At 43.4% G+C, this 141,676-nt stretch overlaps 11 protein-coding genes across 14 annotated transcripts; 10 read left to right on the forward strand and 1 right to left on the reverse strand.

Annotated features, from left to right (window-relative positions):
* The first annotated feature begins 461 nt into the window (after positions 1-461).
* Positions 462-5,277, forward strand: LOC4332852 (nuclear/nucleolar GTPase 2-like). Its single transcript, NM_001402156.1, has 11 exons — positions 462-851; positions 1,423-1,556; positions 1,757-1,886; positions 2,242-2,402; positions 2,539-2,640; positions 2,738-2,842; positions 2,917-3,045; positions 3,132-3,272; positions 3,807-3,907; positions 4,252-4,309; positions 4,608-5,277. The coding sequence occupies exons 1-11, from the start codon at positions 593-595 to the stop codon at positions 4,893-4,895; spliced, it is 1,608 nt and encodes a 535-aa protein (NP_001389085.1). The 5' UTR covers positions 462-592; the 3' UTR covers positions 4,896-5,277.
* A 4,292-nt stretch (positions 5,278-9,569) lies between these two features.
* On the forward strand, positions 9,570-21,059 carry LOC4332853 (chromatin-remodeling ATPase INO80). Its single transcript, XM_015775989.3, has 22 exons — positions 9,570-9,942; positions 11,148-11,232; positions 11,354-12,138; positions 12,214-12,414; positions 12,532-12,642; positions 13,057-13,439; positions 13,546-13,654; positions 13,738-13,818; positions 14,040-14,206; positions 14,294-14,419; positions 14,571-14,732; positions 14,811-14,868; positions 15,095-15,325; positions 15,468-15,614; positions 15,731-16,285; positions 16,514-16,771; positions 17,048-17,155; positions 17,712-17,806; positions 17,898-18,054; positions 18,418-18,618; positions 19,494-19,622; positions 20,244-21,059. Exons 1-22 carry the CDS (start codon positions 9,859-9,861, stop codon positions 20,517-20,519), a joined length of 4,509 nt encoding a protein of 1,502 aa, XP_015631475.1. The 5' UTR covers positions 9,570-9,858; the 3' UTR covers positions 20,520-21,059.
* An 8,660-nt stretch (positions 21,060-29,719) lies between these two features.
* LOC112938290 (uncharacterized) lies at positions 29,720-31,070 on the forward strand. The gene has a single exon (XM_026024160.2). It carries the CDS (start codon positions 30,065-30,067, stop codon positions 30,914-30,916), a length of 852 nt encoding a protein of 283 aa, XP_025879945.1. The 5' UTR covers positions 29,720-30,064; the 3' UTR covers positions 30,917-31,070.
* Positions 31,071-31,422: 352 nt separating this feature from the next.
* LOC4332854 (acyl carrier protein 2, mitochondrial) lies at positions 31,423-33,801 on the reverse strand. Its single transcript, XM_015777229.3, has 2 exons — positions 33,470-33,801; positions 31,423-31,845 (listed from the first exon to the last, which is right to left on the reverse strand). The coding sequence occupies exons 1-2, from the start codon at positions 33,698-33,700 to the stop codon at positions 31,669-31,671; spliced, it is 408 nt and encodes a 135-aa protein (XP_015632715.1). The 5' UTR covers positions 33,701-33,801; the 3' UTR covers positions 31,423-31,668.
* Positions 33,802-36,365: 2,564 nt separating this feature from the next.
* On the forward strand, positions 36,366-37,635 carry LOC9266239 (uncharacterized). Its single transcript, XM_015777228.3, has 2 exons — positions 36,366-36,681; positions 37,253-37,635. The coding sequence occupies exons 1-2, from the start codon at positions 36,388-36,390 to the stop codon at positions 37,373-37,375; spliced, it is 417 nt and encodes a 138-aa protein (XP_015632714.1). The 5' UTR covers positions 36,366-36,387; the 3' UTR covers positions 37,376-37,635.
* A 901-nt stretch (positions 37,636-38,536) lies between these two features.
* On the forward strand, positions 38,537-41,076 carry LOC107280478 (uncharacterized). Its single transcript, XM_066308459.1, has 2 exons — positions 38,537-38,713; positions 40,250-41,076. The coding sequence occupies exons 1-2, from the start codon at positions 38,677-38,679 to the stop codon at positions 41,074-41,076; spliced, it is 864 nt and encodes a 287-aa protein (XP_066164556.1). The 5' UTR covers positions 38,537-38,676.
* Positions 41,077-45,879: 4,803 nt separating this feature from the next.
* On the forward strand, positions 45,880-48,430 carry LOC4332855 (uncharacterized). The gene is made up of 3 exons (XM_026024159.2): positions 45,880-47,154; positions 47,299-47,445; positions 47,724-48,430. Exons 1-3 carry the CDS (start codon positions 45,955-45,957, stop codon positions 48,081-48,083), a joined length of 1,707 nt encoding a protein of 568 aa, XP_025879944.1. The 5' UTR covers positions 45,880-45,954; the 3' UTR covers positions 48,084-48,430.
* Positions 48,431-56,405: 7,975 nt separating this feature from the next.
* On the forward strand, positions 56,406-57,683 carry LOC4332856 (protein EARLY RESPONSIVE TO DEHYDRATION 15). 2 transcript variants are annotated; one of them, XM_066308575.1, is made up of 3 exons: positions 56,406-56,484; positions 56,703-57,048; positions 57,120-57,683. In XM_066308575.1, exons 2-3 carry the CDS (start codon positions 56,721-56,723, stop codon positions 57,323-57,325), a joined length of 534 nt encoding a protein of 177 aa, XP_066164672.1. In that variant the 5' UTR covers positions 56,406-56,484; positions 56,703-56,720; the 3' UTR covers positions 57,326-57,683. The 2 variants fall into 2 exon arrangements, with proteins under 2 accessions (XP_066164672.1, XP_015632817.1); XM_015777331.2 differs by having other exon boundaries at positions 57,157-57,683.
* A 4,798-nt stretch (positions 57,684-62,481) lies between these two features.
* Positions 62,482-64,643, forward strand: LOC4332857 (ribosomal RNA-processing protein 17). Its single transcript, XM_015773308.3, has 4 exons — positions 62,482-62,790; positions 62,921-63,026; positions 64,008-64,125; positions 64,227-64,643. The coding sequence occupies exons 1-4, from the start codon at positions 62,603-62,605 to the stop codon at positions 64,493-64,495; spliced, it is 681 nt and encodes a 226-aa protein (XP_015628794.1). The 5' UTR covers positions 62,482-62,602; the 3' UTR covers positions 64,496-64,643.
* Positions 64,644-66,762: 2,119 nt separating this feature from the next.
* Positions 66,763-82,921, forward strand: LOC4332858 (protein ABERRANT POLLEN TRANSMISSION 1). Of its 3 annotated transcripts, none has more exons than XR_003241389.2 (22): positions 66,763-67,286; positions 67,482-67,593; positions 67,708-68,004; positions 68,317-68,579; positions 69,593-69,803; positions 70,376-70,546; positions 70,627-70,704; positions 71,231-71,476; positions 71,719-73,824; positions 74,078-75,860; positions 76,069-76,172; positions 76,708-77,064; positions 77,166-77,284; positions 78,131-78,392; positions 78,625-78,849; positions 79,031-79,170; positions 80,043-80,115; positions 80,391-80,488; positions 80,603-80,974; positions 81,139-81,306; positions 81,472-81,856; positions 82,396-82,921. XR_003241389.2 is itself a non-coding variant. In XM_015777275.3 (22 exons), exons 1-22 carry the CDS (start codon positions 67,135-67,137, stop codon positions 82,512-82,514), a joined length of 7,845 nt encoding a protein of 2,614 aa, XP_015632761.1. In that variant the 5' UTR covers positions 66,763-67,134; the 3' UTR covers positions 82,515-82,921. The 3 variants fall into 3 exon arrangements, 2 of the variants coding, with proteins under 2 accessions (XP_015632761.1, XP_015632762.1); XM_015777275.3 differs by having other exon boundaries at positions 80,387-80,488; XM_015777276.3 differs by lacking the exons at positions 66,763-67,286; positions 67,482-67,593 and having other exon boundaries at positions 67,831-68,004; positions 70,381-70,546; positions 80,387-80,488.
* A 10,876-nt stretch (positions 82,922-93,797) lies between these two features.
* On the forward strand, positions 93,798-99,965 carry LOC4332859 (uncharacterized). The gene is made up of 13 exons (XM_015773900.3): positions 93,798-94,042; positions 94,129-94,278; positions 94,367-94,500; positions 94,798-94,904; positions 94,986-95,092; positions 95,536-95,641; positions 96,053-96,172; positions 96,273-96,429; positions 97,118-97,209; positions 97,293-97,537; positions 97,623-98,412; positions 98,496-98,754; positions 99,577-99,965. The coding sequence occupies exons 1-12, from the start codon at positions 93,798-93,800 to the stop codon at positions 98,751-98,753; spliced, it is 2,511 nt and encodes an 836-aa protein (XP_015629386.3). The 3' UTR covers position 98,754; positions 99,577-99,965.
* Positions 99,966-141,676: the final 41,711 nt, after the last annotated feature.

Below are 141,676 nucleotides of genomic sequence, written 5' to 3' on the forward strand. Positions count from 1 at the left end.
TAAAATATGGGTAAGCTATCAGAAACAAGGGTAAAAATATACGAGCCAAACTACAATTTACTTATTTTTTTTCTTTATAAAACAGCTTTACAAACACATATTTTGATGATCTAATTATGTGAAAAACGATCACTTTTTTTTTGACAGCTTTGATGCCAAAGTTGCATTATACATCGTGGCTTTGTGTTTCTAATGATGCATTTTCTATTAGAATTTAAATAATTGATATGCTAATAAATAATTAGTCCCTTTTACTTTATTTTTTATTTTTTATGTCATTTGTAAATTTAAATAATTTTTTATTTGTTAACTAACTCGAAAAAAGAATGTCGCCGACAAATGGCAGACGTCGCCGCGGGTGATGGGACGACGGCCCATTACACAGCCCGGCCCGGCTGGCACGGCCCACACGGCCACACCTCAATCCTCAATAGGCGCACGTGCGACGCACGCATCTCCCTGTACAAAACCCTAGCCTTCCCCATCCTCGCCTCCTCCTCTCTCCCCCCGCACCACCGCCTCCCCTCCTCTCCTCTCCTCTCTCCCGCCGACCAGGAGAAAGAAGGAAAAAGAAGAAGAAAAATCCTCTGCGATGGCGAAGAAGAAGGAGAGGGCGGTGAACGTGTCGGGGAAGCCGCGCCACTCGCTCGACGTCAACCGCGCCAATGACAAGAAGGGCGCGGGCGGCGGCGCCGGGGGCGGCGGCGGCGGCCGCTCGGCCGCCACGGTGCGGCGGCTCAAGATGTACAAGATGAGGCCCCTCAGGGACCGAGGCGGGAAGATCCTGAAGCACGACCTCCAGTCCAAGGAGCTCCCCAACACCCGCATCGAGCCCGATCGCCGCTGGTTCGGTGAGGATCCCAGCGCCCCCCTCTTCGCTTTCCCCTTTTCTTCTCTAGTTGGGAGTTAAATGATACTAGCTGAGGAGAAAAGTGAAGCGAATTCGATTCGGCTAGTAACTCGGCACCTAGCAGTTAGCATGGCTCGTATGCACCGTCGAATTGGTGTCTGTTTGGTACTAATTTTTGTTGATTCAGCTAGTAACTCGGCACCTAGCAATTAGCATGGATCGTATAGACCGTCGAATTGGTGTCTGTTTGGTACTAATTTCTGCTGGAATAGTAGCTAATGATTGTACAAGTGAAATTTGTGTGGTATGACTTATGGAAGTGCGCGACTCAATGTGCTATTCAATTATGGTAGGGACAATTTGCTGGTTGAAACCTTTTCGAAACGTCGGTAAGGTATGCTTGATTGGTGGTTATGGCTTGATATACGATCAAAATGCGTAGATGCCTTGAATGAACATTTCCCTGTTGCAATATTTCTACTTCCAGTTTGTTCCACATTTGATTCCGGTGACGTAACAGCAAGTCTGCAAGTGTGCTTATTTCTGTACTGCTCTGCTCTTGCTACTTACAGGAAATACACGAGTCGTTAATCAGAAAGAGCTTGAATTCTTTCGGGAGGAACTCCAGAGTCGGCTTTCCAATAACTATAATGTGATACTGAAAGAGCGGAAGCTTCCACTGTCACTACTGCAGGATCATCAAAAGGTACAACTTCTTTTGGTCATTAGGCTGTCGAAAATGTTGGGTCTTCAATCTATTTTGGACATTGAAGAATTAAGTACTTTTGTTAAAATACATGGTGCCTTCCATTTTAACTGTGGCGAAGTGCTCTATAGTCTACTGTCTATATCAGTGTACCGTATGTTGCACTTATGTATGTATGTTTGCCCCTGTTGATGATACAGCAAGCTAGGGCGCATCTTCTTGACACTGAACCTTTTGAGCATGCATTTGGACCAAAGGGCAAGAGGAAACGCCCAAAACTAATGGCTCTTGATTACGAATCTCTATTGAAGAAAGCTGATGATTCTCAAGGTACAGTTTGTATATATGTACCCAGTACTTTAATCGCTTAATATTTTTAGTTATATGTAATTACTGATATTTATGAAGAACACAATTTCCTTTAAGTTTGAAATCCTATTTTGCAACTTGGACAAATTTATCTCATGTACATGTTGCACTCATATTCCAAAAAGATCTTCAAATTTTAATTTGCAGGCCTCCTGGCCATTTTGCTACTTAGAATCATTAATGATTGTTGTAGACTATTCTTGGCCTTGGGTATTTCTTATTTTCAGAAGTCAATTACATGAGCTTGTATGCTGTTATTTATCAAGAATACCACTATCAATGTCCTGTACTCTTAGTAAAATGTTGAGTTTTATAGGTGCATTTGAGGATAAGCATGCTACAGCGAAGTTGCTGAAAGAGGAAGAGGAAGATGGCTTACGAGACCTAGTCCGGCACACAATGTTCGAGAAGGGACAGAGCAAAAGAATTTGGGGTGAACTCTATAAAGTTATTGACTCTTCAGATGTTGTCGTGCAGGTAAGTGTTGTGACATTTTGTCCTTGCAAAAAATACTCTCACTCTGTCAAACCATCCAGACATCTTTGGTGCTTTTTTTTTTTAAAAAAAAAGAAGTGGGCATTGATTTATTTGTTGATCCTATTGTTTTGCACAGGTGTTGGATGCCAGGGATCCAATGGGTACTAGATGCTACCATCTGGAGAAACATCTGAAGGAGAATGCCAAGCACAAACACTTGGTATTCTTACTAAATAAGGTATTGATAAGTTCCACAACAATACACAGTGCAAAAGACGGACTATTTTCATCCTTGTATGGTGGCACATTGATGAATGATGGTATACATTTTTTAGTGTGATCTAGTACCTGCTTGGGCCACAAAAGGATGGTTGCGCACTTTATCAAAGGACTACCCCACCCTAGCATTCCATGCAAGCATCAACAGTTCATTTGGCAAAGTAAGCTAGCAGAATCCTGAAGAAGTTCATTGTTTCACCATAAATGACCCCTTACGCATTTGAATCTTTTCCAGGGATCACTTCTTTCAGTGTTACGGCAGTTTGCACGCCTGAAGAGTGACAAACAAGCTATATCTGTTGGTTTTGTTGGATACCCCAATGTTGGGAAGTCATCAGTTATCAACACGTTACGCTCCAAGAGTGTAATTCTCTTTTCTTTAACCGGCTTCACAGATGACATCTTTTTGGTGAACTTTCTGAGTATTTTGTTTGTATACTATATCCATAGGTTTGCAAAGTGGCTCCAATTCCTGGAGAGACGAAGGTGTGGCAGTACATTACTCTGACTAAAAGAATATTTCTGATTGACTGCCCTGGGGTTGTGTACCAAAACAATGATTCAGAAACTGATATTGTTCTTAAGGGCGTGGTATGTATCTGCACTTGTTCGTTTTTGTCTTCACTTTTTAGTTAGATTGCACAAAACAAAGCATCTAGTAAAACACCTCACTATATTTTTTTTCACCTTGCCGGTACTTTTATGTACGACAGATATATATAATGCATTTTCGCAAACATTATTTCAACATAAGAGTTAGAGATGGGCTTGCTGCTGCTATCTTGGTCTGAGGTGGTATAGAAGTCCCATGGGTAGCTTTTACCCTGGACAATCTACAAGACTATAACTATTGCCTATCTGTCCGGTTGTCCATTAATGCTTAAAAAAAATTCCAGTAACACCCAAGGCAATCCAAGGATAGTGTGGATTATATTTTATAGTTGTTTATTGCCCTTCAGATATTTTTCTGTGGTCACACGCTGGAGCACTGCCACTTTTGAAGCATATATTTATATTTATATGGATGTCTATCCTAGTTGATTACCAGGCATTTTAAAGATGCTACGTTTGTGTACTTATCTAGATGGGTAATTTCATTCATCATGTATTTGCATTTGTTGTCAGGTGCGTGTGACAAATTTGGCGGATGCTTCTGAGCACATTGGTGAAGTTCTGAGACGTGTAAAAAAGGAGCATCTTAAAAGAGCTTACAAAATTGAAGACTGGTATGCTTCTTTTAACATTTAGTTTATGGTTTCATTTTAACAATTGTTCTATATAGATATGAACATAACGCTTATTATTTCCACACAATGCGTTCCCTATTGGATAAGTATGTTAGTATTTGGGTTACTTTTCTTTTCTCATAAATCTGAACATTAAGACTTGGCATTTTTTATGACACTATTCTGTTAGTTTACTCATAGCATATTTGCTCTCTTTTGATAAAGTATATCCATGAAGAGGATGCGCTTGCTTGTAGTTAGCCTTGTGATGCTGTTGTGCATGGAAACAATTAAACCATTGGAGACAGCACATATCTTATGTTGGATATGTTATCTTTCTGCAGGGTTGATGATAATGATTTTCTTGTCCAACTGAGCAAGACCACTGGAAAGCTACTCAGGGTATGGCTTTAGCATATATGTTGACATGTTGTCAGTCATGTTTCTATCAAATATATTATTCTTGTGGTGAGGCTTTATGAGATTGGGGAATTGGAGAATTGTAATTGTATACTGATTTACAGTGTTTTACAAATTTTAACAATATAATGTGTCAATAAGATGGGTTAATTGGATCCATGCCATTCTAAATATATGAACAGCTTAAATTAACCATCTATAGAAGATTCTGAGCAAAAAAAAACTATCTTTAGAAGATTAACCAACAATTTCTGATGGTGCTTACACTTGTGGTTCACAGGGTGGGGAGCCTGATCTTACAACAACGGCCAAGATGGTGCTTCATGACTGGCAGAGGGGCAAGATTCCCTTTTTTGTGCCTCCACCACAGCAAGGTGAAGATAGTCCATCTGAAACAGCTGAACCTGTGGAGAAATCCGATGAGGAAGGGGTGAGCAGTGACAGAACTGCTGCCGCCATGAAAGCGATAGCGGGAATAATCTCATCACAGCAGCAGATGAATGTTCCTTGCCAAAAGGAATTTGGTGTAACTAATGAAGATAGTGAAGTCGCGGAGCAATCAGAGTGATCTACAAAAGGCTAGGAACCCTGCATGATAAAGAACAGGGCACAATTTTGCCAAATACCTAGAGATTTTATGAAGATTTGGTGTCTAACAGGAATGTTACGATGAATGTTACGATCGTTCAGTTCACCGGTGCGTTCTACTGCAACGAAAGAGCGTTCACTGCAACGAAAGACTGGAATCAAGGGTGTGGGACTGGGAAACTTCTGTAACTTCATATATTGTGTGGGCCTTTGTTGTAGACCAGATAGAGTGTTTTGGTAGCTTAATATAACCATTTTGTTCCAACTGTACTTGAAACAAATTTATTCCGATACATTAATTCCGCAAAGTCGTTCGTATTTGTATGGGGTCAAAAGTGAAATACTCTTTTGTTGACGGTTTACCTTTTCGTTTCACCTGCTTGGCTGCTGCCTGAACTGCCCCTTGCTTATGTATGCATCCATATGGGCCACAAAATATTGGTTTGTTATCGTTGGGCGGACCTAACCATTGAAAAAGGGAGGAATAAGTCTATTATCCATCCCTCAACTTTACGTCGAGTTTAATTTCCAATCCTAAATCATAACACAAAAAATCTTCACCCCTATCTTGATAAAACCGTCTGAATCAGGTCCCATAACAGTATGGATGGTTGCTTACGTCATCCTAGTCACGGAAAATAAAATGTTACATGTAAGTGATTGAGAGGATGAGGGAGAAAGGGTAGTTGTTCGGGCTCCCACGTAACAGTGCTGAGGCTGCCACCAGAGCCACCGCCACCCGAATCAATCCTAACGAGCGCCCTTCGAGGACTGCCTCGCCACCGTTGGCTGCCTGACTACAGTGAAGCTCACAACTAGCCGGAGGAGCTTATCAGTATGAAGATGAGGTGAAGAGAAGAAAGGATGTGGAAAGTAGAGGGCCACTTTGCAAGTGAGCCCACATGTCTTAAATTTTTTTTTACTGATTATGATGACACGTCAGTAAAACCAACCATCCATACTATTATGGGATGGGACCTGACTTGAATGATTTTATTAAGATGGGGTGAAGATTTTTAGTATTGCGGTTTAGGGATAACAATTCAACTTGAAGTAAAGATGAGAAACAACAAGTGGACTTATTCAAAAAAAGGATGAAGTGTTATGAAAATTTCCAACTGACGGAGTATAATTTCTGTAAATGTAGCACTATTTTTTTTATCTATTCTAATTTTGGTCATTGCTATGGGTTTAGGGTTCATAGGGGGTATAAAATTTGGATTTCTAATTTCTTTTAGCATGGTGTCGTAGTCAACACTAAATAGTTGAATTAATAAATATGAAAATTTCTAATTAAACTGGCAATACGACTAAGAATTGTTTATGAAAAAATAATATCATTTATGTAGGTTTCAGACGGTTTTCATCCAAAGAAAAATGTTTTGATGCTCTGAAAGGGGAAAAAAGGAATGTGTTTCTTTAAGACACAGTACAAGCATAGACAATTATAAAACACGCACCCTCACTCTTATAAACATACACACAAACACCCTACCTGTATGAGTGCCTCCAGAAGACTAGACCGCTATCAACGGGTGTGTCGCTTACCGCTGAAAGAAAAATTAGCCGTAAATGCGAGCACCCGTGTCAGTCGTAAGTCTAAGACTTGAATTCGGATGAGATGGTTCCACCACAAGGAACCTAACCAGCTAAACTATGTCCACTTCATGGAAATGTGTTTTTTTAAGAATTAAAAGGAACTTTTAATAGTTCAAAGCGCTTGGCATGTACAAGTTCACGATTTGGAAGATCATAAGTGCCACATTTCAAATTGTGAAGTTTAATTTGCAAATTTCAGAACCATCCTCGTTACCTTGTCTTGGTGGGTTAATCATGACATACATGGCGCAAGGAAATCTTTTACAAGAACTATTTGAAACTTCATAGTTATATACTGTCGGATAAATACACACAATGTTTAATATTGTCGTGACATTTCAATCCTTTTGAAGTGGCCAATGAAATGGATGCGGGAACACACACTAAATCTTTAGAAGTATCTAAGTTCTTGAAGTTTTTCTCATTCTGGTTTCGTTCGTAACTTTCTTAAAGTTAAAATAGTTTAGGCTAGGGCTGAAAGGCTCGATCATCGTTCAAAAATTGCAATTTTTGCTAGGCAACCTCTATTGTAGTTGCATGGTACTTATTCTATGCTTCATTTTCTCACACATTTCCAAAGCTGTGTATACGGGGCTTGGATCTCCTGGAGTTGGCCTCAACTGCACTAGGTGGATTTCAGTCAATCTTAGCCATTGTTTCTAATCTATGGTAAGCATCATGTTTGCTACAACCGTTTCATCCACTTAGCTCTTCGTAAAAATCATCTTCTTTAGCGGGGTCAATAATAACCCAATCATCAAGCCGGGCGGTGCCAACTCAACATAGAACATTAATTGGGTGACACCATGCCAAAGAGAAACCATGGTGGTCAGGCCTAGGCCTAGAGCATGAAGGAGATTAGTAGTGCAGGACCGCATACAGAAGTCTCCATGGACATCTCGATTGATCACGATTAGGTAGGCTAGCTGCTAGTCATCACTGAAAACTATTGGAAGTCCCATTCTTTTTAGCAACAAAATATATATATCATCTCAACTTGTCTCTTGCATCAAATCCATTGGCTCGCACAGTACTATGGCGCTATGGCAATTGGCAACACTAGATCCATGGGGTTGCCTTTTGGTTTGGCAACCAATGCTTGGGCCTCAGAGTGTCTTGCTTGGACGGTTTGGAGACTTTTGAGGCGCTCTAGGGCAGGACGATTCAAGGTGCAGAGATTGGTGATATAAGGACGGAGATGAATGATACGAGAAAGGAGATGAATGATGTGAAATTGTGGAACAATCAAGTTTGTGTGAAAAGAAGTGACAATTAAGATCCGCTGAAATCCATCTCGTGGAGTTAAGGCCAACTCTAGATGATCCGGACCTATGTATACTACTAAAAAATCGAACACGAATAAGTAGGGTCTCAACATGAGCCCTTACCTTTTGTGCTAGCATAGTTGCCAAAATTAAGAATCCAGACGATGCATATCATTCAGTCAATGTTTAATGCATATCCCATATTAAACAAGTTTCATGGTTCTCAATGTGTGCGTTATTCATAGGAATTAAAAGAGGAACTTCAAAATTGGAACATAGCATGGCACAATCAATTTAAAAAATGAGGTCGTTGGACAAAGTCATGCACCGATAGAGGCTGTGGCTCATGCAATCTTACTAGCAAAGGTGAGACGAATAACATGAACACGGTAGCGTCGATAAAGAGAATGCTAGAGTGTTAGCAAGCCCAATCCTGTCAATTTAGTGGCCTGGAGCGAAGCTAGAAAAATGGGCCCTCTAATACAACTATAGTAATGTGCATTTTGGGCAACATGATTTCACTCTAAATTTAGAAATAAGCAAGTGATTTATGAAAATTATGTCATACTAGATTCAATTCAACGTTATAATAAAAATGAGTGCTGGTAAATTACCAAGATGAGAACTAGAGAAAATGACTATTCACTGTCCTAGTTGCACAGCTGCACCGCAAGGATCCCTAAATCCTAAATCAAAATTTCAGAAATTAGAAGAGGAGCAATTGGGAGTAACATTTTGCATCCCAAAATTTAAACACATAAACTTAGCATACATCAAAGGGGAGAGCAATTGGGTACCTCCTAGTCTCCTAGAATTGAACAGAGAGATCGGATTTTTGCATCCGGCTGCCAGTTGCAGTTTTGCCGCCGAGCACGACGCCGTAGACATGTAGCCGCGCGCAGTCGTCGACGTAGCATTGCGTAGCTGAGACGCGGCTGGAAGGGCGGCGAATAGCCGAACAGGCGACTGCGAGCGAAGGCGAAGCAATCGGACGGAATCACGGAAGGAAGCCAAATCGACACAATTTTTTTTCCTGTACGTGTGCCTCTTCATCTACTGAGCTAGTGGGCTTCCTAATTCCTATAGGCTATTATGTTAGCATATATGGGGTTGGGCCCCCATCACTTCGCGGGCCCTGTGTGGAGGCCCAGCTCGACCCCCTAGGGCTGGGCCTGAGTGTTAGCTCAGAAGTCCCACGAAATAGAATGTGACATGAGCGAATGGTGGTGGCTTGGTGGAAGTCGACGAGGAGATAATAATGATGGGAGGTTTTGGCGAATGGCAGGCGGGTAATTTTCTCTTAATTTAATGGGCACTTCCATATTTCATTCGCTTAATTCTTTTGGGGAAGGCAAATACCACACCACATGCCTTGTGTAAAAGGATGGACAGACTCTTGTTGATATTACTGGGGAAACCGTGTAACAAATACTCATTTGGTAGAATTCATCTTGAAATTTGTTAAAATCACCCAATTGAAGAGACAAAATAGTGGGCCGTTCATTAGTTTAGATGAAAAATCTGGACTCTTGAGTAAAATTCGCATAGTTGCATGACCGGATTTAATGTGAGAACGAAAAATCCCGCGTCCCCCCAACGAACCCAAGCGCTAGAGAGAGGGAAAAAAAACCTCTCGCCGTCGCATGCACTCCCGGTTCGCTTTCCCTGCTCCCCTCTCTTCTCCTCTCGCGTCGTGCTCGTGCCTGCCCCCTTCCCAGTTCCCTCCCTTTGGCTTGGTTTCTCTCACCAAATGCCAAAGCCACCATGCCTTCTCTACTACTACTACTACTACTACCCCTCCCCACCACAACATCCCGCAGCCCCCCCTCCCCACCGCCTCCTTCTCCCTCCTCTCCGTCCCCCCCTTCTCTCCCCCCCTCCGCTCCCCAAAACCTAACCCTAATCTCCACGCCTCCCTCCCCGCCGCCGCCCGCCGCTGCGGGGGCTCGACTCCACCCTCCGCCGCGGTCCCTCCCGGGGGACCTCGCGTGCGCCCGCGGCCGCCGGCTCCTCCTGGTTCTCCCTCTTCCTGCTTGCGTCTCTGCGCGCGTGGGGGCGGGGGCGCGGTAGGGTTTCGGGATGGACCCGCGGCGCCCTCCGTCGCGCGGGGGCGCCGCCGCCAACGGCGGCGGGCTCTCCTACTCCACCCTCTTCAACCTCGAGGTACTGCCTGCTCTCTCTCTCTCTCCCTCTCTGTATGTGCGTGCTTCGGTGGATGGTGGTTTTGACGCGCGCGGTAGTGGCGGTGTTGGAGTGGGGGGCGCGTTGTGATTGGGGTGGGTATTGGTAGTGCTCATTGTCGCTGGGTTTTGGAGAATTCTCTCCGGGCGCTGTATCATCACTTGGTTGTTTTTTTAAGCCTCAGTTCGATCGAGGTTTTAGTTGTGTCTCGCGGGATTGGGAGCTCGTTAGTTGTGGGCTAATGCAGGTTACTTTGCATCGGTGTTGCGATCGTCTGTAGAAGCCGATGCCCCGTGCTACTGTTCTGTTGGTTAGGACTCAAATAAGTGTGTGCCACATAAGTGTTATGCTGTTTAGCAGTATCTAGTTGTTTCCTGAGACTGGTTCAGTAGTTTGCTAGATCTTCATGTAGACTTGGGCTACTTTAGTGGCTTCCACCGATCAAAGTTTCGTGTGTTTCAGATAGTGACAGAGTGATACGAGTATCGTGATCATCTGTTGTGCCATTCATGTCGCTAATCAAATGTTGATGCCGGTAACTTGGTCGTTATATTCATGCAACATTTCCAATATCGCATGCGCGACGATGATGACCTTGTTTTGTTGCGATTGCATGCCATTTCTTTTTTCTGAATTTAGTTAATGCTATGTTTCGTTCATAGATGAGTATTGTCAGTTGCTGGCATCATCTGTGTATGTTCCTGTGTTGTCTGTTGTGATTGTGGTCTGCATGGCGTGCAACATGCTGCTGCACTGTTATCATTGTTCTGGCAGTTTTGTTGTTTTTTTTATCGCTGTTCTTTTATTATTTTTCTTGATAAGTATGGTCATGCATAATAAAGTTTTTTTTCTTGACATGTGTGATCCTTGCTTCGGGTTTAAATTTATTTTATTTGATAAGGTTATGAATTGGGGGCCTGCAAGGGTACATTGGTTTACTACGTAATCGCATCTTTTATCTTGTCATCCTTTGTTTTTGATACTACTATAGTGTTATTGTTGCTTGTCTATCCGTTTGGTCTATATGGATGCAGGTCTCTTTATTTGTCTTTGGTAGGGTTGAAAATTATATATAGATTTTGTCATTGTGAAGCATATGTCTTCCCACTCATGTTAATAATATGGTTTACTTTAGTTGAATTTACCTCCATTCTGATGTCAAGTTTTTACATGAACTGCTGATGCAGCCTTTGCTGAACTTTAAGGTCCCCTTGCCGGAAGATCTTGATCGCTATAGGCGTAGTAGCCCAAATGGGAGTATGAGTAGCCAAGGTAAAGGCTATTTAAAAAAATCCACCTCCTAGCATTGACACTCCATCAAATTGTGGTCTTGCCATTTCTTTACATATATCTACTTCTGTGTTTGTTCTGCTTACCCTACTTTTCCTTTTAGGTCAAGGGTCCTTGTCAGACCAGTATAATGGAATTAATGATGCTTCCCATGGGCTACATCGGAAGCGCAAAAGGAATCTGGATGGTGCTAGCGATGATGATGAGGTAGATGCCTACAGTAACCAAATAACTGAGGAGCACTACCGTACAATGCTGAGTGAACACGTTCAGAAGTACAGAAGGTCAAAGTTTAAGGAGGATGTTTTTAGTTCTGATCCTCCTCAGGTGATAGTTCCTCAGAAACACAAAAATGGTAGTGCAAGAGTTACAAAGTACAGAAGTGATACAAGGAATGTTGCAATGTTGGGTGGGGTAGAAGCCACAGCTGAGTATAATGGGACAAAATCTACTAATGCATATGGTGGTTTCAATAAGGTTGTAGCTTCACTGGATTCTTCCTATTTAGATATGGGAGATAATGTAAGCTACAAAATCCCAGAAGGGTATGATAAGTTGGCACTATCCCTTAATCTACCTGTTTTTTCTGACATACGTGTCGAGGAAACTTTCTTGAATGGCACACTAGATTTACGCACTCTAGCGGCAATGCTCAGTACGGACCAAAAATTTGAGACAACCAATCGTGGTGGATTAGCTGAACCTCAGCCACAATATGAATCACTCCAGGAAAGGGTAAAGGTGCAGAAATTTTCTCTTCAAGTAACTGAGGATCCCTTCGCAATTCCAGAAGGAGCAGCTGGGAGGATACGGAGATTTATTATTTCGGAATCCGGCAGTTTGCATGTTCATTACGTTAAAGTCTTGGAAAAAGGAGATACATATGAGGTTGGTTGGACCTGTTCAAATATTGATAGCATGCTTTTGTTTTCTATATACTTAGCAGTTAACCTATAAATGCAGATTATCGAGCGTAGTTTGCCAAAGAAGCAAATAATAAGAAAGGATCCTTCTGAAATTGCAAGAGAAGAGTCAGAAAAGACTATTAAACTTTGGCATGCTATTGCTGTTAAAGGCATTCCTAGGCACCACAGGAATTTCATGGCTTTGCTGAAGAAACGGCAAGTAGATGCTAAGCGTTTTTCTGAGAATTGCCAACGGGAGGTATTGCACTTCTCTATCTTGTTGGCTATTTTGTAGTTTGGTTCACTCTAGTTTTTGATCTTGCTGAGTTAATAGCAATGCTGCAGCTTTATTGAGTTTTGTGTTTAAAATGTCCAGGTAAAGTTCAAAGTAAGCAGGTCACTGAAATTGATGAGGAGTGCCGCCATACGTACACGGAGGCTGGCTAGGGATATGTTGATATTTTGGAAGCGAGTTGACAAGGAGCAGGTTTTTTTTAATCTCTTAAGCTTATTGTTTTTTAGTTCCACTGAAACCAAATTCGGAATTATTGCCTTTTATTTTTTTTCTAAACAACAGTATATGGGGCTGAATACTATTTAAATACTTAAACTTATGAGTTGTATATGGCTATGTATTTCAGTTCTTCCAAGCCACTGAACTGAAACCAAACAACAGTATATGGGGCTGAATACTATTTAAATACTTAAAATTAGGGGTTATATATGGCTATGTATTCCAGTCGTTCCAAGCCACTTTAATTTCTATATACATGGTTAAAACTTAAAAATTAGCACCAAGTATTGTATTGTTTTGCATAGCACATGTTTTTCTTTTTGCTGATTTTTCTTATGCGATCTTATGATGGGAGTTATATATCTTTTTTTTTTGTCTGTTTCATAGTATGAATTGAGGAAAAGAGAAGAAAAGGAGGCGGCTGAAGCTTTGAAGCGTGAAGAGGAGCTACGTGAAGCAAAAAGACAGCAACAGAGGCTCAACTTTCTCCTATCCCAAACTGAGCTTTATAGTCACTTTATGCAGAATAAGGCTGGTGAATCAGCACCATCAGATGAGGCATCTGTCCCTGAAGAGGATGAGGAAGATCCTGAGGAAGCTGAATTAAAGAGAGAGGCCTTGAGAGCTGCGCAACATGCTGTCTCCCAACAGAAAAGGATGACAAATGCGTTTGATAGTGAAACTGGGAGGCTTCGTCAATCATCTGACTCTGGTATTCCAACTGATGATTTAGCTAGTATGGAGCCTAACAAGATTGATCTATTACACCCGTAAGTTCCACTCGACTGGTTTGGTTGTCCTTGTTCAGAATTGAGCATGTTAGAAAGAATGAAAGGACTTCTAACACTGGTTTCTTTGGGGTTATCTTATTTTCAGCTCAACAATGCCTGAGAAGTCGTCTGTGCAGACACCAGAATTGTTTAAAGGTGCACTAAAAGAATATCAGTTAAAAGGTTTACAGTGGTTGGTTAATTGCTACGAGCAGGTACACTGTTAAAAAGTTAATGCATCTGATCATTTTCTGTGACTTCTCTGCTGTTTCACTTCAATATTTTCTATTTCTTGCAGGGATTAAATGGTATTCTTGCTGATGAGATGGGTCTTGGCAAAACCGTCCAGGCTATGGCATTCTTAGCACATTTGGCTGAGGTTGGTGAATTTGCCCTTTCTTAAATCCATGTTATCTTTCTACTATTGGATTAATACCCAATGAAGCAATCTCTTTTGGCCTTTGTGCTTGATCTTGGTTGATTCATGATTTATCATCATGTTCTATTTCTTCCTTTAGAAGCATCACACAATGTGTAATTTATAGGTTCAAATATTAACACGCGTGCCAAGCTTTTGATATAGACATGTACACCATGCAGGACAAAAACATATGGGGTCCCTTTCTTGTTGTGGCTCCCGCATCTGTTGTGAATAATTGGGCTGAAGAGGTAATCAGGTTTTGCCCTGATCTAAAGATACTTCCCTATTGGGGTCCTGAAAGGATGGTTCTTCGGAAAAACATCAACCCCAAACGTCTTTATCGAAGGCAAGAAGTATTTATTATCTTCATTTGCGTTCCTTCCATTTATAGGCGCGTAAAACTAAACATGTGAGTTTTGCCCTTTCTCCACAGAGATGCTAGTTTCCACATTCTCATTACAAATTATCAGATACTTGTGAATGAAGAGAAGCTTTTGAGACGTGTTAAGTGGCAATACATGGTTTTGGATGAGGCCCAGGCTATTAAAAGTTCAAGCAGGTAACAATTCATCTTGCAAGTCCTTTCATTTTGTTGAAAACCAAAATTTCATGGCTCATGCCTGTCTTCATTTATTCATCTGATATTTTTCCTTCGTTGAGACTCTTATCTGGGAATTATTGTATTTTATCTTTTCCTCCCTCTGCTGCAGCCAGCGATGGAAGACATTACTGAGTTTTAACTGTCGAAATCGCTTGCTTCTCACTGGAACACCTATACAGAACAACATGGCTGAGTTATGGGCGCTTCTTCATTTCATCATGCCTACTTTGTTTGACAGCCATGAACAGTTTAATGAGTGGTTCTCAAAAGGGTACTTACCTACATTACAAATTATACATTCTTTGTTTTAGTCATTATCTTTATTGCTTATATTTCTTTGGCCTGCCAGAATTGAGGGTCATGCCGAACATGGAGGTGCTCTGAATGAACATCAGCTTAGTCGACTGGTAAGATACACAGCCCTACACTGAACGGAACTTTTATGCATGTTATGGTTTAGTTAATCTTTTGAATAGTCTTGTTTGAGACTGACGTGGAATTATAATGAGGGCTTGAATTCTCAAATACAGTACATGACTAAATGACAGATGCTCAATTCTCCTGTTTTGGACAAAGTTCTGTATAGCTTTGGTATATTTTTGAGATTATATAACTTGTTCTTTTTCTCCACAGCATGCTATTTTAAAGCCCTTCATGCTCCGTCGAGTTAAGATTGATGTCATTGCAGAAATGACCAAAAAGAAAGAAGAAATTGTGCCCTGCAGATTGAGTTCTCGCCAGCAAGTCTTCTATCAAGCCATAAAGAATAAAATATCTCTTAACGAGTTGCTTGATGGAAGTCGTGGCAATCTAAATGATAAGAAATTACTTAGCCTGATGAATATTGTGATGCAGCTCCGGAAGGTAACATTAGCACAACACCTTCTTGCATGTGATCAATTTACTTGACTTAATAATCATTAAGGTCCCTTTAGCAATTTCAGCTAATGTTTACTCTGTTGTTTCTCATTGGATTTCCTCCCAATGTGTTATGTATCACATTTAGGTCTGCAATCATCCAGAGCTGTTTGAGCGCAATGAGGGGAGCTCTTACTTTTACTTTGCTGACATCCCGAACTCACTTCTTTCTCCTGCATTTGGGGAATTGCAAGATGTGCATTATGCAGGGAAGAGGAATCCAATAATGTTTGAGGTATAATTAAACATATGGTCAGATTTTTCTGTTTCTAATTGGCGTACTTGCAGTTACCTTATGTATTCTCCTTAATTGCTAACTAAACTGATAGGCTTCTTTCTGAACCTTTTCAGATTCCAAAGTTAGTCTACAAAGGAATCGTCTCGAACATGGAAATGCCTGTGCGTGGTTGTGGATTTCTATATGGATCTTTCAACAGGATGTTTAATATATTTTCGCCAAGCTACATCCATCAATCAGCTTTTCCAGAAGCTATCTCACCAAATAATACTGTTCTGTTATCTGGTGCATTCGGTTTTACACGTTTAATAAATCTCTCCCCAGTTGAAGCTTCTTTCCTGGCCACTTGCTCATTATTCAACAGACTAGCATTCTCAGCAGTGCGATGGAACAAGAAGTACACCGATGAACTTGTGGATGTATTCCTTGACTCAGAAAGTACTGATCTTGAGTCCACTCATAATGATTTAACAACAGTTCGTGCTGTTGTTCGCTTGTTGCTTTCACCTACAAAAGCAGAGTCCAGTTTCCTAAGAACAAAGATTGAGACAGGCCCGAGTGATAGCCCATATGAAGCACTAGTGCTTTCTCACCATGAAAGGCTTGTGTCTAACATAAGACTTCTTCGTTCAACATATGCTTTTATTCCACCTGCTAGAGCACCACCGGTAAGTTCCTTTATTTTATGTGATGACTTGTTTTCCCAGTTCTATCATTTGTATGTTGCATCAGGCTGTGTATGGAGTTGTCTTACAGTATTCTTAGGCTACTCTAGTATTAAAAGTATTCAAAACTTCCATATAGTGTAGGAAATGTATTTATTTTATCTACACAAGCTATCAATGCTCAATTGGTGCTACTATTGAATGACTCATTACCCTTTTCTTTCGTTTCAGATAAATGTCTGGTGCGCAGACCGAAATTTTGCCTACAAGTTAACTGATGAGATGCATGATCCATTGGCCAAGAAACTGGTTCTGGGATTTGCTCGAACTTCTGAGTTCAATGGCCCTAGAGAACCAACCAGCCCTCATTCTCTGATAGAAGAATTACATACTGATTTGCCATTCCCCGAGCCGATGCTACAACTGCCATATAGGATATTTGGGTCATCTCCACCTATGAGTAACTTTGACCCAGCTAAAATGCTTACAGTAAGTGTTCTCTAATTTCCTCTGTCCATGATGCTAGGGTATTGCCTATTTAGATTTTTCTTCATCTGCACAATTCTGTCATTCATAGTTGTATTTTTTTTTCCCAATGAACTGCTCAATTGCTTTGAAAAGCTCTAAGATTTGTGTAGAATATAACTTTATCATAATAAGTTGGTTCAAACACCTGAATAAAGGACAAATTGTTTGTGTTTTCATTAATATGCTTTTAGCTGTACCAGTGAGTTCTTTTTACTAACATGAAATGCTCAATGACAGGATTCTGGGAAGCTCCAAACCTTAGATATACTGCTGCGGCGCCTCCGAGCTGAGAATCACCGTGTGCTCTTATTTGCTCAGATGACTAAAATGTTAGACATTCTTGAGGTAGTACTGGTCACTTCATGCTTGTCCACTTTACACTTAAAAGTATAATACCACCATAAGGTAATTGAGTTTTTTCTTAAAAAAAAAACTAAAACAAGTGACTTTTGCTTGCGCCTTTTACTCATAAGTGATATAGAGATTCTCTAAGTGCCTGGAGATAAGTTGTTTTATTGCATACAACTTTAGATATGTTTTTGGCATTCTGCAAGTCAACAATCTTTGGTCAATTATCAGATCTCAATACAAAATACTTTATGCTTTGAACCGAAGCATGTTTTGTAATATTTACCATTAGACACTGCATATGTCCTATACTACATGTAGGCCTTACAATATAAGAATATTCTTGTAGCATTAGGGTAGTGTCATGACTTCAATATGTGAGTCTTCGCTTAGCATATCATCTTTCAGGAGTTTTTAGTTTCCATTTCTTTTGCTGGCACTGTGAATTGCATCAACCGAAAAGTAGATATTGGAGTATTTTTCTTGTATTTTTGCTCACTAAAGTTGAGCCCCTTTCTAACTACTCAGCAATTATGCATTGCTATTGTTCTAGGACTACATGAACTTCAGAAAATTCAAGTATTTCAGACTTGATGGGTCATCGGCAATATCTGATCGACGTGACATGGTCCGGGACTTCCAGAACCGGTATGCATTAGTGGATAAAGGATAATGTACAGTAAGATGATCTAACGCCATGCTATTCAAACATGGCTTACCTGAATTTTCTTCTCTGCAGGAACGATATATTTGTTTTCTTGCTAAGCACAAGAGCTGGGGGCCTAGGTATTAATTTGACTGCTGCTGATACAGTTATTTTTTATGAAATTGATTGGAACCCAACACAAGACCAGCAAGCAATGGATAGAACACACAGACTTGGTCAGACAAAGGAGGTAACTGAAGCTTCAGTTATAAATACTTTATCTAATCATAGTACTATAGCTTATAGTGTGCTCCTCAGCTACGTATTTCTTTTGGAGCATTTTTCTGCCTTTTATGGCAACTCTTTTTAGTGATGCCCCTCCTTTTTTTTTTTGGTTTGACGTTGGTTAGCTCAAAACTGAACTAACCAACGTCAAACATTTGGAAACGAAAGGAGTATTAAATAGCACTGGCACGTCACAAAATAGCTCAACTCTTTTTAGCGCATTGTCCATTATCTATATTTATAAATTATATAACACTATCATTTGAATTTTGGAATGAAATATGTGGTAGCTCATTTCCTTGTATTTTCTTTCAAATTGGTATTGTAGGTAACGGTGTATAGACTTATATGCAAAGATACAATAGAAGAGAAGATATTGCAGAGGGCAAAGCAGAAAAATGCAGTGCAAGAGTTGGTCATGAAAGGAAAACATGTCCAGGATGATCATCTGATGAGACAAGAGGATGTTGTTTCATTACTTATTGATGACACACAGATATCGCACAAATTAAAAGAAATATCAATGCAGGTATTTTTTATACTACTTCCATCTTTTATTTGGCACATCGCATTGTTTTCATCTAGTCCACCCATATACTTGAAACGTTGACAGCATACATGGATGACCTAGATTTGAGATGTAAGAACTAGATTTATAATCGAACTAATCTCCCTTTGCCTACCAATCAGTGGCATGCTTTTGTTCATTTTTTCCCCATTTAGTAACACCTGTTTGGCATATGCTATTCAAACTCTTTGAATAGTTGCAAATCACCGTGTTATTAATGTTCTCAAGATGATTGGGAAAATCTATCCCCATTGGGACAATAAACCAACCATAGGGCCCACCCCTTATTAGATTCAGTGCAAAAACCTTACTACTTTTATTGAGTTAAGACTTGATTCATGATTGGTTGATTTCTGGTTCTGCCAATTATCAAGGAGTTTATGTAGTGTATTATTGAAAAACTTAAGAAAACAACCTCAAAAAAGTACGAAGCTTATTTCTCCTGTTTGTTTTTGAGATTTTGCCTAGTTCATTTTATGGTTTGCATTAGAAAACGTATCATCATGAAAGCATTTGGAAACCTTTCATTGGTTTATGGAAGAGTTTGGCGACCAACTTTTTTTCTTGTTGGTATTGTACTATAACAATTGTTACACATGTCATCTTATTACATGTTATTAGGTTTTACATGCTGTAGAACAACAAACCTTGAATTAAAATTGCTGCAGTAATATGGCAAAAGATGAGGTTGTTTGAATTGGTTTCTTAATAGAATGTCCGTTGAGTTTTCGTTATAATGAAATATTGAGTATGGCATGGAATGTCAACATGTTTTATTTAATTTCAATGGAAAAAAGTCGGGTGACAATGTTTTTCATTTCTATTTACCCTTTTAGGCAAAGGACCGACTAAAAAAGAGGCGTACAAAGGGCATCAAGGTTGACAAAGAAGGAGATTTGATGCTTGAAGACTTGGATGATCAAACTTCAGGGGCTGCAGAACATGATAACACATCAAGCAAAAAGGTGAACACAAGAAATGCCTCCAAGCAATGAGTTAGCTATTTCCATAGTAGAAAATAGTCAGAACAATCTGCAGTTTCCCGAATGATTGCTGTCTATCACAAATGCACACAAAGTCATTGAGACATTAATTTAAATACACAGTACACAATCTTGAATTTCAATTTTAAGCTAAGTAGAGCGTAAAAGTTCAAATTTGTGGGGCTATAATTTTCACTGCTTGAATTTGATAAATTGTCCATGTTAAACTCAGTTGACAGACCTCTATACCATATACAGGAGCATGTACTCCTATATATGAGTTTGGTGTTAGGCTATATTGGTTAGCTCGAGTTTGACTTGAATTATAACTCATCTCTATAACCTGTGCATTTAGAGGAAGAGTACTAATGCGTAGGTTTAATTAGACTTGCAACAATTTTTTTTTATGAAATTGTCATCTTTGCTTCTGTAAGACCTTATCACCTTGAGACTTGGCTGTTCTTTTATAAACTAAACCTGTTTAACAGTTCTGGTTGGTAGGTTTCAAGCATTGGAAATGTGAGCCAAAAAGAGATATACTTATCCCGTTTTAAGTTTTTGATGTGAGCTTTTACTCATTTCTTACTACCAAACTTTTTACAGAAGAAAAGCTCCCAAAAGAAGCTTCCAAAGTTGCAGGATAATGGTAGTGTGGACAAGAATGCAGAGGCTGAAGGCGGTGAAGTGGAGGATGAAGATAGTATTGCAGCTCCTAGGCCTAAAAGATCGAAGAGACTGATGAAGAACTTGAACGAGGACAAGGAACCAGAACAGGAACCAACGACTGATGGTGACAATCCGGCAGAAGCAGCTGAGAATAACATATCTCCTGACGATAATGATACAGAAGAGGCAAAAGATCGGACTCCTTCAGCCTAACTGACAAATTAATCGGATAACAAACACAGGGTGCTAAATGGCAAGGCTAGTGTGATCTATCCTGCCCGATTTATGACATGGGCACGACAGATTGCATGGTTCATTGTCAAGAGGAATAGTCGTTGGATCTTCCTGAAGGTGTCACACAGTTCAATAAGTGTTTATGTGCACATCTTTTTCGGAAGCCTGGGAACTGGGTTAGTTGTATATTCGATTGTGTTAGAAGGCATCAGTGCAGTGGCATCGGTTGCTGTTAATCGTGACATGGGCGAATCCTCTAGCTGTTGCTGCGGATGTTGGAATTGTGGAGACCTGACCGCTGATATCTGTGATGCTGGCTGTGGCCATTATGTAAATAATCATGAAAAATATTGCATCACATATAGAAATAATTTTGCCGTGTAAAGAGAGTAGGTGACTATATTAACCATAAGTTTTGTATTGATAGCTGAAAGAGAACATAGCAGGAAAGCTGCTGTGCTTCCAAATTGGAAACATTTTCGACCATTTATGAACGTCTATGCTAATCCCTATGCTAAATTGCTAATTGTTATATTTTATGGTCAGCATAGATTTGAATGTTGCGAAATTTTGGTTTGGCAATTGGTATCATGTGATTGCAAAACAGAACCAGCCATGCTTAAGGAAGTAACTACAAAACATGCTTAAGGAAGTAACTACAAATCAGGCGTCTGATTTTTTAAATAAAAATAAAAAATCGGGTGCTTCATTCCCTGATGCTGGCGGTACTCCCTCTAATCTTTTTCTCTGGTTGGCTATCTAACACACGCAAGACGCTATATGGATGTGCATAAATTCATATATGGCTTAAGCCCATTTTATATGCTTATCTTAAGCTATTTCTTAGGTCTTTAAGTGAAATTTTCTTCTAAATTAATTATCTAATTTATAGGTTCTCATCGGAAAGTTAAATGTTTTGGCTGATCAGCCAAAGTTGCCTTCTTCAATTCAGCCAAAGAAAATCCATCGGTTGGTTTGTTTTGCTTAAATGGTTCGAAGAAGAATTTCTACGACTGGTGGTTGTAGCTCCTAGCTTTTAGCTCTTGTATATCCATGTATATCTGGCTGAAAGCTCTCAGCCTAATCAGCGAGGCGATGGGCTTTCGCTGAAAAGCCTCACCTCAAACAGCCATCCTATGAGGCTAATAATCCAATTTGACCATTATACTCATTGTAATTAAATCTTTATAATAATATCTCATAGAATTATATTTTGATAAGAAAAATTGAACGTTGTTTAACCATTTATAAAAATTTGTTTCACCACTTCGTTAAATGTTCCAGCTTACTCAATAAAAATGTTTCAAAAAAAATGCAACATTTTGAATATATTGACTGCAATACTAGCAATCATTGTATGAAGCATTGAGTCCCAACGAGTGAGACATAAAAAAATCATATGAAAAATGCAGTATATTTGCAAATACTTAATATTGTTGAAACATTTTTATATCATGTATAAAACTAACTTTTGAAACATTAAACTGAAATACTAACTAAAACATTCAAAGAATTAATACATGTAACATGTGCAAATTAACTAGCACTAGTTGAAACATTTAAGTAAAATTAGATGCAATATTAAAAAATCTATTGAAAAAGCTAAATATTATTTTCATCGGAATGTGTATTCTTGTTGTAACTATTTAATTATAACAAATTTAATAGTATGGCCGGACCATAAATTAGAGAAGTAATTTAAGAAAAAAAACCATATAAAGATGCATTCATTTGTACATAAAATGGTGCTGTGGGGAAGCAAGTGCATAATGAGATGAGAGAGAGAAGAGGGGGGAGTGGTTTCCGATATTTCTCCAGAGTGTCGAGCGCCTGACGTAGGGTGTTACTACATGCCTAATATAAGTCGAAGAGGTTAATTGTTTATGCCACTTCTAAGTTCTGGTCAAATGGATTTACATATTGCAAGCAAAGTGCAAAGCAAACGATTTAATGAACTGGAAATTGATTATCCATCTATTTTCTGACACCTTAAACCGATCATGTTGAGTTGTTTTCATCACATAGGAGTAGGGCGAGGGATTATAATCCAAATAAGGAGAGGCCGAGAAAGAAATGTGGAGATGAGAGTTGGGGGTAGACTATTCCTCTTCACCAAGAAGGTGCAGGCCCTTCTTGTCTGCTTCGTCTGCCTCATACTTGAGGGTGCTGACCACTTTTGTTTCATGGCTGTGGTCATGAGAACAATTTCGTTTTTCTAGAGGAGTATTTTTTACCTGGCCTCTACATTCAACTGGACATATGCAACCTTTTTAAATTAAAAAATTAGCTCCTAAAACAATTCAGAAATTTAATTCTATGAAAATTTAAACTCAATACCTTAGGGTGCTATTCAATTCACTGCAACCACTGAACTACATGAGCACAATCTCCTACCGTGGCATGGGAGAAGGCCAATGTGCAGAGGATGCAGCAGGCAGTGGCAAGTGTGAGTGGCATTTCGGGGATGATGAGGAGCGATGGCTCGTTGGACCCCATTTAAGTGTGGTTCATTTTTTCTAGGTTGGGCGGTTTTCATTTGTGTCGGTCTATTTTTGGTCAGAGCAGTTTCCATGTGATACATTGGGTATGGTGGTCGAGGGGATGACATGAACAGAACTCTATCTTTTAACAGTAGAGGTGAATAAATACTATTTGCATTAATTAGTTACTTGGATAGAAACCATAAGTTAGTAACTCCTCGAATGAAATAATTAAAGAGAGAAGAGGAGCAAGAGGAAAGTCACCTAAGAGCATCATGTGCGCGATCATTCCATGATCCACATTAAACTGTGTGGAATTGCAATGTTTTGAAAAGTTCAAATTAACATTTTTGTTTGATAAATTACTTTGAACTGGGTTTAAGCTTTAATGACGTCAAGATGAATGGATGGAATACGTAGTACTGACCCTTATTGCACCAGCAAGTACATCTAATTAATGCATTGCCTGTCATCATTTATTGTATTTTTTTTGCCAATCAATTGCTCAGTTATAGTTTAAAGGTAAAATATACAGTGATGAAAATTCATTAATTTCTTTTCTTTGCGAGGAAAAATTCATTAATTTTGACACAAGCAGAGAGAGCACACCACCCAAGTTATCTTTGCCTGAATCACATCATCTCTCCAGATAATGCAAATTTCTTTTTAAGACTCCATGTGGGACACATTAATTCTCATCACTAAAAAAACATAAAAGTCATCAAGTAAATAAGGCAAACACCTTGAAATTAAGGTGAAAATCAGTAAGAATATGTTCTTTTGATAAGATTAAAAAAACGTGTCTATTACTCGCCTTTTCCTCTATATATAGCCCATTCATCACCTCTCTGTATAAACTCATCCAATGATCCCTCCATTCTCCACACCTCAAAGCCTCTCTTCCTCCAAAGAAGCGTAGAAAGCAATGGTCCACGATGTCCACCAGTGGCTGCCGTTGGAGATCCTTAGGGACATCAGCATTTTTCGACAAACGTGCAGCTGAGGGGCACAACCTCGCCATCGTCGAGGACCTCGCCGCACGTCTCACCATTGTCCTTCTTGCTCCCACCCCTCTCTGGTTAGGTCGGCCAACTCATATGGTCAAAAATTTTGTGCCCCACCACCGATGAAAGTGTGGCAGTTCATGAGAAACGATGAAAATCTGGTGTGCTTGTTGCACCGCCGAGGTTTTGCTCCGGTGATGCGGTCACCACAACCAGTGCTAGCGCCGCTGGCACCCTGCAGACACCCCATCTTGCAAATTAAGTGGAGTGATGCCGGATGCAACGGAGTTTTCTTGCTGCAAGAGCCAAGGCATACGATAACCGGGCGATCCACCAATGTGGCCATGGGGATGTCAGGGTTGGCCAGCGTGAAGCGGCCACCTCGTCCATGTCAAGAGCGTCAGCAATACGAGGAGGAGGCAGCCATGATGAGAATTGGCGTCCGTGGACGGTGAATTCGAACACCGTTCTGCCTCAAGCATGCGGCAAGCTCGCCCTCCCTCGAGAATGGGTTTACTGAGTTGTGGGAGAGTTGATACCATCAGCTTGGGTTTTACATATCTCGTCGAATTAATCATATGTACTAATGATGTTATGTTGCTCTAGTCATAAAATGTAGGGAATGGTTGGTCATGATATCGTATTCACGGAAGTGCGGTTTCACCGAAAAGCGTAATAAGTATGTCGGTTTTATTTATTTTGACTAAACAAGTCTATGTTGAGAGGGAGTGGTAATAAGGCTCGGTTCTTTTTCTCAACTCCAAACTTTAACTTCCTCGTTTTCCGTTAGCATGCTTTCTAAACCGTTAAATTGTGCGTTATTGACAAAAGTTTCTATATAGAAGTTGTTTAATAAATTAAATAAATCTATTTTTTTCAATTTTATAATAGTTAATACTTAATTAATCATGTGCTAGTGAGTTTTCTCGTTTTGCGTGTGCTGGAAATATCTCTCCAGTTGGAGAGAACAAACGGGGCCTAAGTATCGTTGAGAAACCGGTCTATTCTGCCGAAAAACACACGAGCAGACAAACACAGAAGCTGTAGAATATCGAAAGTACGAGTGAGTAGAAACTTTATTTCTTCTGAATTTGAGTACAAGCTATAGGATGGAAGGCAGGAAGTGTCGAAGAGCAGTCAATATCACCTTGGACCTTTAGGATCCTATTTATAGGCAGAGGAGGTTGATGGCTTCCACTGTAAGTTGTAAGTTGGCTTACACTGTAAGCTTGCGTATCCCACAAGCTGGCTTCCGGCTTCCACTGTGAGTTGGCTTACACCGTAAGCTTGCTTCTCCCACAAGCTGGCTTTTGCGGCAAGCTTGCTTCTCCTACAAGCTTGTTTACGCCGCAAGCTTCCTTCCGTGATAAGATATCTTCTGGTATAAGCTTTCTTCTGTAATAAGCTTTCCACTCATATCTTGATTCGTCCAGAATAAAATAGGTTTCATAACAAGTATGTCGGTTTTACTTAGTGGAACTCTGCTAGTTCCACCCTCGAGGCACTTTGGACATTTGGGTCACATGATTCTGCTACCATCATCTAGGTGCCCACCAGCCCCTCATAAGTCATAACTCATAAGAGGATTTGAACTTGTACCCTTGGGAACATATTGCCTACCAGCCTCTTGATCTCTTATAAAGTTGCATTTCGCTGAATTTATCTCCATTCAAAAACATTTTCTGTTCAAACCATGTTTGCTGCCAGCCTGTCACACAATATTAGAGCTATATGTTTAGTGAAGATGTGTAAACATGAATTAGAATTGAACCTATGAGTCACATGAGTAGCATATCGGAGAAAATAAAGGGTCGCAGCCTGGGCACGCGATGGGGTGTGCCACGTCAGATTTTGCTACCATCGCTGCAGTACCCACAGGGTGGAAATTTTGTGAAAAGACCCTCCGTTTTGTTCGTAATTCGTCCGGCGTCCCTCACCAACCGTCCCTTTGAGCTGGCTTTTTACGTTTAGGCCCTTCGGAAATCCGGATATTCCATGCAAAGGGGAGGAAAACCGCGAAGTAGGCCTGGACTCTAAAATATGGAAGCTGAGGGGTTTTTTCACAAAATGGCACCCACTAGCCCAAAACCCTACCCGCCTCCGCCCGCATCCCCTCCTCCCTCTTTCCTATGAAAAGCCAGCCATCAAAGTGCTAGCTTGATCTAGAAATCCAAAGTAGCAGTTGCTTTGACCGCCCATATCAGAAAATGTGTTACATTTTTTTGTCTAGAAATGTGTTACATGCAAAGCTTGTGCACATATGAGCAATGTAAAAATGATTCAGTGAAATGTGCCGAAATGTGTAAATATGTATTTCAGTTTTTGTATAGATTTGTGTGAATGGAAAATGTGCAGAACATTTTTATGTGAATGAAATGTGCACATATGTTTTTTTTGTGCAATTGTATTTACTAATGGAAATGTATAGATTATTTTCTTGTGAACGAAAATGTGCAGTTGTCTTTATGTGCTGATGCATTATTTCACCAGCAAGTACAACAATTTGCATGTGATATGTCGTTATCCATTGCTTAATTCTCTTTCGAAGGGAATTCAATATATAGTTAGGAGAATTCATTTTGACACAACAGAGGCAGAGAGCACACTGCCCACATGTTTCTCTTTATCGTACTGCAAATAATTGAAAATTTAATAAAGTGAAAAATATATTACATGCATCAATATCTAAGTATAGCGCATTAGCGCCTTTCACTACTCTCTAGATAATCCATGTATACTTTTGAATGAAACATATGAAGCACATTATCATCGCCAAAAATACATAGAAGGCATAAAGTAAATGAAGAGAAGAAACACCCACAATTAAGAAGGGAAAAAATCAGTAATTGAAAAACATGTTCATTTTATAAGATTGAGGAAAGAAACATGCCTACTAATATCCTGCCCTCTATAGTTATTGTTCCTCACCTATCTATATAAACATACCCTTACCTCTCCATCTCCACACCTCAAATCTCTCTTCTTGCTCATGCTCAAGTGCTCAACCTATATACCAGAAATGGCTGATAGCTTCTACGGCGCGAGTGAGGAGGATGACGACGTCCACCAGTGGTTGCCATCGGAGATCCTCAGGGACATTGGAGCCGTCATCGACCCTTGTGAGGGTCGCCGCGCCATTGTCGAGGACCTCGCCGCTTGTCTTGCCGATGTCCTCTTTGGCAGCGCTGTGCAAAGAACGACGACACAACACCATGCTACTGTTGGTCCTCTACCAGCTATGGTGGACAACAAATACCAATGCTACCATGCCCCACCATCAATGGGGGTGAGGCCGTTCATGAGCAACGGTGGCATGATGCTAGATCGGGTGCCTATTGCACCGCCAAGGCTTGCTCCGGAGATGAGGACGCCACTGCTGCTGGTAGCCACCAGTGCCCCAGCCTTGCCACCTCCTCCCACAAAGCAGCGCGATGCCGGTGGCACCGGGTTTTTCTTGCCACACACCGAGGCGTATAACAAACGCACAAGCAAGGCGCCTAGGGCGACAAAAACGCCTCGTCATGTCAAGCGTCAGCAGTGGTTGTCAAAGTAGCAGCCGAGGCGCCAAGAGGAGGAAGAGGCCTCCATGATGATGAGGAACAACATACGGAGTTGGTGATTACGATGAGATCACCACTATTGCATTGATCAGCTTCGATTTTTACATATCTGGTCGAATTAATCTTTTCAACTGATGATGTTATCTATCTCTAGTCATAAATGTGGTGAATAATTGATCGTGATGAATAAGTTGCACCTTGTGTGTTCCACATAAAGGCGTAACAAATGTGACGGTTGTATTATTTTTACTAAATAAGTCTAAGTTGATGGAGCAATTACTATTACTTAGCAGATATTCTATCAAGTAACGGTAATTGCACTAGCTTATATAATTGTGGTTCCACCTAAAGGCGTAATAAGTGTGACGGTTTTATTGTTTCTACTAAATAATTCTAAGTTGATGGAGCAATTAACGTTACTTAGCAGATATTCTGCTAGTTCCACTTTCTGCAGATTTTTCAACCCTTGGATCATGTGGTTGCACTATAGACGTCTAGGTACCCGTTGGCCCTATATATTCTCACCATAAGAGGCTTTGAACTTTTAGCACTATTGAAAATCTTGTTCCAAAAGATGCACACGTGTTCACCAATCAAAAACTAAGTTCCTTTTTTAATCAAAACTATGTTTGCTGCTAGCCTGCCACACAAGATGAGAGGTATATGTTTCCTGAAGATAACTAAGCTAAGTATGAATGTAAAATTAACCTGTTACTAATTATTCCAGTGAGAAGCCAGCCATCAAAGGTTTTGTTTCCAAAACTGGTTTTAAGTTATGGTGGGAACATTTTTACTGGCATGATTGTGAAAATATTTTGTAGATTGACATTTTCAATCAAACATTTCCCATTATTAGACTCGAGCCACACTCATACCACATTGATAATGAACTAATCGTGCAATACATTTTCTTAGAATTGTGTGCTATACATTTTTTAAAATTATGTGATATATATATTAACTGTTTATATTAGTTCATGAAGTATGGCACTAGTTTTACGATATCATGTAAAGAAGAATGGAGGGAGTATGTAAGTGTATTGACACTTCTCATTTCATCGAGTAGATTGATTATCGTAGTATTAGTCTACTTTTGTTTCCAAAACGAAGAGCACCTTCATGAAAGTTCAAGCATATTATGCTCCTAGTCAAGCCACATATAATCCCAACTTGACTTGACTTGTTATGGTTACGAGTTTAAAAAGAGTCGATCTAAACTACGAGACTTGGTACTTTTGCTTTTCTCCACCTGACAATATGGATGCAACGGTGCCGTTACAACTTTTACTAAGCGCTTGTACGAGAAGATAGCTCTAGCAACAAGACAACCATAAAAGGAATCATATGTAGTTATCCCGGAAATATGAAGAGAGGAAAACGCTAGGACTTCCCAATACATGAAGATGAAACACACTAGCGGTAGAGTTTTTTTTCTAAAACACTTTTAAAAAGGGTAAATTACAATTTGAGTCATTTTTTATTATCAAAGTTTTACTTTAGACTACACTTTATCCAATCTTTTCATTTATATCAACAATCCCGAGCGTATCGGTTTCGCCCTAGCGATCTCCCCTCACCTATAGGCAAGACATACATTTGAGGATAAGTGGATAGATATAGCTAGAGAAGAGACCAGGGGTGGAACAGAGTAACAAATATAAAGTTATCTAGTGATTGGACTAAGAGTGATCGAAAGTAAAACTTTGGCATTAAAATATGACTGGAAGTACAATCCAGTCTTAAAACCTTACTTTATCTGGGTTTGGATCCAATAATTTAAAATTGTTTCTTTTATTTGCTTTGTAACTGTAACTTTTCCTTCTATATTGTTCTATTGTATGTATATATTGCGGTAGGAGACTCTCGTTTTCGACTTTAAGAATAGAAAAATAAAACATTAAATATGTATATGTATTGAAATTTCTCCTTAATTACTTCACTTCCCAAGATGAACAATCAGCCATTTTGCCACAACAATAGCCCAGAGCACACCAACCGCGTCGATTTCTTTTTTCCCCCTCATGTCTAGAGATCTGAAACTAAAAAAAAAAAAAAGAAATTACCATGCAGTAAAAATCTAATTATAGCAACTTTCAGTTCAGCTAGCTCATTTTCAAGTGTGCTTCTTTTCAGACAACAATACGTGCATGTAAATGGCATTCTCAACACCAAAAACACATTAAAAACCATCAAGAAAAAATAGCAAAAAAATCTAGCTAGGTACGAAGAAAAAAATAGCCAACAAAAAAACATGTTTATTTGGAGCATGTCTATTTATCTCCTTCCTCTTTAGTCCAGCTCTCACCTCTCTATATAAACTCCTTTGACCCCCATCATTCTCCACACCTCAAAGCATCTCTTCTTCCTCCTCACCTCTCCTACGTAGTTGCAACCAACAAGAAGCACAAGCTTCGTCTAGCCCGATCCAGCGTCGACTCATCGGCTTCCTCAAGCTCAAGCTCAAGCTAGCTTTGCCGGCAATGGCCGACCGCTGCTGCGTTTACATGCACGAGATGGATGACGTCCACCGGTGGCTGCCGTCGGAGGTCCTCAGGGACATCGGGATCGCAGATGCCGACGAGCGCCGCCGCCTCGCCATCGTCGAGGATCGACCTCGCCAGGCCCAGCGCCCTCTCTTCTCTTGTCACCATCGACCACAGGTGACGGGCGGGGATGGTGGTGAAATGCTTAGGGACCATCACGCCCTCGCGGGCGCCGGCCGTCCAAGGGTGGCCGCCACGCCGCCGCTGCAACTGCGACTTGTTGGGAATAGTCGACTGCCATTGCCAGCGCCGGCCGCGCCGTGGCATGTCATGACGGGTGGCCCAAGGAACACCATGGTTCTGCGCCCAGCGCCGCCACCGGCGATGAACCACCCACACCCGCTACTCCGTGGCGGCGCCGTCACCGGAGCAGCTCCGCCGGTGACGACGCGGCGCAGCAGCGGCACAGGCTTCTTCTTGCCGCGCACCACGGCCGCCGACCCCCGCCACGCGAACCACCACATGACGGCGGCTGCGGCGAGGCCCCCCTACTACCAATGTTCCACCGAGGCAGTGTCGGGCACAAAGGCACCGGCGAGGCAACGAGGCAGCGGCTGCGGCGACGACCATGGCGAGGAGGCAGCAAGAGCTCACGCGAGCAATGGCGGCAAACATGCAGCAGCTCGCCGGTGCTCCAGCGGCAACCACCAGCCCGTGCCCAGAGCTCGCTCTACCACAGGAATGGACTCATTAGGGCATGGACATGACGCACTCATGCACCAGCCTGCAGTGATCACACACTACAACTACATGCACGGACATTTATGCGCACCATATCATTGGTGTTAGCGTGTAGCTGTAGAGTGCAGTGAAGTAATTTATGTTCTAGACTAAAAGGTCACAGTCGAAATTGTTTTAACTCGTTTGTGGCTTTCAATATAAGCTGGGCCGTGAGGTATTTCCTGTAAAAATATATATATACTCCCTCCGTTTCACAATGTAAGTCATTCTAGCATTTCCCACATTCATATTGATGCTAATGAATCTAGACATAATGCTAGAATGACTTACATTGTAAAACGGAGGAAGTATGTTTTAACTCGATTGCTGAAGTTGTGGCAAGATTCAATCTTGTTGCTGTTCCAGTCCATACCAACTGCTCTTCAGCTTGTGATTTGTGCATTCTACATAGACATGCATGCTACAGTTATCAAAACATATTTATCCTTCAGTGGTAAACACCAATCCACGGTTCAGGATTGCACCAAGCATGCAGTTTGGGAATTATGTGCAAAGCCATGTAATCATATCACCAAAATCTAAGAAAATGGAAAAAGACAGAATCAGTGAGACTCTTGGCATGAAACTAAACCTTTGATATCCAGCGAAATCTCCATACAAGATGGCGGGCTGCCGCCTCAGAATCAAGTATTATTTGGTCCAGAAAACCCACAGGCAGAAGAAAATATTCAGAACGGTAGCATTGGTACAATGCTGATTGCAAAAGTGGACATCATGCGGACAGCAGATGACTTCCACCTTAGACAGGCTCCGTGACAACAAAACATAGAAAATTAACGAGTATAACACAATTGATTTGCTCATTTTGCTTGGGGGTGTGAAGCAATGAAATCAACTGCAACTTTAATGGAGTCGATCTTGTCAGCTTCATTGTCAGGTATCTCAAAACCAAATTCCTCTTCCAAAGCCATGACAACCTCCACTGCGTCCAAACTGTCTAGACCAAGATCATTCTTGAAATGTGCATCTGGTGTGACCTGTAGGACGTAGTAAGAAATTGACTAAGAATTTAGCGTGAACTAATTGGTGCCATGCAAATCTGGGATATTTAAAAAGTATCCGTAAGGAAAGGATCCATCTTAAGTATCATGAACTAAAGCAACTCAATCCTGGAGCAAAACAAAAGGCACCGTATGCAAATTCCAGGCATCAAAACACGACAGATAAAATGCTGCAGATTATCAAGGTGCAATCACAGCAAACCAGCATTAAAGCACATCAATGGGGAACCCAAAGTATTTAAATCTTCAAAACAAATATGCAGCAAAAAGAATTCATTTATAATGGTTGTAACTAAGTGCACAGAAATGTGTCCAAGGAACAGAATCAAGATGACTACTAGCTATTTAGCTGCAACAGGAAAACCTTAAATGAACCCAAGCAACCTTTTGAAACCAGATATTTGACAGAACTAGAGTTAGAGCTAATATGAATAATTTCATGTTCTCACAGATTATTGATGATTTTCCATAATTATTATGCATAAAACATTTTTGTTGTTGAACAACCGAAACATGACAATAACTTCAGAATGTTTTTTTTCTTTGCTTTAATAGATTCACTTGAGGCAGCCTACATACTTTCTATGGATTTGCCAGGCACATGTTTTTAAACTAACATTAGTTCTAAAAAAGCTAACATAAATGATGAATCCACCAAACAATTCTCAAAATTGAGTGAATGTTGGGTCTTCAATTTACCTGCTGGCTACTGTGGCAACCCAAGTATTGGTTACTTGTAGTAGGTTCCATGAGCACATGAGTAACAGAAACAGACCAAACCCCATGCAGTTTGCTCAACCATACTTTGTCGTCATACTCTAGGACTCTATCCAAATTTTACATGAACTAGAGTGATGGCTTCTGGGACAGAAGAGAAAAGTAAAGGATTACACAAGTGTGGAACTGCCTACATTTTGTTTCCAACGAAGTGTAGAGCTCGAAAAGTGGAAATCACAACCTCAACCACCACAACCTTTGTTCTACTGATGATGATAGGCTTATGCGCTAAAGAACCAAGGATTTATCACCTAATGCAAGCCTCGATGCTGTCATACAGATACGCATGGAAATGGCATAACTTACTAAGATTACAACATCCAACTGAACACAGAAGATGTTGCTCACAGTCCCCCTGTGACTCTTTACCTACTCAGGTGGTTCTACCAATCTGCTACAGACTATGTTTTTAACCAAACTTCCAGTAAAAATAAGGAAACGGGGTTTTTATCACCTACTGTATGCCTCAATGTGATCACAGATATACGCATAACTTGCTAAAATTAACATCCAACTGAGCACAGATGATACTCACAAATCACAATCCCCCGCAACTCCTCGACCAAACTCAAGAGTGGTTTCAACAAGGCCACTAAAGAGCATGTACACGTGCCGACAGCATTGCCACAGGCTAGAGCGTCAACCTAAACTGCGGAATGCATCCAGATCTGCAGGACTACTCGCCAGGCAACATCGAAATGCTATCCCACGGGATCAATTCAAGCTAAATCGAGAACCAATTCACTTCTCGATTCGATTCGATTCGACAAGTAAGAAAGAAAAAAGGGAGGGGGGAAGAACGGTATGCTGCGGCCAGTGATACCTTGGCGGGGTCGTCGATCTTCTGGAAGTTCCTGACGACCTTGACGATGCGCTCGGTGACCTCGGCCTTGTCCAGGAACGACCCCTTGGCCTCCTCCGACGACATCCACCGCCGGGCACACAGGGCCTCGCGCAGCGCCACCACGGGCCTGAGGGACGCCGCCGGTGAGGAGGAGGAAGGGGCCACCGCCACGCGGAGGTGCCTCAGGAGCAGGCTCCTCGCCCCGGCCATTCTGGAGAGGAATTGGGGAGGAGGCGGCGGCTCGCTGCTTCCAGGTGGGGATCGGCGGCGGCGGCGAGAGAGGAGGGAAGGGTTCGCTGCGGCCGCGGAGTGAGGAGAAGAGATGAGAGAGCTCGAGGGGTTTTAGGCCCTTTAGGTAGTATTGGGCCTTGTGGGCCTTCATTTTCTCAGAGAATTTTCTTCTACGGCCCATGTAGCTTGAACTGCGTAATAATAAGTTCCTCAATTTGTCGCCGAGTTTAATTTTATCCCTGAACCACATTACCAGAAACAAAACCGGATTACCAGAGGTCTAAGACAGTATTTATACCCCGTATTGACTTGCATCTGAGTCAGCATGGGACCATGTGGGCCCCACATGTGAACGACCAATTCTTTCTTCCTCTCTCCATCTCTCTTCCCCATCTTCTTCACGGCGACCCCGGGAGAAGAGCAGCGCGGGGCGACTGGCGGAAGAGGAGCTGGGCGGTGGTAAACCAGGTCTCCTGCAGTTGTTTGACGAATGCGTCGTCCGAGAGAAGAACTAGGCGCGTCATGGTATGGTAGTGGAGTGCCTCCGCCTGTGCTACTGCCCGCCGCGGCAACATCCTGCCTCCCTTGACCCTCCGCTGCCAGTGGCCCTCTATCTTGGCGTCGCTCACCTCGCTCTCGGCGTTCCTGCCCTCCGCGTGTCGCTCCTCGCGCCCCTCGCCTATGCCCTCTCAATGCTAGAGTCTGTTACCGTGAACACCTCAATACTTGAGCATCTTTTAACTTTGCACCTTTCTATTTTGCTTCTTATCTTCATCTTCCTCCTCACAAATCGCAATCCCTATCTCCCTCTTCTTCTTTGTTTCACCATATTAGTGTTTACTAGATAGACAGTTGTAGCTAGATGCACACTGATAGTAGTAATTCTGATAGAAGTTTCGAGTAATTCCTTTTCATCGAGAAGTTTGGAGCAATTCAGAGAGAAGTTTTGTCTGGTGCTGTTGTGAACAGTACTAATTGAAAGAAAAACTCTTATATAGTGTATCATAAAATTGTTGTGCATTTTGAATACTAGCAAGGTTATATATGTCTTATTACATGAAGTATATCCATGAGTTGAAGTCCAAAGTAGTAATCAAGGTGATAATAATGACTAGTAATTAATCTGCCTGTTGACTTAGGGTGTGTTTGAGAAGAAGGAGATTGAGGAGATTGAGAAGATACGCAAAACGAGGTGAGCCATTAGCTCAGGATTAATTGAGTATTAATTATTTTAAATTTTAAAAATGGATTAATATGATTTTTTAAAGCAACTTTCCTATATAAAATTTTTACAAAAAATACAGCGTTTAGTAGTTTGGGAAGCGTGCGTGCGGAAAACGAGGTGCTTTCTCCCTCAATGTCCTCCAAACGAACGCTGCCTTAGGATAGTTTGTGGTTTAGATGAGTAGTTCTCGTCTTGCTTTTAATTCTCAAAATAGTGGGGTTTAGTAGAAAAAAAGGGGTATTTAGTTCTTTTGTGCTGTTCTGAGCTCTGTCATGGATGGCTGGTTGTTCCCAGCGGCTCTCTTATTTGCTCTGTTTTCTGCTTTCTTTTTGTTAAGACACTGTGAACTCTGTATGTTGTATGTTGTCTAGGCTTTGTTTCAAAGCCGGGTAATATAGTTGCATGATTTTTTTTTTTAAAAAAAGACTATTAAGTCTTGTCGAGAGTTACTCAATACCAATGTTATGCCCTTCGAAAATTTAAATTCTATAAAACTACTTAAGTTTCTTCGTGCAAAAAATTTTACAATGTTTGTGTGAAATATTGGGCCTGTTTAGTTCATGAAAAGAAAAGTTTTGTATATCACATCGGACGTTTGACCGGATGTTGGAAGGGGTTTTCGGACACGAATAAAAAAACTAATTTCACACTCTCTCCGTTTCACGATGTAAGTCATTCTAGCATTTCCCACATTCATATGGATGTTAATGAATATTTCCCACATTCATGTTGATGTTAATGAATCTAGACATATATATTTATCTAGATTCATTAACATCCATATGAATGTGGGAAATGCTAGAATGACTTATATTGTGAAACGGAGGAAGTAACTCGCATGGAAACCGCGAGACGAATCTTTTGAGCCTAATTATCCATTATTAGCACATGTGGGTTATTGTAGCACTTATAGCTAATCATGGATTAATTAGACTCAAAAGATTTGTCTCGCGATTTCTCCCCTAACTGTGTAACTATTTTCTAAATTTATTTATATTTAATATTCTATGTATGTATCCAAAGATTCGATGTGATGTTTTTTGGAAAAAGTTTTTCAACTAAACATTATTATCACAAGACGATAATCTTGAGATATGAAAGTACGAAGAACAAAAATTGAATAGGCAAATATCCAGTACTACCATTTTCTCCTTTTTATCAAAAATTGAGTAAAGTAACTAAGATGCCGTTGGGCCCACGCCCTGACAGGCAGGGGATCACGTGGCGTAGAGGGAGGATGGTGTAGGACTGTAGGGAGCCCGTCTGTGGCTGCAGGTGGGGCCAGGTATAATCCTGGGCCCACTGTAAGTGAGAGGAGTCTGTATCAATATAACCTTCTCGTACCTTCACCTCCTCCCTTTCGCCACCTTTTCACTTTCACCCACCCACTTCACCCCCTCCCCCTTCCTCTCCCTCTCCCTCTTCCTCCTCGGCGACGGCGATGGAGGGCGCGGCGGCGGCGGCGGGAGTGCCCATGGTGAAGGTGCGGGTAGGCGACGGCGTGGAGTTCTCGGTGCAGGCCCGGCGGCTAGCGGAGCTCGCGCCGGGATACATATGGGACCTGCCCGCCATCGAGTCCGGCGACATCTACGACACCGTGCAGTTGTACCGCATGAACGCCGAGCTCTTCACGAGCCGCGCCACCGGCGAGCTGCTTCCCCAGGGGGTCCTGCGCGTGCAGAGCATCTTCGCGGAGAGGGTCCACGACCTGGACACCCTCGGCCACCTCACAAGGGTAAGCGCCCCTCGCTCCTCTCCTCTCCTCTCCGGCAATGGAGGCATCTTGCAATTGTTAGGGATGTTTTCCGACTGTGTGGTTTTGCGTTGCGATTTTGTGTGTACTTCGTCTTCAACCTCTACCTTCCTCTCCCTCTCTTTCTCCCGTTGATCGGAATCTCGCGGCTTGGCGGTGGAAGGGGTCGACGACGGCGACGGCGACGGCGAGGGAAACCGAGTAGGCGGCGGGCTGCGCCGGTGGAGACGGGGAAGGCGCAGACACGCAGTTGCGCAGCTAATCGATAGGTGAGGGGAGAGAGAGAGTTCAGTGTTCTAGAGGTAGAAGATGCACAGAACCCGTTGGATCTAGAACCAACGGCCCAAATTTTGGCTGAGATCTTGGGAATAAAACAAACAATTAGCAGCTTGATTTCTTTTGTAAGATATAGTAGTATTATGTAAGATATATAGTGACTAAAGTACTTCCACTTTTGAAACTTGTCCTAGATATACTATAGTAGGCTGCCTGATTTCTCTGTTCAGAGTTCAGACAGATGTTTATATGTTTCTAATCTGATTTCTCTGTACAGGCTGCGATTGCACTCGACATGGAAGATCTTAAGGATGAATGCCACAAAAGGATGCTGCAAGATCATCAGATGAGTCCACAGGAAGTGAAGCTGTTTTTGCAGAATGTGCTGGGACACCTGTGAACGGCTCCGCAAATGGCATTTTTCCTAGTTATCATTAGCAGATCATCACCCTGGTCATTAACCTAGTTAAGTAGTATATACTACCTATGTTTTGGGTTAGGTTAAGTCTTCAGTACATGGCTAGAATTCTGTTAAGCCAACTGCGTGCCTGTGTGCACTTTATCAAGGTCTGATGTGAGAGCTACTTGAGTTGTTTGGTGCTAAGGCCGATTCGAATTGCTCTTATCAATTCAGAATTCACAAGCTTACCAGTTCTACCATGCTATTCTGCTTTACTTCTGTTTGGATACAGCTTTGGTTTTCTGATGTGATGGAAATGTCTGATGATAGGTGAGGCCTTCTATAATCATGCTATGTCTTTTGCTGCTGTTGTAGAAATATGGTGCACTGCTGCATAGGAATTATGCCTGTTTGCATTGTCATTTGCCAGTGATTCTAAACTTTGCTTTTATCTCAATACGAGATTGCGATCGAAGCCCTCTTCTGGTAGAGGATGATCGTGTGGATATTTTCTTTCCTGTTGTAAATTGGCTGGTTATTTTGAATATTTTATTTTTATGATCGCCTGGTGAATCTCTGCCGCGATGATGTGGGCGTGCTGATAATGAAAAGTCTTAGTCATGTTACCTGGGAATCGGAATTTGTGTTGCTCTTTCATTTTGTTGATCTGCTAGAAATGGATTTGGGATTATATGAACCTCTAGCTTTTGCTCATTTCATTAATAAAATGGCGTTCTGCCCCTCTTTCTCAAAAAAAAAAGGGCTGGTTATGAGAGATATCGGGTTGTTTACTTGTTGTGGCTGTAGCATAATGTGGGTCTGCCAGTTCTTTAGGCAGAATTGCATCAGGGTTTTGCTGGGTTCAAAGTTCTCAGATGATTTGAGGCATGTCAAATGTTTGGCAGGAAGTAGCTCAATCTTGACACGCATAATTCAGTGACCTTTCTGTTAGATGGATCTCCCTCCCCTTGAGCCCAACGGCTCAAGGGGGCCTTGACCCGCGCCCTGATCGGGGGCGCCCAGCCCAATGGCTGGTGGGCCCCCGTCACACTGTGTCATATAAAGAGGGGTGGAGGACGGGACGACATAACGACACAAGGAACGAGGTTCGTCGCCGCCGCCGCCACTCCACCCCATAAACCCTAACCGATCGAGGGGGGGCAGCCAGTGACGGGAAGACTCCACCGCCGCGCCACGACCTCGCCGGGATCCCCTACGACCACCACTGCCGCGCAGCACCGTCGCCGTCACGACCGCCATCGCCGCCGCCGCCCACGTCAAGCAGAGCGACGACAACGACGATGGCTGGGACTTCCTCTTCATCCAACGCGTCAACCGGTCACATCCCTAAACCCTTTCCCTTATTCTCTATTGTTGTTCAATCATCCATCGCAAATAGAACCACCCGACTAGATCTAAACCTAGGTGATCCAATAGACAACCCTAACAATGGTATCAGAGCCATCCTAGCGTTTAGATTGGTTGGGGAAAGAAATCCAAAAGAAAGGCAAAGAAAAGCAAACGATCCAACGGATCGAAAAGATCGAAACCCTAACCCTAATCTTACCTCGTCGCCGGCCGTCGTTGACGCCGGCCACGGAGGGGGAGAGGGGCAAAGAGGCACCGCCGAGGAGCCACTCGACAGCCGCGTGCGCACCCGCGGGTGCACGCGCGCGCCGGCGAGGGGGCCCGCGGCGGCGCCACCATCTCCGTCGTCGCCGGTCTCTCACTCTTCACTCGCGTGGAGGGGTGAGACGGTGGGGGGGAGAAGAGAAAAGAATAGAGGGCGTGGCGGCGCGAGGGCGTCGGCCATGGCGCGGCGGCGCGAAGGCTGCCGGCGTCGGCGACGCCGCTCGGCACGGCGCACGCCCGCAAGAGAAAGGAGAGGGCGTCGCGGCACAACCGCTCGACGGCGGCGCACTCACCCTTGAGTGAGTGCGCGCATCGGCGAAGGGGAGTGCGACGGCGCCGCCGTGTCGCCATGCCGCCGCCGGCGCTGTGCTAGGGTTTTCGGCGACGGCGACGCCGCTCCGTGCAACCGCAAGAGAAAGAAGAGAAGAGGAGCTAGGGTTTCGGCGCCGGCGGCCGGGGGCGGTTTTGTTTGCCCGATCCGCCCGCGCGACCGTCCGATCGAAACCCTAGCGATCGGACGGCCGACGGCGGCCGGACCGAAATCGGCCCATGTGGGAGCGCACGGCGAGCCACTTTCCCGGCCCAGGCCCAGGTTGCGGCCTGGGGAAAGGGGAGGGGGCGCCCGCCCGCGCGCAAGGCGGCCGTGGGCCGACTGGCAAAGGCCGAAAAAGTTCATTTTAGGTCCCTCGGGGCCGAATCAAAAGAAAGGAAGTTTAATAAAAGTCCCTCGGCCGAAGGAAGCATTTTCAATATGTTTAATGATTGTGTTTATTTCTAAGCAATTTGAACCAACGTGAAAATTGTTTAGAGAATAGATAAATGTGAGAAATGCTTCTGAACATGTATTTTGTATATTTTCATGCAAATTACAATAGAATTTTGAATTGTTTTTACATGTTTTATCTCTGTTTAAATTTGAACCAACGGGAGAATTTTACAGAGCGTAAACAACAGAGTTTTGTTACAATTTATATGAATTGTATATAGATCTTCCGCTGCAAATAGATGAAATTGATGAAAATTAGTGTTTCTAAAATTAAATTTCGAACCAACGGGAGATTTTAATTTTAGGAACATTAATTATGTGCTATGATGTTGTAATTTTTCTGACCAACGTTGATAATTGCAATGTTATAGTTATGGCTTTATGTGTTATGTCTATTTTCTGCCCAACGGTGATGTAGACTTAATACATAATAATTTTAATGTTAATTTTGTTCTCACAATACATGATTATCTTAGGTGGCTACTCCTTGATGGGTTACATTAAAGATATTCCGACCCTGAAAGGAGATAACTACGAAGAATGGAAAAGAGAACTCGACCTTGCTTTTATCTTGGGAGAGGTGGACTGGGTGTTGACTACCCCATGTCCTATAGAACCTGCTGAAATTTTCAGAGGTGAAAAAGAGTCAGATGCTGAATGGCAAAAGAGAGAGAGGGACAATGCTTCCCTCATCATGTCGTATGACATTGAGCATGCGAAATGGTCTTCAGCCAACAAGAATTGTTTGGCTGCGGTAAAGAACACGATTGAGCCAACCATATTGGGCTCAATCCCAGAGTATGACACTGTCTCTAAGTACCTCGAAAGTATAAAGAGCCAGTTTACTGGTTCTTCAAAGTTTTATGCGACACAGCTGATAATGCAGCTTGTTACAGAGAGGTACCATGGAGGTGGTGTAAAAGACCACATTCTTAGGATGAGCAACATGGCTTCCAAATTGAAGCAAAAAGATTTGGGCATCTCAGATGACTTTCTGGTCCATCTGGTTTTGTCCTCATTGCCAAAGAACTTTGACAACCTTGTTGTCAACTACAAAATAAGTACAGAGAATTGGAATATTGAAGAGCTCATCTCTAATTGTGTGCAAGAGGAGGAAAGACACAAAGAGACCAATGGTGACTCCATTAACCTTGTCAAAGATAACAAGGAAAAGAGCCACAGGTCACCCTCCTCAAAAGAAAAACAGCCTCAGCATCTGCCTCAGAAACAACAGTTTACAGTTGAGACAAGATCAGTGTCTACACTGCAAGAAGACAAGACATTCCAAGAAAGATCATATTGACTTCCTGACAGTGATCATGGCAAAGAAAGGTGAGAACATTATTACATTTGTAAAGAATCTCATTATGATTGGTTATTCTAGATCCACATGGTGGATTGATTCTGGAGCAACTATTCATGTGTGTAATTGTTTAAAGGGATTCCGTTCAATGAGGACTATGCAAAGAAGTGAAAGATCCATTAGAGTTGCCAATGGAGTTGAAGCAAAAGTTGAGGCTGTTGGAGATCTTCGCCTAGAACTCGCGAATGGCTTCACACTTTTACTTCCAGACGTTTTTATGTCCCTTCTTTGCAAAGAAACTTGATAATAAGTGTATCCAAATTGGATTTTGATAGATATGATTGCCATTTTGGAAATGGCAAATGTGAACTATGGTATAATAATGAATGTATTGGTCTTATGTTGCAAGATCAGCTTTATTTGTTATCTCTTTCTGAGAATGTGAATGTTGTGTCCTCGTTGACAAAAGAAAAGAAAGCGAACTCCTGATGTCTCATCGAAATTATGGCACTGTTGTTTAGGCCATATTTCGAGGGGGAGAATTGAGAGACTGGTTAAGAATGTAATTCTTCCTCCATTGGAGTTCTCAGTTTTAGAACAATGCATACAATGCATAGAATGCATCGGTGCCCAAAACACCGTATGAACTATGGATCCTCCGTGTGTGGGGGAGTCCTGCAAAGGATAAAGTATTTAACCCAAAACAGTAAGCTGCCATTTTATTGGCTATTCTGAAAGATCAAAGGGTCATCGTTTCTACTGTCCAAACAGTTATACAAAGTTTGTAGAAACGAGACACGCCGTCTTCTTGGAAGACGAAATGATTAGGGGGAGCTCGGTAATTCGAGAAATTGATCTTGAGGAGAGGCGGGTGTCTGTACCCGCTCCGTCGACTCAGGAACCTTTCTTCTCTCTACCTGCTAATGTTGTGCCAGCAATGCATGCCCTTGCGGTACCAGCACCTGTTGTTACCCCTCCTGTGGCAACAATGAATGAGAGTGAGGAACCTGTTATACAGGATTCAACAGAAATGGTTGCCACACCAGAGGAGGAGCTACAACAGCCTCAAATAGATAATGTGCCAGTACAGGAGACTCATCAAGAGCCTCAGGTACAGGATGTGCCAAATGTGCAGGCCCCTAGAAGGTCTGAAAGAGTCAGAAGATCGGCTATCCGTGATGACTATAAAGTTTATAATATAGAAGAGTCGCATATGGAGGATGATCCCACCTCATATGAAGAGGCCATGAGAAGCGCTCGCTCATCTGAATGGTTGGAAGCCATGAAAGATGAAATGAAATCAATGAAACTAAACGATGTTTGGGATTTAGAAGAAATTCCTAAAGGAGCCAAAACAGTAGGCTGTAAATGGGTCTACAAAACCAAATATGACTCTAGAGGGAATATAGAAAAGTTTAAAGTGCGACTCGTGGCAAAAGGCTTCACGCAACGAGAAGGGATTGATTACAATGAGACATTTTCTCCAGTCTCTTGTAAAGATTCCTTCAGGATTATAATGGCACTAGTGGCACATTATGATTTGGAATTACATCAGATGGATGTAAAAACGGCATTTTCTAAATGGAGATTTGGAGGAAAAAGTATACATGGCGCAACCGAAAGGTTTTGTCATGAAAGGAAACGAAAATATGGGATGCCGTATAAAGAGATCCATTTATGGGTTAAAGCAAAGCTTCGAGACAATGCTACTTGAAGTTTGATGGAACAATAAAGAAATTTGGGTTTTCAAGAGAATGTAGAGGACAACTGTATTGATTCAAAGTTAAGAATGGGAGACTCATTTTCCTAATTCTGTATGTAGATGACGTTCTACTAGCTAGTAGTGATGTCAATCTACTGCAGGAAATAAAGAAATTCTTGTCCTCAAACTTTGACATGAAAGACCTCGGTGAGGCTTCATATGTTTTGGGCATAGAGATTCACCGAAATAGAACAAAGTATGCATTGGGATTTTCTCAAAAAGCATATATATAGAAAAGGTGTTGAAGAAATTCAATATGTACAGATGCAGTGCTACACCTGCTCCTATAGTCAAAGGCGAAAAGTATGGGGCATCGCAATGTCCCAGAAATCAGTATGAGCTCAATAAAATGAAAACAAAGCCATATGCGTCAGCTGTAGGAAGCCTATAGTACGCGCAAGTGTGCACACGACCTGACTTGGCATTTGTTACCGGGTTATTTGGCAGATTTCAAAGTAATCCAGGCCTAGAGCACTGGAAATTGGTATAGAAAGTCTTGCGTGATTGCAAGGAACAAAAGGCCTCATCATGTCTTACAGAAAAGCAGAATCGCTCCAGATAGTGGGGTATTCGGATTCTGACTTTGCAAAAGATAATACAAAGTTAACATCGGGATACATGTTTACCCTGGCAGTAGGAGCTATTTCATGGAAAAGCTCAAAACAGACGACCACTGCAGGGTCTACCATGTATGCCGAGTTTATAGCATGCCATGAGGCTACGGGGCAGGTGAACTGGCTAATGAAGTTCATACCCGGTTTTAAAGGTGGTTGATAGTATTGAGAAACCACTAAAGTTATACTGCGATAAAGAACCCACAGTAATGTACTCTCACAACAATTAGTCAAGTGGTGCTGCCAAACACATTGACATAAAGTATTATGTTGTGAAAGACAAAGTCCGGGATCAAACAATCAGTCTCGAGCACATAAGAACAGAAAGGATGCTCGCGGATCCGCTCATGAAAGGCCTACCTCCCAACATGTTCAAGGAACATGTAGCATGCATGGGTTTTAAGGGAAGCCTTATGAATCCTGGACTATAGGGCCCAAAAGTTAAAGTATCTGTTTCTGAATAGAGATGTGTATAGTGGCTGTCGAATCCATCGGTAATTAACCGTGACGATGAAACATGCTCTATATGTAAATCTGTGATGGAATAGAAAAAGCTAAAGGAAATAGTGAGATCAAGGGGGAGAATGTTAGATGGATCTCCCTCCCCTTGAGCCCAACGGCTCAAGGGGGCCTTGACCCGCGCCCTGATCAGGGGCGCCCAGCCCAATGGCTGGTGGGCCCCCGTCACACTGTGCCATATAAAGAGGGGTGGAGGACGGGACGACATAACGACACAAGGAACGAGGTTCGTCGCCGCCGCCGCCACTCCACCCCATAAACCCTAACCGATCGAGGGGGGGCAGCCAGTGACGGGAAGACTCCACCGCCGCGCCACGACCTCGCCGGGATCCCCTACGACCACCACTGCCGCGCAGCACCGTCGCCGTCACGACCGCCATCGCCGCCGCCGCCCACGTCAAGCAGAGCGACGACAACGACGATGGCTGGGACTTCCTCTTCATCCAACGCGTCAACCGGTCACATCCCTAAACCCTTTCCCTTATTCTCTATTGTTGTTCAATCATCCATCGCAAATAGAACCACCCGACTAGATCTAAACCTAGGTGATCCAATAGACAACCCTAACACTTTCAGGACTCCCAAATTTCACTGTAAGTTTGTGCTTGTTCTCTTCTATGACCTACCGTTGGAACTTCATCTAAGGGGTACAATACAAACTACATATTAGTGCATTCTATATTTCTTTACTCCAGCGTTATTATGTATCTGAATATAAGGAGTATTTAGTACAGAAATTATCCTGATATCTTGATTCCATATCTGTATGTTTCAATTTTGCTTCTCAGATCACTGATGAACTCTTTGGTTTCTGCTGATGTACGAGACACTACTCTTCCATGGATGGAACCAGAGCTTTGGAGTGGAAGCAGCAGCCGAGTGATGGAGCAATTCTGGTTGGCTGATCCTGACAGGTTATGAGGCATGTGATCAACTATTCAGGCAAAGGGACAGTCTCAGGGGATCAAATAAAACCTATTTTATGAACCGACAAAATATTTGGCTGCAGTGAGATGGTTATTGAATGAAATGGATCAAGTCTATACTATGCTTATGCTGTTGTATTCTGCTCTGTTGCTCATGGTGTGTATTCTATTCTGGTGTACTCCCTCCGTTTCACAATATAAGTCATTCTAACATTTTCCACATTCATATTGATATTAATGAATCTAGACATATATATTTATCTAGATTCATTAGCATGAATATGAATGTGGGGAAATCTAGAATGACTTATATTGTGGAACAGAGGAAGTATGTATGTATGCTTGTGTCTCTCTGAAGTGTAATTACATGCTATCTGAGCAAACATGTCCTGAACTCTCTTACAATTTTTGTGCCTGACCACTGAATAATATGGATTGGCACTTGTAGTTATATGACATATGAACTGACAATAGATTGCATTGTCACTTTTGGAACCTTAAATTGAGGAAGAATAATAAATGGATTTTTTTTATTCATTTTGCTTAACAAAACCATGAGTTGTCTACTATCTTGTGATGTGCAAGTCTTGTGGAAAAATGTGTTTGTGGCGTTTCAGTATGAATTGCAGAAATCTTATCGATAAAAATCTCATCTGCTGATGAGATAATTGAGAATCGAGACACCGGTATCGATGGCTTTTCTGCTGACGCCAACTTGCCAAGTCCACGGCGAAGTGACTGTGAGGTGGCGCTCGGTGTGTCGTCCGATCAACATTGTGCGCCGTAGATTTGCTACTAACCGATTAGTTTTATTCTGTATTTCCAGAAGAAGCCGTAGATTTTTTTTCTTCCTATCCGGAATTGGACCCAGACCGTCCGATCAGTAACGTGCGCACCAGATTGATAAAAAAAAACCAGAGAAAAACTCTCTCTATAAATATCCAACCTCCGGTATATCAAAATTTGAAACCCCAGAGAGAGAGAGAGAGAGAGAGAGAGGAGGCAGCTTGCTCCACACGCCTCCGCCGTGTCCAGATTTCCGACTCGCCGGAGAGGAATGGAAGCGGGCCGCGCGACAATCGTCGCCTCCGCCGTGGCCAGGTTGAAGCCACCGCGGGCGACGCTGACGCATGACGCTCCGGCCGCCGTCCTCGCGCCGCCCGTCGCCGACGCCCCGCACGCCGAGTGGCGGGGGCTACCCGACGACGTCGTCGCCAGGGTGCTCGTCCGCCTCCCCGTCGTCGACCTGTTCCGCCTCGGCTACCTCTTCTCCCCGCGCTGGCTCGACATCTGGCGCGCCGAGCCGCTGTATCTCCATGACCGCCAGTTCGCCTCTCCCCGGATCGCCGCCGCCGACGTCGCCGACGCCATCGCCAACGTTCTCGAGCTCCACGTAGGCGACGGCGTCCAGTTCGTAGGCGTACAAGGAGAGAACGGGAGCGACGACGACGACGACGGAGATGGAGGTGGAGGCAACGAGGTAGTTGGCGTGGATGGCCACGATTCTGGACCCGGGGTTGCCGTCGAACTCGAACACGAGGCAGCAGATCAAGGCGGTGGAGTCGTCAACAATTCTGACGGTGGAGGTGTCGCCGGCCGCCGTCGCCTCCGATTCCCTGGAGGCGTAGGCGCCGACGACGGCGTCATCAGCGACGACGACATCTACGGCCACGACGACATCCCAGATGGTGGTTACGAGATCGGCCGCGTCTACAGCTTCCGAGTGGAGACCACGCGGTGGCGCGCCGACCAACTCCACCGCTGGTGCGCCGCGCTCCAGCGCGGCCGTGTTCGTGAGGTCACCCTCGCCAACCTCACCATGGAAGGGCACCCCGAGCTCCCCCAGGGCATCCGCGACTGCGCCACAAGCCTCAAGGGACTCCACGTCTTCTTCTTCACCATGGAAGCCGACCACATCGACTCCCTCGTCAACCTCCGCGTCCTCGGGCTGTATGGCTGCCCTGGCATGATCCTGCGAGCACTCCGCCCCGAATCGGAAATCCGGGTGCTGACGATCGACTTCAGCCGTCTGGTAGACGTCCTCGTCCAGACCACGCGCCTCCGCTCTCTGGAGATGCACAACAACGTGGTGCAGGGCACGGTCGTCGTGCACGACGCCATCCAACTCCGGAAGCTGCACCTGTTACCACCGACGAGACCATCCAAGATCTTCATCGGTGAAGCGCCCAGCCTGCGAAGCATCGGCTATCTCGATCTCTTCAACACCGTCTTCGTGATCAAAGGCATTGTGATTCAGGTATGATCAAATCAAATCGAATCGTGTCCGTGTGCACTGCAAATCGATCGATCAAATTCAGACCTCTGCATGCTGCTCATCCGATTAACTCAAATCCAAATCCAAATTGGCTAATTAACAATACTATACTCTGATCATGCGCAGGCTGGGATGGTGCTGCATCCTCCAAAGATGCGTTCTGTCAGGATTCTCGGCTTACGGGTGAACTACACAGAGATGGGTCACAGGGTGCCCCGTGAGATAGAGCAGATTCTGAAGTGTTTCCCATGCTTAGAGAAACTGGAGATCATGGTAATAAACAGCCAATCCAATCAATCAATCAATCATTTTATTGTCCTGAAATTTGCTGTTAATTGCTCTGCATCAGTAGTATTAGACTATGTCTGAATTCTGATTTCTGATTGGGTTGTGCGTGCGTGCCTTTGCTGCAGAATTACTACCAACTGTCTCTGTAGTTCAATGGTACTAGTAATATATAATATGTCTGAGTTCTGTTTGAATTGTGCGTGACTTGCAGAATTATCATGTGTGAATTCTGATTAAGGTGCGCGTGTGTGCCTTTGCTGCAGAGATACGATGAGGTTGCACCAGAAGAAGGGCTCCTCAAAGCGGATGATGAACACATCTATCAAGGGAACAATTTCTTCCGTGACCTTGGTTGTTTCAGCCATCACCTGAGGTGGATATATCTTACAGCTTTCAGAGGGGGCAAGTATGAACTTGCTCTGGGCAAAGCCATCCTCGACGAAGCTCGAGCCGGGACAATGTTCAAAATGCTACACCCACAAGGCAGCTATACGGACTACATCTCTAACCAGCTATGGCGGGCTCTCGAACATTTCAGAATGACCACTCCAAATCATGCTGTCAGAGATCGACATGTGTCCGTTATTCTACGTTTGAGAAAGGCCGGGGGTCTTCCTGGATAGCAACGCAAGCTGCGAGCTAGCCGGTCCGGGTTCGAGCCTCACCCTCTCCTTAATTCAAAATTAATCTAGTCATTCCTAGATTGGTCTTATTTGTTTTGTGTCCATTATTCTAAGTTGAGTTACTTGAAGAAGGCTACTCCAGGTTGAAGAAGGCTACTCCAGGTTGTTGTTCTGCGCTGCTGTACTACTGTCAGAGAGGTTAGGCTGCGCTCTTTTCTTCAATTTGTCTAGCTGGTCAAATGATGTATGCTAAGTGAGCGAATTGTGAATGATGCTCTCTTTGAGTCTGCATAATTGAACAATTACAAATCTTGATAGCAGTAAAAGAAGATACAGTATCTTGATGAGATGAGCATGTTGTTTGTGCTTTGCTTTTACCGGAAAATTTGATCAACATAAAAGTGAATTATTTTTCTTAGATGCTAAACAACTGTAGTGTACATGTATATTTGTTGATCATGATGCTAGACAAACCGGGAAATTATTTGACTGCGGCTAGATTTTTATACTACTAAGTGACATGCATATACTCGGGTGCAATTGTACATTTGTACCTGGTGCAAAAAGGACGTTCTGGTTCTCCACTGACCTGTCAAGCTTCTACATGGGTCTAAAGTTAAACTCTAAACTATACGTGTAGATTTGTTGATCATGGTGTGTATTGATTTGTTATGCATGTGTCAATGTCTGTCTATGTCGTTCATTTTCTCCTACTGATGTGTTGAGAGTTTATGAAATGTAATTACATGTATCTATCTGAACAAACATGTATTGTGGGCTCTTACAAATTTTGTATAGGCTGTGATGGTTTAGCTTACCAGACCACCATTCAAGATTGGTCTGGCACTTGTATAATTATATAATGTATGAACTCAACTGTCAAAAATATTATACTACTATTAATTATTTTGGAGCCTTGAATTGAGGAAGAAATATTTAAATTTTTTTTGCTTAATTAACAATTAACATAACTACTAACAACTGTTGTTTACCGTCTTGTGAATTGTGAATTTGTGATGTGGAACTGTCAACCGTGTAAAGTCCTGTGGCACTTCACTGTACGAGTTGCAGAGCAATCTCATCAGATTGCTCATGCTGTTGAGGAAATCTGCATTTCACTTTTCTCCAGCGTTGGAGGATCATGTCGGCGGCGAGCACCACCTCTTGCGCTGCCGCCGCCGGTGTTCTTCAGCCGCCAAGTTCACGGCGATCGAAGCGCCGGTGTTCTCTCTCCGGCGAGGGGTGCGGCCAAAGTACGGTGGCTAATCCTAGTCCGTCCGATCAACATTGTGCGCCGCAGATTTCCTGACGACCTTGACGATGCGCTCGGTGACCTCGGCCTTGTCCAGGAACGACCCCTTGGCCTCCTCCGACGACATCCACTGCCGGCCACACAGGGCCTCGCGCAGCACCACCGCGGGACTGAGGGACGCCACCGGGGAGGAGGAGGAAGGGGCCACCGCCACGCGGAGGTGCCTCAGGAGCAGGCTCCTCGCCCCGGCCATTCTGGAGAGGAATTGGGGAGGAGGAGGCGGCTCGCTGCTTCCGGGTGGGGATCGGCGGCGGCGAGAGAGGAGGGAGGAGTTCGCTGCGGCGGCGGAGTGAGGAGAAGAGAGGAGAGCTCGAGGGGTTTTAGGCCCTTTAGGTAGAATTGGGCCTTGTGGGCCTTCATTTTATCAGAGAATTTTCTGATACGGCCCATGTAGCTGGAACCGGAAAAGCTAATGGGCGATTGATCGCGATCAGGGCAATCGGCCCTCCTCCTCACGTGGTTTCTTTTTTTTTTTTGCACCGCATTACTTTTTTATTTTAGTAAATTTATGCATCTAAAATTTGTACAACCTTAAGTTTATACATCTAAAGTTTATACACCTAAAGTTTAGAGACACAAATTTTATAAGTCAAAAGTTTATATATCCGATTCAAATTTGAATTTGAATTCAAATATTTTTTATATATAGTATTTTCTATATATCTAAAGTTTATAGACCCAAAGTTTATAAGTAAAAAGTTTATATACCCGATTCAAATTTGAATTTCAATTCAATTTTTTTATATATAGTATTTCTATACACCTAAAGTTTAGAGACCCAAAGTTTATAAGTCAAAAGTTTATATATCTAATTCAAATTTGAATTTTAATTCAAATATTTTTTATATATTGTATTTTCTATACATTTAAAGTTTATAGGCCCAAAGTTTATAAGTCAAAATTTTATATGCCCGATTCAAATTTGGATTTGAATTCAAATATTATATATATATATATATATATATATATAGTATTTCTATATATAAATTTTTCTAACTGTTTTTTTTAATTTATGGTGTAGTAGGAAGAGAAGAAGGGGAGAGGAGCCGCATAGGGGGATGGGGGTCGATTGCCTGGAGCGATCGATCGCCCATTAGCTTTACCCAGCTGGAACTGCGTAATTTGTAGGGAGAAGAGTTTACTTCAGCTTCCTCGTCTTGTCATCGAGTTTTGAAATCGTCCCTTTGAGGAATCCTATCCTATATATCTATATATATCTATACAGTTGATCCTCACTACGTGCAATTAATTTGATTTTTCTGTGATGTGGTTGCTCCACATCACTGATTGCTTTGGATTGTTAGATTAAAATTGCACGGCAGGAGATTAGATCGTTTCTGATTCCTGCATTGGTGGAAGACACAACGGATGACATGCAGCTCCCTGGCCTCTCTCTCGCGGTCTTCCATTCTGATCGCTCCACTCCACCGCCCCCTGTAACCGATGAAAATAATGCAACCTCCTAGCACCCTGATAGTTGAACAGCTTCGTTCTCGCCTCCACCCTAATTAGCGTGCCACAAAATCAAGGAAACCGAAGCAGAGGCAGTCAAAAAGACCACCTTAATGAGCGAGCCATACTGTTCTTGAGTTTAGTGTACAAATATATGTGTATAAACTTTTTTATGCTTTTTGGATCAGCATTTTCCTTGGTTACCGATTCCATGCATCAATCAAAAGGTGCATAATTTCTTTAGTTCATCAAAAAGTAACTTTGCGGGGAGATAATTTCATCTGTTCACCTGAAAAAAAGTGTGCAGCAGTACAGATCGAGGCAAAATCAATGTTTCGTGATTGTTTCATTCGTTGAATGTCGCTTCCTTTTGCCCAAAAAAAAATTAAACATATACGATTGCTCTATGTTTGATATAAAAATAAAGTTTATGTTGCCTCATTTTTACAGTTTGCAGCTATTTGTTTTTGTTTCTAGGGCATTTAGCAATGTCACATCATCTATACACCAGCTTGCTACAGCCTACGTTATTGCTACATTGACCAAGTTATCTTTGGCTGATGTACCGAGACCTAAGTTAACTATTTTAGAAATATATCGGTGATTCCGCATGTTTCAGCAAATAAAACCTGATAAGCACTTGCTAAACATCTTTATATTTCCTTCCAAGTGTTTTCAGCTCACAGTTGCCTTAGCTCCCTATCTCACATATATTTATCGACAACATTCCGCAGCAATACGCGGGGTATTATCTAGTACTAGATATAACGCATCCTAATCTTATCAAACTGGGTTATATTTTAGTCTCAAGGCAATACTTCGGTCAACCAAACTAAGTCAGCATGAGACCCACATGTCATACAAAAAAAAATCACTACCCCTCTCTTCTCCTGTCTCTCTCTCACTCCATCCACCATCGACGCCACGCGTCCGTGATGAGTGGATGTGCTCGGTGCCAGCCCCGTCAGACTCTAGCGCGTGGCACATGAAGGACATGATGGCGCCGGTGTGGGGCAGGGGACGCTTGGTCACTTGTCACGGTGAGGAAGGGCACAACGCGGCTCCAGAGTTTGGTCGCAGGAGGGGGCGATTGGTTGCTAGCCGCTGCACGTGCTACTTGTGTCTGGTGCTTTAGGCGGAGACGGCGGCGGTGCGAAGCGAAGACGCTTTTGGGCCTACCTCGGCTGGGGTGAACACGCGGAGGCGGTGCTGGCAGTGTGGGCCACACGAAGACAACTTTGGCCTCGTGGGGCCACGAGTTGGCATCGGCTGTGATAGGTGTGGAGGCGACCACGAGGCCTAAGGAGGCGAGCACGGGTAGGCGCGGAGGTGGCCATGTGGGCCATAGAGACATGCGGGCAGCTTCTGACGCAACAGGAACGACGACGGCGCAGCGGCTTGACCATGCTGGCGCACCTTTCACTCGATCCACCTGAGCTCCTAATCTACTCCCCGCCGATTCCTCTGTCACTCTCATCTCCTCTACCACACTGGCCAGCTCAGCCTATCACCTCTGCCTTCGACTCGTGCAGATCTTGATGCCGCCACTGCTCGACGATTCTATCCCCTGCTCCGCCCGACCCACTACTTCTTCTCTGGTGTCCCCGTCTCCAGCTTCGCCATATCCTCAATCCGGCCGCCACTACACATGACATAGGAGATTGGGAGACCTTCCAATTCGCCGCAATCACTGCCCCTCTCCCCGTCAGTCGCTGCCCCTCCCAATCTGTCGTGTGATGAGCGGGCAACGTCGACACTTTGGCTTGTAGGCAGCAAGGCACACCTCCATTAACTATTGGGCCTCCTCCACTGCCGCCGTCGGGCACACCGCGTGTTGACCATCATCTCCTCGCCGATTACATGGTGCCTCCACCGCATTTGCTACCGCTGAGTCCAAAAGTTGGGGAGGGAGATAGATAAGGAAGAATATATTGTTTCACAAACATACGGGTCTCACTTGGGTTTTAATTTTTCTTCTAGTGCCACGTCAGCCAAAACTGTCCTCAATACTGCATTGGGATCTCATTTAACCTGGTCTGCAAAGATTAGGGATGGGTTATATCTGGTATTATCGTGAAGGACATTTTCAAACTTGCGCTCAACTTGAGGGACCCAAATGAACTTATTAGTTTATATGATGGCCTCTTTGAATCACTGTCAGGAATTTTAATTTAGCTTTCATGAGGAGCTCCTTTTAAATCTGTGCAAGCACATAACACTACTATACACACCTAATATAGGGTACCCATATGTTTATACCTACAAATATAATCCCTGACATGTTTACATAGACCAAAATGAATGGAAATTCCAAGCCTTAATTAATGAATAGTATTGAAGACGTGTATGCATGTACTCCTCTGTCCCATAAAAAAACTAATCCTACCATGGTCCAGGTTCATAGCCAGGATTGGCTTTTTTTTAAAGGACAGATTAGTACAAAATATTCATGGTCAATAGAATTTATACTGCAGTGTATGGAGTCATACAACCACAACTAACGACTTCATCACAGCACTTTCCAACTTTCAAAAATTACAGAGCAGGAATTTTACATGAATAAATTTGATTATTATGAAATTCTGGGAAGAAATCCTCCGTTTGAAAGGAAATATTCATATCTTTTCCAATTCACGTAGGGATGAAACGATATCTATACTATTTTAAATATTAGCAGTGGTGCCACCACCATCTCATATCACTGACGTTTGTTCCTCCCAACTTCTGAGAAATTTTGTGCCCCCTAATTCAAATGCTTCATATTCTCAGAGTATAGCCAACTACTAACTCCAAATCATCTATAGTCAATTTAATAACCAATTCATACGATAGTTACATATAAATATATACTACACTAGTAATATTTGTAGTCTGTGCTGCAGCTGGCTATAAATTTGTAGCCCGCTGCTCTTCTCTCTCCTCATTTATCTACTCGACATGTGTTTATAGCTAACTTCTAGTCTGCTATTGTACCTGCTCTCAATCCCCAGCATGCCCTTGGATTCCATGGTAACGCACGGGTAGTTGGCTAGTATATGAAATTTCTTCATTGGGGTCAGATGATTATGACTATTTACATGTACATCAATGATCCAATCCACTCCCATGCCCTTGGAAGAAAACTTTGATCTCGACATTGTGCATGTAGTTCGCTATTCGAGGGAGTATTAGTATAGAACCATCTGTTCTTGCCAAATTGCACGCGGAGTACTACACACATCAGAATTCAGAAACACATCATCGTTCGTTTGATGATGGGTGATGGAGCTGAGACTAGAGACTGGAGTACACAACGCAGTTTCCATTATTCAACATGGGTTTATGATGCCGATTGCAAAGGGCGATCAACCAAATCATTGCTCATGGGCCAGACACAAACTGAGAGGATAATAATGCCTCGGTGTCCCTACCTTGTCATTTCACGCTTCTCCGTGGGGCCAGGTGTCCCACCAAAAGCAAGAGTTGTTTGAAGTTAATTCGAACTAATCCTTCCCGCATTAAAAAAAAAGAAAAAAACGACTAATTAGCACATAATAATTAAGTATTAGTAATTTTTTTAAAAAATAAATTAATATGATTTTTTAAAACAGCTTTTATATAGAAAATTTCTTTAAAAATGTATGAGTAGTTTGGAAAGCGTGTATGAAAAAAAGAGGGTTAGGATGGGAAAGCCAAAAAAAACACACACACAGTCGTGATGATGTTATTATTAATATGAGATGTGTTCCCTAGTTACCGTTCACGCACGCAAACGCGAATCGCGGGTGTGCCGGTGTGGTGCTGTACGAGACGGCGGATGCCGGATGGATGGTTTTCTTTTCCGCTCCGCCGCGCGCGGCCGCGCCGACGCCTAGCGTGTCGCCTCGACGCTGGCCTCCATGTGCGCTGCTGCGGCGGAGCTCGCGCGCCTTTCAGATAAGCACCTTTCGGTTTGGAATTTACGCAAGGCTGATTAAGGAGCTTGTTTACTTTAGAAGATGCCTTGCTGCTGTCTAATCCTAATCCTAATCCTATCAGATAATGATGATGTCCGTTTTTCACAATCATGCCGATCGATGAGTCTGAGTTATGGAGCATTATGATCGTATACACCTCGGAGAAATTTTACACCTACGAAAAGGGCAAGAGAGCATTGTTGTGAAAACGTGAATACCAGAGACTTTCCTAATATATAAATAGAAGGGGGTAAAACTTCAAACTCAGGCTGGCTAACCCATCCGTATTCTAAAATATAACAAATCTAAAACTGAATTATATACATGATAGTATGAATGTAGTCATGATTTATATTTAGATTCATAGTGCTCTCTTCATCCTATAAGATAAGCGATATTAGAAGGATGTGTACATCAATCTGGACAACGCAATAAATCTGGACGGAGGGAGTACTTCCTTCGTAAAGATTGACGTTGCAGAGATTAAGAGACAAAATAGCTCATAGGGTAAAATTAAATCGGCCTCCATATTTAATCAGCTGATGTTAAATGCTTGTTAAACAACAATGAATTAATGAGCATGGACTCAATTCAAATTAGTGGACCAGAATGATCCAAGGAAAAACTAGATGATACCACAAAGCTGAAATGATCACCTTTTAGGGACATTTTGAAGGCTGTAAAACGACATCTTATGAGAACATAGGAAGTACCGAAGTAATAGAATACGTGTAATCTGATCTTAGTTTCTCTCGGTCCAAAATATAAAAAACTAGTATTGAATGAGATACATCTACTACAGGAAACTTGTCTAGGTTCGTAGCATGTGTTCCACTCATAACAATATATTTCAAGACGAAGGTATTACATTAATAATAATAATAATAATAATAATAATAATAATAATAATAATAATAATAATAATGTGAAAGGGCATGTACCCCAGTAGTTATAAGAGTCTCAGTGATACCTTAGGTTCTGGCTTCGACTCCCCATGGGAGTGAATTTAAATTTTTCAGGATTTAACGGTGCTTTCAGTGGTAGGCGACGTACCCGTCGACAGCGAATTTGAATTTTCCATGATTTAACGGCTTTGTGCTTTCAGTGGTAGGCGACGTACCCGTTGATAGCGAGGCATAATAGTGTCCTATCTATTCAGGATTTAATAGCTTTGTGCTTTTAATAATAGACGGCGTACCCGTCGACAGCAGTTTTGTGCTTTTAGTGATATACAGCGTAATAGTGTCCTATCTATTCGTGTGGAATATAACGCGTACTAAATCACTAGAGTGAGGAGACAAACCACACCAACTGACACCAACATCATTTTCTCTCGACAAGTCTCGAGTGACGCCAAGTTGCCAACTGTGACTCGTACACTCTACAGTCTCCGCGGTAGAACTGTAGAGCTCCGCTACACGGCAAATTCCGTGCGTTGCGCGTGAGAGACTGACCGTGCACGAGCCCGATCCGGACCCGACCGGCTGGAAGCTGCCTCGGCCTCGCTCCACACCGCGTCCCGGCCGGCCCGGCTCGCTCGTAGCTTCCTCTCATATGATTTGAGGCTATCCATAATCCATTCCACTTCTATAAATCCCAAGCGCCCACTACTCTCCTTCCACTACCCATCACTCCCCCAAGATTCCACGGATATTTTCTCTCCCCCTGCTCCCGTCGCCATCGCAAAGGAGAAAAAAAAAAGGTGAGCAATCGCTTCTCTGCTCGCTCGGCTCAGATCTGCGTGTGTACGCTGGTAGATCTGTGGAAAGAGGTTCAATTTTTTGAGCCCAGTTCGCGATCTGCGGTTCCGCGAGAGTGAACGGATCTTCCGGATCGTGGAAATTCATCGTTTGCTTTTCTTTTTTTTTTTTGTTTCTTCTTTGGATGTGTCTCCGATCTGAATCCGCTTGATCTGGACAGAGGAGGAAGGAAGGAAGGATGAGCGCCACGGCGGTGTCGTCGCTGAACCCGGACGCGCCGCTCTTCATCCCGGCGGCGTTCCGGCAGGTGGAGGACTTCTCGCCGCAGTGGTGGGACCTCGTCAAGACCACCGCCTGGTTCCGCGACCACTGGTTCCACGAGCACCAGCAGCTCGACGAGATGGCCGACTCCCTCGCCCTCCACGACGCCGCCGCCGACGACGACGACCTCGCCGGCCTCCTCCCCGACGACGCCTTCGACGACGACGACGACGACGACCTCTTCTTCGACCAGACCCATAACCTCCTCGTCGATCCCCCGCAGCCGCCCGCCGCTCTCAAGACTGGTACCGACTGACTCACTCGCTTGCTCGCTTTGTTGATCATCAAAAGATCGAGTCTAAAACGAGAATTGCAGTGAAATTCATCGCCATGTCTCCCATGTGTGTGTGCAGATGCGGTGCTCAAGGCGCTGAGCCTGGTGTCTCCCAAGGGCGGCGACGCGCCGCGGGGGCTCCGGGAGAAGCCCCGGCACTCCGAGAAGCCCACCAAGTACGCCGGCAGCCCGAGGAGCGGCGGCGCTCCCCGCGTCATCCACCAGCCTCGCTAGGCTGCGATGGCTAGGATGGCAAAAACTAAAGGATGTAGCAAAAGCATTGCGTCTTTGCGCCGCGGTGTTTTGCTTTGCTTCCTTCCTCCCGGCTGCTGCTGCTGGTGTGGTCTACTCAAAGTCTGGGTTTGTCCCTAGAGTTTATCTAGGAATTTAGTTGTGTCCTTTTGTATAGTATAAACCAAAATGACCCTAAAAAAAGTATGAACAAAATGCAACCTTTGTTCAGTGTTGCCTTGTAAGTTTAATGTTCATCTAGAGTTCGTCTAGGAAAATTCCAAAAAGAAGAAGTGGAAGAAGAATGTAGTAGTGTGCACTCCTGTTAATGTTCTGATGATGTGCAATAGCAAGCAGCCTAATGTTGAATATTCAGACTTTTCTCAGCTGTGTGTTGTTTGTTGTCTAGTGCCACTGATCTCCTGTGATGAACTGCTGCTTGATCACTGCCTCGGTTCTTCTTTGGGACTGAAATCTGCAAGCAATTCATCACCACGTCTTATGATGATCTTGCTCGCTTTGAAATCTGAATCTGTCTTCAGTTCTAAAAAAGAGTGGGGTAGAAACGAAGATCTCCGTTTGGAACTTTTTTTCCCCACTTACAATTCTTGGGGTGCTGAACTGAGGTTCTGGAGTTTTGGCTGTTCCAAAAACTTGGCATGTGGCAATTTATAGCAAACAGAAACTATTTCTATAGCTCAATCATTGCAATTTGTACTATATTTGTACATCATGATGTACTCTCAACTCCAATAATTCATGGAACATGGCAGCTGGAGATTTACACTGTAACTGTAATGTGCAGATGGCTACATCAAGCAGACAAGGGCATTGGCATCAGAAATTCTAAATACTTGCCTTGCACACTTATACTAAGCCCACTACAGCAGTAGGCAGATCAGAATTCAACACTAGTAACCTATGCTGTGTTTGTAAGAGGTGTTTGTAAGAGCAAGTTCCTAACACTCCCCTCTCATTTTTCATGCGCACGCTTTTCAAACTGCTCAACAGTGTGTTTTTTTGCAAAAAGTTTCTATACGAAAGTTGTTTAAAAAAATCATATTGATTCATTTTTGAAAAAAAATTAGCTAATACTTAATTTATCACGCGCTAATAGACTACTCCGTTTTTCATAAGCACTATGCATGTTCCCATCCAACCGTAACAAACACAGCACTAGTAGAGCAAAGAACCAAAGGATTCGTGAGCATCACTGCTTGTCAGGAAACACCAGGCAACAACTGTTTCCGGCTTTCAGCCAGTTATGTTTGAAAGTACTATTGCTTTTTGATGTTTTTTTTTTTCATTGAAGAGCGCATGGAGCCAAGAACTCATGGAGGGAGCTGGACGTGGGAGCCTCCCTACATGCTAATGACCATGTCCCTCTGACTTTATGTCAAAGGAGTCTCTTCCGAAATATTGTACGCTCTGAATCTTGGTTATCAGATAGGTAAAAATTGCATAAACCACCCTAATTTTACTTCTATTTTGATATTTTATTCTATTTTTCAGATAATGGAATAAATATCCTGGCCTTTACTCAACAGAGTTACAGCCAATTATTACAGAATACCACTCATATAAAGAGTGTAGTTCAAATGTAATCAAACACACTCAACAAAATAAAAGGCAAACCAAGATGAGGAGGACACATTTATTAAGTCTATTTGTGAATCTCCATCTATAGTTTGTAAAGAGTTGCATCACCGTCGTCTCAAGTTTGCGACATGCAACCTTCATAAGCTCTCTATCATCTTCACACTTTTACAGCTGCGCCTAAAACCAAAGCCAATATGTTACCTTAAATATTACCTACATATATGAGATATATGGTGATTTGTTAAAAACTAAATCGTTTCTACTCAACCACAGGGCCTAACATATGGTAGATGCTCCTACAAGTATGAGTTTACACTTCTTGTCAACCCCCATAAGCCACCCATCAAACATATTAGATATGGTACTTGGAAGGTATAAACCAAAAGAGAACTGTACTGCTCTCCAAACAAATCTTTGTATAATGACAGTCAAGAAAAAGATGTTGAATGATCTCATTTTTCATACAGAAACAAAATCTTAAACTACCATTCCAATTTCGTCTTGCCAACTTATTCTTAGTTAGCACAACCCCTTTAAGCAAGTACCACATAAAGATCTTAATCTTAAGTGGTATCTTAAGCTTCTAAATAATCTTATTTCATTCAATATATCCATTATTAATTAAAGCTATATACATTGACCTAACAGAAAATCTACCATTCTGATGATAATTCTATCTAAAACAATCAGAGGAATGGTTCAACTGAATATGTATGATAGAAGCACACAATTCATGCCAATATATAAGATTCTGAATATTTTATTCTATAACCTATTTTGATGAAAAATCCACTTACCCAATATATGTGAGTAGTTGATTCGGACAATTTCCTCCGATGTGGATTTATAGGGACCGTACCAAGTAGGTTGGACTCGTCCAACGTGGTTATGAGGTGAGTTCGACTCGAGTTTGTGCTTAGACTGCTCAAAGTAGTAAGATGACTATAAATGATGAGAGAGCCGAGCGCGGAGGCGATAAGAATCGGTGATTGGCAATAAATCCACATTAGAAGATATGGACATATTCAATTACTTATGTGCACGGAGGGGTCAATTTTGATGTGAAACCATATCATGTGGGTAGGCTTTTACAACAAAATAGGTTATGGGGTAAAAACTCAAAACCAGAGTAATTAGGGTGGTTTATACAATTTTATCTATTCAATAATAATTTGTAAAGAACCACAACATTTGTAATTTCTCTAGCTCAAAATCAAGCTATAACCTATGTCCAAATTTATATTATATACATTAGTTTATTTTTAGTACGGAGGAAGTGGTATACACTATAACTACCTACAGAACTGACATTTTCCACGGATTACCAGAAGTCAGTAATCTCAAGTTCACATGATGAACATACATCGACAAGAATATGCCCAAGCCCAACTGCGAGTTTGCGACATGCTGTCATGATACAGTGATACACAACAGGTCAACATCTGCTGTAGTTTGTCCCCCGTCGGTCCATGGCCTAATTCAGGCGAATTCTTGAATGTCACAAACTTCTGCTGATTAGAACCTGTTGCCGCTTGATGTGTGATGACCCCAATAATTGAGCATAATATACCCGACCGGCGACAGCCATCCTCATAGTAGTTGAATACTGACATCGGATGATTCAGAGTGGGGTGTGTTTGAGAGGAGAGAAATAAAACGATTGAAAAGATACGTAAGCTATTAGCAGATGATTAATTAAATATTAATTATATAAACTTGAAAAATAATTAATATTATGTTTTAAATCAACTTTTCTTTTAGCAATTCGGCAAAAGTACGTACGCGTGGAAATGAGAGACTTTGTTTTTCAATCCACTACTAATAACACACCACGTCCTTAGAAGCATAGAAATAAGATTTCATCGGATGAGCACTAAAGGACTAATACTATCTCTATAGGCTCCGTGGCTCCGTCTATGTATATCATATAGCAACATAGTATCCGTAGTTTTAGATGTGTTTTATCTAATATTAGATTACTATAATATTATAGAATATGTAGTTCTAATATATATTCCATTAAAGTATTAGGTTGCTACTTTCAAGTAACATTTACGGAACACTTGAACATTATGGGACAGATGAGTAGCATTTTCAAGGAACATCTTGTGTCTTCCGGGGCTTGAAAATCCTCCATGCTCAGTTTCTTTCTCAGCTTGATCTATCAGATCGATGGTGATAGAATGACAGTGGTGATGAAATCACAGCTCCTGCAATGTTACACCTCTTCTTTCTCATTCTCTCTTCCTAGATAATTTGGATCATAATCAATGGTGGCGATCTTATTGGTTCAATTGAAAAATTTTGGATCGCTAATAACGATAGATATTATCGGGTTTGGATCACTACGAACAGTGCAGATTTATTGGGACGACTAGAATTTGGGTCGCTATGAATGGTAGCAAACCAAATTAGGCCCACCGAAGTTTGGTTCGCTACTAATGGGTGCGACCAGACTGGCCTATGAAAACTCATGAGGGGATAACTACAAATCTCTTCCAATCCCGCAGGGTATAACCGCACAATTCGGAATAGTTCCCATAGTTTTAAGGGTTAATTGGAACCATCCCATTATAAATTTTACATTTTTCAAATATACCATTACTATTCACATAGTTGTAACCATATCATTATAATTTCACAAGTATTGGAGCAATGTCACTGAAGACCCCTTTCATCGTTTTCACTAATTTTAAGACCAAACTACCCTTTATTCCTTCACCCCCTCATTTGCTCAACCAATGGCGAGGCGGCACCAGCGACAAAGTCATCGAAGGCCGGTTGGAATGCCTCTGACACCTCGGGGAAGTCCATGATGCGACTGTGTGGGATACTTCTGAGGACTCGCAGCCCCACGGTATGTTGTAGTCAGCTGGCACGAACGAGAATTCATGGAATCCAAGAAAAGAGACACGTGTTGCCTGGGAGGCTTGCATGTTCTAGCTAGTTGTTGCCGCCATTACTGCTTGAGATGAGCATCTGCTCACTCCAAGTCTCGAACGAGAATTCATGGAATCCAAGAAAAGAGACACGTGTTGCCTGGGAGGCTTGCATGTTCTAGCTAGTTGTTGCCGCCATTACTGCTTGAGATGAGCATCTGCTCACTCCAAGTCTCAATGTGACAACACAACCGTGTGATAGACATCACTCCATTTGGCAGCGATCAAATCCCGTGGCAAGCAGCATGTCCCGACTGGGTGGCCTGCCCCTCTCCAGCTCCTTCTCAGCGACGTGTGGCATCTTGCTCCAGATCTTCTAACAGCGTGGGTGGTTGGTCGACTACACACGCTCGTCGGAGTTATTGGCTGGGAGAGAGGGGAAAGGAAGAAGGGATAAAGGTAGAAGACATGGCGTCTAAAAAGATTGATAAATGGAGCGAATGGGTATGAAGTGGTGTTTTTTCAATATACTTGTAAAATTATAATGGTATAGTTGCAAATAGGTGAATACTAACGATATGCAATACGCTAAAATTTATAATAACGTGGATTCAATTATCCCTAGTTTTAAGGGTATAAGTGCAAATTGAGTAGAGACGAGCAAGATCAATCACGCGGCTTGCACGTGATCTCTTGTAACCTAGCTGCCCCTTCCGCTGCTGGCCGTCACGAAGGCGGCGGCGGCTTCCTTCCTCGTCTCCCCACAAGAGAGAGAGAGAGAGAGAGAGAGAGAGCGAGCCAGCGAACTTCGTAGCCATGGCGTGGGAGGAGGAGGCGGCGGTGGAAGAGGAGTACGAGTACGGGGAGGAGATGGAGGGGTCGGGGTCGGAGGCGGAGGACGTGGTGGTGGGGCAGATGCCGACGGTGATGGTGCCCAAGCACATCAACAAACGCGCCCTCAAGAACAAGGCCCTCTCCGTCTCCCTCGACAAGAAAGCCCTCAAGTCCGTCCTCTAATCTTTTCTTTGATTCGTAGCGATATTTTCGGCCCCTCGGTGGAGTAGTTTTCTGATGAGAGTAGCGCGAAGAGGTTTTTTAACGAATCGTGTGTAATTTTTTTTTTTGGAATGCTAGGGATTTCGTGACCGGATTTCACAAGAGGAAGAAGAAGAGGAGAAAGGAGGCGCAGAAGATTTTGCAGGAGAAGGAGAGAAAGAAGCGAATCGAGGAGCGCAAGCGGGTGAGTAACCTCCCCTTGTTTTGGATGTGGAAGATAATATTGGATTACTTCTGATCAAAGGCAAAATTATCCCGGAGAAGATTGGTTGCGCATTGAGTACTTCTTTGTGAGATCACTTATTACCACCGAGCTGACTGTAGGATCCTTATCGGTGAATGGCAGTTTATGCAAATTAGAAATTTAGAATGCGCTTTTTTATGATTCCAACAGTAGGAAGTTTAGGAAAATCATCACTGAAAAGAATATAAAGCTGAATAGATGTACTTCTTATTGAAACATTGATTCACTTATGTTAGGTTCATGCTACTAATAATACATACATTGCTATTGTAGTAGCAATGATAAGGGAATCGTGAAGATTCGTCAGGATTAGTGTATTGAAATTGAAAGAAAGGTGCTTGCAAGATTAGCGTATTGAAACTGAAAGGAAGGTGCTTGCAATTACTTGCAGCACATAAGGGCCTGTGCAGATAGATGCTTAGGCAGATGCTTAAAGAGAGCATTTTCTTAAGAGCCTTAATCTCCAACGCAATAGCTAACTTTGGGCAGTACTTTCTTTGGCAAAACCGTTTATATCTGTTATTTCAGTTGAGGTGTCGACTGCTAGACTTGGCAGCCAGCCGTTTCTGAAATAGTCAGCATAGCAGCAAAAGCAGTTAATTTCACCCGTAGCGCCTAGCTTAGCGGCTGTTTGTAACGCAGTCTTCACAGCTGAATTATGTGTGGGTACCTGCTTTCTGTTATGGGTACATAATTCTCATTTTTTCGTATGAAAAAGTATCATCAAACCCAGATCTTCTTGGATTAGAAAACGGACTAGACCAAGAGAGAATTGTAGGGATGACACTGGAGGGGCAAGGCTTTAGTGTCGTTTCAAGTGGATTATGCTTAAGTGTGTTTACTGTGGCTGATTTATAACATGAACTATACAATCCAGATTACTTCCTTGTGGTTTTACTGAGTGATGTCATTTTGTTCCAGAGAAAGCAAGAGAAAGAAATTGCGCTGTATGGAAGAGTCCTGTCATCAGATAATGCTGATGGTGAAGATGTTGAGAATGATGGTGATGAAATGGAAACTGATGATTTGCCTGAACCTGGTGAGACCATTGACCAGATTTTAGTAACAGCTCTTGCCATGCTACCTTTGTACAACCATGACTTCTTATCCTATTATTCATAAGTTGTTCTGTTTATGTAGAAGTAAAAACATACGAAGATGGTGGGACTAAAATTACGGTCACCACGAGCGAAATCACTCCTGAAGATGACGATGAAGACCTTGGCCCGAAAAGGATCACCCCTGCATCGACGGGCTACGCCAACAAGAGCGTCTCCAAGAAGAGTGCTAGTCTAGGTGTAAAGAAGAAGCCATCGAAGAGAACCTTCAGGAATAAGAGTAAATCTAAGAAGGGCGACCAGAAGCGAGGTGCTGCAAAGGGTAAACGGAAGAACAAAGGGAGGAAGTGAGTGAATGTTTCTGTAACCACTCTGTAGAAATGTTTGCACCTTTGGCCAGGGCCAGAGGCCAGAGCTGCCGTTTTTGCCAGACACGATGAACTTTGTACTCGGTTCCTGATTCATCATCCAAATGAGGCTAATCATGCTCAGCAGCCAATTGATTTGTGCCACTGTTGCAATGCCATGCTAGAAAATAGAAATTCACCTAGCTTCATGCCTGCCTTCCTGTTACTTGACATGAATTTTCCTGGACTGCAAGTGATCGTTGTAATTGTGTTGCTTCTGGTTTATGTTCAAACGTTCCGGTTAAGCCTCAAGCATATCCCTTCCAAACTCACCGGGCCATCGTTTGGTTTATTAGGTATATTTGCAAACGAAAAATAATTTGTAAATAAAACTTTTATATACTCCCTCTGTTTCATAATGTAAGTCATTCTAACATTTTTCACATTTATATTGACTAGCAAAAATGCCCGTGTGTTGCAACGGGTAAAAAATATAATCCAATGACAATAGACATTTTTCAAGCGCACTCTATGGATCGTTGTAGCTAACACAATTAGAAAATTAGAGCATCTTTATGTAATTTATGTAATGACCCAAACTCGATGATGGCAATCTTTTTACCAATGCTTGCTTTAACTAAAATAATTGGATTATTCATATAACAACATACATATAATCTAAAATATTCTTTCAATCTTATTCTTGCAACCAATAATAGGTTAATCAAATCCTACAGTCAGGATCAAGTCTACACAAAATAGTCACCGTGCACTCTTCTCTAAATAACAATTAAAAATATGTTTATTTTTAATACTATTTCCATATAATATGTTATTAAGAATATTAGCTGTACTTAAAAAAAAGTCTGATAATGATAATTGCATTCAAAAAGTGCAGGGTCTCCAATGCAGGAGATTAGATGAGGAAACAAATGATGTGTAGGAGATGGAAAAAAAATCGATGGATCTTATCTGACCCAAGCGTCCATCACTTTTATCTCGCTTTGAGTCGGACGGTTTCTCGGAGCGGTTCTTTTATAAACGGCGGTTTTTTTCTCGCGTTGAGTTGGATGGTTTCCTCTAACTTTTTTTTTTTTTGGAAATGATGGTTTTTTTCTCACGTTAAGCCAGACGGTTTTCTCGAACCTTATTTTGAAACAACGGTTTTTTTTCGCGCGTTGAGTCCGTTTGTTTTTTTATCTGTTTTTTTTATAAACAGTGTTTCATCTATTAGTTTTTTCAGAGCGGCTTTTTTTTATAAACGTTTTTTTTCTTGTGTGGTTTTTTGAAACCTTCTTTTTAGAAATGGTGTATTTCTTTCTGATAGTTTTTAATAGCATTTTTTTGTTCTTTTCAGACGAAGGAAACCGTATTTTTCCCGCGCATTTTTTTGGAAACTATTTTTTTCTTGCGTATTTTTTCCTTTTTAACTGATGATGGAAACTTCTCTTTTTAAAAAGTTAGATTAGATTGATAGATTAGATTAGAGTTAAAGAGATATATACGGACAACAAGGGGCGACTTTAAGTTTGGTTGGGACGTTTTTTCCTCCTTTTCTTTTTACATATTTTGAGTCGAACGTTTTTTTTCCTTTTTTTTATTACGGACGAGAAATCCTCTTTTTCAGGAGTCGGACTTTTTTTTCTCTACGGGAGTCGGTTTTTTTTTTCTTTTTTTACGACAGAAGGTTTTTTAGAGATAGATATTTATTTTTTAGTTAGGTATTTATTCGCGCGTGTTTCGGATAGAAACTTTTTTTTCGCACTATTTTTTCCTTTTGTAGGAAGATGGAAACTCTTTTTTCGCTCGGAATTTTTTTTTATTTTGGAATCGGACAGAAACTATTTTTGCACGCACTTTTTTATTCGCGCGTATTTTTCTTTTCTCTGTACGGACGACGGAAATTTCTTTACCGGTTTTAACTCACTGGGCCATCGTTTGGTTTATTAGGTATATTTGCAAACGAAAAATAATTTGTAAATAAAACTTTTATATACTGCCTCTGTTTAACAATGTAAGTCATTTTAACATTTTTCACATTTATATTGATGACATCAATATGAATATGGGAAAAGTCATCAATATGAATGTGAGAAATACTAGAATGACTTACATTGTGAAACGGAGGGAGTATTTTTTCAAGGGTCTAAAAGCAAATGCTAAAAAAACTTTATATATTTTTAAGGATCTAATAGCAAATGCTAAAAACAAAAAAAAGCAACGGTTATGTTTGGAGGCTTCAGACGTGCGTGGTGCCACTCCTCCCTCCCTCCTTCCCTCGTGATCTTCGTTCGTCATCTCCTTCCCCCTCCCCTCCCCTCCCCTCTCGCGGTCTCGCCTCCGGAAATGGCGCGCCACCTCCTCTCCACTCCTCTCCTCCGCACCATTACTTTACTCCCCCTCCTCCTCCTCCGCGTGCGATCCCTTCGCTTCCGCTCTCGCTTCCCCCCCTCCACTTCCACCCACCTCGTCGTCTCCTCCCCATCCACCCATCGATCGGATCCTCCTCCGCCACCACCACCGCCACCGCGAGACCTCGCCGTGTGATGGTCGACGGGTGAATGCGGCAGCAGAAGGAGGAGCAGCAGCAGCGAGGAGGAGGAGGAGGAGGAGGAAGGGGCAGCAGCAGCATCGGCAGCAGCGATGATGGTCGTCGGGCTGGTCCAGCTGCTGGTGGCGTTCGTCGTCGCCTGGGAGGCCGTCGAGCTGGTCCTCCGCCACGGCCTCCTCCTCTCCTTGTTCAAGTTCGCCCTCGCCGCCGCGCTCGCCGTGGCCGCCTCCTTCGTTGCCGCCCTGTACGTCCCCTCCTCCCCCCACCAAACCCCCGCCTCCTGCTCCGGTTTCAGTTTCATCGCTCAATTCCATATATGCTGTCTGATATCTCTCTTCAGACTTCAGAGGGGATGATCAATGTACTATTTCCTTTTTTTTTTCTGAAAAAAAAAAAGAAATAACTAAGAATGAATCTAATGCTTTCGATCCTATTGCAGCTTCCTTGCCAGGGTTGTGGCCTGGGTGCTTCGGCGCACGGCCAAGCTCTCCATCGGATGCCGCTCCTTCAGCTTCAATTATCTCAGGGACATCACCATAAAATCCCCAAAGGTACCTAATCTGCCTGCCTAGTTTCATCAATCAATTCTTGGTACTTCATGCTGCTGTCGATGCCGATGCCAATGCCGATGTGTGCGATTGATTCTCGTGTGCTTCGCTTTTCAGGGTGCAGTTGACTCCATCTGTGTAGGTGAAATTAGACTTGGCCTGCGAAGGCCACTCACCCAACTGGGATTTACCATACTAAACCATGGCCCTATCCTGCAATTGCAAATCTCTGACCTGGACATTGTGCTCAGGCAACCTGCAAAATCTGCTAAGAAAAAGAAACCTCCCCCTCGCAAATCAACCTCGACCTCACCGGCAAAAGGAAAAGGAAAGCCGAAAGGACAAGGGAAATGGAGGCTTATAACAAACATTGCCAGTCTTTTGTCGCTTTCTATAGTGGAGCTGAGGTTCAAGGTACCGCCACCTTGTCAAATACATTATAAATGTCGATTAATTGAATTCAAGCCGTATGTCTTCTAATTTTTATGTTCTGGTTGTATGAATAGGTTCATGTTGAAAAATGATTATCTATTTAATCTATTTATTACTGCTGAATTTTATGCTCACGTTCCTCTCCCAATATATTCTCATTTACTGTTTGCAAATCACGCTGTTTCTCTAGGGACATGAGGGTTTAACAAGAGTCACAGTGACTTGAAATTTTGTTGAGTGTTTGTTTGTTTGTCTTGTATATTCTGATGACTATTTGGTAATAACTTATTGTAGGCTCCAAAAGCTGCTCTCGGCATCAAGGACCTTAAGATTGATTTATCAAAAACTGGAGGATTGGATCCAATTCTCAATGTTGAAATACATATCTTACCTTTATTTGTGCAAGCATTAGAACCAGATGGCATTGACAACAGTACATCAGTATTTAGCAAATTGGATTGGTGGGTCAGTGGACAATACTGTTCAGCCATGGACACAGCTGACTGTAGCTCTTTCTTGTTTGAGGATATAGTACTCTTGTGTGATCTTCATCAGAGGTAACCCCTTAAAAGAAAGCTTTGCAACCTTTATTGACCAGTGACCAATCTATACTAAAAAAATTCTTAAGAGTAAAATATGAGATTCATTTAGATAGATAAACACTGATGAAGGCAATGGTTGCTTTGATTAAAAAGAGGAAGCGATTTATTATCGCTGTTTCACATATGTATGGGTGCTTGATGCAACTATAGGACTGGCAACATCACCTGTGATTCAACTTAAGCTTGATAGTCATTGCAATGATGTTTTCGCCTTATGAATAACACTTAGCCGTGCCTTTGATATTCCACTTTCCACTCATACCTGTTGTTCGGAACTTAGAGGTAAGCTTGAAAGGGTATGTGCATTTTTAGTCACCTAGTGTTTACTAAAAATCAGGATGATTAATACCACAAGGCTACACCATATTCCATCAGATTTATATCTATACAAAGATTTTTCTGTGCCTATCTCAAGCTTACCTTAGCCATTCTTTTCCAGAAAACCCAGTTGAACTGATTCAATCAAGTAAACTGTAATTGCCCTTTTTCCTTGCTAGTTTGCTTCGAAAGAGTAAAAATTGAAGTATTATTTTAAGGGTACTAGTGTAGTGCCCAAATATTGCAAAGGATGGTAAATAAATAAACTATGTGATCCAAAAGTAGTTTACATGACCTCATGAAATCAATTGACCCACATCTGCACATGTTCGAAGAATGCCATTTTTCTTTTGAAAAAAAAGGAGAATATTACATACGACAGGAACATATACATATACATGTATGCAGCCACAGAAGATCCTATGGAATGGGGATGGGTGTAGAACACACCAGTACCCCAAACTTCTCATTTCACCAGAGTAAATATATGTTTGCTACTGTAATACCACCGCCAATCTGCCTGCTTGCTTTAGCTCATCTCTTGCACTTACATATATATCAGCAGCTACCCTATATTAGTCCATTGGGCCTCAATACATGACATTCATTTGAGTCTCTCCAATTCTTATCATTATTGATAATCCCTTTAGGGGTAAAGGAGTTGGAGTCAAGAATTTGGATTTGGTAATTGGCCCAATCGTTGTGAACTTGGAAGAAAAACTATTCACCAAGAAGAAGCTTTCTGCTCCCACAGTTGCTGAGAAGACGGATGAACCTGCTGCAGATGTTAAGTCAGATACTAAATCTGAAGGGAGCAAACTTTCATCATTTAATAAGAAGATTGATTTGCTTCCTGAAAAGGTTGTATTAATTTCCTGTAGCACCACAGGTTTTCATTATTCTTTTTGTTATGCTATTTCCACTCTCCGTACATAATTCTCTATTATGTTCTTTCTGTTCTTGCCACTTTGTTAACATGGTCAACAAATGGATGTTAACATAATGCTAGTGTTCACTTTGTGTAGATACAACCCTGAGTGATATCTTAACCATGTACTATTTCTTTATCTTTCAGATTATTTACTGTGTTCTTCACTTGGAGCAAAACTTTATCAATGAAAATATAACCTCCTCCTTTGGATAAGCAAACTGGCATTGCCTAGTCTGTAAATACTCACACTAACAATTTTCAAATGCAAACATTTTGGTATTGATACTTGATACCATATAAGAATTAAGATGTAACCCAGACAATACCATCGTAGCAATTGTACTCCATGGTACACTCAAATATTTCGTGTTGATGGGACTTCAGAATCTTCTTTAGTATTTTGTTTTGCCATTAGAAATCGTTCCTTAAGGCTTAATCTTTTATTTTAATATAAGTTCCCTGTTGGATTACCATTCACTAAAATGTAGTTGTTGTTTGGAAGGTTAGCTTCAATATGTCCAAGCTAGATCTGAAGTTTTTGCCAAAGGACCATGGCCTCTTGATCAACAATGAAATTGGTGGCATCTCCGTGAGATTTGTGAAGTCACAACCACACAGTGACTTTGGGGAGGCAACACACCTTCAGCTGGAAACTGATGTGTCTGATATTCATGTATGCTTCAATGTTTTCATTCGGTTATATAAGTTCTTCAATTTAGATTTAAATCACACTGTGGTTGTTTGCTTTTCCAGCTTCTAATGGATGGTGCTACGTCTGTATTAGAGGTTGTGAAAGTTGCAACTGTTGTCTCAGCTAACATTCCCATTCAGGTTAGTCTGATGTCCTATCATGTAAATGTATACTATTGTTGACCCAATATTTTTCTCAAGAAATTCCTGTAGGGTCTCAATTCAATCTTAGTTGTACTTGCTACATTTTTCGGAGACCTCCTTAACAAAAAGATAAGAATTTTGGTGCAACACATGCTTTTTTAATAACTTGATTGGTTTCAATTTGCACAGAAGTTACATCAACCGTGAAATGCTCAATGCTCAATGCTCAACAGAACCTTTTTAAATTTCTGTTTGAGGTATTGCTATCAGATAGTTCTATATTTAATTAAGGTACATGATAGTCTTGATATATTAGCCTCACATTTATTGCATCCATGCATATTCATGCTCCCGCTCTGAGTGCATAAAAAGAGGGAAGTCCCAATAATTAAGTTTGTTAGGAAGTTGATTAAACTCATACTGTTGGCGTCTTTGTCATAGTGAAATATGTTTTGCACCTCTGGTTATTTGGCATACATTTTCTTTATCTGGTAATATCTGCTGATGCTTTGTCTTCTTTCAGTCAACTTCACCAATTCGAGCTGAAGCAGGTATCAAAATTAGTGGCAGCCAATGTAATATCATTATAAGCAGAATTAAGCCACTGATTCCATTAAACTCGGCACAAAAGAAGCCCACTGTTCCTCGTGAAAGTTCAACACAAGAAAAGACACCTAAAGAAAAGTTAGCATTGGATTTGGTATTTACACTCTCAGCACCGGAGCTGACTATTGTGCTCTACAGTCTTGATGACATACCACTGTACCATGTAAGTTCCTTATCGTGTACTCTGTTCTACCATTGATCATTGTATTCTTTATCCTTGAATTGAGCCTTTCAGTTGCATTAAATTACTGCAGAGGTTATAGCTTACATGAATTCACTCAATTATAAATTTCACTGGTGCTGTATTCTATTATTCCTGTCCCAACTAATGAACCATACCAAATTGATACGTAGCCGTTCTTTATTTGACTGCTAACATCATCCTATATGTTCTGGATAATGCAGTGTTGCTTGCTGTCTACTCATTTCGCTGCAAGTAAGACAGTAAACCAAGGAACTGAACTGCACGCAGTGCTGGGTGAGTTAAAATTGATTGTTGCCGGAAAACCTCAACAGTCAATAAAAGACCGTATCTCAGGCACTTTATTGCAGATTAGCCGCTCTACTATTGATCTGGAGCAAAAGGTCCCAGACAAAGATAATTGCATAGACAATCCAAAATCTTCTCTTTCTCTCAATATATCTGGAGTCAGAATGAACGTCTGTTTTTACTATCTCGAGTTACTTTGTACCACTGCAATGTCTTATAAGGTATTTTTGAAAAGCATTCGCCCTCCTAAGAAGCGACCTGCACAGGGGACTAGTCAGAAAACTACCAAGAACGCTAAAGGAGCACAGATAGTCAAGATTAGTGTTGAACAGTGTGCTGTTTTGTATGTTGGTGACATGATACTTGAAGATATGAGTATACAAGATCCAAAGCGTGTAAATTTTGGTTCACAGGGTGGTCATGTTGTCATAATCAATGATGCTGATGGTTCCCCAAGGATGGCCTATGTCAACTCAACCAGCCTTCCAGATCATAAGCATGTTAATTTCTTCACTTCTATTGAGATTAATCAAATTGGTCTATGTCTGAACAAGGAAAAGCAATCCGTGCAGGTTGAACTTGGAAGATCCAGATTAACACATAAAGAAGATCTGCTTGATGATAAGCCTGTAGAGGAGGTTACGCTTTTTGATGTGCAAAAGGTGAAGTTTGTCCGGCGCTCTGGTGGGTCAAATGACAGTGCAGTCTGCGCCCTCATAAATGTAACAGAAGTAGCAGTTTGGTGGGAACCTGATCCCTATCTGGAGTTACTTGAAGTAGCCACTCGACTTAAATCCATTATGCACAGGATCAAGCACCAGAATTCTGCTAATGAGATAAAAGATGATACAGTGTACACGGATACTTTGGCAAAAAAGGATTCACTCACAGAACATGGCCAACAAGAAAAACCACAGAAGAAACAAGAATTGGTTATTGCCGTTGATGTGGAATCTTTGAAAATTTCAGGTGAACTTGCTGATGGAGTTGAAGCAATGATTCATGTTGGATCCATTTTTTCTGAGAATGCAAAGATCGGTGTTTTAATTGAAGGACTAGTAGTTAGTTTTTGCGGTGCACGGATTTTCAAATGCAGTCGCACGCAGCTATCACGCATCCCAGTTTCCATTTCAGACAGCCTTCCCGATAAGAAGTTGCAGTCTGCAGCTACATGTGATTGGGTTATTCAATGCCGAAATGCTTATGTCTGCCTGCCTTTTAGGTTGCAACTACGAGCTATAGATGATGCAGTTGAAGACACATTGCGGGCCATTAAACTTATTTCTGCAGCAAAAATGTCTGTATTATTTCCTGAGAAGAAATCTAGCGGTAGCAGTAGCAGCAGCAAAAAGAGCAAATCAAAATCAACAGAATTTCGGTATGTGAGGGTCATTGTACGTGACCTCGTAGCAGAAATTGAAGAAGAGCCTATCCAAGGCTGGCTTGATGAGCATATCGATTTAATGAAGAGTGTATTTAATGAGTCGACAGTAAGGTTGGATCTGCTTGATGAGCTTGCTTCAGTCAAACATAAAGACTCTCCCAAGGCAAAATTGGATGGATCTTCTTCTGAAAAGAACAATGGATGCCCTGAAGTGGATGGTGATGCTCCTGGTGTGTGTTCATTTGAAAAACTCAGAGAGGATATATATAAGCAGGCATTTCAATCATATTACTTGGCATGCCAGGCATTGAAAGTATCAGAAGGGTCAGGTGCATGTTCTAGTGGCTTCCAGTCTGGTTTTAAGATGAGTACTCGCAGATCATCAGTTATGTCAGTCTGTGCAAAAGATGTTGATGTGAGCCTATCAAAGATTGATGGTGGAGATGAGGGAATGATTGGTTTTATTAAAACTATGGATCCTGTTTGTGCAAAAAATGATATTCCGTTTTCCCGGTTGTATGGTAGCAATTTTACTTTGAAAGCTAAATCCTTATCAGCGTACTTAAGAGACTACACATTTCCACTCTTTTCTGGAACCTCTGCTAAATGTAATGGACGGCTTGTGCTGGCTCAGCAGGTTAGCATTTGGTACCACGCTTTTTTTTTTCACTTACAGATACTGTTAGCACAGTTTTATTAGGGGTACTGTTAGCACAGTTAACTCACCCATTGACGGTACAAAAAATAATAACTTGACCAAATTATGTATAGTTGCATTTGCTCCCCTTATATGTTAAGTACTCCACCATGGTGCCTGCACTAGCGGATTAATGATACTTCCTACACAACTTCTATACTCCAATTATAGTTGTTTCTTTTTCTGGTGGCAGGCAACCTGTTTTCAACCCCAGGTTCGACAAGATGTTTATGTTGGGAAGTGGTGGAGAGTAAATCTGTTACGCTCTGCAACTGGTTATACGCCGCCGATGAAATCATATGTTGACCTACCATTGCATTTTCAGAAAGGGGAAGTATCCTTTGGAGTTGGGTACGAGCCAGTTTTTGCTGATGTGAGCTATGCTTTTACATGTGCTCTACGTAGGGCCAATCTAGCTAAAAGATGGTTTTTTGAGCGACCTGAACCCCCTAGAAGAGAACGCAGCTTACCATGGTGGGATGATATGCGGAACTATATTCATGGGAAATTTAGATTGGATTTTACCAAAACAACGTGGCATCTCCCTGCTAAAACAAGCCCTTATGAGAAGCTAGATCAAATGTTAATCACATCTGACTATTTGGAAATATGTTATGTGGATGGTTATGTCAGTCTGTATTCAAAGTATCTAAAGGTGTACCTAACAAGCCTAGAGAGCCTTGCGAAGAAATGTAGTCTGGAAACTCCACATCATGAAGTAATACCTTTCCTTGAAACCCCCTCCTTTTTCATGGACATTGCGATTCAGTGGGGATGTGATTCAGGTAACCCAATGGATCATTATATATTTGCTCTTCCTGCGGAGGGCAAACCACGGGACAAAGTTCTTGATCCATTTCGCTCAACTTCTCTTTCACTGAAGTGGAGCTTTTCACTTAAACCTTCTACAACTGAACCTGTGAAGCATCAGCAGAATATTCAGGCAGTTTCGAATAATTCACCGACTGTGAATGTTGGAGCTCATGATTTTGTCTGGCTAATGAAGTGGGTTAACATATTTTTTCTTCCTCCCCATAAACTTAGACTGTTTTCCAGGTTTCCACGCTTTGGGGTTCCTAGATTTATACGGTCTGGAAACCTGCCACTTGATAGAGTTATGACCGAACAGTTTATTCGTTTTGATGCTTCACTATTGCAGATCAACAATATGCCGCTACAGGTTGATGATCCCGCTAATGGATTGACACTGCACTTTACAAAATTTAGGCTTGAAATTGCTTTCAGTCGTGGGAAGCAGATATTTACTTTTGACTGCAAGCGTGAACCTCTTGATCTTGTCTACCAAGGCATAGACCTGCACTTGCTGAAGGTATCTATCAAGAAAACTCCTGAACCATCAATTTCTAAGGATGCTCAGGTAGAAAATAAGAGCCTGCATATGAAAGCTACAGATAGTCCTGGCAAAAACAAAACTAGTTCAACTGAGAAAAGCCGAGATGATGGATTTTTTCTGTATTCTGATTATTTCACAATACGAAAACAAACTCCCAAAGCCGATGCTGCTAGATTATCTGCATGGCAGGAGGATGGTAGGAAAAAATCAGAAATGCCATTGGCCAAGTCTGAGTTTGATGGGGGAGAGGAAAGTGATCATGCACAATCAGGTAGTGATGAGGAGGGATTCAATGTTGTAGTTGCTGACAGTTGTCAGCGAGTATTTGTGTATGGATTAAAAATTCTATGGAATCTGGAAAACAGAGCGGCTATCGTCTCTTGGGTTGGTGATTTAACCCAAGCATTTCAACCTCCAAAACCATCTCCTTCTCGCCAATATACCCAAAGAAAGATTCTTGAGAAAAAACAGTCAACTAAAGAAGCTGAGATGTCCAACGATGGCACTCTTAGCTCTTCACCCTTGGCATCACAGTCATCAGATCCTCCAAAACAAACCAAGAGTTCAGAACCACCTTCCAGCGGACCAAGCAAGCTAGAGTCAACATCAACTAGTGATACAGGTATTCTTTTGTACATGAAATCCTTTTTTCCTCACTAATTATTTTTCTATATTTTTTACTTATCCAGGATTAAGATGGTAATTGCTTATCAAACAGCATATTATTGTCACACTGTTAAATTTTCCAGCATCTCATTAAACTCTTGTAAATGTCGGTAACAACATTAATAGTTTGCTTACTTTGACTATTAGCTTAACTTGTGATGTAGCAATGAAGACCTCCAATAGTAGTGATTCCGAAGAGGAAGGAACAAGGCATTTCATGGTTAATGTTGTCCAACCTCAATTCAATCTGCATTCAGAAGAGGCAAATGTGAGTATACTCTGCCAGCATGTTTCTCAGATTATAATTTCCAAGCAGCACTTAGCAGTTCAACAAATATCAGGTTGTTTGTTCAATGTATATTCTTCTATTACTTCAGTCATAAGCTTGCCATGCAATGAATTAATCTTTATCTCCATTCCTCTAGCAATTGCCAACTTATAGCATATAACAAGATTCCAAAACTAACCAATAGGAGAAAATGACAGGCTTTCTAAAGCAAAATCCATATGTAAATTTGAATTTCAAATGATTATGTGGTGGTTTTCATCAGCTGGATAATGAAAATTCACATTCAAATTATTCTAGATCCAATATGTTTTCAAGAAAAAATATTGCCAATAGACTCTGCTCGTAAGCTAATGGATTTAATTGCAACTTTCCAAGCTCATCTTTTGTTATTCCTTAGTAGTATCGTGGTGTTACCTGTGGGAGATTTTTTTTTTCAGTATTTGTTATTTACACCTAAATTTTAGTAGCACTTGTGAATGCTGAAGTGACTTAATTGCCTGTTCACTAACATCAGGGTAGGTTTCTACTTGCTGCTGGTAGCGGGCGGGTCCTGGTTCGTTCATTTCACTCAATTGTACATGTTGGTCAAGAAATGTTTGAGAAAGCACTTGGTTCCAGCAATGTAGCCATTGGAGAGACCAGGCCTGAAATGTCTTGGTCACGTTATGAAGTTTCTGTAATGTTGGAGCACGTTCAGGCTCATGTCGCTCCCACCGACGTTGATCCTGGTGCTGGTATTCAGTGGCTACCCAAAATCCATCGTAGATCATCTGAAGTTAAACGAACTGGTGCTTTGCTTGAGAGGGTATTTATGCCATGCCAAATGTACTTCCGCTACACAAGGCACAAAGGAGGAAACCCTGAACTAAAGGTTCTTAATGATTTCATTTTGGTTTGCACCTTCCACTGACCATCTTTTGGCAGGTCAGTTAAAGTAGCTACTTTTTTTATTTAATGTTTCTGGTAATGCAGGTCAAGCCACTGAAAGAGTTGGCATTTAACTCGCCAGATATAACTGCTGGTATGACATCACGGCAATTCCAGGTTATGATGGATGTTTTGACTAACCTTCTCTTTGCAAGAGCCCCCAGGTAAATCATTTACCTTGCAATGCTACCAGTACAGATTTCAGTATTATTGAGACAATTCAGCTTAGTTTTGGCATTGACGGTTTCATGATTTAGATTTCATATCAGTTAGCATCATTGATTATATTGGTGATTACAATGGCTAAAGTTTATTTCATTAGCATGTTGTCATGTCATATTCCAAAACATATGCATCATTAGATATGATCATTTATATCAGTTATACTTGGAAGAAACCTTAGCTCCTTTGGGAATTTATACTTTTCATGTTCCCCTTTCGAGAAAATCCAATCAATGTCATTGACAAGCGCCCAATTCCAAGAAATGTCATCGACAAGTGCGAATTCTATGAAATGTCATCATACAAGCGACTTTGTCCTAGAAATGCCATCGCCGTTAGGGTTCCGTTTAGGGGTGGTAATGGGTCAAGGCCCGTGGGTTCTTTCACAACCCATCTCAACCCTTAAATATTTTTAGCACAAAAAACTACTAAATTTCAGCCGTACCCTTTTTGGACCCAACCCTCACATTTTCTAGGCTAAAATGTTGGGCCCATTACCACCCCTAGTTCCGTTAGCAGCCCTCCATTAAGTGCTATAACATGAATAATGCATTTAACGGGACAGGATGGATGAAACCCTAATAGCGATGGCATTTCTGGGACAAAATCGCTTGTACAATGACATTTTATGGAACTCGCACTCATTGATGGCATCTCTTGGACTTAGCTGTTTGTCAATAGCATTTCTTGGATTTTTTTTTCGTATTTTAGTTTCTGTAAATTGGATTCAACTGTAGACTTCATTGGATAATTGATATGTTAGGTACTAACTATAGTCTATTTTTCAGAACTAAGAAGAGCAACCTATCCTATCCCCTGGATAATGACGATGATGATGACACTGGTGAAGAGTCTGATGCAGTTGTACCAGATGGAGTGGAAGAGGTAGAATTAGCAAAGATTGATGTTGAAATAAAAGAAAGAGAATGGAAGATACTGCTCGATGATATCAGAACTTTGTCTGTTGGTAGTGAAATATCTGCTGATGAGACCCAAACCCCAAAGTCTGATGATGCTACATGGATTGTTACTGGATCAAGAGCAAGTCTGGTACGCTGCAGAGCAACCTTAGTTACTTATGTTTAAATCCTAATTTGCATAAAGTTACTTTTTGTTGCAATGAATTTTATTCTCCTGTAAACTGTAATGGATAGTTAATGTCTTAGTTCATATTTGCTTTAGTCATGAAACAGAATTTAGGATCCCATTATCATAATATAAATAAAATAATTTCCTTTTATGTCGCTGAATCTATTGTGATGTCTTACATAACATCTGCCAGGTAAAATGTCTGAAGAAGGAACTTGTTAATGTTCGCAATGGTAGGAAAGAGGTATCTTCTATGCTGAGAGTTGCTATGCACAAAGCTGCACAAGCAAGGTTAATGGAAAAGGAAAAGAACAAAAGCCCTTCATTTGCTATGCGAGTTTCACTGAAGATAAACAAGGTTGTCTGGAGCATGTTAGCCGATGGAAAATCATTTGCTGAAGCTGAGATAAATGATATGGTAATTTAATTCATCTCCAGTGAAGCATAATCTTGATTTTATCTTCTGATGATACATTGGAGTATTTAGTTTAATTTAATATGGAGAATAATTATCGTTATTTTCTTCATCAAGTAGACAAATGTACATGCCGTCCTGCTCTTGCACTAACTTCCCTCTTTTTTTATCCCTAAATCTGCAGATTTATGATTTCGACCGGGACTATAAAGACATTGGCATTGCTCATTTGACAACCAAGTTGTTTGTTCTCAAAAATGGACTTGCTAATGCAAAATCAGATACTGTTCTGGCACCATGGAATCCACCTTCCGAATGGGGCAAGTAAGGACACTAATATTTTTCCGTTACATGGTGTATTTGGATGTTCAACATATGATACTTGTGATCACAACTTTGTTTTTACAAAATTGAAATGCTGCAATAAGTACTCTCTCTGTTCCATATAACAAGTCATTTTGGGTTTGTCCTAAGCCAAACGTCTTTAAGTTTGACCAAGTATATAGGGAAATGTAGCAACAGTTCCAACACAAAACAAATATACTATAAAAATATATTCGGTGGTGGATTTAATGAAACTAATTTGGTGTTGTAGATGTTAATATGTTTTTCCATAAACTTGGTTAAACTTGAAGAATTTTGACTTACGACACCAAAGTGACTTATAATATGGAAAGGAGGGAGCAGACACCAGACAGTATCTAATTTTGGCAACCTAATTTTTTTAGTTTCTGTACATTAGATGCTTCTTTCATACTATAGCAAACATTATTAAGATGCTAGTATTACATTTTCTCTTCAAGTGGTATTCAGGGTTTGCATTTTTAACAATAATACGAAATAGATGCCATTTCACAGAGCTATCTTAAGATACTGTAAAAAATATATAAGACTCAGTTACCAATCTGTGACAGTTCATGGGCAATATTTGCCAACTCTACCTTCTCTTTAATTAAGCTGGCTAGAAGTACAATCCAATAAGAAACTTCTGCTTCATGAAAAGGAAAGTGCACGCTAATTCTGTAGCCCAGCTTGATAGGGCATACTTACAATACAAGGATGGTGGTAAATAGCATGACTAGGGTCTGATCTTTGTTTTACAGTTTACATCATTTCATATTTTCTCCTTCATATATTCATTTAACACATATATTCTAGCACTGACCAAACTGCTGCTTAACTAATTTTGAACTCAGAAATGCAATGCTGCGTGTTAATGCTAGGCAAGGAGCTCCAACTGGTGGTAACTCAGTAATAGAGAGTCTCCTCGTAAGTTCTCTCTCTCTCTCTCTCTCTCTCTCTCTCTCTCTCTCTCTCTCTCTTATGACTAATTCCTAATGCATGTAATTTTTGTAGGATTTTTTCTTCTTAGGGCTGAGGCTATGATTTTAAGTTTTATTTGCTTCTATAATTTTTGTATCAGATTAATATTATGAATAAGCATTAGTCCGGTGTAACAGTACACTTAATGGTCACTTTTGGCTTTATGCTTACCTGCATGGTGAATGACTGCGGCTTCCTTTTACCCCCATTACTGTAGGTAGACATCTATCCACTGAAAATTTATTTGACTGAAGCAATGTACAGAATGATGTGGGGATATTTCTTCCCTGGTGATGAACAGCACCCACAAAAGCGGCAGGTTAAATCATTTCATGTTCTTTGTGCTATGATTTTTCCAGTTCTAGTTATGCACTAATGCTTCCTCCACTGTTACTTATCTAGTATATTTGTGCCATTCCTTTTTCATCAATAGGAACTTTTCAAAGTCTCCACAACAGCAGGGACACGGCGAGTAAAGAAAAGCACATCTATTGCTGAAACGAACAGTCCCAGTAAACAATCATCGAAAGACTCCATGCTTTTACAAAAGCCTGAACTTCGACGCACATCTTCGTTTGACAGGACGTGGGAGGAAACTGTTGCTGAATCTGTAGCTAATGAACTCGTTACACAATTTCAGAGTCAGTCAAATGCGCCGCCTGAATCTCAAGATGCTCCTAAGGAAGCCAAATTAGTACGATCTGCTCGCTCTACTCGTGAAGAGAAAAAAAATATGGACCCTAATGAGGTGAAACAAACTAGACCTCAGAAAATGATGGACTTCCGCAACATAAACATAAGTCAGGTCAGCATATACTTTGCTGAATGTTTTTCTGTTTATACAACCAGCTGAAATATTGTATACAACCTGCTGAAACAATAGCCATTTTCATTTTGTTTTTCGCTAACTGAATGAAATATCACTGTTTCATCTGTATAACATGAATTTGGTTCTCGATGATGTTCTAGGTTGAATTGCAGCTCACGTACGAGGGATTGCCATTTGCTGTTAGTGATGTAAGACTACTAATGGATACCTTTCATCGTGAAGATTTTACTGGAACATGGGCGAGACTGTTTTCACGAGTAAAGAAACACATTATATGGGGAGTATTGAAGTCAGTAACTGGCATGCAGGCAAGTTGTTTTCATTTTTCTTTATAACTTGTGAAGCTAAAACGGCATTTTACTTTTCAAATTCTAAGGAATTAAAACAGCATACCATGCAAATCTTGTATAAATTGAGAGCTCTAAGTGTGTGGAGTTAACCCTTTGACTAGACATAACTTGTCTCTTTTACAGGGTAAAAAATTTAAAGCTAAATCCACTAGCCAAAAAGAGCCAACTGCAAGTTTAATCGCTGCCAGTGATTTTAATCTAAGTGACAGTGATGGCGATGAAGCTGGTGGTTCTGATCAACTGCCAGCATTCCTTAAAAAACCTAATGATGGAGCTGGTGATGGATTTGCCACTTCTGTTAAGGGATTATTCAGTTCACAACGAAAGAAAGCAAAGGCATTTGTCCTGAAGACTATGAAAGGTGACGCTGATCATGATTTCCAGGGTGAAAGGAGTGAGAATGAAATTGAGTTCTCTCCATTTGCTCGACAATTGACTATAACAAAAACAAAGAAGCTTATACGACGGCACACAAAGAAGATTAAATCCAAAGTTCCTAAAGGTGCAGGTGAGATACCTTTTATTTGTTTCAAGGAAGTGATACTAAATTGTTGATAAGCTGATTCTACCTGACACCCTTAAATAGATGGAGATAAAGATAGGCAAAGAAAAAGGACTGGTTGTCACTGTCACTTAATTGCATTCCTTGTTCTTACCCTTTCTTGGAACTTGAAAGAGAAGAGCCGTTTTTTTTTTAAAAAAAATTGCTTAATAAGAACATATATCATGCATTTGTTTGTGTATGAACTATGAAGTTGGGAAAATTGCATCGACATTCACCCACGCACACGCAGAGAGAATTGCAAATTTACCTTTTAGTCTTTCTACAAGCGGACTCCTGGAAAATTTACTTAAGGTCCCAAGATCCAAGATCCAATGTCCCTTGAAAATATTTTAGATTATATATATATCCTTGAACAAGGAAATACCTCTGGTGCAATGTAGCGAAAATTCATTAAGCCGCTGGGACGTATCTGCCCTTCTTGGAGCATTTCAGTTATTCAGTACTACTTCTGAGTTCTAACATACGTTCGTCCTCTTGTTCAGCTACTTCGCAAGAACTCGGGTCAGAGCTGCCACCTCGTGGCCCTTCTGGGAACCAGACGGACTCCTCCTCTTCCGATGATAACGATTCATCGCCAACGGAAACGAACCCAAAAGATTAAGCCAGCACCGGCTCAGAACAATTGGCTCTGAGCCTGGTGTCCATTCCAGCTTCGGGTCAGCACATCTTGGCGATGGGTCGAGAGCTACGAGGCATTTGAATTTTGAGAAGATTTTGTAGTAGGTGTTTTTCAGCAATTCTTTTTACCCCTCATGGATGGAGATTTGAAATAAGTGGTACTAGCAAGTTATCTGTCATGTAGGCGACTGGTAGACAAGCTTACGGATCTCAAATGTGTAGATCGAGAGTTTATGGGCCTAAGCAAACTAATTTGTGAAGTTTAGAGACCTATATAGTGTATTTTACTCTAGATATATTTTTTATTTTCTCTTACTACACTTTTAATCGAAGAATGTTATTAATTTCTTCTGTTCCAAGAAGATGAAGTAATCCTGACTTTGTGCCAGATATAGCCATTGTTTACCTTAGTTTGCCTTCTAAAACAAACTACCCGCATGATTATATATGTTGCATCAATTCCCAGTTTGTCACAGGCTCACAGCTCTCAACTACTGAGAGCAACTGAGCAAGCATAAACTGGGTTCTGACTTCTGAACCACTATTCCAGTTAAAACTTCTCAAAAGAGTTTCAGAAATGTCTATAAAATATTATGTTGGAGACAACTGTATGAAACTTTGAGATTAAACTCAACTTCGTGTATGATATCTGAAACTGAAAGAAAAACAAAAAAAAAATTAGAAGCTTCCCTTAACTGCAAGGAGGGTGCAGCCTAAGAGTAGCCCGGGTTGGGCCTGATGGACTAATGTAATGGGCCTCTCCTGGACCGGCCCACGAGCTGGCAACAACCAGGTAGGTATATAAAGGGATAGTTCACTATGACTCCCTTAACTAATGAGCCAATCTGATTCATATCCTTAACTATTAAAACAGTGCCACATATCAGGTCAAAACTATCACGTAAACGTGACGGCAGCAAAACCATTCTTCAAATTGCACTGGTTTTAATAATTGGAGGTCGAGATATTCAGTTGAAGGATACTCAGATTCAGTCATTAACAAAGTAAAATGGACTTATATGGATGCAAGTGGAGCGAGCAAGCGGGTTTTTTAGCCCGCTTATCTCACTTCTAGTTTATTTTTTCTTCTAAATTTTATACTAAGAAATAAACTAGTAAGCGGGTTTTTATGCGGGCAGTGGGACTACCAACTTGCATCCTGTATAAAGGCCACGCATCTCTGACACGCGCGCGCGCGAAAAAAAAAAGAGAGAGAGAGAAAAGGGAAAATAGAAGGGATAGAGGAAACCATGGATCCGAATCGGCGGCGCCGCTTCCCGACGACGTCCTCGAGGAGATCTTCCACCGCCTTCCGGCCGTCGTGGCGCCGCCTCCTCTCGCGACCGCCCGGGCAGCAGCGCCCGCGCGATACCACCACCACCACCAAGTCGTCGTTCCTCTTCGTGTGCAACCCCGCGACGCGGGAGGTCGCCGCGCGCTCCCCCCCCCCCCCCCCAGGGTCGACGGCTTCGACGTCATGGGCCTTCTACCTCCACGCGTCCACGCCCGAGTACCGCGTCCTCTCTTCTGCAGGACGCGGAGGACGGTGGTGAAGCGCTCGCCCCCAATGGCCGAGTACCGTGCGTGTAGTAGACCGCACGTACGCCGTGGCGGCGGCGAGGCTGCTGGCGGCACGCGGCCAAACGGCGACGTGTACCTCACCTCGGACTCGTCGTGACATGATCACCCGCCGATGACCCTGCGCGGCTCTGCCTCCACTGGGAGTCTGGAACGTCCGGGCGGAGGAGTTCCGCACCGTGGTGGGTGTTCGACACGGCGGCGGAGGAGTTCCACACGATGCGCGGGCCGTGCGACTACTCCGGTACTCCCAACCCAAGACGCGGACTGGACCGGGCAGCTCATCGGAGTATAGGGCACCATGGCCGCCTCGTCGTACGACGGGGTGGTGGCGCTGTGGCTGCTCTGGTACTACGACGAGGAGGCATGGGAATGCGTGTGTACCCGAGTCGCCGCCGGGTTCCTCGATCGGCGACGTGGCAGGGACGATGGGGTTCTTCGTCGCCCACGTGAGCGACGACGGCGGCGGCGGGGACGCGCTCGCTGCTCCTCTCATCTCAGGGGCATCGGTACGGAGTTTACAACCTCAGGAGGGGCGAGGTGGTGGCCGCCGGCAGGGAGCTCGGCGGCGGCGACGACGTCATCCTCGCGACGCAGTATGTTTACCAGGAGAGCTTCGCTTCTCCAGTGGCCCGGAGAGGCGTCGGCGACGGCGCTCCGTCGCCGCGAGGAGAACTGGCCGCCGGCGCCGGCGAGGCGTCCTCTTCGAGCTTGATCAGAAATTCTCCAGGATTTTATGGAGTTCTAATCTTTTCTTTACTTTCTTTAAAATATGGTAATGGTTGTTCATGGTCCTCCGTATAGTGGCATGTGTGCTTGCCAGATATGTGTGTAATTTTCATCTAGTAGTGGATTAAAAATTTAAAATGGTTACATTTCGACCATCCTGATGATGCTTATCAATTGGCCTTGATCAGCAGTCTGAGATTAAACAAATTTGTTTGTTTTTTCTAAGCACTACAGTTTTCATTGAAAATATATTTCTTTTCTACCAAGAAGATGTGAAGTGATCCTGACTTTGTAAGAGATATAAGACATAACCGTGTACTATTCAACCTTAGTTTTGGTGTTTCTCAAACAGACAACTAAGAGCAAACATAAACCGGGCTTTAAAGTGTAGAACATCCAGGTATAGTACCTGTAATGGTCGTAATCCATTGTAAATTTGGCGAACACTATGGATATCATCTAATCATCATGTATATGGAAGTCTTTAAAAATTTTATAGAAGCCTTACATATAGAAAATATCAGTGGATTTTTACGATTAAACTCTCGCTCTAGTCAAATATATTTGACTTTGCATCGAATATATTTCACTGGAGGGAGTATGTGAAAATTGTCAAAAAAAAAAAAACAAAGGAATTGCCATAGCTGCCTCTGCCGAAATGCCGAGGAAATTCCAATGGCTTGGTTTGATGCTGTTTGCGGCTATTAAAAACTCTAAGGCTTGGTCATATGCTCCCTACCGGGGAAAAAATGAATTACCTAAAATGTAAAACTTGAAGAATTCAGGTACCGATTTGAAATTTCATTGAGCTCAGGGTGCGTTTATTTCTTTGGGTGTAAAGTTTTCAAAATATACGGACGTACATTTGAAGTATTAAATGTAGACTAATAACAAAATAAATTACAGATTCCACCCTGCTGTGAGACGAATTTATTAAGCCTAATTAATCTGTCAATAGTAAATATTTATTGTAGCAACACATTGTCAAATTATAGCGTAATTAGGCTCAAAAGATTCGTCTCGCAATTTACATGCAAATTGTATAATTGATTTTTTTTATATTTAATGCCTTATGTATGTGTCCAAACTTTTAATGTGATGTTTTTAGCTAAAATTTTTTGATCTAAACGAGCCCTCAATGCTTCAGTTGGCTTGAAAAAGAAAAAGAACCCTAAAACGATTGACCAAAACAGCACTACAGAAGAAATTAAAGGTGGTTTTGATCTAATCAGCTAATTCCTTTTTCTAATAAATGGAAATCTAATCAGCTGGAGTAATAATTGTGCTGGTCGATGAATCCCCAGCTGTTCTCTGCAAGACATGTACAAGCCAAAGTAGAACCCATCTTGATTTTTTCTGCAGATGCAAGATAAGAGTAGGCAGGATCGATCGACCAGCTGATCCGGAAGCTGCCGCGGCGTAGGCTAGCTGTACAGACAGTGCGTGCCGTGCAGAGGAGATAGCCAAGCGGACCCTCTACATGGTGCAGGAGTACTACCTACGTGGATCTAATGCCCAGACTTCTTGTCATTCGATCGTGTGATCTGCCCAGACATGCTTATGCACTCGCAGTCTTCTTTGTTCGCCCTGTACTACTACACTACTCCCATTTCAGAGCATATATTTAGATCCTCTAGCAAATTTTTTTAGCATATCACATCGAATATTTGGACACATATATAGAGTATTAAATATAAATTAAAAAACTAATTAAATTATATGTAATAAATTGCGAGACGAATATTTTAAGCCTAATTGCTCCATGATTTGATAATGTAATGCTCCAGTAAATATTTGCTAATGACGGATTAATTAGGCTTAATAAATTCATCTCGCAATTTGCAGGCAGAATCTGTAATTTGTTTTATTATTAGTCTACGTTTAATGCGAAAGGGCATGTAGCCTAGTAGTTGCAATGACCTGAGTAGCATCCCAAGGTCCTGAGTTCAAATCTCCATATGAGCGAATTTCAGATTGGGTTATTTGAAGGCTAAGTTCCTAAAATAAGCCAAAATGGCTACATATATCCGGTTGGATATATTATTTCAGATTGGATTATTTGAGAGCTAAGTTCCCTATTTGATATGCTAAATTCCTAAAATCAAAATGGCTGCATATATCCAGTTGGATATAGAGGCCGGACAAAAAAAAATACCCTTCTCTAAAAAAATAGTCTACGTTTAATACTTTAAATGCCTTACGGCGTGCATGTTTAATTCGATTTACCACACATAGACACACCGTACTCCAGTTCAAACCTGTGTTAGTTTTTCAAACTTCAAAGTTCAAGAATACTAGTAGTGGTCACCTGTTGTAGTAGTATACTAGTACCACGCATACATGATCACACATTTGAAGTATTAAATATAGACTAATAACAAAACAAATTATAGATTCCGCCTGTAAACTGCGAGACGAATCTATTAAGCCTAATTAATCTGTCATTAGCAAATGTTTACCGTAGCACCACATTGTCAAATCATGGCGTAACTAGGCTTAAAAGATTCGTCTCGCAATTTATATATAAACTGTGCAATTGGTTTTTTTCGTCCACATTTAATGCTTTATTTATGTGTTCAAATATTTGATGTGGCAGAAAAGTTGAAAGTTTGTAGGAAAATAAAACCCAGCTAGTTCTTGCAAACATTGTGCTAGGATAGGACAGATTACAAACAGCAACCTTTTTTTCTTCTTCTTTTGCTCTTTTGGCGCAGGGTACGCTGCTTCTTCTGCTAGACAGACTGCTACGTGCTACCACTACACAGCTGGGCCCCGTTCCTCTCGCGGAGGCGGAAACGACCGCCACGCGAGCGAGCAGCGGAGAGCGGAGAGCAGAGATGCTTGCCGTTTGCGGCTAGAGACCGAGCGAGCAATTCAAGCTTTTCCCTTACCACCACGCACCCATGCCTACACGTGGCTTGTCCCCAAAATTTAACAAATTTATCCTTTTAAAATACTTAATTCAAAACTAGCACAATTTTATTTAGAAATTGATCCCCCAAAAATACAAGATCTTAGTGCCAACCGCCCTTAGGCCCTGTTTGGATCTATAGACTAAATTTTAGTCCCTGTCAAATAGAATGTTTGGCCACTAATTAGAAATATTAAACGTAGACTAATGACAAAACCCATTCCATAACCCTGGACTAATTCGCGAGACAAATTTATTGAGCCTAATTAATCAATGATTAGCCTATGTGATGCTACAATAAATATGTGCTAATTATGGATTAATTAGGTTTAAAAAATTTGTCTTGCGGATTAGCTCTTATTTATGCAATTAGTTTTATTATTAGTATACGTTTAATACTTCTAATTAGTGTCAAACATCCAATGTGACAGTGACTAAAATTTAGTCTCTGAATCCAAACACCACCTTAGTGCTGAAGCACCCAATATCAACAACAGTGACATGACACCACGGTGCCTAACCTGATCGCGCCAGTGACGGGCGCTAAGGTTGGAGACTTAGCTACGCGCCAATGGCTCGTGAAACACAACTCCTATGTTGGGTGGCACCGAGGTGCCCAACCTCAACACCATTATGCTTGCGCCTAGGTTGTCAACCTCAACGCCAACCATTTTTACATTGAGGTTCTAGATCTAGCTTGGTTCCAGAAAGCTCTCCACTTAAGTATCCGAGCACATACCGTAAACAACAAATACCCTCTCCACATCTCACAAGTCACAAACATCAACAAATGCTAAAATATAAGCCATCTCATCATAAACGTATCAAACACAATCTCAAGTCAAATGCGATGAACCTTATACCAACTCAATCCCTATGAAATCAGGGTTTTAGAAGGAGTTTGCGTTGTAAATCGATCTTCAACTCAATCCTCGCGAAGGTGTATGGCGCTGAGGTCCTATCACGACGGCGAGTCGGGTGTCACATGGGCTAGGGGTCACGACTAACCTTTTTTGTGCTGATCCATACGACCTTGGTACCGAGGTGGTTGATGTAAGGAAAATTTTTTAAGTGGTCTAATTTTGAAACAAGTTTTTTAAAAGGACCAGTTTATCAAAATTTCGGTGGTTTGTCCTGGAGCGCTCACACGCAGAGGGGGAGGATGAGAGATGCGTGTGTCCGGTGGGCGCGGCCGATGCGGGCGTGTCAGGTCAGGTGGGCCCGATGGGAAGCGACACGCTCGAAGCGGTGTTTCTTCCGTTGGTGTGCAAGCGCGTCTCATCAGACACGCACGCAGAGCGCGCGTGGGTTGGGGGACCGGGGTTACCGGTGTGGTAACCTTACCAACCACGCTGCCACCGTACGTACGGACTACTACGCAGGCAATGCATGCAAGGTGTACTTGATCACCAATCAGAAATTCGATCAGATATTCCCAGGTTAACCCCACACCTACCCACCTACCCACCTACCCCTACCACACATCAGTGATCAGTCAAGAAAAAACACTCCAGTACAGTGCATGGTTAACCATTTAACCCAACCCGGGTTTGGTTTGGCCACACAGCCGCGCGCGAAAGAGCTAGAGATACGATTAGAAAAGAAAAAAGAAGTAGTAGTAGAAGAAGAAAAACAAAAAGGAAAAAAGCGATGTATGCAGCGTTGTTTAGGTTGCTCTACCTTTTGCTTTTTACTTTTGGGGGCGCTGATCGCGATGGAGATGCAGTGCATGCATGACCGGCCGCTTGGACGCATTTGCATGTATGCAACGCAGTATCGTACGTCTCGATCGCTAGAGCTAAAGCTGCCTTTAATTAATTTCGCCGGAATTAATGGCAGCTGCAACGGCCGGTCTGTCATATGCGATCTGTGCAGAGAGACCAAGAGCTAGCGATCCAAACTTCGAACGCATGCAACGTCTAGTTAGCACGCCCATACATGCATGAGTTCGCTATGGTTTCTCAATTTTAGTTAGTAACTAATTACTCCCAGTAATCTCTACTAGATGGCTAGCGAGAAAGATGTAATAACGTGTGCATGCATGCGGTGCATGTGTGGAGGGTTAATTAATTAATTGGCCGGTGCCGGTGATGAACTGATGATGAGACCGATATTCTTTAATTAGTTTGATAAGTACACATGAACATAATGTGTGTGTGTGTATCCATGCATGCATGCATGGCCGATCGCTTTTATGTTACTACAATATTGTACACTTGTACAAGGCATATATTAAGGCGCGTGTCAAAGAAATTTTCATCGTTCCCCTCCCCTAGTAGTAGTAGTAGAAGAAGAATAAGATATTTTCATCGTATGTGACACGTACGGTACGTGCAGCTGTGCATATGCTGCCATGCATACATGGGTTCATGTAGAAGAGACTACACCTAGCAATTAATCGTGCCAGACCGTATCTTTATTCTTTCCGATTCATCTTGGAATGGAGTGCCTTCGTCGTTTCAGCCAGTTTAAATTTTTGCCCACACTGCTCCACACACTTTGTCCTGCCCCTGCCTAAAGGATGCATTGGCATATATCAGTATATATATCACACAAAAGAAAATGCCAATTATCAAACATATATTGCGAGATCTATTAGATAATATCCGTGGATAGATAATTAGCAGCAGCTAGCTAGCCAGCTTTGTGGTTAGTACACATATAATTTGTTTGACAGAACAAAACTAAGTAATTAATTTTGATAAATTAAATATGGTAACCACTGTACGTCTTCTGTATTTTATTAGTCAATTATATGAATTTACACTGTGATATTTTATTTTTACAGTGACAAATTGTATATGGGGTGCTGTTTTTATAACAGATGGGGCCCATGACATGAGAAAGATGCTAGTACGTTTTTTATGCTTTAGGTAACATGCTTTAAATAACAGCTAGTGTTTGATTCAGGGGTTGAAAAAACAATTAATCGAAAACCACTCGATTAATCGGCCAGATTAACTACCCCTATTAAACTTAATTAATCGCATGATCCATTTCAAAACCTGGTAACAAGTTTTGAACACCTTAATCATCATTCATAATCATCACTCTTCCCTACATAAAAAGAATACAGTCACCGCGAGTGGTAAGATTACCTCGGTCCCCATCTGCCCCTCTCGATCACCTGTCTAGGGTTTCTAGAATCTAGTTAACCTCAAGAAAAGCAAGCACTACGACTCCCCCTTCCTTTCTTCCAGCCTCGCCTCGCGCTCACCTCATCACCTCTGGGTTTTTTCTTCCTTGGCCTCTCTTACCATGGCTTGCCATGTCCTTCTCCTCTAGTAGTCTAGTTTACCCCCACCCTCGCGCTAGTTCCTCTCTGCTTTTACCTTCACCCCCTTCTCTGCCATGGCCTACGACCGAGGAGGGGGCCGTGGCGAGCAGCAGCCGCGGTACGGCGACCCTGCAGGCTGCTCCGCGCCCGGGGAAGGAGGCGGCGGCGAACCCATGGCGCCGTATCGTCCCACTGCCACCGGCTTCGTCTGGGCGCCGCTGCGCATGTCGGGCCGTCCACAGCAGCACGAGCCCCCGCCGATGGTCGACGTCGTCGTCTACTACGGAGCAAGGGCGGCCATCCCGGCGCCGCACGATCAGGCCGCGTACGAGCTCGGCGGCGCGGTCCTGTGGCGATCGGCTCCTCTCATGGAGGAGTCCACGCTGCCTCCACCCGCTGCGGCTGGTGGCGAGGCGGTGGCGGTGGCGGCGTCGGACATCGATCCGGTGCGGCCGGGCTGTGGGGCGTCCAATGGGAAGAAGGTGATGATCGAGGAGAACGACCTCTTCTGTGACGTGAGCTCCTCCTCCTCCTCCTCCTCCCCCTCCTCATCCTCCTCCTCCTCATCATCCTCCAGATCTACGTATGCTGCCTTCTCCTCGATCGATCCAGTTGTAGATGTTGCCGCGCGCTGTCTAGTAGCACTCTGCAGATCTGGTTTTGCACGTTGGTTTTTGAGTGGTTTTTGCAGTTTCTCATGCTAGCTAGTGGCTGATTTCGTAAGTTTTTGCGACGTACGGTGCGATGATCCAACGACGCTTCCGATCTCATCCTTGTGGGTGTTTATGGCCGGAACTAGCGTTCGTATGACGGATTAATCTCTCGCGTTTTGTTTCAAGTTATTTTTTCCTCCGTTTTTTTATCTGTCTGCCTCTTCTTAATTTGGTCATTCTACTTCGGTTCCTCCAGTTGCATGCAGTCTCGTGACATGCATGACGCATGCATGTACTGCTGCTCAATACGCACAGGCAGTCAGGCATGCTTGCCCTTTTTTTTTTCTCTCTTTTTCCAAAACTTTTGCCATTGTATCAAAGTTACAGAGCTTGATATCTCCCTTTTGCGGGAGCTTGGTTGGGTTTGGTTTTGGAAACAAATTAAGCTTCTCGTTGAATCCACTCTTGCATCGCTTGTTCCTACTTCTTCGTGTGTGTGTTTTTTTGTTCATCTTTTTTTGACTCGTTCATTGTTTCTGGAGATTACCGCTTTGGGTAAACTGAAGCCTTAAATGGGAGTGAGCATCTTTAGTAGTACAGTATACTAGTATTGCTGTTTGTTCGAGCTTTTATTTTCCTGGTTGACTTGTTTATTGACTACTAGTATTGGATAGCTAGCTATCCTTTTTCTGCAGGCAACTTTTAGATTGATTCTTGCTTGTTTATAGAAGTGGGGCAGCGGGTAGCCCACCTCTGTTTTTTTTTTGTTTGTGTGTGAGGCTAGATTGCCGTCTTTTATTAGAGGCCTAATGGCCCGAATCGATGTGTTCTAATGTTTTGGCAAAATTTACGAATTTTTTTCGTTTCTCGGGAGAAGTCGTACTCACAGCAACAAATTTGTTGCAAAATATTACTGGTATAGTCGATAAGACTTGTGACTATATGGCTTGATCAAGGTATTTTGGTCCGTTACGTACGTCGTTTAGTTTCTTCGGGATGTTTCTTTTTTTTTTAAAGAAAAAAACCTTCCATCGTGTTTCGTTTGCTGTGCTTCTTTTAAGCTTGTTTTATCTGCATTTAGCCTGGCCAACTCGATCTCCATGGTGTCTGTTAATTTAGACGAATTGGATAAACTGCTTGCTTGCCGTACAATCTTGATTTGGAGATCTTCCTGGCCAACATAATTGACTTTGTTTTTAAATAATGGTGGTTTTAAATTTGTTTAAAGTTTGATCTTCAACCAGAAAATAACGGTTTAAATAAATTTATTTTTGTACTTGTTTAATACGGGCTCTCTGTTTCTGGGCTTTAAAGATGATGGGTACTGATTTCTGAGCTGTATAGGTAGCCTAGCGGCCTTTTAATCTTCATTTTTTTTTTCCTATTTGACCGCAGTTCTTATCGGCTTTGACGGGCCTTCCATCATCGTCTGCTCTCCTCAATCCTCCCCCACTCCTTGGGTAAATCGTTAGCCTAGCCGCCACCCGTACTGAGCGCTCCGCCATGGCGCTCGTCTGAACTTCCCCTTTAGCGCCCGCCATGGCCTGCCGCCCCATGTGAGTAATGCGGTTATGTGTAGCAGGGTAGTTTTTTCCTATTGCTGGAGAAGATCCTCCACTTAAATGGAGAAAATCGACGGGGAGATCGCTCTTTTGTTGCTGGATTTCTGTTTATTCCGATCTGTTAGACTGCTAGTCCCTAAATAGGTGTAGCTTTCGTTTCTGGGCATTCTATTTTTCATGGTTGCGGCGTCACTTTCATATCTCTTTCACCCATGAATCGACTCCGATAGTGTGTGTTACTCGTAACCTGTACTACTGCATTTCCATTACATCTAGATAATCAGAACCGCCACTCAAGTTTCAGTAGTTTGGTCTTGTAATGGTGGTTCTAATTCTGTTGGTTGACTGCTCTCTGAAATTAATTTTATTCGTTTAGTTATTATTATGTGATCTTGAGGTGTAGGTTCATGACTTCATGTTAAGTAGCTCCAAATTATTCTTCATTCCCCCCTCCTCCCCCTGAAAATCTTGTTCTGAATTCCAATAGAAAAGTTATTCTTCCTTTTTCCCCTGAAAATTTCGTTCTGAATTCCCAATAAAAAGGTTATAAATTTATATGCATGAAGTTCATCGAGTTGTTCTGAAAATCTTACAGTTCGTTATCAATACAAAGACTACTTCAAGTCAAACAAGCAGGATTCTACCTGATGAGCTCATCAAGTTGCACGGGTTCACAACTCTTGGTGGCAAACGGCCAGCATATGACGGAAGAGAGAGTCTCTATACCAATGGTTCACTTCCTTTTGAATCAAAGGAGTCTGTGGTCAAAGTATTTGATCCAGAAAAGAATGCTAAAGAAAGGTTTGTGTGATTCTAGCTAAGAATTTTCTTATGTACCGAGCTACATGTTTCTCAATATTAGATTATTATGTCTTGCCCTTCTGCAGGGCGCAAAAGGAATTTAAGATCACAATTGAAATTGTTGGCAAAACAAACTTGTACCACCTCCAGCGCTTTCTGCTCGGAAAGCACAGGGGCATAGCCCAAGAAATCATCCATGTTTTTGATGTTATCCTCAGTGATAAACTTTCTCGGAAGTATGAGATCTTTCTCATTTGACATTTGATTGATAACTTCTTGACCAGGGTATTGACAATGTTGTAAATACAATTACCTTTTTTGCAGTCATGTCACAGGGCCCAGATCCTTTCTTTGTACTCAGATTGGTCACCAGGGTTACATTGGTGATGGACTTGACTCTTGGAGAGGTTACCATCAAAGCTTGCGCCTGAGAAAGATAGGGATTTCACTCAATACGGGTACTTCCGTTCAGTTATTGCTTATTAGTTTTCACTGAATATAAATATTATTCCCTCTGGTCATAACTATTTGATGTTAGGACAATATTTGATGAAACTTTAACCATCAATAACTTCTAAAAAAACAAAAAAAATGGTATGTGTAATGCCTTAAAAAAGCTATCAGAAAATTATTCTAATACAAAATTTATGGTCAAAATTTCAAAAGTTTGACCAAATCTTGACCTAAATGTTAAATATTTGTGACTGGAGGGAATATTTAGATACTAACTACCGTTTTTGATCTACTTCATTCAGATATGTCTGCAGCATCCTTTATGCCTGTGAGAATTATCCAAATTATAGATGGGTTCCTGAACATAAGTTACACCTCAAGACCTTTGTTAGAGCGGAACCGTGTGCAGGTAATATTCCTACCGAGGGAATTTACAAAATGTGCTATATAATACCTATAATGACTAACATTCTTTTTTCAACATGTTCAGCTAAAGAAAGTATTATGTCATGTTTGCATTGAAACAAACCACCATGATGACCAAATCGGAAGATATAAGATAACAGGGATCACCCCTATTCCTATGAGCAATAACATGTAATTATCTTTCCTCTCACGGCTGCTGTTATAGCTTCTATTTTGTTTGCATGCTGTAAGCAATGGGGGCAAAAATGTACCAGATCGTTGATACTTGATATAATATTAGAAAGGTCTGTGTTAAGGATTCTGGGCATATTGGTACATTAACAGTATGTGGATTTTGGGCATTTTTTTTTCTGCCATAGATATTTTTTTCTTGAACATGCAGGTTCTGCCTTAGATATCTATCTGTGCAATTGAAAATCCATAACTATTCAATTGAAATACTGTGTAAATGATGCATTACAAACAATTTTTCCTGTCCGGATGGAGTATAGCAGTTTGTTGTCATCTTTTCAATAGGGCCTACATTTTGTTGTTATACTTGCTCACTTCTTTATAACATGAATAATTACTGTTTTATTCCTCCCAAACTGATGCCTGTTATTCGATGCTGTTAGATGTCCTGTTGGTGAGGAAGGAACAACAATGACTGTTCTTCAGTACTTCTGTGATATGGAGAAAACAGGTGTGCCTAGTGTTGGACATTGGAACATCGCTGAAGAGGTGATGACATGCTTCATTGTTATAACTCAGTTTCGCCCAAAACTCAAAATAACTTAGCATTGCTTTGTTGAAGCGAATTCATGGTTACTTGTTTAGCTTTTTTAATGTTTAGGCTCATAACTTTTGTTTTTTATGTGGGGATAGCCGAAGATGTCTGACCCTTTTTGTTTCAGGGTATGTTAAAATGACAAACCAGTTAACATATGTTGTATCTCTCTCATAAAGTCTTATTTGATATGTATGTAAAATTCGTGAAGATACAAATTGTAGTACTCAGCCAACATAATTTACTTGCAGATGCAAATTTGAGTTTTATTTAAAGGGAAGGCACTAATATTATAAGTTTCAGATCGTTCGTAGAAATATTTCTTAGTATTGTTACATTTTTTTTCTAATTGTTTATTTTTACAGAAAATCATTAATGGAGGAGCTTTGGATAATTGGACTTCTCTGAATCTTTCACGAATGCGCCCGGAGGAAGTACAAAGGTTCTGCAGCGACCTGATTCAGATGTGCAATGCCACTGGAATGGTAAGTCCTGCAAAGTTTTAAAGCATTCAAACGATTACAAATATTGCAATTGACTTTGATATATTTGTTAAAAAAAATGACTTTGATATCAACTCTGTAGTCCTTCTATCCAAGACCAGTTGTGGACTTCCGGTCATCACATCCTAACAACATACAGAATGCTCTGAGGGATGTTCACAGGCCAATGCATTCCTATGTTGATTGTGATGAGAATCATTTTTATGCTGATGCTCATTGCAACTGTACCGTGTCTGTGGGTGAGTTTTCTTTTGGTATCTTTGTTCTTCTCTTTTCTGGATTAATTTGCTTAAAGCTTCATATCCCTCTTTCCAAGAGCAAGGAAAATGGCACTACAAAAGTTTTTCACAATGGTTTAACCGCTAATTGGAAAGGATAAGCTTTGTTTTACAATCCCTACTCATCATGTTTACTGCAATATGCCTCAAATCGTCAAATGACGTCTTTTCAGTGAACTGAACTACTGCCATTTATTTGTTATGCACCATCATTATCATCATGTGATCTGTTCCATGACATTTGTCTATGAAATCTACTGAAGCATGTCAAATAGTTTTGATTGGTTGCCTCATTTCACCGATTCATACTAAATAGTGCGCTAATGAATCCCCTTCTTTTTGCCATTAGATTTTCCAATCGAATTGACTGTAAGACTCGTAAAGATCAACTTTATGAAGATCCCATTGTATTCCAGAAGCTCAGAACATAGGGCCCGATATGCCCCAATTACAGCTTATCCACTAATAATTCCAACCCCCTCAACTTGTTCTGAAAAATAGGATTCTGTGTCATTCCTGGCTGTATTTTTTCTTGTAATACACTAGTACTACAGTGCTAATTTTTGTACTGTTTTATGTCTTTGTTTCTTCATATTCAGATAACTAATTTGTTGAAACTGATGTGGGTTCCCCTTTTTCCCCTATACAGTCCCCTCATCATCGAACGACAAAGTTGCTGTGGAACAGGAGGAATTACAATTTGCCTCAACCCCTGGCAACAGTGGACAGGGCAAATTTCAGGTATGCTTGCTTCTGAGTCCTTTACATTTACAACATTCATAACTTGCATTTGATCCTCAAATGGTTTTCTTTGTTATATGTAGGTTGGTTTCCTGCTGAACAGACAGACGATACTAGTAGATACAGAAAATGACGACTCAGTTTCTGCTGTTATCCAGCAGGCAATTGAAAAGACAAATTATTGGCCAAAGGATGTGTATTACACATACTCCATGGGCATGATTGACAAAAAGAAGATGGTGAAGGAATCACATCTCTATAAAGGTTCTCTCATATTTGTCAATTCCAGAAGCCGGGGCGGTGGAGAGCCTCCTGCTGGTTGCGAGAGGTGTGTATTCCTATCTTTAGAACATATATATAGGATTGCTCACAGAACATCAATGTGACTCTTTTGTGTGTGTGTGTGACTACAGGATTGTTGATAGAATGATTAAGGCAAACAAAATTCCTCTACTGGATCATATCCATAGTGTGAAGGGGCATGATCCCTGGGCTGAATGGTTTGAGCGTGTGAACTTACCAAGATCCCTTTTAACATCTTCACAAGAATGGGGTGGTGTACTTTTGCAAGATGCAGCAGCTAAAGTTGGACAGATGTTGGCTCTCTGTCTGGAAAGGGCCCATTGTTCTGGGAAATGTTTTGGTGGCTTTGACATACGTGATGTCTATTATATAGAGTATTACCAGTTGATTGACATTAATGCCCCCATGACGGATTTCACAAGTAGAAGATATATAAATGATTGGTTATCGTTCAATAAGATTATTGATGACCACTTTAGATACACTGATCCAACCTCAGGTTATCTATCATATACACTGTACGTGGAAGATTTTATGTTCAGAATATCTTTACTTGAAGATGTGCCATCTACTGGACGTTCTTGGAGGGAAAGGGCTGTCTTTTTCAAGAATATCAGCCTTGAATCATCAGAGAGGAGAGTCCAGATTGTTGAAGGACTTGTGGGGTTTTATCGTGAAAGACTCACTTCAGACAGAGAATTATTCGAGGAGGTATTGCAGGATTGTGGCTATTGGAAAAGACAAACAAGAACGGTGCCTCGTATGATTTCTGCGTTGACATATTCTGTAAAGAATGAATTGCAGGACTGGGTACCTGCTAATCATTACTTTGAGAATTGTGGGTATTCCCAGCTTTATTTCTGTAGATGTTTCTTTGGACATTATACAGTACCAGGAAGGGTATGTGCACTTTCATGTTCTTTTCTCAGAAGTTATGGAACAATAGGTTTGTAGACATGTAACATTCATACTTGTTTGTTTAGATCACGAAGAAGGAACTGGATACAGCTGTAGGCATACTTTTGCCAGGTCATATCCCAAGGGCTCAAAAAAGACTGATGGTCAACTATGAGAAGACCCAAGTAGATGCTGCAGTATTGTCACCATCAGGAAATACTGCAAGGTTCAGTGTGCATCATATTTTTGGCATTGGTTCTGTTGGAAATGACCTGGCTCTCCCACAAATAAAAAAGGCTCTTCCTCCCTCGCAAAGAAAAAGGAAACAAACTTGTGACAAGTAAGGTAATGTGTTTTTCATGGTAATCAAATAGCACTAAATACTAGTAATTTACTTTATCATGATTTAAGTTTCTGCATGAATGTCGTTGTCTTTAGATACTAGTTTATTTTGTATTATAAAAACAGGGAATGATATAATTTTTATTTTTTTTTGTAAAATTTGGAGGGAACCTTTTAGGAATCTAACATTTGTATTGGTATATATATTGAACTGAAGTTATGATTGTTGCCAAGTTACGTTTGCTTTTAAACTTCACTTATCTTTCTAATGTGAACCAAATTTCTGATAGTAGTGTTCTATCTATAATCAGAAGGTCATGTGGTGCATTGTCTGGTACTCTGGTTCAGTTTTTTTTTTGTGTTGCATCTTTGTTTCTTGTCATTTTTGCATTAATATTCTTCTGTCTTGCCATGAGCAAGGAAAGGTATAAAAGTTTTTGGCAATGGTTTAGCTGTGAATTGGATAAAAAAAAACCTTATTTGCATATTATCTCAACAAAATAGAACTCCTTATTTAATTATCATGTTCTGAAATCGGTCTTTGTTTACTGTAATGCACCTCAGTCCGTCATGCGTGTGATCTGCTTTCAAAGTTAACTTAACTACTTTTCGTTGCTTATTACCTGTTCTTCATATTTGTTTTACAAATCTGCTGCCTTCAACTCCTATCATTTTGCTTCTCATGCTACCACGTTACTTTCTGGGAACTTGCAAGTGAACTGCCGAAATATTTTCTCTCCCTTGTTTTTTCCTTTTCATATTCAGATGCCTAAGTTGCTAAGTGATTGTCACCGCTGATTCAGTGCTTTTTTCCTGTCTGTGCAGTCTAACTAGCCTACTATACACATGTAGCTGCTTCTCTGCAAACTTCCCGTTGGTAGCAGAGAGCTCTGATGGCAGCAGCGGGCAAGCTGTGGAGGTGCGTTAACTTCCCAAAGATCAAAGGTTCCCAACTGCTTATATGATGAGATGTTGGCGATTCCCATAGAGATGTGGTTGATGAAGTTTAGTTGAAGATTCCCAACTGCTTATAAGACTTCTCTTGAACTGGTTGCTGGTAGTTTTTTTTTTGCTGCTCGTTGTAGTAGATTGTCAGTGAGCTTCTGTGGTATGCAAGGCACTCAGCTTGACACAATGCAACTATGCCAAGTATGTTAAGTTCCCAGTAGTTTTGTTATCTAACCTTTGTTCTCTGTATGATATTTGCCTCATCAGCTGCTCTGCTCAAAATGCTTCCTTTTATATTTGTAGTTTTGAAAAATAACACTCTTGTTCCAGTTTCTATCTCCATTTGGATCTGACATGTTTGGTTCTGAAACTTGGGCGGTGAAACCTGACCATTAGCGACTAACTTTGCACATTGAGCTCTTTACCTGCGCTGCATTTTGAAATTGCTTTTGTACCCGTTTATTATTATCATTTTATTTTTCTGCATTCTGAGGCACTTGCCAGTTTGCTACGCAACGAGACGGCGCCAGCATTTTTTTTAACACGGGAAATCATGTTGTCCAAACGAGACCTAAGCTTGAGTAAATGTTTGCCTTTTACTCCATCTGTTTTATATGTTTTGACTCTTTTTTTAAAAACCTTTTATACTAAAAACATAACAATATTTTTAATATAAAATAAATATACTATTAAAATATATTGGATGTTTGGTTTATGAAACTGGTTTGCTATTATAAATGTTGCTAAGAGTCTGTTTGGTTGGAGGGACTAAAACTTTAGTCCCTTTTAGTCCCTAAAGTCCCAAATAGGAGGGACTAAAAAGGACTTAAGTGTATTAGTCCATTAGTCCCTATGGGAGGAGGTTATTGGGACTATAGCTCCTTTTTACCCACTGCCCCCACGCATGGGTATGGTGCATCTCTCTTTGCATGGTTTTAGAGGTAACATAGTCATTGTACAGTGCAATTAATGACATTTAGTCCCTATATTCAAACAGCCATGGACTAAAGTGTTTAGTCCCACTAAGTTTTTCTATAAATTTAGTCAAACTTAAAAGAAGTTTCATATTATATGAAACAGAATACTTTTTTCTAAAACCAATACCATTTTTTTCACAAACTTACATGAAAAATTTGTGAAGTTTGCATATTATAAGATTGATAAAGTTTGCATCTCTTGACGTCAGATTTTTGTTTGCTACCCTCCTGTCATGCGATGGTTGTCGAGTGTCTTATTTAGAAACAAATTGGATGAAACTTCGCGCGTTGGATGATGTTGGATTGGAAATCTACAATGTTAACAATGTTAGTGATACCAATTTGAAACGCCGAGAAGAACTATTGGAGTTATATGTAATGTTGGAGTTATATGTAATGTTGTGTTGTTGTTGCAGATTTGGAATTGGCATTCCGACCAATATGGACAACCCGTTAAAAACAGATGATATTATTGAGTTCACAACTCGCAGAAACATGTTTTCATCACGTCGTCCTCATTAAATTGATCTCATCGATCTCTATTTTGATGAGCATCGGCAATAGAATTTTGAATGTGTCGACGAGTGATACTCGTTGACTGGATAATTTGGGTATTGGGGTACGTTGGAACGAGGATCTACGTAATACGACATCAAGCAAATAGAAGACAAATATTATACTGGTTCAGGCCCCTTGTCAGGTAATAGCACTAGTCCAGTTTATATGAGATTGATGACAGAAAACCACATAATACAATGGAAGTAGACGAAACTAATGATACCGACGAGATCATAGTCGATGTATTCGACGAGATCTCCCGGCGACTTGGCTTCGCGTACTCCGACTTCGGAAACTATGGTGGGTGTGTTGGAGATGAGATTCGATGCCTTGCACCCCTCCTCGGGGGTCCCTTTTATACCGCGGATCATCTTGATCCCCAAGTAAGACTCGGAGACATCGGATCTTGTACGATATAACAGAAACTCTATTTCTTCCGAGTAGGACTTTGGAAATCACTTGGCTCGTGGAGATATTTTCCATAATTCGTAACAAATTCCACCAATGTATATGGGAATAGTCTGTATACGTGATGATATACCATATCTGCGTATTCCGTAAGTCATAGGATATGAGGTATTCCTTATCCGTAACCTTGACAGTAGCCCCCGACTTCAACTTAAATGAATTCACGTTGTCGCCCGCGACTTCTCCTGTTAGCGCCTTGTCGTGCTCACCTGGTCGATCTCGGTGCAGAACCGTGGAGATGTGGAGCCATCGAGAACGCTAAAGGGAGTCAAACGTTCGAATATGAATTTAAATTGAAGTCTGAACAACCGCCCGCAACGGGCCTCAAGATTTTTCGGCGGCAATATCTCTCCTTGGAATGCGAACCGCTAGGTAGTGCGCCTATTTAAAGGGGTTTTGGGATCCATTTCAAGTCCGTTTGCCAAAAAATCCTCCATCTTCTTAGAAGCCTCGGACCCTTCGTCTCCCACAAAGCCCTAGATTTCTTTGTCTTCCTTCGACGATTCCTTACTAATGGCAGACCTCAACAAGTCTTCATCCGACGCGGCCAGCCTGAAGAACCTTTACACAGAAGGAGCTCTCCCTCCCAATCAAACCATGGTGAGAGAACAAGGAGGTATTGATCCTTCTCCTGCCCTAGGCCGTATGGCAGTGGTAGAGGATTTTGTCCGCTGTGGTTTTTTGCCTCCCCCTTCGGAATTCCTCTTGTTGATCCTAAATTTTTATGGCCTTTCACTCTTGCACCTCAACCCTAATTCCATCACTTCCCTGAGCATCTACGCTCACCTTTGTGAGGCCTACATTGGGGTAGTGCATTTCTTGGATCTTTTTCGATTCTTCACGAACTTCGTTGGATGGAAGCCGGCAGGATCTCGGGGTGTTGTGGGTTCCGCTTACATGATGGCATGAAAGCGAGGTACATACCCTTTCAATGCCATACGTCCTGGACCAAATGTCGATCAAAGTGGTTCTACCTTGAGCTTGAGGAACTTGACTCGGTTCTTGTCGTGCCCGAGGTCCAACCGGATCGCCAAGAGAGCTAGACTTCCAAACCTCCATTGACCCCTTCGCTTGAGGCCTTCGTGAATATTGTCGGCGACCTGCGAGAACAAGGGTTGACCGGGTATAAAGTCCACGGATCTCGTCACGGGGTACTTGTTCTCATGTCGTAGTTTCTGTCTTTCCTTAACCGCTATTCCGTGTTCTCGGTTTTACCTGACTTCGGCTTTTTCTCATGTTTCAGATCTTCTTGCTGATGTCGTGACGCAGCGGGTGAGGGATGTGCTAATCAGCCCCGCCTCAACCGCCGATGAGCTACCCACCCCCCTTCGTGACAAGCCAGCGGCCGACAAGGCGGCTGTTATCAACGTGAGTGAACCGAACGCCTTTCGTCTTTTCATTTTTTAGGGAGACGAAGTGACCTCAATTCCCGCAGGTTCTACCTTTGACGGATGTCATCGGCCCCCTTGTCGATCATCAGACTTCCTCTTCTCTCAGGGAGAAAGTCGTGGAGGAGGTTGCCGCCATCGCCGCTGGACCTGCTGCCGCTAGAGGCAGCGGGCTCAAGAGGAAAAGGTTGGGCTCGTAAGAGCGGCGCCCCTGGATCTCGTCAGAAGTCCAGTGGCTCCGAGGTAGGCTATTCCATCCCTATTTTGCTACCCCATTTATCCTTGCAGGACAATAGGGATGAGATCTTGATTCTCTATCTTACTCAGGATACGGGCAGTCTTTCTCCTCATCCGAAGAGGAGGATAATAAAGAAAGCCGCTGACAAGTAAGTAGAATCCTGGACCTCCATCTGTTTTCATGTTGATGGGTCTTTTGAGTGTATTTCTGATGTCAGCAGGACGGTCTCAGCGATCTCTACGCAGAGTGGGGATGAGGTCGCGACCAGCGCGATTCCCGCCGCAGCTTCTCCTCGCGCGGGTGCTGCGCCTGTCATCGCCGAGTCCGCCCCATCCGCCGCCGTGCCCGTGGCTGCGCCGCCGCCTCCCACTCCGATGGGGCCATTAACCTGGTCACAAAAGATGACCGAGAGCCGCCGCTGTCGACGAGAGATACTCGCTGACCGGATGAGTAGAGTATTGGGGTACGTTGGAACGAGGGTTTACGTAGTACATCAAGCAGACAAAAGACAAGGATTATACTAGTTCAGGCCCCTTATCAGGTAATAGGCCTAGTCCAGTTTATATGGGATTTATGATGATGAGAACAAATTACAAAGAGAGTAGTCGAAACAGGTAGTGATGTGCACTAGGGTTCCCGATCTTTTGAAAGGTTCTGATAAACAACGATTTGGGCGGAGTTGCAACACAAATTGATCCGGCTTCTTGAACACGCACGCTCTTGAGCCCCGCAATCGCAACACCACGTCTCCTCTGGTTATCACCCGTGTCGAAACGCGGATGATGTCGCGTCCGGGAAAATTGCATTTTCCCGAACGCTAGTGTATTAATCCCCGTCCCAGGAAAAGCCGGGGTACACCATACAAACATGATATAAAAGACACATCTTTATTAAATCGATAATATTTACATTATTACAAAGGCACTTAAGGCCTGACAATCAAAAATAAACAGCAGCGGACTAGCGGGCCTACGGCTCCATCTTCACAGGCGCTCAACTGGGGTATAAGCCAAGACTCCACCTAAGACTTCTTCTCCAAAGCTTTTCTTACTGAAGGGGGGAGAAAGATAGAGCAAGAATGAGTACAACCACAGTACTCAGCAAGCCACACCGGCGGATGCACGATTAATGCAAGGGGGTACAAGGGGTAATGATATAGGGGTTAAGTTTTACAGAAAACAGCATTTAAAAGTCACTTAGTTGCCCAAAGCCATTTTAAAAAGACGATCCTAAAGCTACACAGTATTATTAATCAAGGCCGTGAACCCTCACGAACCTGCCTTAACCCAAGGCCTACGATGATTCAGACCGAACTGGCAACCCGACCCTGGGTCCCAGCTCGTCCCAAGCCAACCCAGGCCAACCATTCCACGTTTTAGTTATTAAGCAGGTTTTAAGAATTTAAAACACTAACTTGGGTACATTGCTAGGCTTGCCCATAACCGAGGGCGCGGCTATTCGAATAGATTATACTCTGATCAGAGGTGTACATCTTTACCCACAAGACACATCTTCCTCACGTGTAACCACGTGCCACATACCACCACGGTATACGGACGGAAGACGTGACATAGTTTCCAACCCATCCTAGCCATAGACAAGAGTACCGACCCAACCCCACCTACGGCCGGAACCTCCGGGACAGGTAGGCAGGATTGAGCCCCTAGCAGCAGGACACCAGCCCTGTGCCATGACATCTCGACTACCGGGCCGCAGCTCGTGTAGCCTTCATTTGTCCTAGAGAATGTCCATCGACCCCCGACTTCATCCATCTCCATCCGTGTACTTTTGTTTATGACCGGGCTGAGCCACAAACTAAGCCTTACCCACTAGACATGTGGAAGTACGGTAGTGCTTTGCAACAGAGGCCCGAAGACCGGTCCTTATGTGGCCGAGGTGCTACTATCAAAACCATGCACCCCGAGCCCAGCCTAAAACCATTTTGGGGATTTTGAATAGAGGGGGCGGGGTGAATCCGATTCCACAATAAACCAACAATTCCAAAGTGTCCAGGTGATATGAATATCCCAAAGTCTAGAGTTGTAAAACCGCCTAATGTTACCTAATTAATCAGCGAAGCATCTACCTAAAATCATACTAGTGGTACCATGAGTAGAGTGTCCACTAGTTGGGGTTTTGTTTATTCTAGGGTGAACAAGGAAATAATAACAATAACAATAATAAGGTCATAACAAAGGTAAATAGGCATGACTAGATAAAACAGTGATATCGCGGGAATTTAAATAAAGCGATAATGCAATAATTTAAATCAAAATAATTTTATAAACTGGGATTCAATATGTTCAAGGATGATGTGACTTGCCTTGCTCGCTTTCCCAAACGTCGGCTTCAACTTCCACGAAGAGCGGATCTTCCGAAGCTGCAGCGTCTACACGACCAACGGAAAGGAAAAAGGCTTTTACTCTAATAAACTCCATATAACAAGCAGAAACAAAGCACAAAAATGGGTTCTTGACTTCTTAAGGAAAAATTAGAGACTTGAACGGTCCAATTCCGAGTTCAAATGGTCAAGTTATGGCCATTTGAAGTTTATATGCTCTTTAAATGGATATTTGCGAATTTCTTCATTTAAATTTTAATTTAAAATCGGATTTATTGCGTCAGCCGAGGGGAGGGGCGCGCGGACCGGGTCCACGGGAGTGGGGCCCACGCGGCAGCCTCACGGTCCACGGTGGACCGGGTGCACGCGGCTTACGCCGGCCGGCGCCGTGGGTCCCACGCGTCAGCCGCACCCGGGGGCGCGGGCGGCTGACGGCCGGGCCCCACATGGCAGCCGCGGGACGCGCCCGAAGGCGGCCACGCCGGCATAGCCGACGGGAGGCGGCGCGCCCGCGCCCCGATGGTCGCCGCCGGCGCCCGAGAGAGGGGAGGGAAGGGGGAAATGAAGCGGCGGTCCACGGCTCACCCCGGGTCGACGGCGACGACGGAAACGGCGACCGGAGCGGAGGAAAGCGGCGGCGCGGCTCGGGTCGACGGGGTCGACGGCGTTCCGGCGGTCGGCGACCGAAATGGAGGGGTGGACGAGGTCGGCGAGGATGCGGCGAAGCCGAAGGAGGCGGCGCCGAGGCGGGAAAAGGTCCGGGGCGACGACGGCGGCGGACCGGAGCTCGGCGGTGACGGCGGAGAGAGAGAGCGACGGCGCAAGCTCGATTCTGGCGGAGAGAGAGAGCGGCGAGTGGCGGAAACGGTGGAGGGAGGCACGGGGAGTGTTTATATAGGGTTGGGAGGGGGAGAGAGCGGCCGGAGGGAAAGGAAACCGGCGTGGCGCTCTCGGGCTCCATCAATGGCGCCGGCGGGATTGGGGGAGGGTTTCCAAACGAATCCGAGGGAGAGAGGGAGAGAATAATGGGGGGAAAGAGGGAGGGAATCACGGGGAATATTTCCCCCCTCTTGATTGCACTCGGGACGGACGGGAGCGGCGGGATTCGCGGCGGCGGCGGCGCTAGGGCACGGGCGAGGCGGCGGGAGTGGCGGAAGGTAGGGGATGACGGGTGGGCCCCACCCGTCAGCGAGGGTGGCGGGCGGGCCCGCCCGTCAGCGGCGCGCGCGCGGGGAGAGGCCGGATGGGCCGCGGGGAAGAGGAGAGAGAGGGAAAGGGATGGGCCGAGCCGGCCCAAGAGGGAGAGGGGGAGGGAAAGGGAACTTTTTAGGGTTTTTCTTTTTATAAAATCATTTTAACTTTGTTTATTTCTTAATAATTATTATTTGTGCTCTGAAAATTCCACTAAAATTTGAGGGCTCCTTTTTGACCAAGGAGAATTTAACAAAAATTCTCCGGGCCATATTTGAATTTTTCTTGTACGTATTTTAATGTTTGCCAATTTCTTTTCGAATTTTAATTAATTCTATTATTTCTTTTAGAAAATGATTTTTATTTCGGGATGAATTTATCAGGACGTGACAAATCCACCCCCCTTACAAGAATCTCGTCCCCGAGATTCGAGGAGGCTAGCAAGAAGATAGGTTGGGCGGTCTTCTTTTATGATCTGACTTCTTCCGTTGCATCTTCTTGAACGTACTTGCCCAGCAAAACTTCCCCACTCTGAACTGCTTGGCTTGATCTCCTGTTGCAGATGGAATCTTCTTTTCACCTGACTTGAACCAGGGTGCACCTTTTAGCTGACGCAGACTAGGTTGTGGTAGTTTAATGATGCTTCCGTTCCAGAACTTCTCACGATTCATATCTTCGGCGTCAACCTCACACAAGTTATCAACTTCATGTCATGTGTCGTAACCTGCTTGTCATTACTAGGATACCATGCTTGTCATCATGAGAATACCATGCTTGGCGTTTCCTTCCAGCTTACCACCATATGCTTTAGACTATGATATCCCGCTTACTAAGGATACCATGATTGACAACTTGCCATTAACTGTCTCATATTAGCTTTCCTGGTCTCCGGTGCTAGGTACTTCTGCTATTCGATGCAAGGGTCAACCACTCTAACTATAAGTTATGCTTCCCAAGAGAACCAATTTATCCCACTTGACATGCTTTGACGTCTTCCCGAATGACTTTGCTGCTGGACTTGTTATTGTCTGATCGTGATCCTGCCAGATCTGAAGCTTCGTTGTTAGATGTGATTTTGATCTGACCTCTATAGATTATCTTCAAACATATCACTTGTTCCATAACTGGGAATGGCTCTCACGAACAAGCAGCTCGGATTCACTTTCTTTACATTTAGTTTACTTCCCACTATTCTCTTTATGTTGTTATCATTTAGCCTTCAAAGTATTCCTTTACACATTCAACCCTGATGTGTTCTTTTCAGATTTCTCTTATCAATCACCTTTCGACCTACTTCTTTGCCCGGTAATAAACACCTTTGCTGGTATCTTCTATCAATCACCTTTTGAACTTTGTCAACCAAGTACTCTTCACTCCGAGAGTTGTGGATGCTTCTGGTGACAATGTGGTACTTGAGCCTGCTGCCTTTCAGAGAACCTTCAAGTGGTTCATCAAAAGCTAGACTGACGGTTGTTGCCTTTGATCCAAAGAAGACATCTGAAACACTTAGCCCAAACAAACGTCTCTTTGGTTAATCACTTGATTTTCTTTTCCATCATTAGGTTGGTTATTAACTCAAGGTTAGAACATAGTTCCTCTGAAATGAGACCCTAGGTCTCCTTTATCAGTAAGCAATTATACACATAATCACATATCTGCATCTTCCAAAAGAATCCTCATAGAGCTTGTCTGTATTACACATTTCTCCCTCATTACATGAATACTAAGCACTGCCTAAAAGGAAAGGTGCTTAGCATTGGTACATTGTTTCTGCTATGGGTTCTGATTAACACGAGGCCTCACGGGTACGGCGTTTGCTCCAGTGACCACAATACGATTGGGATGTCTGCTTCGTGTAAATTGGCGGTAATGTGGAGGTCGACTTTGCCTTGGTTGCAGGCAGTCCCTCGAGTAATGCCCTGGTTCTTTGCAATTGTAGCAAATCAACATCTTCTTTGCCGAGCTATCCGTCTGGGGACGATCATTCTGACTTGGAGTTGGAATTGGTGGCTGGAAATCCTTGCTAACATTGGCATCAGTGGTACCATAGTTGCTATCACCATCGGAGTCTTTTTCAGAGTCACAATCGCTAGGGTTGTCATTTTGGGTGCCATCATTGATACTATCGTCGACACCTTGGTGAATGATGTCGACATTGCACGCTTGATTCGAGTGGTCACTAATGGGTCAAGAAGCATGGTTGTTGGTGGTATCATCATCATCATTAGTATTGCTAATGTTGTTGTCTGCATTGTGTCCATCTTCTTGGGGCGGAAACTCTTGATGCGCAACAGAAGATCCGGTGATCTGAAGTGGCTCAGTGCGCTGTCTTTGGTTACCACATGGAAATACTGGGATGCTGACAATCCTTCTCTTACAGTTCTTCATCCGATTATGCTCACTTTCGAGTTGTATGGCTTTGTCCACAAGTTTCTCAAAATCTTCATATTCCTCTAGGAGTAGTTGCACTGCGATCTCATCTTTTAACCCCTGGAGAAACTTCTCTTGTTGGTCTTCATCATTTTCCACATCTTCTGGTGCATAGTGAGCCAAACGATGGAACTCGTGCAGGTACTCTGTGACGGTCAAATCTTCTTGCTTCAGGTAGCGGAACTCTCGTTTTCTCAGTGTGATCATTCCTGCGGGAACATGTGATCTCTTGAATACAGATGAAAACTCGTCCCAGGTGATGGTATGTCCTTCTGGCCGTGATGCTTCGTAGCTATCCCACCATTCTGAAGCCAGTCCAACCAACTGATGAGTTGCGAAGACAACCCGCTCCTGGTCTATGCACTGAATCAACCCCAGCTTCTTCTCGACTGTGCGCAACCAATCACTGGCTTCCATAGGATCGACGGCAATGGCAAAGGTTGGAGGCTCAGTTTTGAGAAATTCTGATAACTTGCACTGTTGCTGGACTGTAGGTACTTGAACGTTGTTTGCCCCTGCTGGGTTGTTCCAATTCTGTAATAGTTGAAAGGCTGTTGCCAACATGTTGGTTTGGTTAACCACAATTTGGATTAGCTCTGGCGAGGTTTCGTTGATGCTTTTCTCATTCCCATTGGCTTGGGTTCTTCATCTTGTACTTGATTTCTTGGCTGCTGTGCTGGAACATCCAAAGGTACAATGCCGATACTGGCCTCTATCTTGTCAACTGGTGGCTGGGGCTGAAATTGAGCATTGACACCTTGTGGTAATGCACTCGCTGGAGTTGGAGCTGTTGCAACGGGGACTATAGGACTGCTTCGGGATGCATGGATGACAATTCGCTGAGGAGCAAGCTTCTGATTGTCGGGAGTTGCTTGAACTGACGTGCTGGCAGCTATGTTTCTCGGTTTTGGGCACTTGTCGGCGAAATGACCCCTTCCTTGACAATTGAAGCAACAGATATCTTCCCGAACTCGGCATTTTCTTTTCTCATTTTGATTCCTCTGTCCTGGCACTGGAGTTAGGCTGAAACTGTAATCTTGGCGAGGATTTGTGTTGCCTTGATGCTTCTCTCCGTTGGAACTGGCGGGTTGGTTGGCCATCTTCTTCGTCAGCAGAAAACTGAATTGACAATCTTTTGGTACATGATCAGTTCCTTCACAGAAGAAACAGGTGATCCTGCTCGTTTGACACCTGTCGGGTGGATGGTCTTCCTCACAATGAACGCATGTAGTGGCACACGAGCTGGCAACATGACCGATTTCTCCACAACGAGAGCATGCCTTACGTTCCATTTTATTCTGGTTGAAACTTTGGGGAGACTTCTCATCTTCATCATCTGGGGAGACTTGATCTGAATCTTCACTATCAGACACTCTACCTCCATTAGCTAAAAGATGCTCTGTCAACTGTGGTGCACCTCGGAAGGTATTTCTTCTCTGACGTTTGGTCATTCCTGGTGGAGGCCATTCTGTGCTGGTAATGATCATCTTACGGACTTCATCTTCGGTTCGCATTGGTGTTTTTCTTTTCTGCTGAGGACAGTTCCTTGCATAGTGCCCTTGCTCATCACACATAAAACAAATGATACTTGCTTCTTTTGAGTCAACATGTGGCACGCCACCATGGGTCTTTTGGGATGCTGGCGGCATGCTGACTTGTGGTGTGAGTGATTGGACTGCCTCCAACTGCACTTGAGCTTGTATCTGACTCAGGTTCAGAATTGGCGTCTGATGCTGCTGTAGTATCTCTATAAGCAATCGGTTCTGGTTAATCAGGTGTTGGACCAGTGTCACACAACTGGTGTCTGGTGCTTCATTCACTAGGGAGCTTGAGGTACCAATGTCCTGACTTCTGACCTTATTGCCTTTCTCATTGTCAGCCATCTGTTGCAAAGGTTTGGAGAGGGAGAGAGGGAAAACAAAGGGGAGAGACAGATTAGAAACTAAGGATAGGACCTTAACAGATCTAAGTCTTTTGCTGTTATGATGTATGTTAGGCTTATTCTGCAAGTTGATTAAGCAAACAACCTAGCATGGTTACATCACACCCCACTGATGCAAACCACACGCTACACACACAAGCAAGGAAACACACGACTAACGAAACCCTAGAGGGTGGCTTAGGTTCTGCGGCTGGTTCTCCAAGATCTTAACTTCGGCTTCACAGCTGACTTCACTGCTTCCTCCACTTCGCTAGCAGACCCTGCGGTCTTCCGGAGCTTCGGCGAACAATTGGCGACATCTTTTTCTTCGCAAAACCAACCATGTAGTACTAGTTGGAAATCCGAAGAAGGAAGAAAGGAGTAAACATTTTGCAAATAGCATTGAGGAAAGGAGAAAAAGGGACTTTCGCAAATAGTTTCATTTATAAAATAAGTCCTTAGGTTTTATCTACTTGGCTTATCCTACAGTCGAGATGGCTCTGATACCATCTTGTCGCGACCGGGAAAATTGCATTTTCCCGAACGCTAGTGTATTAATCCCCGTCCCAGGAAAAGCCGGGGTACACCATACAAACATGATATAAAAGACACATCTTTATTAAATCGATAATATTTACATTATTACAAAGGCACTTAAGGCCTGACAATCAAAAATAAACAGCAGCGGACTAGCGGGCCTACGGCTCCATCTTCACAGGCGCTCAACTGGGGTATAAGCCAAGACTCCACCTAAGACTTCTTCTCCAAAGCTTTTCTTACTGAAGGGGGGAGAAAGATAGAGCAAGAATGAGTACAACCACAGTACTCAGCAAGCCACACCGGCGGATGCACGATTAATGCAAGGGGGTACAAGGGGTAATGATATAGGGGTTAAGTTTTACAGAAAACAGCATTTAAAAGTCACTTAGTTGCCCAAAGCCATTTTAAAAAGACGATCCTAAAGCTACACAGTATTATTAATCAAGGCCGTGAACCCTCACGAACCTGCCTTAACCCAAGGCCTACGATGATTCAGACCGAACTGGCAACCCGACCCTGGGTCCCAGCTCGTCCCAAGCCAACCCAGGCCAACCATTCCACGTTTTAGTTATTAAGCAGGTTTTAAGAATTTAAAACACTAACTTGGGTACATTGCTAGGCTTGCCCATAACCGAGGGCGCGGCTATTCGAATAGATTATACTCTGATCAGAGGTGTACATCTTTACCCACAAGACACATCTTCCTCACGTGTAACCACGTGCCACATACCACCACGGTATACGGACGGAAGACGTGACATAGTTTCCAACCCATCCTAGCCATAGACAAGAGTACCGACCCAACCCCACCTACGGCCGGAACCTCCGGGACAGGTAGGCAGGATTGAGCCCCTAGCAGCAGGACACCAGCCCTGTGCCATGACATCTCGACTACCGGGCCGCAGCTCGTGTAGCCTTCATTTGTCCTAGAGAATGTCCATCGACCCCCGACTTCATCCATCTCCATCCGTGTACTTTTGTTTATGACCGGGCTGAGCCACAAACTAAGCCTTACCCACTAGACATGTGGAAGTACGGTAGTGCTTTGCAACAGAGGCCCGAAGACCGGTCCTTATGTGGCCGAGGTGCTACTATCAAAACCATGCACCCCGAGCCCAGCCTAAAACCATTTTGGGGATTTTGAATAGAGGGGGCGGGGTGAATCCGATTCCACAATAAACCAACAATTCCAAAGTGTCCAGGTGATATGAATATCCCAAAGTCTAGAGTTGTAAAACCGCCTAATGTTACCTAATTAATCAGCGAAGCATCTACCTAAAATCATACTAGTGGTACCATGAGTAGAGTGTCCACTAGTTGGGGTTTTGTTTATTCTAGGGTGAACAAGGAAATAATAACAATAACAATAATAAGGTCATAACAAAGGTAAATAGGCATGACTAGATAAAACAGTGATATCGCGGGAATTTAAATAAAGCGATAATGCAATAATTTAAATCAAAATAATTTTATAAACTGGGATTCAATATGTTCAAGGATGATGTGACTTGCCTTGCTCGCTTTCCCAAACGTCGGCTTCAACTTCCACGAAGAGCGGATCTTCCGAAGCTGCAGCGTCTACACGACCAACGGAAAGGAAAAAGGCTTTTACTCTAATAAACTCCATATAACAAGCAGAAACAAAGCACAAAAATGGGTTCTTGACTTCTTAAGGAAAAATTAGAGACTTGAACGGTCCAATTCCGAGTTCAAATGGTCAAGTTATGGCCATTTGAAGTTTATATGCTCTTTAAATGGATATTTGCGAATTTCTTCATTTAAATTTTAATTTAAAATCGGATTTATTGCGTCAGCCGAGGGGAGGGGCGCGCGGACCGGGTCCACGGGAGTGGGGCCCACGCGGCAGCCTCACGGTCCACGGTGGACCGGGTGCACGCGGCTTACGCCGGCCGGCGCCGTGGGTCCCACGCGTCAGCCGCACCCGGGGGCGCGGGCGGCTGACGGCCGGGCCCCACATGGCAGCCGCGGGACGCGCCCGAAGGCGGCCACGCCGGCACAGCCGACGGGAGGCGGCGCGCCCGCGCCCCGATGGTCGCCGCCGGCGACCACCGGCGCGGCGGAGCGGCGCCCGAGAGAGGGGAGGGAAGGGGGAAATGAAGCGGCGGTCCACGGCTCACCCCGGGTCGACGGCGACGACGGAAACGGCGACCGGAGCGGAGGAAAGCGGCGGCGCGGCTCGGGTCGACGGGGTCGACGGCGTTCCGGCGGTCGGCGACCGAAATGGAGGGGTGGACGAGGTCGGCGAGGATGCGGCGAAGCTGAAGGAGGCGGCGCCGAGGCGGGAGAAGGTCCGGGGCGACGACGGCGGCGGACCGGAGCTCGGCGGTGACGGCGGAGAGAGAGAGCGACGGCGCAAGCTCGATTCCGGCGGAGAGAGAGAGCGGCGAGTGGCGGAAACGGTGGAGGGAGGCACGGGGAGTGTTTATATAGGGTTGGGAGGGGGAGAGAGCGGCCGGAGAGAAAGGAAACCGGCGCGACGCTCTCGGGCTCCATCAATGGCGCCGGCGGGATTGGGGGAGGGTTTCCAAACGAATCCGAGGGAGAGAGGGAGAGAATAATGGGGGGAAAGAGGGAGGGAATCACGGGGAATATTTCCCCCCTCTTGATTGCACGCGGGACGGACGGGAGCGGCGGGATTCGCGGCGGCGGCGGCGCTAGGGCACGGGCGAGGCGGCGGGAGTGGCGGAAGGTAGGGGATGACGGGTGGGCCCCACCCGTCAGCGAGGGTGGCGGGCGGGCCCGCCCGTCAGCGGCGCGCGCGCGGGGAGAGGCCGGATGGGCCGCGGGGAAGAGGAGAGAGAGGGAAAGGGATGGGCCGAGCCGGCCCAAGAGGGAGAGGGGGAGGGAAAGGGAACTTTTTAGGGTTTTTCTTTTTATAAAATCATTTTAACTTTGTTTATTTCTTAATAATTATTATTTGTGCTCTGAAAATTCCACTAAAATTTGAGGGCTCCTTTTTGACCAAGGAGAATTTAACAAAAATTCTCCGGGCCACATTTGAATTTTTCTTGTACGTATTTTAATGTTTGCCAATTTCTTTTCGAATTTTAATTAATTCTATTATTCCTTTTAGAAAATGATTTTTATTTCGGGATGAATTTATCAGGACGTGACAGATGACCTCGCCGAGAAGGCTAATCCCTGTTTGTGAATCGAAGAACACAAACAAGAACAAGGTATAATACAACAAAAATTGCAGATGAATAATTAAGCTCACAAGTTGGGGTCTTACAAACCGATCTAGTGGCGAAACTGTTCTCGATAGAATAATCTAACCAAAACCCAAACCCTAAAGGTGACGGTGGCTACTGATATATAGAGTTTAGGGTTGTGCAACCAACCCTTTGATGCAACCCTAATGGGTTCCAACACGATACACGGCCCAAAGGCCCAAATACGGTGACGCAGCACCGGGACAGATTCTGGACGTTAATTTGTTCGGTCGATTCCTGTTGACTCAGAAATAATTTGGATGTGGGACCAAAACCATTGGAAAGGTTATCTTCTTAGCTTTCCATCCATATAAAGAAGCCCCAATCCAAGCACGTATGCGACCTGAGCGCCCGTTTTAGTGCAGACTGGTTCTGGACTCCGAATTGACTTGGTTTGGGCCTCCACCTTGATTTGGACGTCCTCGATGATCCTACATGACTCTAAGTCCTTCTCCAAGTGTTTACTTGTCCACTCCATTGTTCCTAATCACAATATAATCATTAGGTAGCAATTTATTCTCAAATTCGTACAAAGAAGAACATAGGAACGAACTCACCTCTAAATTTAATTGTCGCACGCGAGCTCGTGTTATCGGTCCTTGAATGACCATTGGATGATTGTTGTGTGTATCCGTAGGAGTGATGTCCACATCAGATGAAACCGACGAGATCGTGGTCGAGAAATTCGACGAGATCTCCCGGCGACTTGGCTCCGCGTACTCCGGCTTCGTAAACTATGGGGGGTGTGTTGGCGGTAGAATTGGATGCCTTGTATCCCTCCCAAGGTGTCCTTTTTATACTTTGGATCATCTTGACCCCCAAGGAAGGTTTGAGGATATCGAACCCGGTACGGTATAACAGAAACTCTATCCCTTCCGAGTAGGACTTTGGAAATCACTTGACTCGTAGAGATTTTTTCCATAATTCGGGACATTAACTTAGACTTTTGAAAGGACCATCAGCGCGAGGCATCAACTTTGACTTTCCCAATTCTGGAAATCTATCCTTTCTCAAGTGCAACCAAACTAAATCACCCGGTTCAAGCTTAACTTCTTGCCTACCTTTACTACCAGCAATTCTATACTTTTCAGTCATCTTTTTAATGTTGTGCTTAGTTGTCTCATGCATTTTCAAAATAAATTCAGCACGTGCCTTAATATCATTATAAACCCTCTCACTAGTAGGTAAAGGCAAGATATCAATAGGAGCACGAGGGTTGAAACCATACACTATCTAGAAAGGACTTACCTTGGTAGTAGAATGTGTTGCCCGATTGTATGCAAACTCCACATGAGGTAAACATTCTTTCAACATCTTCAAACTTTTCTTCAAAATAGCCTTCAACATGGTACCCAAAGTACGGTTGACTACCTCCATTTGTCCATCTGTTTGTGGGTGACATGTTGTAGAAAACAATAACTTTGTACCCAACTTGTTCCATAGTGTGCGCAAAAAATGACTTAAAAATTTTGCATCACGATATGAAACAATAGTAGAAGGTATACCATGCAAGCGAACAATCTCATGGAAAAACAGATCAGCAATATGAACAGCATCATCACTTTTATGACATGGTATGAAATGTGCCATCTTAGAAAAACAATCCACCACAACAAAAATGCTATCCCTTCCCCTCTTAGTCCTAGGAAATCTCAAAACAAAGTCCATAGAAATATCTGCCCAACGAATAGAAGGTATAGGAAAAGGCATATACAAACCATGTGGATTCAAACGAGACTTAGCTTTCTGACAAATGGTGCAACGTGCCACAAACTTCTCAACATCTTTTCTCATCCTTGGCCAAAAGAAATGCAAGGCCAAAACATCTTCTGTCGTTTTAGCTCCAAAATATCCCATCAATCCTCCTCCATGCGCTTCCTGTATCAACAAAAGATGAACGGAACCAACTGGAATGCATAGACAGTTAGCTCTATAAACAAATCCACCATTGATCACAAATTTGTTCCAAGTACATCCCTCTTTGCAATCCAACATCACTTCTTTAAAATCAGGATCAAGCGCATATTGTTTTTAATTGATTCAAGTCCAAAAATCCGACAATCAAGTTGGGACAAGAAAATATAGTGCCTAGACAAAGCATCAGCAATCACATTATCTTTCCCTTTCTTGTGTTTGATAACATAAGGAAAAGATTCAATAAATTCAACCCATTAGCATGTCTACGATTCAAATTATTTTGAGAGCGAAGATACTTAAGCGATTCATGATCGGAATGAATGACAAATTCTTTAGACCACTAATAATGATGCCACGTCTCTACAGAATGTACAAGGGCATACAATTCCTTATCATACGTGGAATAATTCAAAACAGGACCATGCAACTTCTCACTAAAGTATGCAACAGGCATACCATCTTACCCCTAATGCCAACTCCACTAGCATCACATTCTAACTCAGAAGTTTTACCAAAGTTTGGAAGTTGTAGCAATGGTGTGTGTGTAAGCTTGTCCTTCAAAGTATCAAATGACTTCTCCTGTGTCTTCCCCAATGGTAGACCACCCCTATCTTTGTCAACTCATTCAAGGGTGTAGCAAAGGTGCTGAAATCTTTGGGGAAACGGCGATAGAATCCTGCAAGACCAAGAAAACTTCTCACCTGTGATGGTTTGGGGAATCGGCCAACTCTTTATGGCTTCAATGTTTGTCTCATCCACCTAAATTCCCTGTGGAGTAACAACATATCCAAGAAAAGAAACTCGTTCTGTGCAAAAGATGTACTTTTCAAGGTTAGCAAACAAATGCGCATCACGTAAAGCATTAAAAACAACACGTAAATGGTTCATGTGTTCATCCAAAGACTTGCTGTAAATCAAGATGTCATCAAAGTAAACTACCACAAATCATCCAATAAAAGGCCTTAGAACCTCATTCATTAAGCGCATGAAAGTACTAGGTGCATTAGTCAAACCACAAGGCATTACTAACCACTCATACAATCCAAATTTAGTTTTGAAAACTGTTTTCCATTCATCGCCAAGTTTCAATCTAATTTGGTGGTAGCCACTTCGCAAGTCAATCTTTGTGAAAATTATAGAACCACACAACTCATCAAGCATGTCGTCTAACCTAGGAATAGGATGACGATATCGAATAGTAATACTATTAATGGCTCTACAATCAACACACATTCGCCAAGAACCATCTTTCTTAGGAACCAAAATTACAGGAACTGCACAAGGACTAAGGCTTTGACGTACATACCCGTGGTCCAAAAGATCTTGGACTTGCCGCTGAATTTCCTTAGTCTTCTCGGGGTTGGTTCGATAAGCAACATTGTTTGGCAATGATGCTCCCGGAATCAAAACAATTTGATGCTCTATCCCTCTCATAGGTGGCAATCCCGGGGGTCTCTCAGCTAGAAAGACATCCTCATACTCCTACAAAAGGTTAATAACAGTAGGAGATATCGAACTAGCAATATCATCTAAGAGAAAACGAAGCTTGTTTGCATATCAAGGAATAGCAAATATCATCATCTGAAATTTCAGCAATGTCATATTTTGTTGCAAGCATAACACCACCCTTCAATTTAATTCCCTCAACCTTAGAGCTAGGTGAAAGCTTATCCTTTTTAGGTGGGAAAACAGATTTAGAACTTGCTGATTTTCAGATTCATCAAGTTTCAAACCAGCAGCTCGTTCTTTATCAGCTTCTACAATTTCAGCAGGGGTCAAAGGTAGCAAAGTAATTTTCTTTCCCTTATGCACAAAAATGTATTTATTACTCCTACCATGGTGTGTAGCATCATTATCATGTTCCCAAGGATGACCCAACAAGAGTGAATAAGCTTGCATAAGAACCACATCACAATCAATAGAATATGCATATGAGCTAATGGAAAATGAATCCCTACAAACCTGTGTTATCTTTGCTCTTACGGAATCGTTTAACCACTGAATATGGTAAGGATGTGGATGTGTATATGTGGTCAAGCCAAGCTTCCTGACCAAATCAGAACTCACCAAATTGTTGTAGCTACATCCATCAATGATCATACGTGCACGACGGTTGTTGATGACAAAGAAAATCTGAAACAAATTATGGCGTTGCAACCTCTCAGGCTGCTGTACCTACATGCTGAGCACCCGCTGCACAATGATGGTCCTGTAGGCCGTTGTGTCATCACGACCAAAGACTTCGCCATCCTCATCCTCAACTTCTTCTTCCTCCTCTTCCTCATCATCTTCAACATTGGAGGTGGTGATGTAGCCAACTTCTGTAGCAACATATGCCCGTTGACTAGGGTAATCTTTCTGCACATGCCCAAACCCCTAGCAACGGTGGCACTGAATGCGTCCCGTCGAGGCGACAGATGAGGCACTCTTGGCAGGTACCTGCGAAGAACTTTTACCTGACTCTGCTGGTCATGGGGGAGGTGGTTTTGGTGCTGCAGAAACTCCAGAAGCAGCTGGTTGCTTGCTTGTTGGTAGGGGAGGTGCCCGGAAAGAGACGGCCTTGGGCAGTCCCGCAGATGGCGTCGTGCGAGGAGTGTATGTACTCGCCCTGTTCTTGCCCTGCTACTCACGCCCCTGCAATTCCTTCTTTGCAAGCATAGCAAACTGAAACAACTAGTTGACAGAGTTAAATTCCTTATAATCAACTATGTTTTGAATTTCCACCCTCAAACCAGAATAAAAACGACAAATGGCATCCTCGATCCTCTCCACTATGCCACAGCACTTCAAACCCTTTTGTAGCTCACCATAGTAATCCTGTACAGACTTATCCCCTTGTTCTAAACGCATCAGTTTTTTTGCGTAAATCTCTATGATAAGATGGAGGAACAAATCTATTGCGCATAGCTACCTTAAGTTCTTCCCAAGTAGTAGGTAAAACTCCCCCGTCAGATAACCCATCCCACCACATGATAGCAAAATCTTTGAACTCACTACTGGCTTGTCGAACTCTATGTTGCTCAGGCACAAGGTGGACATTAAACTTTTGTTCTACTATCATCTCCCAATCAAGGTATTTCTCAGCATCATAATATCCCGAAAAAGATGGTATTTTAAACTTAACCTTAGCATAAGGTTCATCGGGCACACGATTATTATTACCTTGTTGGTAGTGGTGAGTGCCACCGATACCTGTGCGGTTTGTCCATAGATGATGTTGTAGTCGTGCTTGCCTTGTAGCTTGTGCATTAACATTGCCACTAGAATCATACACCGTGTCTTCAGGATGACCATCATCGTTGCTGCCGCTCACTTTCTCAACGGAAGGTTATGTGTCTCCAACGCAACAACCCAATCAGTTAGCATGGATATCCGCTTGTCCAGCCTCTCCATGTGGTTTAGGAAGCCAATTTTATTGAAAGCATCTTGGACAGCCTTTGCAACGGCCTCCATCATGTCCTTTTGAGCATTTTCTTGGAAAGTTCGTGTAACATCCTGAAAATTCCCGACAATAAAAATCACTTAAATTTTGAACTTTTTAAAACTTTTGCATCATGCTGGTTGTTATGGTTGATATTGCTTGCCGAAATGTAAATAATCACAAAGAAAGCAAATCCAAACAAAGGGAAGGTTAATTACTAATTTAATTTATAGATCAAATATTAAATATTCGAACCATGCTGATAGCTTGATGCCATGATTAGCTAAAAGAAACAGTAAAATCAAATCTAAATCATTTGAATCCAATCTCACATGAAATATAAGAACACATGAAATGATGATCACTAGTATAATGATCGTGTTTAAAAATAAGTAATTCACCGGAATATATAGATTGATACTTAGAACATTTCACCGAGTCCCTCATGACATGAAAATCACTCATATAAAATAATGGTCATATAAATAAATTAAGCATTATATATAAATAAGAATATGTGAGTGTTTAATTAAACAATTAGATTAATGTTGTACCGAGTCTCAATTTATATTTATAGAATGACTAGATCCACGTAAAATACATTGTTATACAAATAGGTTCATTCGATGTGCTATTGCAATAATAATGGCCACATTAGGATATTTTAATTAATTTTAGAACCCTCAAAGCCTCCAAAATTATCTAGGTTAATTTTATAATTAGACCTCATTTAAATAATGCAATAGAAATATATATATATAAATAAAATATGGGTAATATTAAAAATTGAGTAAACTTTCATCTAAATTATCACATCTATTGGGTAAACATCAATTGTGTGAAATCTAGAATTTATGGGACAAGTTTTAATAGGAAATATGCCCTAAAATTGGATAAATAGGAAAAAGTCACTGTTCATTATGGCCTAGGTGCTCGATGTGGTTCCATAGCCCTGCCCCTCCACTGCTGCGCCGCCCTAGCCGGCCTCGAGCCCCGCCCGTACCGGCGCCGTCGCTATCCCGTCGCCTGTCGCGTCCCAAAACGACTCTAAAATACATCCTCGAAATTATGCCTAGAATAATTAAAATCCGTGTGAAAGCCTCCAACAATTAAAATGTGCAAAGTTAAAAGTCAAAAAAAGGCTTGGAGGATTTTTGTATATTTCCTAAAAGCCTAAAATGCATAAATAAATTTTAGTGGAATTTTCAGAGCACAAATAATAATTAAGAAGAAATAAACAAAGTTAAAAAGGTTTTATAAAAAGAAAAACCCTAAAAAAAGTTCCCTTTCCCTCCCCCTCTCCCTCTTGGGCCGGTCCGGCCCAGCTCCCTCCCCCTCCCTCTCCTCTCCCCGCGGCCCATCCGGCCTCTCCCCGCGCGCGCGCCGCTGACGGGCGGGCCCGCCCGCCACCCTCGCTGACGGGTGGGGCCCACCCGTCATCCCCTTCCTCCCGCCGCTCCCGCCGCCTCGCCCGTGCCCTAGCGCCGCCGCCGCCGCGAATCCCGCCGCCTCCCGCCGTCCACGCGCGCAATAAAGTGGGGGGAAATATTCCCCGTGATTCCCTCCCTCTTTCCCCCCATGTTTCTCTCCCTCTCTCCCTCGGATTCGTTTGGAAACCTCTCCCCTAACCTCGCCGGCACCATCAATGGCGGCCGGATCTTCCGCGCCCGTTTCCCCCTCGTCCGGCCGCTCTCTCCCCCTCCCAACCCTATATAAACCCTCCCCGTGCCTCCCTCCACCGTTTCCGCCACTCGCCGCCCTCTCTCCCCGCCGGAATCGAGCTCGCGCCGTCGCTCTCTCTCTCCGCCGTTGCCGCCGAGCTCCGGTCCGCCGCCGTCGTCGCCCCGGACCACCTTCCCCCTCGGCGTCGCCTCCTTCGGCTTCGCCGCATCCTCGCCGACCTCGTCCACCTCTCCGTTTCGGTCGCCGACCGCCGGAGCACCGTCGACCCCGTCCACCCGAGCCGCACCGCCGCCTTCCTCCGCTCCGGTCGCCGTTTCCGTCGTCGCCGTCGACCCGGGGTGAGCCGTGGACCGCCGCTTCGTTTCCCCCTTTCCCTCCCCTCTCTCGGGCGCCGCTCCGCCGTGCCTATGGCCGCCGCCGGCGACCATAGGGGCACGGGCGCGCCGCCTCCCGCCGGCCGAGCGGCTGCCGCGTGGGGCCCGGCTGTCAGCCGCCCGCGCCCTTAGGTGCGGCTGACGCGTGGGACCCACAGCGCCGGTCGGTGTGAGCCCGGGTGCGCCCGGTCCACCGTGGACCGTGGGGCTGCCGCGTGGGCCCCACCCCCGTGGACCCGGTCCGCGCGCCCCTCCCCTCGGCTGACGCAATAAATCCATTTTTTTAAATTAAAATTTAAATGAAGAAATTCGCAAATATTCATTTAAAGAGCATATAAACTTCAAATGGCCATAACTTGGCCATTTGAACTCGGAATTGGACCGTTCAAGTCTCTAATTTTTCCTTAAGAAGTCAAGAACCCATTTTTGTGCTTTGTTCCTGCTGGTTATATGGAGTTTATTAGAGTAAAAGCCTTTTCTTTTCCGTTGGTCGTGTTGACGCTGCAGCTTCGGATGATCCGCTCTTCGTGGAAGTTGAAGCCGGCGTTTGGGAAAGCGAGCAAGGCAAGTCACATCATCCTTGAACATATTGAATCCCAGTTTATAAAATTATGTTGCTTTAAATTATTGCATTATCGCTTTATTTAAATTCCCACGTTATCACTGTTTTATCTAGCCATGCCTATTTACCTTTGTTATGACCTTATTATTATTGTTATTGTTATTATTACCTTGTTCACCCTAGATTAAACAAAACCCCAACTAGTGGACACTCTACTCATGGTACCACTAGTATGATTTTAGGTAGATGCTTCGCTGTTTAATTAGGTAACATTAGGTGATTTTACAACTTTAGACTTTGGGATATTCTCATCACCTGGACACTATGGAATTGTTGGATTATTGTGGAATTGGATTCACACCTCCCCCTCTGTTCAAAATCCCCAAAATGGTTTTAGGCTGGGCTCGGGGTGCATGGTTTTGATAGTAGCACCTCGGCCATATAAGGACCGGTCTTCGGGCCTCTATTGCAAAGCACTACCGTACTTCCACATGTCTAGTGGGTAAGGCTTAGTTTGTGGCTCAGTCTGGCTATAAACAAAAGTACACGGATGGAGATGGACGAAGTCGGGGGTCGATGGACATCTCTTGGACAAATGAAGGCTACACGAGCTGCGGCCCGGTAGTCAAGATGTCATGGCACAGGGCCGGTGTCCTGCTGCTAGGGGCTCAGTCCTGCCTACCTGTCCCGGGGGTTCCGGCCGTAGGTGGGATTGGGTCGGTACTCTTGTCTATGGCTAGGGTGGGTTGGAAACTATGTCACGTCTCCCGTCTGTATACCGTGGTGGTATGTGGCACGTGGCTACACGTGAGGAAGATGTGTCTTGTGGGTAAAGATGTACACCTCTGATCAGAGTATAACCTATTCGAATAGCCGCGCCCTCGGTTATGGGCAAGCCGAGCAATGTACCCAAGTTAGTGTTTTAATTCTTAAAACCTGCTTAACAACTAAAATGTGGAATGGTTGGCCCGGGTTGGCTTGGGACGAGCTGGGACCCAGGGTCGGGTTGCCAGTTCGGTCTAAATCATCGTCGGCCTTGGGTTAAGGCAGGTTCGTGTGGGTTCACGGCCTTGATTAATAATATTGTATAGCTCTAGGACCGTATTTGCAAAATAGCTTTGAGCAACTAAGTGTCTTTTAATGCTGTTTACTGCACACCCTAACCCTTGATATTGTAACTCCCTTGTACTCCCTTGCATTTTATTCTGCACTCGTGGGTGTGTCTTGTTGAGTACGGTGGTTGTACTCAGTCTTGCTCAATTTTTCCCAAACCCAGAAGAGGAGCCTCTGGAAGATGAAGGCTTTGGTGTCTAGCTCGTGCCTGCCGTCAAGCGCCTGTGGTCGTCGCCCTAGTCTTCCGCTGTTTCCCGTTTGTCTTTGTGTGTGCTGGGCCTTCGCTGCCCATGTAATAAATTAACTATTTACGCTTCCGCTTGATAAACTCTGAAATGTATCAACTCTTGGTGTACCTTGCCTCCTGGGACAAGGAATAATACACGCACGTAAGGAACGCCCGTTGGGTTAATTCCGGTCGTGACAAGTTGGTATCAGAGCCCCCTTGACCCTAGGACGAGCCGTAGATCCCAAGCCTTAGCAATATTTTCAAAATAAAAATCCTTTGTTATTTGTGAAAATCCTCTAGTCTCTCTCTGTCCTGCTGCTTCATTTATCGCCAAAATCTGACCTTTAAAATGTTGCATTTCTTTTTGTTTTTGTTTGTAGATGGCCAGCAGCATCAACCGTCGTGGTCTGGACCTGACTGGCTTTGTTTTGGAGCTGCGGGGCATGTGTGTTGTCCTGGGGTATCCGCATGGAGTGGACTACCAGGGCAAGCAGCTCCCGGAGCAGGAGGGTGACGATGCAGAGCCCCACGCTGCTTGGGAGGTTACTGCAGTGATCCTCACTGGCTCACCCGAGAGGACTTCGTTGGCAGTCACCGCGGGTGGAGATTCTTTCTCCGCCGCTTGCCAGAACGCCGCTCTCCTCGCCATCGGCACTCTTCACCAGCGCTACCCGGACGAGTTGCAGCACTCGCCCTACCGCTACCACCCTCGCCGCGGAGGAGCCCGCGACTACGCCACCTTCCGGGATGCTAGCTCGGAGGATGACGCTACCATCATGCACCTGGCGCGCATGGTGGAGGCGTACGACGCGGCTCGTATCGACTTCCATCAGATGGTGCGCCGTGGGATGGTCGAGAACAACATGAAGATCCTGGAGCTGCGTCAGGAGAATCTGCAGCTGAAGAAGGACCTAGACGCAGTGGAGGCGCAGCTGCTGTCACGTCCTGATAAATTCATCCCGAAATTAAAAATCATTCTCTAAAAGGAATAATAGAATTAATTAAAATTCGAAAAGAAATTGGCAAACACTAAAATACGTACAAGAAAAATTCGAATGTGGCCCGGAGAATTTTTGTTAAATTCTCCTTGGTCTAAAATGAGCCCTCAAATTTTACTTGAATTTTCAGAGCACCGGAAATAATTATTAAGCAACAAAAACAATTATCAAAGTTTAATAAAAAGAAAAACCTAAAAATAACCCTCCTTCCTCCTTTGGGCCAAGTCTGGCCCAAAGTCCTCCCTCTCTCCCCTCGGCCCGCGGCCGAAGTCTCCCTCTCCTCCCTCTCCTTCTCTCCCTCCTCCTCTTGGGCCTCCTCCCCTCCCGGCCCAGCTCCCTCCCCTCCCCTCTCTCTCCCGGGCCTCCTCTCCCTCCTCTCCTCCTGGGCCGCCTCGGCTTCGCCCGGCCCAAGCCGAGCCGCGCCTCCCGCCCGTGCCGCGCGCGTGCGCGCGCTGACGCCGCGCGCCCGACCGCATGGGGCCCACGCGCCAGGCCGGTCGTCCCCTTCCTCCCGCCCGGCCCCCTTCCTCTCTCTCCCTCCCGTGCGAACCCTAGCGCCATTCCTCCCTCAAATCCGCGCGATTCAAGCATGGGATTCCCAAATTGATTAGGGGGAATTAATCCCCTTTCCCTCCTCTCTCTTTCCCCCTTAATTTCCCCTTGAATGGTGCCCCCAATCGCCGGGAACGGCCGCGCCATTCCCGGCCGCCTTCCATTGCCGCCGGCCGGCTTTTCCGCCGCCGTTCCCCGCTCCTCCCGTGGCCGGCTCCCTCCCCTCCGCTATAAAATGGGATCCTCATCCTCCGTTCTATCGTTTTAACCCCATCCCGAGACTCCCCGTGGTCCCTAGCCATCTCCCCGCCGTCCTCCTCTCTCTCCCGTGCCGCCGGCCGCCTCCAGCCGCCTCTCCCACCTCGCCGGAGCGCCGTCCGGTCGCGCCGTCGCCTCCTCCAGCGTCGCCGCCACCTCCTCTTCGCCGGCCTGCCCTCCATTTTCCGCGGAGACCCCCGGAGCTGCGTTCCCGCCGTCGCCCTTCCCTTTCCTCCGCGTCGGCCGCCTCCAGCCGCCTCTGTCTCCCTGCCTGAGCGCCGGTTGACGTCGCCACCACCTCCCTCGGCTCCGCGACGCCGCCCTCATCCCCGGCATCACCTCCTCCTCGCCCGAATTTCGCCGGAACACCGTCGCCCGCGCCGGCCTCTCCTTCCTCCTCGTCGACGTCTCCTCCGGCAGCCCCTTCCGCCGCGCCCGTGCATCAGCCGGCGCTGCCGTCCCCTCCCTCGGCGTCGCCGCATCGCCCTCCACCCCGGCTGCTCCTCGGTTTCGCCGGAACGCCGTCGCCGCGCCGGCCTCTCCATCCTCTTCGTCGCCTGCGTCCTTTCGGCCGCCTCTTCCTCCTCCCCGGCTCGTCGGCTTGCCGCACCACTACCATCTTCGGCATCGCAGCCGCGACGTCGTCCTCGGCCTCGCCTCCCCTCCGACCGAACACCGCCGGTGTCCGTCGTCGTCTTCACCGTTCATCCTCGCCGGCTCGCCGCCTCGCGGCGCCGCCTCCGTCGTCGGCATCGCAGCAGTGTGTTCCACGCCATCCTCGCCTCCGTGCAGCCGCTGCCGGCTGCCCTCGTCGTCTCCTCGCCGGCCCCGGTCGTCGTCGTCGTCGTCCTCTCGTCGTTCCCGGTCGTTGTGGCGTTCGTCCCTCCGTCGAGCCGTTCTCGTCCGCCGCCCGCGTTTCGTCAAGTGTGCAGCAGCCCCGTCATCGTCTTCGTCCTCGGCTCCGCGTCGTCAAGCCTCGTGCCGGCCGTGTCTCGCCTTCGTCCAAGGATCGCCGCCGAAGCCGTCCCCTCGCCGTTCGTCTCCGTTGTGCCCGTCTGTCTCCGCCGCGCCCGTTCGTCGTTGCCGTTCCCGCGCCTCGTCGCGTGGTGGTAAGGATCCCTCTCCCTCGCTGCCCCGTCCTCGTCCTTTCGGTGTCGCCCGTGCTCGTTGTGCGGTTGTCGGCCCCGGTACCCGTGTACCGGTGTCGGTAGTCGTTCACGCGTGCGGGTGGTGACCGTGTAGTGTCCGCGTTAGTGTGCCCGCTCGGTAGCCGCGTGGTTTCCACGTGTGCAGGCCGTGTGGTGTCTAGTGGAGTCCGTTTGTCGGCCACTCGCCTCGGTTGACACACGGGGTCCGCTTCCGTCGACCCGTGGACCGTCTCTGTGTACCCGGTCTACCGCGGTCCTTTAGGTTGACATGTGGGGTCCGCATGTCAACGGCGCAGCCTTCCTGTCTTTTCCAGGCTAGCGCTTACACATTTTTTATAGTTGCAAAGCTTAATTATAATAATCCGCAAATCTCCATATATAACAGCATTAAACTTCGGATGATCATATCTTGGTCATACGAGCTCCGAATCGATCCGTTCAAGTCTCCTAATGTTTGTTATAACCTAAAGAACCCTGTGCTTTGTTTTTTATGTATTGTTATTGCTTCTTTATAGGCTTGTAGCTTTGCTTGTGTGCTTCGCGTAGCTTTCGTCGTTCCGGAGGTTCCCAAAGCGTGGTTCGTGGTCGTCGCCGAAGGTTCGGAAGGCCGTTCTCTCTGAGCAAGGCAAGTCACATCATCCTTGAGCATATTGAATCCCAGTTTATAAAATTATTTTAGTTTAAATTAATGCATTATCGCTTTATTTAAAATTCCCGCGTTGTCACTGTTTTATTTAGCCATGCCTATTTACCTTTGTTATGACCTTATTATTATTGCTATTGTTATTATTACCTTGTTCACCCTAGGATAAACAAAACCCCAACTAGTGGGTATTCTATTCATGGTTCCACTAGTATGAATTTAGGTAGATGCTTCGCTGATTAATTAGGCAATATTAGGTGGTTTTATAACTCTAGACTTTGGGAATATTCATATCACCTAGACACTATGGAATTGTTGGGTTATGGTGGAATTGGACATACACCTCTCTTCCTCTTTCAAAACCCCTAAAACCTGTTTTCGGTGGGGTTTGGGTGCATGCCAGTTGTGGGAAGTAGCACCCCGGCCACTATAAGGATTAAGCTCGGGCCTCTGTTGCAAAGCACTACCGTACTTCCACATGTCTAGTGGGTAAGGCTTAGTTTGTGGCTCAGTCTGGTCATAAACAAAAGTACACGGATGGAGATGGATGAAGTCGGGGGTCGATGGACATTCTCTAGGAGAAATGAAGGCTACACGAGCTGCGGCCCGGTAGTCGAGATGTCATGGCACAGGGTTGGTGCCCTGCTGCTAGGGGCTCAGTCCTGCCTGCCTGTCCCGGAGGTTCCGGCCGTAGGTGGGATTGGGTCGGTACTCTTGTTTATGGCTAGGATGGGTTGGGAACTATGTCACGTCTTCCGTCCGTATACCGTGGTGGTATGTGGCACGTGGTTACACGTGAGGAAGATGTGTCTTGTGGGTAAAGATGTACACCTCTGATCAGAGTATAATCTATTCGAATAGCCGCGCCCTCGGTTATGGGCAAGCCGAGCAATGTACCCAAGTCAGTGTTTTAATTCTTAAAATTTGCTCAACAACTAAAATGTGGAATGGTTGGCCTGGGTTGGCTTGGGACGAGCTGGGACCCAGGGTCGGGTTGCCAGTTCGGTCTGAATCATCGTAGGCCTTGGGTTAAGGCAGGTTCGTGAGGGTTCACGGCCTTGTTTAATAATTTTGTGTAGCTCTAGGATCGTCTTTATAAAATGGCTTTGGGCAACTAAGTGACTTTTAAATGCTGTTTACTGCAAAACTTAACCCCTATATTATTATCCCCTTGTACCCCCCTTGCATTAATTATGCATCTCCGGTGTGGCTTGCTGAGTACTGTGGTTGTACTCATTCTTGCTCAATCTTTCCCCTCTTCAGTAAGAGAAGCTTTGGAGAAGATGTCTTAGGTGGAGTCCTGGCTTATACCCCAGTTGAGCGCCTGTGAAGATGGAGCCGTAGGCCCGCTAGTCCGCTGCTGTTTATTTTTGATTGTCAGGCCTGAAGCGCCTTTGTAATAATATAAATATTATCGAAATAATAAAGATGTGTCTTTTATATCATGTTTGTGTGGTGTACCCCGGCTTTTCCTGGGACGGGGATTAATACACTCGCGTTCGGGAAAAGGCAATTTTCCCGGTCGCGACAGCAGCATCAGCTCAAGATCGCCCAGGGAGAGGTCTGTCGCCCCAAGCGCCGCCGCGTCTGCCGCAGCCAGAAGATCACCGCCCGCAAGAGTACCTCCAGGCCCGAGCTTGTTCGCCAGTCCTTGGCATGGACCTGCTTCGTGGAGACCCCTTGTGCCGAGCCCGCGCCCGTGGTTCCTCAGGAGGGGGAAGCCTCCGGCGTTGGTAGCACGGAGGATGCGCTGCTGCTCACCTTCCGTCCTGGCCCATCGCAGCGGTAGACGAGCAGTTAGTAGGCTTGCGCGTGTGTTCTTTCTTGTTTGTCTTCTTGTTGGAGTCGTGTGGGGCATGGTTATGCCGGTGTGTGGTATAACTGTGTCGGAGCCTGTCTTTATTTTATTTGCCTAAGCAACTTGAACTTTAATGAACCAATTTAATAGCAGTAATAAATTCAAGAATTATGGTAGTCGTGGGTGGCTAGCTTTAATTGTCAGCTCTCTCTGTTTGCTGGTTCTGTGTGGGGTTTTCAGATGGTGACGACCAGGAGAAGTGCTGCTACCGGTGAAGGCAGCCAACCCGAAGGCAGCAACCACAACAACCAGGGCAGCCCACCTCCACCTCCTCCTCCGCCTCCACCACCACCACCAGACACCAACGCCATTCTCACCCAAATCCTCGCCCAGCAGGCCAACATGATGGCTGCTTTCCTCCACCACATCCAAAATCCGCCACAACATAATGCTCCACCACCACCCCCACAACACTCTAAACTCGCCGAGTTCCTCCGCATCCGTCCACCAAAATTCTCTAACTCCAATAACCCTGTGGATGCGTTGGATTGGTTGCATGCCGTGGGGAAAAAGTTAGACACCGTGCAGTGCAGCGATGAGGAGAAAGTCGTCTTTGCCGCCCACCAGCTGCAGGGGCCCGCATCTCTATGGTGGGACCATTTCCAGGCTACGCAGCCAGAGGGGCAGCCTATTACTTGGGCCCGCTTCACCGCCGCTTTCCGGAGGACCCATGTGCCCGCCGGAGTCATGGCCCTTAAGAAAAGGGAATTCCGAGAGTTGAAGCAAGGCAACCGCTCCGTGATGGAGTATTTGCATGAGTTCAACAACCTGGCCCGGTACGCCCCGGAGGATGTACGGGAAGATGAGGAAAAGCAGGAGAAGTTCTTGGCTGGAATGGATCCTCAGCTGTCCGTCCGTCTAGTCTCCGGTGACTATCCGGATTTCCAACGTCTGGTGGACAAGAGCATCCGCTTGGAAGCCAAGCACAAGGAACTGGAGTCGCACAAGCGCCGCTTGGCGAATTTCCACAATCAACAGGGAGCTAACCAAAGGATCCGCTACACAAATCCCTATCCAGGAGGATCGTCCTCGCAGCAGCAACAGCAGCAGCAACCTCGCTCCGCGCCCCGACCTCAATTCGTGGTGCGCGTCCCACAGCCGCAGCAACAGCAGAGCCAGCAAGGGACCCGTGCGCCCCGTCCTCCTACGCCAGCCGCGCAGTCTGGTCAAGGCCGCAGGGACGTTCAAGGTCCGCAGCGTTTGTGCTTCAACTGCTTCGAGCCTGGGCACTTTGCGGATAAATGCCCAAAGCAGAGGCGCCAGCAAGGCCAAGCGCCTCCCCGCTCCAACAATGGTGGTAAGGATGTCATTCGGGGTCGTGTGAACCACGTGACGGCCGAGGACGTGCTGACAACTCCAGACGTCATCGTTGGTACGTTCCTCATTCATTCCATCCCTGCTACCATTTTGTTCGACTCTGGAGCTTCCCACTCGTTTATATCTGTGCCATTCGTGGGGAGAAATCAGTTGGGGGTAGAAAGGCTTAGGAACCCTCTCCTCATCACCACCCCTGGAGGGGTTATGACAGCAAAGTATTATAGCCCTGCTGTTCCTATAGAAATTCAGGGAATTCCTTTTCCCTCGGATCTGTGTCACGCCCGGAATTTCTATCCAAAATTCCAAACGCTTACATGTGTGTTAAACCCTCGTCCAGGAATCAACCGAGGCACACAATGACAATATTGATAATAGAGTACAAATAATTATTAAATATTCGCAAAATAAAATTATTACAGAGGTAGATAGTTCCTCTCAAACAAAAACAACATTCTACGCAGCGGAAAACAAAACTAAAACAAACTACGGAACAGCGACGGCAACTCCACTCCACAGGCAACTTAACCAGAACAAGCCTATTCCTCCAGATCATCACCTTCACTGAAGTACTCCTCCTCTGATGAATGAATATTGCAAGAATGAGCATATGACATACTCAACAAGCCACACAGCAAATATGCAAGTGCACAGGATAGCAAAGGATGGCATAATATAGCTCATTTGCAGAAAACAGCATTTAACAAATATTTAAGAGAGAAGTAAAACAGTTGAATAATTAATCAATATTAAATAAACACCATACAACACACCCGTGTTGCATAGGCCCAACCACATTTGATCAACCAACCCCAGTTGAACAAATTAACCCTCCATACCAGGAATTAACCATTCCAAACCAGGAAATAAATTAATTACTACATTATTACCATTAATGAGAAGTGTGAGACTAATCACGAAAAACATTGCTCAACTCACCCATAACCGCGGGTACGGCTATTCGAATAGATTAAACTCTGATCAGAGGTGTACCACTGTACCCACAAGACACAACCCCACATCATGTTACCATGTGCCTCAGTACCACCACGATACCTCGGAAAGGAGTCGTGACAATACCCCTCGCATAACACAATTCACCACAGTGCACCGTACCTGGATCATAATCACCCCCTTATAAACAAGGCATGGACTCCCCAGCGACCCCCATGGACTTCTCGCCACTTCTCAGTCTGGCACACCATAATGAACCATGCTATACAAAAGATAAAGCCGTTGCCCACGCTGGCTTGTGGTTGGCACGATAGATGTTTCACAACAGTAGCTCGCGAACCGGTCCTTAATTGTCATGAGCACAACCATCAAAACCATATGCTCACAACCCACCTTAATCAGGTTTTAATTATCAATTAATTATCATCACACGATTGACCATCATGAGCTACCATTAAAATAACCATCATTAAATAATAGTATAACATAGTTTATAATTAACCCATTTAATTAGCTAATGTTTCTAGGCATGGCTAAGCAAACCTATAGATAGCATTTAGCTGAACCAATCCAATATATAAGGTTCATGCTAATCAAATTATAACCCATAGGAAAATAAAGTCAACTTCGGCCAATAATTAACTGGGAAAAGTTCACCACCCGATGACATTCGAAAACAATGCATAGTTGAAATAAAATAATAGCTTTAAACAGGATCAACATGCTCAAAGGGTTATTTGGGATCTGTGTGACTTGCCTTGAGCTTCCACAAACGCTTCGGAACCTTCCTCAACGGAAACGCTCTCCTCCGGAACGTCGGAAACTAAAGCAAATAAATAAAATCAACAAAACAGTACAAAAACAAGCATAAACAGTACATGTGGATATTTTTATCATGTAGATCTTGATTTTAGAAAAATTTAGAAACTTGAACCACCTAAAACGGATCTACGGTTATTTAGTTATGATTTTCCAAAGTTTTAATCTATTTGAAAATCGAGAAAAAGGAAAAAGAGAGAAGGATGACGTCAGCCCTGGCCCTGATGACGTCAGCCCTAGGGTTGACGTCGGCATGACGTCAGCGACGGCGGCCGGCTCGGGAAGGAGAGCTCGCCGGCGCTAGGGACTTCGGCGGCGGGATTGGAGGGCACCAACGCGTAGCGGGCGACGAGACGAACTCATTGGTACTCACCACGACAAGAAACGATGCACGACGGCGGCCGGCGACGAGAAGAGGCGGCGCGGCGGCTCGGGTCGACGGCGTCGAGGGAGCTCCGATGATCGGCGGCGCAAACGGAGGGGCGGACGAGCTTCCTCTCCTCACGGCGCACCTAACGGCGGTGGCGGCGACCAAAGGCGACGGCGGAGACGGCACGGCGGCGATGCCGAAGATGGCCGGCGGCGGCGGCGGACGTGCGACGCGTCGCGGCGGCGCTAGGAGGCACGGGAGGACTCGGGAAAAGGGCAAACGAAAGAGGAGATCACGGGGAAGGTTTATATGAGCTCGAATCGAAGAGACCAAGCCGCAAACGAGAGGAATCGGATCGGGAAGAACACGAACTCGGTTTTTAGAGATAAATCAAAATGAGTTCGATTCGGATCGAATCCTCAACGGATTTCTTTGATTCTTGGGGGAAAAGAAAGAGGAGATTGAGAGGAACAAAACCCCTAACTCAATCGAAGGAATCGGGCTCGGATTCGGCCTGATTTGGAGCGGGAAAGCGGCGCTAGGGTTCGGCGGCTCGGCGCGGCGGCGGCCGGAGGTTGAAGACGGCCCTGACAGGTGGGCCCTACCTGTCAGCCTCCGGGAGAGAGGGGCGCGGGCGCGGGCGGCTTGGCTGGGCCGGCTTGGGCCGCGCGCGGAGGAGAGAGAGGAAAGAGAGAGACGGGCCGAAATCGGCCCAAGGACCAAGAAGGGGGAACTTTTGAACTTTTTTGAATAAAACATTTTATGAAATGTTGTTTCAATTATTAAAAATACTTCCCTTGCTCAAATAATTCCCAGAAAATTCTAGAAAATAGAGGAGCAAGCATAGTATTTAATAAAATTTTATCTAGCCCACTTTTATGTTGAAAATTTTCCTAGAAAATTAGGGTTTAGCTTGTAGGCTTTTAATTTAATTTCTAAAAATTCCAATTAAACAACAATTTATATATTTAAAATTTTTAGGGTGTGACAAACCTACCCCCCTTTAACAGAATCTCGTCCTCGAGATTCAGAAGAACTAGAGAAGAGATGAGGATGAGCTGACTTCAATTCATCTTCTCGCTCCCAAGTGGCTTCTTCTTCTGAATGATTACTCCACTGAACCTTGCAAAACCGTATAACGCGATTCCTGGTTTTCCTCTCGCTTACTTCCAAGATTCTGACTGGCTTCTCAACATACGTTAAATCTTCTTGAAGCTCTATACGATCAGGATCTGTTTCCTCCGTTGGTACACGTAAACACTTCTTCAACTGAGACACATGAAACACGTCATGTATTCCCGCCATTGACGGAGGCAACTCTAACTGATAGGCTACTTCACCTCTTCGACTCACGATCTTAAAAGGTCCCACAAAACGCGGTGCCAATTTCCCTTTGGTTTGGAAACGATGAACTCCTCGTAACGGCGTAACCCGAAGATACACATAATCTCCTTCTTCGAAAGCCAAATCCCTGCGACGATTGTCGGCATAGCTCTTCTGACGCGACTGAGCAACGCGCAACCTTTCTTGGATAATCTTCACTTTTTCTTCCGCCTCTCGCAATATGTCTGTCCCAAAAACTTGACGCTCTCCGGTTTGATCCCAAAGAAGCGGCGTACGGCACTTTCGACCATATAATGCTTCATTCGGAGACATTTGCAAACTAGCTTGATAACTATTGTTATAGGAAAATTCCGCATACGGCAAATTCTTATCCCAACTTCCACCGAAATCTAAAACACAGGCTCTCAACATATCTTCTAAAATTTGGTTTACTCTTTCCGTCTGACCATCTGTTTGAGGGTGATAAGCAGTACTGAAATTCAAACGGGTACCCAATTCTGATTGTAATTTCTGCCAAAACTTCGAAGTAAACTGGCTACCTCTATCTGACACTATCTTTTTAGGAACACCATGCAAACATACCACTCTGGCCATATATAACTCTGCAAGCTTATGTCCCGTATAGGTTGTTTTGACCGGTATGAAATGAGCGACTTTTGTCAACCTATCAACCACTACCCAAATAGAATCATGTCCTGTCGACGTTCTGGGTAAACCGGTTATAAAATCCATCCCTATTTCTTCCCACTTCCACTCTGGAATCTTCAACAGTTGTAACAGACCAGCTGGCTTCTGATGTTCTGCTTTGACCCGCTGACATACATCACATAGAGCCACATACTCTGCTATCTCACGTCGCATACTAGCCCACCAAAATTGTTGCTTTAAGTCTTGATACATCTTAGTACTTCCAGGGTGAATAGAATACAAAGTTTCATGAGCTTCTTTCATGATAGTATCTTTCAACTCCTTATTTTCTGGGACACAAATTGTTTCTCCTAACCACACAGTACCTTGTTCATCTTCTACAAAACCGATGGCTTTACCTCTTCGCATGTTTTTCTTTATTTCCTAGATATCAGGATCATTCACTTGAGCTTCTCTAATTTGATCAAACAGAGTAGGTTTAGCTTCCAAAGCGGCCACAAAACCTTTGCTGACTATTCCCAAGTTTAACTTTTCAAATTCTTGGCATAACTCCCAAGGTAAACATCTACCTTCTGACATATTACAGTAGCTTTTCCTGCTAAGGGCATCGGCTACAACATTTGCTTTCCCCGGATGATAATGGATTTCCATATCATAGTCCTTAATCAACTCTAACCATCTTCGCTGACGCATGTTCAAATCAGGTTGAGTGAAAATGTACTTCAAACTTTTATGATCCGTATATATCTCCGTACGGTTACCATAAAGATAATGACGCCAAATCTTCAATGCATGCACCACAGCGGCCAATTCTAGGTCATGCGTTGGGTAGTTATTCTCATGAGGACGTAATTGCCTAGATGCATAAGCAACCACCTTTCCTTCTTGCATCAACACACAACCCAAACCGAGTCGAGATGCATCACAATACACTTGGAAACCTTTCCTCGAATCAGGCAAAATTAATACGGGCGCAGACACTAGCCTTTTCTTCAGTTCTTGGAAACTTCGCTCGCAATCTTCTGTCCACTTATACTTCACTTCCTTCTGAAGCAGACGAGTCATTGGTCTGGCGATCTTTGAAAAGTTCTCAATAAACCTGCGGTAATACCCTGCAAGTCCAAGGAAACTACGAACTTCTGAAACCGTCTTGGGTTGCTTCCAACTTAACACTGACTCCACATTGCTTGGATCTACTGCCACTCCTCCAGATGAGATGACATGACCAAGAAACTTCACTTCGGACAACCAAAATTCACATTTACTGAACTTGGCATAAAGTTGATGCTCACGTAATTTCTCTAAAGCTAGACGAAGATGCTCTTCATGTTCTTCCTTCGTCTTGGAGTAAATAAGAATGTCATCAATAAACACCACGACAAACTTATCCAGATATTCCATAAACACCTTATTCATTAGATTCATGAAAAAGGCTGGGGCATTAGTGAGTCCAAATGACATAACAGTACACTCGAACAAACCATACCGAGTTGTGAAGGCAGTCTTTGGTATATCTTCCTCACGGATTCGAAGTTGATGATATCCAGAACGGAGATCTATCTTGGAGAAAACTGTAGCACCTTTCAATTGATCAAACAGATCATCGATTCTGGGTAGCGGATACTTATTCTTAATAGTAACCTCATTCAGCGCTCGATAATCCACGCACATTCTCTGAGTATGATCTTTCTTCTCCACAAAGATGACTGGCGCTCCCCATGGCGAAGTACTGGGTCTTATGTATCCTTTCTGAAGCAAATCATCCACCTGCTTCTTCACCTCAGCTAACTCATTAGCTGCCATTCTGTACGGTCTCTTATGGATTGGGTTAGTTCCAGGTACCAAGTCTATCCGAAACTCTATATCTCTCTTAGGTGGCATACCTGGCAAATCCTCCGGAAACACATCTGGGTAGTCTTGCACTATAGGAATCTCTTGTAAAGTAACTTGGTTTAAGACCACACCATGAGATTTAGGAGAGGATGCAAAGAAAGAAACAATTTCCCCATTGCTATTGGTTACAGTCACCTTACGGTTGGCACAATCTATAACTCCTCTGTGACGAGATAACCAATCCATCCCTAGGATAACATCTAGATCTTTGGATTCTAGCAAGATAAGAGAGGACGGGAAAGGAACTTCTTCTATTTCTATGGTAACAGAAGGACAATACTGTGTCGAAAATACTTGGTTGCCTGGGGTATTAACTAGTAAAGGTCTCCCAAGACTAACAACTTCCATCCCATGTTTGCTTGCAAAACTTTTAGACAAAAAGGAATGTGTAGCACCGGAATCAAAAAGCACAGTTGCGGGTATAGAGTTAACAGGAAACGTACCCAAAACAACATCTGGTGCATTCTGAGCTTCTGCTGCTGCAACATGATTAACACGCGCCTTCGGTGCTGGAACATTGGAGTTGTTCGGGGCTGGAACGTTCTTCACACGCCGAGGCTTCGGACACTTATCAGCATAATGTCCAGGATCACCACAATTGAAGCATATCACGGGCTTGCTTCCCTGTTCCTTCCTGACGGGCTGGTTCTGAACTGAAGTTGCTGCAGGACGAGCAACCACATTGCGGTTGTCATTGCCACGATTACCAGTATTGTTGTTGTAGAACTGGCGCTGGGGACGGACAACTGATGAAGATCCTCCTTGAGGGTACGATGGAACTTGAGGTCCAGTAACGAGTCGCGGCCTCTGATTACTGCCCTGTTGTGCCTTAAATTGAGCAGCCCTGCGCTTCTTCTGCTCCATCCGGTTATACTTGTCTTCCTGACGAATCGCCTTGTCCACCAACTGCTGGAAATCCCGAAATTCCGTAGACATCAAAGTATAAGACAACTCATCATTCAGTCCCTCCAAAAACTTCTCCTGACGCTCTTCATCAGTGCGAACATCTTCTGGAGCATAGCGTGCTAAACGGTTGAAATCATGGAGGTATTCTGTGACCGAACGAGATCCCTGATTGAGTGCTCTAAATTCTCTCTTCTTTAGAGCTACAACACCTGACGGTATATGCGTCTTCTTAAAAGCAGCTGTGAACTCCTGCCAAGTGATAGGTTCTCCTCCAGCCCTGCCTTGGCGAAAATGATCCCACCATTCAGCAGCAGGTCCATGCAATTGATGCGAAGCAAATGAAACTTTCTCCTGCTCAGTACACTGGATCAAATCCAACTTCTTCTCCACCGCATGCAGCCAATCTCCTGCTTCTACTGGATTGGTTGTGCTGGAAAAGGTAGGGGGTCTGACACGTAAGAAATCTGCCAACTTATTTTGGGGAGGAGGGGGTGGATTCTGGTTCTGATTATTTCCCTGCTGATTCTGTGCCTGCTGCACTAACAGATTGATCAGTTGTGTTTGTTGGGCCAAAATCTGGGCTAGCGTAGGTTCTCCCTCATTGTTATTAGCTCCACTTCCACTTCCACTTCCAGTGCGCGTGTTCACCATCTGACGGTAAGCAGAGACAAAAGGAAAGAAAGACAGAGAGACACCCTTAGAACGGAGTTATTTAATTAATTTAAATTTCTATATTGCTCTTAACTGTGTAGGATTACATTTAAGTTGCATTAACACTACCTCACCACTCTGACAAGCAAAGAACTAGACTCATGCTGTTACATCCCCCCCATGATGTAAGCAACAACTAAAACCCACACACTCACAAGCAAACTTAAGCAAACAATCTAACACAACGATCTAAGGCAACGATCTAACTAGACGACTACTTCCACCTTGCGTCGGAACGAAGCGATGAATCTTCTTCCTCTGGAGTAGCTGGCTCTCTTTCTTCAGGATCTTCCTCCTCTTCCTCATCACTTATGATGTCGATGACAGGTTCAGCACGATCGGGCACAGCTTCACCCATCACGCGAATCTTCGAAGCTAACTGGAGACGAGGGGGCGGACAGGTTCTCTTTCTTGCAGTGAGGCGAAGCTTGGATGTTGGCGGCGGCATCTCTCCCTTAAGTTCAGCTAATTCCTTCTGTAGACGGTGCACCTTGCTCTTCAACTTGCAAATCTTGCCTCGATTCCAATTTTCCCTGTCATGAGCTGCTTTGTCTCGCTCCACACTTACTGTATCCATAGCACTAAGCATATGCACCACATGCATCAGAGTAGCACTCTCTTCGCCATCAGGACAGGTATAAGATCCATAGTCTTGACCATGAGGCTTGTGAGGATGATACTGGAAAGCTGATGAATCCAATTCTTCTTCAAAGTGTTGACGCAACTCTCCAATGGCCACCAAAGCTACTTCTTGACAAGCATGGCAGTACGATCTTCCTCCAGCTTCAAACTTAAAAGATGGAAGATCTTCACTATCACTAGCCAATGTCACACGAACACGACATTTCTCCTCGTCGGGGTCATGGGGAATCTGGCGATACTCGGGAGCAACTTCATAGCCTACTTCAAAAGCCATCAACCTCAGCTCCCTGACGAGTCCTAACACCTCGATCAAATTTCTTGGTGAACGGGGCGGCATCTAAAGAGACATAGAAGAGAAGAATTAAAGCATATTTTAAGTTAGCTAAGTCTAGTTGGTGCAGCTAACCTTAACTGATTTTTGACCAAAAAGGAAGAAAATAGAAGAAAAGACACATACAAAGCTATTTTATAAATATATTTTTAGAATTTAACTTTTTAAACAGAAACAAATATATTTTTTTTTGACAAATAATTAAAATAAAACTGAAATAATTATGATCTATTATAAGCACGGTACAGTGTCACCATAGGAAAGATCAGTAGTACTAGTGCTAACATGATTAATTCGATACCATAATAAATGTACAGTGCCGACCAATCAATAAAATTTGGTAAAGAGAAAAAAAAATATTTCGAGAAGAACAACTTTTTGCTTTTAAAAGAAAAGAATTTGAATTTCAATAAATTTTGTGCATAACCTTGCATATGCTGCCAACTTAGTTAATTTAAAAGAGAAAAGAGAAGAGCAGTTCTATTTTTTTTTTCCAAAATATTTTGAAGGTTACTTAAGGTTTACCATTTGGCTTATCCTAAGGTCAAGGTGGCTCTGATACCAACTTGTCACGCCCGGAATTTCTATCCAAAATTCCAAACGCTTACATGTGTGTTAAACCCTCGTCCAGGAATCAACCGAGGCACACAATGACAATATTGATAATAGAGTACAAATAATTATTAAATATTCGCAAAATAAAATTATTACAGAGGTAGATAGTTCCTCTCAAACAAAAACAACATTCTACGCAGCGGAAAACAAAACTAAAACAAACTACGGAACAGCGACGGCAACTCCACTCCACAGGCAACTTAACCAGAACAAGCCTATTCCTCCAGATCATCACCTTCACTGAAGTACTCCTCCTCTGATGAATGAATATTGCAAGAATGAGCATATGACATACTCAACAAGCCACACAGCAAATATGCAAGTGCACAGGATAGCAAAGGATGGCATAATATAGCTCATTTGCAGAAAACAGCATTTAACAAATATTTAAGAGAGAAGTAAAACAGTTGAATAATTAATCAATATTAAATAAACACCATACAACACACCCGTGTTGCATAGGCCCAACCACATTTGATCAACCAACCCCAGTTGAACAAATTAACCCTCCATACCAGGAATTAACCATTCCAAACCAGGAAATAAATTAATTACTACATTATTACCATTAATGAGAAGTGTGAGACTAATCACGAAAAACATTGCTCAACTCACCCATAACCGTGGGTACGGCTATTCGAATAGATTAAACTCTGATCAGAGGTGTACCACTGTACCCACAAGACACAACCCCACATCATGTTACCATGTGCCTCAGTACCACCACGATACCTCGGAAAGGAGTCGTGACAATACCCCTCGCATAACACAATTCACCACAGTGCACCGTACCTGGATCATAATCACCCCCTTATAAACAAGGCATGGACTCCCCAGCGACCCCCATGGACTTCTCGCCACTTCTCAGTCTGGCACACCATAATGAACCATGCTATACAAAAGATAAAGCCGTTGCCCACGCTGGCTTGTGGTTGGCACGATAGATGTTTCACAACAGTAGCTCGCGAACCGGTCCTTAATTGTCATGAGCACAACCATCAAAACCATATGCTCACAACCCACCTTAATCAGGTTTTAATTATCAATTAATTATCATCACACGATTGACCATCATGAGCTACCATTAAAATAACCATCATTAAATAATAGTATAACATAGTTTATAATTAACCCATTTAATTAGCTAATGTTTCTAGGCATGTCTAAGCAAACCTATAGATAGCATTTAGCTGAACCAATCCAATATATAAGGTTCATGCTAATCAAATTATAACCCATAGGAAAATAAAGTCAACTTCGGCCAATAATTAACTGGGAAAAGTTCACCACCCGATGACATTCGAAAACAATGCATAGTTGAAATAAAATAATAGCTTTAAACAGGATCAACATGCTCAAAGGGTTATTTGGGATCTGTGTGACTTGCCT

This window comes from Oryza sativa, chromosome 3 (assembly GCF_034140825.1).
Source record: "Oryza sativa Japonica Group chromosome 3, ASM3414082v1".
Lineage (NCBI taxonomy): Eukaryota > Viridiplantae > Streptophyta > Magnoliopsida > Poales > Poaceae > Oryza > Oryza sativa.

Excerpts from the sequence above, each read along its gene's own strand:
- LOC4332852 (NM_001402156.1), top strand. The coding sequence starts at position 593 with ATGGCGAAGAAGAAGGAGAGGGCGGTGAACGTGTCGGGGAAGCCGCGC. Across the intron at positions 2,403-2,538 it reads CTTCAGATGTTGTCGTGCAG|GTGTTGGATGCCAGGGATCC; the intron begins GTAAGTGTTGTG and ends TGTTTTGCACAG. Across the intron at positions 4,310-4,607 it reads CCACTGGAAAGCTACTCAGG|GGTGGGGAGCCTGATCTTAC; the intron begins GTATGGCTTTAG and ends TGTGGTTCACAG.
- LOC4332853 (XM_015775989.3), top strand. The coding sequence starts at position 9,859 with ATGGACCCGCGGCGCCCTCCGTCGCGCGGGGGCGCCGCCGCCAACGGC. Across the intron at positions 12,139-12,213 it reads AAAAAGGAGATACATATGAG|ATTATCGAGCGTAGTTTGCC; the intron begins GTTGGTTGGACC and ends CTATAAATGCAG. Across the intron at positions 18,055-18,417 it reads GACTTGGTCAGACAAAGGAG|GTAACGGTGTATAGACTTAT; the intron begins GTAACTGAAGCT and ends TTGGTATTGTAG.
- LOC112938290 (XM_026024160.2), top strand. The coding sequence starts at position 30,065 with ATGGCCGACCGCTGCTGCGTTTACATGCACGAGATGGATGACGTCCAC.
- LOC4332854 (XM_015777229.3), bottom strand. The coding sequence starts at position 33,700 with ATGGCCGGGGCGAGGAGCCTGCTCCTGAGGCACCTCCGCGTGGCGGTG. Across the intron at positions 31,846-33,469 it reads AGATCGACGACCCCGCCAAG|GTCACACCAGATGCACATTT; the intron begins GTATCACTGGCC and ends TACGTCCTACAG.
- LOC9266239 (XM_015777228.3), top strand. The coding sequence starts at position 36,388 with ATGGAGGGCGCGGCGGCGGCGGCGGGAGTGCCCATGGTGAAGGTGCGG. Across the intron at positions 36,682-37,252 it reads CCCTCGGCCACCTCACAAGG|GCTGCGATTGCACTCGACAT; the intron begins GTAAGCGCCCCT and ends TTCTCTGTACAG.
- LOC107280478 (XM_066308459.1), top strand. The coding sequence starts at position 38,677 with ATGGCTGGGACTTCCTCTTCATCCAACGCGTCAACCG. Across the intron at positions 38,714-40,249 it reads TTCATCCAACGCGTCAACCG|GTGGCTACTCCTTGATGGGT; the intron begins GTCACATCCCTA and ends TGATTATCTTAG.
- LOC4332855 (XM_026024159.2), top strand. The coding sequence starts at position 45,955 with ATGGAAGCGGGCCGCGCGACAATCGTCGCCTCCGCCGTGGCCAGGTTG. Across the intron at positions 47,155-47,298 it reads TCAAAGGCATTGTGATTCAG|GCTGGGATGGTGCTGCATCC; the intron begins GTATGATCAAAT and ends GATCATGCGCAG. Across the intron at positions 47,446-47,723 it reads TAGAGAAACTGGAGATCATG|AGATACGATGAGGTTGCACC; the intron begins GTAATAAACAGC and ends CCTTTGCTGCAG.
- LOC4332856 (XM_066308575.1), top strand. The coding sequence starts at position 56,721 with ATGAGCGCCACGGCGGTGTCGTCGCTGAACCCGGACGCGCCGCTCTTC. Across the intron at positions 57,049-57,119 it reads GCCCGCCGCTCTCAAGACTG|TGAAATTCATCGCCATGTCT; the intron begins GTACCGACTGAC and ends CGAGAATTGCAG.
- LOC4332857 (XM_015773308.3), top strand. The coding sequence starts at position 62,603 with ATGGCGTGGGAGGAGGAGGCGGCGGTGGAAGAGGAGTACGAGTACGGG. Across the intron at positions 62,791-62,920 it reads CTCGACAAGAAAGCCCTCAA|GGATTTCGTGACCGGATTTC; the intron begins GTCCGTCCTCTA and ends TTGGAATGCTAG. Across the intron at positions 64,126-64,226 it reads TGATGATTTGCCTGAACCTG|AAGTAAAAACATACGAAGAT; the intron begins GTGAGACCATTG and ends CTGTTTATGTAG.
- LOC4332858 (XM_015777275.3), top strand. The coding sequence starts at position 67,135 with ATGATGGTCGTCGGGCTGGTCCAGCTGCTGGTGGCGTTCGTCGTCGCC. Across the intron at positions 70,705-71,230 it reads CAGCTAACATTCCCATTCAG|TCAACTTCACCAATTCGAGC; the intron begins GTTAGTCTGATG and ends GTCTTCTTTCAG. Across the intron at positions 81,857-82,395 it reads CAAAGTTCCTAAAGGTGCAG|CTACTTCGCAAGAACTCGGG; the intron begins GTGAGATACCTT and ends CCTCTTGTTCAG.
- LOC4332859 (XM_015773900.3), top strand. The coding sequence starts at position 93,798 with ATGCATGAAGTTCATCGAGTTGTTCTGAAAATCTTACAGTTCGTTATC. Across the intron at positions 97,210-97,292 it reads GTGGACAGGGCAAATTTCAG|GTTGGTTTCCTGCTGAACAG; the intron begins GTATGCTTGCTT and ends TGTTATATGTAG. Across the intron at positions 97,538-97,622 it reads CCTCCTGCTGGTTGCGAGAG|GATTGTTGATAGAATGATTA; the intron begins GTGTGTATTCCT and ends GTGTGACTACAG.